Source organism: Dipteris shenzhenensis, chromosome 30 (genome assembly GCF_047967505.1).
Source record: "Dipteris shenzhenensis isolate YYH24624 ecotype China chromosome 30, Dip_SZ_1.0, whole genome shotgun sequence".
NCBI classification, from domain to species: domain Eukaryota; kingdom Viridiplantae; phylum Streptophyta; class Polypodiopsida; order Gleicheniales; family Dipteridaceae; genus Dipteris; species Dipteris shenzhenensis.
In genome coordinates this window covers 3,623,667-3,766,166 of record NC_141625.1, presented here as the reverse complement: position 1 = coordinate 3,766,166, position 142,500 = coordinate 3,623,667, and the positions used below count along the sequence as shown (strand labels likewise).

The 142,500-nt window shown below is 43.4% G+C and overlaps 1 protein-coding gene and 1 pseudogene across 3 annotated transcripts; one reads left to right on the top strand and one right to left on the bottom strand.

The window, feature by feature from the left end:
- The first annotated feature begins 16,114 nt into the window (after positions 1-16,114).
- LOC147881619 (aldehyde oxidase GLOX pseudogene) lies at positions 16,115-18,301 on the top strand (annotated as a pseudogene).
- Positions 18,302-47,160: 28,859 nt separating this feature from the next.
- LOC147881618 (extra-large guanine nucleotide-binding protein 3-like) lies at positions 47,161-102,429 on the bottom strand. 3 transcript variants are annotated; one of them, XM_087401287.1, is made up of 8 exons: positions 101,082-102,429; positions 100,837-100,974; positions 100,528-100,632; positions 99,514-99,699; positions 62,823-63,117; positions 49,953-50,203; positions 48,527-48,696; positions 47,161-48,301 (listed from the first exon to the last, which is right to left on the bottom strand). In XM_087401287.1, the coding sequence occupies exons 1-8, from the start codon at positions 102,321-102,323 to the stop codon at positions 47,704-47,706; spliced, it is 2,985 nt and encodes a 994-aa protein (XP_087257413.1). In that variant the 5' UTR covers positions 102,324-102,429; the 3' UTR covers positions 47,161-47,703. The 3 variants fall into 3 exon arrangements, with proteins under 3 accessions (XP_087257413.1, XP_087257414.1, XP_087257415.1); XM_087401288.1 differs by having other exon boundaries at positions 101,133-102,429; XM_087401289.1 differs by lacking the exon at positions 99,514-99,699.
- Positions 102,430-142,500: the final 40,071 nt, after the last annotated feature.

Here is a 142,500-nt window from a genome sequence, read left to right as displayed (position 1 = left end):
TCTCTCTCTAAAAATGGCATGTACACTTCTATGGATGCTATAGATAGAGGCTAGAGGCAAAAAATACAAAACTTCAAATGCCACTATCTCCCAAAATGCGCATAAGACTGGCGCGTAAGACTGTGTGTGTGCGTGTATGTGTGTGTGTGTGTGTGTTGTGTATGTGTATGTGTGTGTGTGTGTATGTATGTGTTAACACCTCTAGGTACGGGTTTTTCTGTGTGTCTGTATTGAGATGTGCATTTTGACAGATAGTGTCGAAAGTCATTTGCAATAGATAGAGGGTAGAGGTACAAAAGTGCATGCTTTTCTACCCAAGTAAGAGAAACACACAAAAGGGGGGGGAGAATCTCTCTCTCTCTCTCTCTCTCTCTCTCTCTCTCTCTCTCTCTCTCTCTCTCCCCCTCTCTCTCCCTATACACACACACACATACACATACACAACACACACACACACACATACACGCACACACACAGTCTTACATGCCAGTCTTACGTGCATTTTGGGAGATAGTGGCATTTGAAGTTTTGTATTTTTGTGCCTCTAGCCTCTATCTATAGCATCCATAGAAGTGTACATGCTATTTTTAGAGAGAGAGAGAGAGATTATGTGTGTGTATGTGTTAACACCTCTAGGTACGGGTTTTTCTGTGTGTCTATATTGAGATGTGCATTTCGACAGATAGTGTCGAAAGTCATTTGCAATAGATAGAGGGTAGAGGTACAAAAGTGCATGCTTTTCTACCCAAGTAAGAGAAACACACACAAAAGGGGGGGGAGAATCTCTCTCTCTCTCTCTCTCACACAAACACACACACATAATCTCTCTCTCTCTCTCTCTCTCTCTCCCCCCCCTCTCTCTCTCTCTCTCAAAAAAAGAAAAAGAAAAAAGAATACAATGCTTAAAAAACCTCTTGACATATGACTTAAAAAAACAATACATTGTAAAAAAACAATACATTGAAACAATACATTGGACCACCACGTGTCACGAGGGGGGAGCAAAACGATGACGAAGGAAAGAGCAGGAGAGAGCCTTCAAAGAGATCTGTCGAAGAGCATGGAAAGAGCCTTCAAAGAGTAGGAGAGAGCCTTCAAAGAGAGCCATCGAAGAGCATGGAGGACGGAGAGCATGGAAGACCACCTGACGATCTGTGCGCCTGACGATTTGCGTGTAGCCTGACGGTGATGCAAGTGATGCAGACAATGGGAGGGCAATGGAACGGATGCGACGGAGTTGGAGGGAGCAGCAACAGAATGGAGCAGGACAACGAGCAGCAGAACTGAGTAGAACGCGTAGAGCGGGAGAGGGTGAGGGTGTGAGGAGGGAGCCGTGAGGATGGAGGGTACATAGCCCAAGAGCTTGGCGGCTGATGGAGCTTGGCGGCTGATGTTGATTGCATTCATTGCATTGCATTTTTCATTCAAATTCCCTCCTCCCTCCCCTCGTCGTCGTTTTGCTCTCCCTCCCCTCGTGACACGTGGCAAAACATCGTCGTTTTGCTCTCCTTCCCCTCGCGACACGTGGCGGTCCTGTCCCTCCTTAAGATATAGAATAGAAGAGAGCATATTGCGTGAGTCTAATTCATTTTTGGGCCCTGCAAAGGGTCCTATGGTGTGAGGTGGTATATGATGCTCCATAGTTAGTGAGTTAGTGTTTTTGGTCATTTGACCTGTTTATGTGAGTTAGGGCGTACGTGGTTAGGTTTAAGTGGTAAGTCATAGTTAGGTTAAGTTAGGTTTTCGTTTTAGTATATGTTAGTGATTTAGGGTAAGTTAGTGTATACTTACCTCATTGTTTTCTACCAGATCATCTTCCCTCCCCGCTCGTCTGGTCCTCGCCGTCGATTCCTCCTCGCATCTATCTTCCAGCGACCCATCTCCCTTTTCTACTATCCTCTCTCTGCAACTTTTGCTCCTCATCCTTGCATCTCCTCTTTGTGCTCTGCGTCCTCGCATCTCCTCTCTCTGCTGTCATCTCCTCGTTTTTACCTTCTCCATGGGCTGGTAGTCTTTCCATGACCCTGTGGCGACGTGGCGCATTGCTGTTCCTGAGAGGATATCTGATTACTGAGAATCGAAATACACATGATATCCGGCGTGCTGGTCTGGCGTGGTGGCTTACTGCTTATGGAAATAAAGTGGGTGCTGCTCAGCAACGACATCCTGGCTACTTTGCTGTATCAAATGATTTTCGGCTTGTGGGGACGTGAAAACGGTTCTGCTGCCATGCCACGATGGCCATGCAGCCGCTGTTTTCTAATATTTCATGGCCTTTCCAGCAGATAATGAAGCTATGGCAAGTTGGCTGTATCCACAAGCTATTGTGGGCCTTGCATGTTTAAGATCACTCTGCGAGAGTGGGCCTTCGTGGCTGTCCAATGATAGTCTATGTCTTGAATGGCCGTGTTAGCAGTAGTTGATTCGCGAATGTTATCTTTAATATGCAGTTAATAGCCAAATTATTGTAGAAGAAGGACCATCGATTTTTGATCTTGTATTCTCTGTGCTCGTCGTTTTAGAAGTAGGTATTCCATACCTTCATCGTCTGGTAGCACTCCTTGCTTGCTAAGATGATTGAAGGTTTTAATGTCATCAAATGGGGGTATGTCGTGTAGGCCAACCTATACCTATTTTGCATGCTACTAGGTAGTGTGTGGTGTGTACCTTGTTTAGTCATGGACTTCTCGTTTTCTTTAAGTACACACCTCTATATAAGTGCATTTGCTTGCAAGTCATTCACAAAACTCACACTTCGCTTATGTTTTTTTCTTACTCATGCTAATTCAGTTGCCTCTCTAGGCTTCGGCATGCTAGCTTTATCCCTTTTGGCTTGTTTGTGAAGCTCTTTATTAAGGGCTTTAGCTTGCAACCTCGTGATTACATTCAAGGATACTGATGACACTTGGCCTCTCTCAATGCTTAACAAGTTAAGGCTTGTGAACTTAGATGGCCTTCTCGTCGAGCAATCCTTGAAAAGATGGTCCGCACCACACCTAGTGCACAATGGTGGTGGTGTATTAGATGCTAGTGCACATATGGTTGGCTTCTTAGATTGCCCCTTATATGGACATTCATTGGCAGGGTGTGGCACTTAACACATATGGCATTGAATGGGTGGTGTCTTGTCCAAGTTGTTCATATATCCCATCTTTTGAGGAATCGGTGCCATTTGGTAGACTGGAATGTATTGGTCACCTTGTATAATGTAGTGACTTATAATGCTAGACCGATTTGCATTGTCACCATTTTGGGGATAGTTGTGTCCACCGTAGGTAGGTTTGGGGTCTCCCCAATCACTAGGTAGCTCTTCCACCAATACTTGATTTAGGGGAATAATTCTTGGTGGTGGTGGTGGTGGTGGAGGTTGAGGTTCCAGTACTGGCATGGGTAATGGAATATTTTGAGCACTAAAATGCCTTGATTGGTTGATGTAGCTCCTTGTATTGCCAATTGTGCTTGATTGGATGGATTGGGTGGTGCAGGTAATGGTAGATGCGGCCTTTGTTGATACATGGGTTGAGAAATCACCCTAGGATAATGACATTGGGATATGTCATGATTTCCCCAACGAACACAATGGGCACAATAGAGTGTTGGCCTGGCTCTAAGACGAGGGCATTCTTGAGTGGGATGATTTCCAGTGCATACCCCACACCATATATTATCTCTTTGTGGAAAGAGATGGGGGTTACTAGGAGCATCTTTTGGTGCTTCTATATTCCATTGTTGGCTCAACTTGTTTAATAGATCTGTGGCCAACTCTTCCATGTTGAGCACTTTGGGCATCAGAAGGAATTTTGAGGTGATCCAAAAGGCAAAAATGCATAGCAAATCATGCTCTACGTGGTGAGCTAGTCTTGTGGGAATCCATTGTAATGTACCTTCCTTGTTGGATGGCATCCTCTTCTTCTTTGATGTTGACGTTTGTTGTTTACATGAGGGGGTGGCTACTGGTGATGGTGAGGCTTGATGTTTAGAGGAGGGGGTGGCTTTATATGTTGAGGTTTCTTTGGAATCCAAAAATATGATTCACCCTCAAAGTATCCTTGGTCCTTCAATAGATCCTTTCGAACCCATATTTTCTTGGTTGCCTTTTGTCTTTGCCTTCTTCCTTGGTGGCATCCTTGTCGAGGTGGGGAGGTGGAAGTAGTTGCTGATGTTGATCCTTGGATAGCAATTGGTGCATCTTGATGGGTTGATTCCACCAAGTAACCCTTCGTATGTGTCTTGGATCGAGCTTTTACCAAGAATGGCGGCTTCTATTAAGGTACCTGTAGGAGCTAAAAAGAACTTGCAAGGCACAATGTAATTGTTGAAGGAAACATTCAACATTAACGAACCAATAACCTTAGTAGAGGTACCCTCTATGGACTGAATTTCAGAATCACATACTTGAAGGTGTACCTGGACAAGATGCTTTAATGTCTCCCAAGAGATGAGGTTGTGGCATGCTCGCCCATCTACCATGGCTTGTATTTGGCATGTTGCACTTGCTGATGTTAGCTCTACCCAAAGTTGAGATGGAGTCATATCTATCTCGTTAGGATCAAGGGAATTGTCAATTCCTAATTCAATTTGATTAAGTAGTACCGCTCTTATGGTGTAAAAAGGTGTAATGGAGTTAAGTTGTTCATCATCAAGGTACATCTTTTGAGTGCCCTCAGTAGTTGGTGGATCTATTGCTGCAAGTGTATGGATCCAATCAATTGAGTTTTCTAGTTTTGGTAAAGGAGCACCCCAAGGTTCATTAAGACTCTTCTCACTGTCCTCTTTCTTATATTTTTTAACCAGCTTTACTAGCACAAACCTATTAGTGGTATCCGATTCAGTTACAAATAGATTTGTGGACATAGTGTAAGCCTTCCATGTTCGGAGATCAACCCTAACAACTTGTTGATCTTTCCTTAGATAAATGTTGTTGGAGTACCAATCATGGATCAATCCTGCCATACGCAAGAAAGGTCTCCCTAGAATAGCCTCGAGTTAGGTTATGATAGCTTTTAGAAACTGGTTGAATTCCCTTGCAAGTCTTTATCTCCTTCTAAAACTTCTTTCCCAACAATTGAAAGCAATGACAAGGCCTAACATAGATCCAATTGTAAAATTCCTAAGAAGCATTTAGATATTGAGATTTATAAATAAAATCTTAAGTTGTATTTCCTTGAAATGAAAGGTCCCAATGTTGAGACCCACCGGAGTGGGCCGCTAACCCATTGTAGATGGGTAATGCTACTCATTGTAAGAATACTTCAAAACACATAAAGAAAGGATGTTACATTGCACACCACCACCATTATCATCTCTAATGTAAATTGTCCTCTCAATTATATCCTACGTTTTGTGAGAAGTAGAAGCTTATTTAGTATGTGGTTCATCTGATAGCAAGTCCTAGGTTGAGGGGTGTGCATTCTTTTATCTTGTTGGTGGTACATTTGATAGCAAGTCTCATGTTGAGGGTTGTGCATTCTTTAATCTTGCTAGTGTTGTGATAAGAAATTGATCCAAGTTGGGGTCTTTGATGCTTGTGTCAATATTAAAACTTGACAAAACTCTTAGTTCCTTGTCCTCCCTCACACCAAAAAGAGTTTTAATGTCATGGAGGAATAGGTATCTCCATCCATGAATAATGAGTGGGGCCAATGTCAAAATTCTCATTGCTAGATTAAAGGACATGTTTAAGGTTGAGGGGGCTTTATGCTAGTCGAGGGCCCTATGTTGGGATCAACAACTACAAGGCTTCTATTGCCTACCTCTCCATAGCTTCCTTGCTAAGTAGCTCTTCCAAGTAAAGGTCAGAGTCATCTTAAGTAACTCGAATGTTGGAATCAAAACTAGTGGGATTGTGTGGGGATGAGGGCTCTTCTTCTGTTTGGCCCTCCTAGAGCAGGAAAATAAAGGTCATCTCCCAAGAGAGGAACCTAGTCCTTATGTTCCCTATAATACCCAAGCTTACAAGTACATCAATATCAGCTTTTGCATAAGAATCATATGGAAGATCACTAACAAAATGATCAAGACACTTTATGAATTGAGGCTCATTGTACAAGAAGGTGAGATAATCTAAGGGGACCCATTGATTCACAGATTTATCAAGCTCATCTGCAAAATCCTTACTACAAACTTGCATGTACTTGATGAGGTCATGGATGTCCTCTTTTGCTCCTAGGTATGTTTAGAGGACATCTAGGGTCTTGCAAACTAGGGAAAAAAACTCATTCTCCGAATCACCAAACGAGATTTGTGAGATGGACTAATAGAATGTTGCTCATGTGTGGAATGCATGGATGTTGTAGTGACAACACTAGGGGTGCTATAGCAAAGGAGGGACTAGCACGATTAGGGAAATTCTAGTTAGTGAAGAGTGAAAGTGAATAACAAATGTCTTTTACACACTTATATAGTGGAAACCCCCCTTAAAAATGTAATGTAAAAAAATCTAACATTAATAGTTTTAAGCAATTAAGACATGAAAGCACACCATAAAGACACCATAGTCAAATACACCATAAAGTGGTTGCCTCGCTTGTTCAAATACAGGTCTCCCTAGGTGGAGATTGTGAAGTTCTTTATTGAGCAAGGGAGAAGCAAAGCGGCAAGCACATGGAGGGGGCTAACACTGTATGACTTGCTGTGCTTGGGTTATCCTCTGAAGATTACTAGCTCGGAGATTACTACAGGCCTTGTGACTCCTTCGAAGATATGCGCCGAGAGATTGAGTTGGCGGGGAAGGGATGGTTTGAGGTCATTCTAGTATGAAGGAATGTGTATGGTGGAGCCTTGCATTTCGCAAAGAACCTTTCGCGATGCATGATCTAGTGAGGGCGAGAAGCGCTTTCAAGAAGGGGATTAAGGGGTGGGAAGATCTGTGGAATGCCAGGGAGGCTGATTGGCATAGTGTAGATAATCTTAGTGCCAAGTTTTGCTTGAGCCAAGGGGAAACAGACCTGTTGCAGGCAAAGATGGAGAGGGTGTCGAATTATTAGCCTACCAACTGTGTAGCTTCGGATAAGTGGAAGGTTAGGCAATGGAAGTTGGATAGAACGAGCCTTAACAAAAACTCGGCTAGGGTAGCCTATACATTGCTTATTAGTGACCGCTTGTTAATTGTTGATCTAAATAAGAAATGGTATGGCAGGAGAGGTATGGGTTGGTGGAGGTCAATCCTACAAGGGATTCAAAACTCGAATTTATCGGGTAAGGTGACTTTTCTTCTGTGGAAGGTTCTACTGTAGTGGTTGCCTATTAGGGCCAAATTGTCTCATCATATTCAGGTTTCACAAGTTCGTCTGTTGTGTCGGATGGCTTTTGAAACGATGAGGCACCTCACTTGGAGCTGTCTCATTCCTCGGGCGGTCTGGAGCAAGGTAGAGAGGGCGGTTCGTGCTGCAGGGTTTATGAGTCATTTCATGCTCATCAAGAACTGGCAAATCGCTCTATTGGGGGTAGTGAGAGGTTGCCCTTGTTGAGATATCGAGCTCCACTCATGATATGCCAGGGTGACTGTTGTGCATTTATGTCACCGACTTGTTAGCTGCAAATGCGGTTGGTACACTGCCCATGAATAATCGCTGGATGACAGCTATCCTTATGTACTCTAGTTCATGGCTCAATTAGTATGCCACCTTAGTTAGCTGAGTTTGGTTTGAGACCCACATATAGGGTTCTTCTATTTCTTTGTACTAGAGTTCTTTTGTCTTTCACAACTAAGAAGAGGAAAACTGTTTTCAGCCTCCACCTTTGTGTGTATTCCACCATTCTGTATGTGAGAAAGCCGAAAGTGAGACTCCTTCCTTCTCTCCCACTATCTTCACATGGTATCAGAGCCCGGTTCGTGGTAAGGAGCTCAAGAAAGCAAACCAAGTTCGCGGTGTCCTGGTAAGAGGACCAGTGTTGCTTTCCTTTTTCGAGTTTGGAAGCAAATCTCTATAGGTAGCACAGCCGGAAAGTGCAAGAGTGCATTGTCTCAGATTGAGACGCCCTTTGCAGTGTGGCGAGAGGGCAATATATGCCGCAGACAAGGGCAAAGCCCTTGGTGACTTTATTTTTCTGATTCGAGGCCATTTCGGGGCCCGTTTTGGAGGTGGAAGATTTCTGCAGGCACTGAGAAAAAGGCCCTGTTTTTGCTGTGCGACCACTGCTCTGTAGGTCGGTGAAAAGTTGCCACAGAAATTGCATCGTATGCCTGTGCGTAGATATATTGGGAGTTACAAAATCATCCTTATTGCCTGTTGATGCAAAATCGTCACTAGGAAGTGACTGTGTGTCAAATACCACTTTTGTCAGTTTTGCATATTTGCCCTTGTGAGGCAGAAGCTGTGTTTTTTGCAGTGACAGAATATTTTGCAGTGTTTTGTAATGGCGTCTGATTCTCTATCACAGATTGTCACTGAAAAGTTTGACAAGAACAACTTCCAAGCATGGAAGTTTAGAATGACGAATTTCCTTATGGGAAAAGGCTATTGGGAGTTCATTATAGGAAATGAAGAAGAACCAGTTCTTCCTAATGTTCCCAATCAATAGGAAATGCAGGCATTTAAAAGATGGCATGAGAGAGCCTGAAAAGTTATGTACTGGCTGTCTATCAGTATTTCAGATTCTATGATTGTGCATATTCAAGATGCAAGTATGCCATAGGAGGCATGGGATACTTTGGCAAAAATGTATAGCACAAATACGCAAGCCAGGAAAATGCAGCTCAAGTAGGAGTTGCACAATGTGCAGAGAGAAAATATGAGCATCAATGACTACCACATGAAGGTGAAGAAAATTGTAGATGCACTTGCTTCCATTGGGTCGCCAGTGGAAGATGATGATCTAGTTTCTGTGACCTTGAATGGTCTAGGAACGGATTATGCACAGTTCCGGACATCCATTGCCGTCCGTGAAAAATTTCTTGATTTTGAGGAGTTGTTTGCTCTTATAATTTCTGAAGAGCAGAGAAATGGTGGTGCATCTTCTTCAGGAGGAACTTCAAAAGAAACTATCTTCTACTCAAATGCTGGAAGAGGTAGAGGCAAAGGTAGAGGAGGCCGATCTGGAGGCCGTGGTAGAAATCAAAATATGCAACAAACTCAAGAATACCAGTCCTTTGGAGGAGGACGTGGTAACTCTAGACGCAGGGGGAGCCAAAGAGGTCTTGGTGGATGGCAAAGAGGCCAAAATGCAAACAGCAATGTTGAATGCTACTGCTGTGGTAAAATGGGTCATATGGCTAAAGACTGCTACAAAAAGCAAAATGACATTATGAATGGAAAATTGCAGCAAGGCAATTATGCATCCTCTAGTAGACAGGGTGATGACAGAAATGAGCATTTGTTTATGGTGCAACACATGACCAATTCTATGACAAGTGCAGAAGAAAGCAATGATGTGTGGTATGTTGACTCAGGTGCATCAAACTACATGACAAGTCATGCAGAATGGATGCAGGATGCAAGGAAAATGGAAAGACCAGGATTTGTGGAGACTGGTGATGATACTGCACATCCTATTGTGCAGATTGGTAAAATTCCTTTGTCTATGCAGGATGGGAAAAAGAAATACCTGTCTGATGTATTTCATGTCCCGAATATCACCAAGAACCTGGTTTCTGTTGGCCAAATGGTTGAGCAGGGCTTGTAGGTCAGATTTAATCCTCATGGATGCTTTGTTGAGGATATGAAAAATAACGGTCGCTTGATAGCAAAAGGAAAGAAGAAGGGCAGGATGTTTACGTTGGATGTGGACATGCCTGAATTGAGTGCAACAATGTTTGCACATGGGACCGGTGTAGTTGCAGATATTGATATCTGGCATAAACGCATTGGTCATGTTAATGTATAGCGACTTAAATCAATGTAGGCCCAAAACATTGTTGCAGGATTGCTAAATTCAAGGTTGCTGAAACACATAAGGTATGTGAAGCCTGTCAATTTGGAAAACAGGCAAGGAAACCATTTCTTAGACATGTTCAAGAGAGTAAGAAGCCATTGGAATTAATCCACTCTGATGTGTGGACTACTAAAGGTGCATCTATTGGAGGCTGTCGTTATTTTGTCACTTTTATTGATGACTACAGCAGAAAAGTTTGGGTGTATTTTATGAAAAAGAAAAGTGAAGTGTTTGGGCATTTCAAAGCTTTTAAAGCTATGGTTGAAAAAGAAACAGCCCTGCAAATAAAATGCCTAAGGTCAGATGGAGGGGGAGAGTATCTCTCAAATGAGTTTGCAAGGTTCCTGCAAGAGCATGGCATAAAGCAGCAATATTCATGCAGTCATACCCCACAGCAAAATGGACTTGCAGAAAGGAAAAACAGGCATATTGGAGAGGTATCTCGAGCCATGCTAAATGAAAAAGACCTAGATTATTATTGGGTTGAAGACTTCGCCATGGACAGGCAGATTGAGATCAGGAGAATCTCCTCAAAGCAATGCAAATAGTGGTATGTAGGTATCACGAAAAGGAAAAGAGAAGGTAGATTAGCCCATGTTTGATGTGAATGCAAGTCACTCTTATGTGGATGGTGAATCCAGTGGCTCAAAATAGAGCATTGATGATGAGTTGGGTATTCCTTCTGTTGTTACACCTGGAGTAAGGAAGACCAGGGATGTTTTAAGAGCACCTGGAAGTGAGCCTATTTTGTGCAGGTCTATCAGAGCTAGGTATCTTGTGGATAGGTTGAAATATGATGGATTTACAGCCATTCAGTATGCCTATATGGTCAAAGTGATACAGGAACCAGAACCCACTTCTTTTGAGCAAGCCATGGGAAAAGAAAAATGGGAGAAAGCCATGGATGAAGAAATGGATGCCTTGGAAGCAAATTCTACATGGGAATTGGTGCCTTTGCCTAAAGACAAGAATGCAATTGGCTGTAAGTGGGTTTATAAGGTGAAGCACAATGCAGATGGTTCTATGAACAGATACAAGGCAAAATTAGTTGTCAAGGGGTATGCACAGACATATGGCATTGATTATGAAGAAACATTCAGTTCGGTTGCAAGGATGGCAATCGTAAGAGCAGTCATTGCTATGGCTGCATCAAAGGGATGGTGTTTACATCGGATGGATGTAAAGAATGCCTTCTTGCATGGTGATTTGCAAGAAGAGGTCTTTATGGAGCAGCCACCAGGTTATGTTCATGCTGTTCATCCTGAGTTTGTTTGCAGGTTGAAGAAAGCCTTGTATGGCTTGAAGCAAGCACCTAGAGCATGGTGTAACAAGATAGGACAGTATCTTGTCACTATTGGCTTTCAGATTTCCAAGGCAGATTTCTCACTTTATGTGAGAAAAACAGAGAAAGGTATTATGCTGCTTGTCATTTATGTTGATGATTTGATCATCACAGGTGATAGTGATGAAGATATCCTTCATGTGAAAATGCTATTGAAGCAGAAGTTTGAGATGAAGGATTTGGGAGAGCTGTGTTATTTCTTGGGCATTGAGGTGATTAGATCACCAAGTGGGATACGGCTCTTGCAGAGGCAGTATGGATTGGGTATGCTGTCCAAATATGGGATGACAGGCTGTAAGCCTATTTTAGTTCCTTTGGAGCAGAATGTGAAGCTGAGTGCAGATGCAGGTGAGCTTCTGGAAGACCCTACTATGTATAGATGCATAGTAGGAAGTTTGATTTATATGACTATTACCAGGCCAGATTTGAGCTATGCTGTTGGATTGGTAAGTCAGTTTATGCAGGCTCCAAGGAAACCGCATTTGGATGCGGCTAGACGCATACTCAGGTATGTGAAGTCCACATTGCAGTATGGACTATTTTATGAGGCTGGGGTTCAGATATAGTTGCATACACTGATGCTGATTGGGCTGGTAGTATTTCAGATAGACAATCTACCAATGGATATGTGTTCTCTTTTGGGAGTGCTGCAGTCACTTGGAGCAGCAAAAACAGCCTACAGTTGCCTTGTCGAGCATAGAGGCTGAGTATAGGGGTGCAGCAATGGCTGCATGTGAGGTAGCTTGGTTGCATAAGCTACTTTATGATATGCATCAGTCTACAGATGGGCCAGTTGGCATTTATTGTGACAACATGAGCAGTATACACTTGGCAAATAACCCAGTCTATCATGCTAGAACAAAGCACATTAAGGTGCATTATCACTATGTGCAAGAGAAGGTTTTACTAGGTCTTATTGATCTAGTTTATGTCACAAAGGATCAGGCAGCTGACATATTCATGAAGGCATTGGGCACAGAGAAGCTGCGCAAGTTCAGAGACTTGCTTGGTGTGCAGGAATTGGGATTGAGCTCGAGGGGGAGTGTTGAGATATCGAGCTCCACTCGTGATATGCCAGGGTGACCGTTGTGCATTTATGTCACCGACTTGTTAGCTGTAGATGCAGTTGGTACACCGCACATGAATAATAGCTGGATGATAGCTATCCTTACGTACTCTAGTTCGTGGCTCAGTTAGTATGCCACCTTAGTTAGCTGAGTTTGGTTTGAGACCCACATATAGGGTTCTTCTATTTCTTTGTACTAGAGTTCTTTTGGCTTTCACAATTAAGAAGAGGAAACTATTTTCAGCCTCCACCTAATGCAATACTACATTATGAATGCTTGATGGGAAGCCCCCTCTTTGGGTAATAGCGGGACTCCTACCTTTACTGCAATAATCACCAGCAACTTCCATGGGATACAACTCCCAGAAAAATCCAAAATTAAAGCTGTCAGTACCTACCAGAAGCGACAGAGATCTGCCAAAGGGATATGTGGTCTACCTTTAATCTAATCTCCCCTATCTTGCCACTCTCTATTCTGATCTACTCACATCCCTACCTAACTCCAGTACTATCCTCCATACCTTTCCAGAAATCCATGCTAATCCATATTCCTTTGTGTGTATTCCCCCATTGTGTATGTGAGAAAGCCGCAATGAGACTCCTTCCTTCTCTCCCACTATCTTCATAGCCCTCTACTCTAGCAAGTGCGTGGCCTCCAATAAGAGCGTCTACTCTCCTTGCAATATGGGAAATGTGAAATCTCTCTATTTTCTACACTCACTCTCGGATCTTCTCTTTAGAAGAGGTAATTCTCTCTATTTTCTACACTCACTCTCGGATCTTCTCTTTAGAAGAGGTAATTCTTGTGAGAGTCAAAGCCAATCTTAGGGACTTTACCAACTTATTAGAGGCTAGGGTGCCTGTAACCAACCATTGTCTAATAGCAGTTGCTAGTAGTTTGAAGCTGCTCTCAGTGCGGGTTGGGGGTGCACGCCCATAATTCGGCTTTTTGTTGCTATCCTTTTGTTATTAGAGTCTTTTCCTTTTTAGGGCGTGACCCACCTTTTTAATGTAAGCGGCTATTTTTTTTAAAATAAAAATAAAAAAATACACCGAATTTTTTATAACATCTCAATCTCCTAAGATAATACAAAAAACCTTCATCCTTAATTTAATGTCTAGATAAAATTGTCTGACTTTCCAGCTCTCTTATGCACGCTTTGACCATTCAAGGTGAAGTTGAAAGACGCTAACATACCATCCTCCATGCTCAATAAGTGCTCTTGGACATCTTTAGAGTCCACTATGATGGGAAGTCACATTCTTGACATCTCCCCCATCAAGCTCAATAGGCAGACATACTGCTATGTTGTCATCATCATTCAAGTTAACTGGGAAGCTATTTTCTTCCACCTCTTGTATTGAAAGGCAAAATACAATGTTTGCCATGATATCTAGTATGTGATGACCACATTTGCCTTACATGCATGATATTGAAACACCCAAGCACTCCCCCAATTTTCCCAAGCAAAGCATTAAGATCACTTTCATCTACGTCCTTGCATGACCACATAGTCTTGGACATTTTGAAAACAAGAAACAAAAATATGAATTTGCATGAACCAAGACAACCGTTCCTATATCATGGAACCAAATGTGAACTTCATGGCCATGCCCACACCTTTGAAATATTCTCCTTATGTAATGTTCTTGTGTCCACACTATCTTGAAGTTGTGGCTGTGGAAGATTTTGATAATATAAAGTGAAAAAAGCACATGATACATGATTTGATTCCTAGTGTGCAACTTGGTTTTTCTTATGTTATTAAAGGTATGGGTATTAGGGGAGAAGATTACGTGAAAGACATAAAGATGTAGGTTGAATAATAAAGTAACAAAGATTTTTTATCATGGAAGTGATCCAAGTGAGTTGTCAATAAAGGCAATAGCCGTTTCAATGTTTTGTTACACATGACTTTTAAATAGAGAAGCAATGATAGGGGTCCCATATTCATCACACAAGATTGTTATGTTAAATCACTTTCGCTAGAGATGCTTGCACGCAAGGTGGTTAACAACAACATACTTTGTACATCTGTCCTTGACTCTTGAGGGGAAATAACAAATTTGATGTCTACATAGATGAACTTGTTAAAGCATGCCTTGTAGTATTAATGTTGGAGTCTAGATACCTCTAGAAAATTTTTGGGTTTGATTGATTTTTTTGGCAGAAATTTGTTGGAGTCAAGATACCTTTAGAAATTTTTTGGCTTTAATTAATTCTTTTTGGTCCGTAGGATTTGATGGATCTATGTGCTCCAATCTTTGAGTTACAAAAGTACTATGTGACTAGACGTAGGTTCCTTTCCATAGTCTTTTACTACCTATAATGGCCTCAACTATGCCCCCTTGTGTAGTTATAGTAAGTATGATAACCGATGGTGATGTGTGTCTTGTTTTGGGTAATTGCCCTTAAATATCTAGAGATTATAGGGGATCACTAGAGTTAGGTTGATTGTATTCTGGTTAGAGGGCATTCATGTGAAAGTTTTCAACTAGTGTGGGCATGAAATAGGAGCTAAATTTGAGGTCAGATTGCATGTTTTAAAGAGAACTAAGGCTCCATCTCTCTCTCTCTCTCTCACACACACACACACAACTTTCAATTTATCATTCTTGGGTTTATTATAATGGGAGCTCCTTGAATGAACGGGGAAAGCTTGGAAACATTAAAATTTTGAATTTGGTATTGTGGGAATGCTCTCTTATTAGAAGCCCTGCTATCTTGGGGCCAGGTGGGTGGAGGCATGAAGCAAGGAATTTGGGCCGTGGGCAGGCCATGCTGCATGCAGCACCTGAGATGGAAAAGAAAGGGAGTAAATGCAAGCGTGCGTGTGTGCTGTTGTTGTGTGGGAGTCGTGGGAGAACGGGGCGGGCATCTTTCTGTGGAGAATGTCGAGAGCGATAAGGTGGAAAGAGGTGCGATGGAAGCGGCGGAGAGATAGCAGAGTTAATAAATAATAAGGGCGAGAGTGCGATGGAAGCGGCGGGGAGATTGCGATCAGGTTGCATACGTTTTAACAGTCAGCGTCAAGGGGGCCACTTTTGTCCGCGGGAACGTGGAGCCAGTAAGCGGGCGTCTCTATCCAACAAGAGAACCAAGCAACACACAAGCCCCTTTATATGCGCAACGGCTGGCCTAGGACTTTACACGTGGCCGAAACCCCTCACCCTACTGCCCCCCAGCTATTGCTCCTCTGGAGCACAGCTGTAACTTAAGAGTCTTAAGACTCCAAACGTATAAACAACGGCACTTAACCCAAAACGTAAAATTTCGCGCTGCCGTCTCGTAGCTTAATTACTGTCCTATGGATCGTTGGGTAGGTGCTTGCTACGCGGCTCTCATTTATTTCTCCAATGCTTCTCACACGCGCAAACGAACCTTAATTGGTTAAAGCCTTAACGATTAAATCTATATTCTACGTGCTCCTGACTTTGCTCCGCGCCACCTTTTGCTCTTTTTGTTGTTCTCTCTGTGGAGGATCATTGGACTTCTTCGCAGCTCTTTCGCGTCTCTTTCTTTATGATATCTATGTTTTTAATCTCTCTTTTGGCCCTTCCTGGGGGAGGCCGGAGGCCCCCTTCCTTGTATGATTCGTTTCTTCAGCTTCACTGCCGCCCACTGCAACGTAGTGGGCGAATTTATACATACCATACTCCAGCCGTCGTTGCTTCATTCCTGCTCCCATTCCATCTTCCTGTGGGCTTTTTGTCGGCTTGCTTTCTTTTGACGCTTTGTGCTCTCCTTAATTTACGTCTCCTGGTTTTCATCTTGCATCGTCATATATAATTGTGCTTGTACTCCATCCATTACATCGTCGTAACATTTTGAATCTTGCTGCTAGCACCCTTTGCGTTCTTCTGCATTCTTCCCCTCCCTTTACTTTGCCAGCATCTCTTTTGCTAGCAACTCTAAGTTTCTTCTTTCACTCCTCTACTTTGCTAGCTTTCTTCTGAGTCTGGCTTGCTTTTTAGCGAAGCACGGCTCTCACCTGGAAGCATTTTGCTGCCTCCCACCTCAGCTCAGCTCATACCTTCAGGCTTTCTAACCTCCCATTTCTCTGGTGTCAGCCCCTCTGTGCTTGTACTTGCCTCTCAGCTTCGTCACATCCTATCCGCTTCCTCCGTTGCAATGAGAGACTGGGTTTTAGCCCTCCTCCCCTCCGCCCTCTGCATGCTTCTCCTCTTCCCGATCGCCATTGCACCAGTCCGTGCCCAAGGGAGCTGGGAATTGCTTGTGCAGAATGCCGGGATTGCCTCCATGCATACCGCTGTCACTCACTTCAGCAACGTCATAATGCTCGACCGAACCGACATTGGCCCCTCGCAGATCAACCTCACCAATGGAGTTTGCCGAGACGATCCCAACGATCAAACACTCACGCACGATTGTTCTGCGCACTCGGTGCTGTTCACCCCCGGTCCTAATATCATCCGCCCTCTCTTCATCGCCACCGATACGTGGTGTTCGTCTGGCCAGTTCTTTCCTGACGGAACGCTGGTACAGACGGGAGGAGACAACGATGGCCTCAACAAAGTGAGGCGGTTTACTCCCTGTGCCAGCGACGGAACTTGCGACTGGGTCGAATCCACGACCGAGTTTTTGCAAGATGGTCGATGGTATGCATCAAACCAGCTGTTGCCGGATGGTCGACAAATAGTTGTGGGGGGTCGCAGCGTTTTCACGTACGAGTTCATCCCTGCAAATGGTGTCCCAAAGACCACACTTCCCTTCCTGCAATCGACAGATGACGCGGAGAACGACAACTATTATCCGTTTGTCCATCTCCTTCCGGACGGAAACCTCTATATCTTTGCAGACAGGGATTCGATCATTTACAACTACCAGACGGCGACTGTGGTTAAGACTTTCCCCACCATCCCTGGTGAGCCTCGCAATTATCCATCTGCAGGGTCTTCGGTAATGCTGCCTCTCACGGGGGACGACGGCTACACCAACGTGGAGGTGCTTGTATGCGGAGGTGCTCAACTTGATTGCTTCTTGTATCCGTCCCCTTTTCCGAATGCCTCTCAAACTTGTGGCCGAATCACTGTCACGTCTGCGAACCCTTCCTGGGAGATGGAGTATATGCCCTTCCGACGGGCAATGGGAGATATGGTGTTTCTTGCTTCAGGCGATGTGCTCATCATCAATGGAGCTCAAAATGGCTGCCAAGGTTGGGGCAATGCCATCAATCCAACCTTATCTCCGGTTCTTTACGAGCGTAACGCAGCTGCTGGGAGTCGTTTTGTGACTCAAACTGCCACCACCATCGCGCGAGTCTATCACTCCACTGCGAACCTCCTGCCTGACGGTAGAGTTTTGGTCGCAGGCAGTAACACTCATCAGTTTTATACTTTCACGGGCGAATTTCCGACGGAATTGAGAGTTGAGGCCTTCTCTCCAGCTTATCTGGATTCGGCGAACGATGGCAATCGTCCGAGCATCATTAACGCTCCGTCTTCGATCAGTTATGGCCAGCAATTCAGTGTGACTGTTTCTGTGAGCACGGCACCTCAGGGGAATTTCGCGATCAACCTGATGAGTTCTCCGTTCACAACCCACTCATATTCTCAAGGCTTGCGTTTACTACAGCTATCTGTATCCGGGCAGATTAATACAGGAGGGGCTAATTCTTATCTTGTCAATGCAACGGCTCCGCCATCGTCCTCGATAGCTCCGCCTGCATACTACATGCTCTTCGTGGTGAACCAGGGAATCCCCAGCACCGCTGCGTGGCTACAAGTGGCAGCAGCGTAAACTGAAAGAGCTACGGACTTTATATGCATTAGTCTTGGGCTGTCTTCTATGTTAGTTCTAGATCTTCTATTGTCCATTCTTTCAATTAACAACATGAAATAACTCCAGAATGGGCGGTGCGGAAAGTCCCCAGCTGCTCATTGGAAGAAGTTGGGTACATGGCGGAGGTGGAGAGTAAGTCGGCAAACGACTGGTGCGGGAAAATTCATGTATAGTAGTAGAAAGGGTTTTGTTCTCACACACTTGAGGCCGGGCTTCCCTTAGCAAATTTCTTATGTTATTGCGTCCCTTAATTGGAAGCGGTAGCCGCAATATTTTACAGCAGTCTTCGTGTATGTTCACTCGTGTCCTGACGTTCGTGATTCCTTCGTTGCGATCTGTATCATCTGTTGAAGGACTCGCCGTTCCGATTCGCTACGTCAATATCTTGGAACGACATAGAAGACTCTCTTTCTCGACTGATAAGACGTATAAATAAGAATGGAAGCGATAAGCACGTATAAGTAAGACTATCTACAAGCCACTTATTGAAACACAAGAGAGGGCAGAGAGAGAGAGAGAAAGAGAGAGAGTTGCGGGCCGGCCACAAATTTGAAGGGTGCATTGGCGGCGTACTACTTGTGCTCAATGTTATGATCTCACGATGGATCGCAAACGAATTTTTTACGGTCTGAAGCCTGCCACCCTACTTGTGCTGCCTTCTCGAAAAAGATGTTAAATGAAATCTAACATTGGGTCTTAGTTTGCAAGTCTGCCAAGGGTGGTAAAGGCTTAAAACTTCATGAAAGGAGGAGATGTTTATGGTTTTGGTACTTCCACAAAATGAAACTAGGTATGCATCGTCATGGAATAGTTTTGGTATTAACTTATCCAAGTACGAGTTCATGAGAGTCACTTTGAGAGTTTATCATTTGACTACATCTTATCACCTCGTTGTATTTTAAGAGCTTATTGGCACAGAAAGGGAAGATCATGTGAGCGCAAGGTTTCAATTTGAGTTCACACGTGCAAGTTCTGTAGAGTTGGGGCTTACGCAAAAACCAGTTTCATGTCAACCTTGACAAGAAGAGGTGGTTTCGAAACCACCTCTCTCGTGTGAACAAGCTCTAAGCGATCTACTTATACATTCAAACTTCTACAAACGTGATATAAGCATGTTTTAAATGTGTGGGGTGGAACTCATCACTAAGATGAAGTGGAATGTTTTAAAGTTCGATAAAACTTTTGTAAGTCACTTAATACTACGCACTATCACGTGTACGTATGCTCTCGTGTGTGGCTCACTTATGAATTTTTATTGTCAAATGTTTATATAAGCGCGCTCTCTCTCTCTCTCTCTCTGTCTCTCTCTCTCTCTCATCTAGACACAATATCACACAAATTGCCCCTTGTTATCCATGTTCTTGACCATCATTCTAGTTTTCTCAAATCATAGCTTTATGCATTGCAATTGCATAGACATGCAAGATTTTGACTCTTGTTTGAATCTTTGCACGAGTTTCTTATTGCTCTATCAGCAATCTAGGAATGGAGATGATTTGGATTCAAATGATGTTATTTGTTTGGATGACTCTTGATTAGATTATTTTTTACTCTATGAAACTTTCGAGTCAAGAATTGGAAAAATTCACCATCTTGCTCACAAGATATGGAATTCCATAGGTGGTCGCATAAGCCCTTGATAAGATGGCTACAAGGTTCATCTTGAATAAGTTTTGTTGCTCAATGAGCACTTGTAGGGCTATGCCCCCTTCTTCCAACCCAAAAAAAAACAATATTAGTATGGAGATCTCAAATGTTGCACATTTTTGTAAGAGTGTTCCTTGAGACTTAAGTCTCTCAACAATACATCTACCTTAAAAGGGACTCGCATGAAGTTGATAAGACATACATGAGTCACATCATCAATATTTGGTTGAGACAAGACACACTCAAAGTTTTATTTAGATATTTGCCATGAATGTTGGTTGATTGATAATGTTGGTTGATTGATAGTGTTTGCACATGAAAGTGTTATATTGAAAATACATCACCAAATCTTGTGCATGTGCAGCCCATAGTACTTATATGGATTTGGATGAGTTTCAAGTTTAGATGCATGACTGCCCCTTGCCTAACTGAATAGAAATGAGATAGAAATACAACATTACTTGAGCATTTCCCACTTGACACTAGTTAACTGAAGCACAAAAATCCATCATCATCTTACAGGATGAGGTAATTCCTTAAATTCATACAAAATTACCTTAAATGCTTTGTGTATCTCTCATCCACGTATAGATAAAACCTTTTCGTTAGGAAAAAAACTCAAAAAATCTTCTACTCATTTTAACCAAAACTCTAATTTATTTTCTCAAAGAAACTTCTAAATGTTTAGGAGGGTGGTGGTAATACTTTTAATATGACCACGGGAGAGAACTAGGAACTTAGCACTTAGTCTCGAACTAGAGGAGTGTGGGGAGGGGACGTGTGTTTATGTATTAGTTAGTTGCACTTAGTTAGTATAGGAAGCAGAGGGGTGGGGAGTCGAGACCTAAGGGGAGGTGTGGGGAAGCCTAGTCCTTTAGGTCTAGGGTTTTGATTATGTAGGGCTTCATTGGCCTTGAGAGGGCAACCACCCTCCTTTGAGGTGATGGCATCTCAAGCCCTCCCCTCCCTCTGCTCCTATCATTGTTCTCTTCGCTGCTCCTATCATTGTTGTTCTCTTCGCCAGCTTCCTCCCGCCCTTGCTGGTCTCCATGCCTTTCGTTTTGATCTGTTCTTTCGTCTGGTGGTGACTTGCTTGCGATGCATTCTTTTTCGCCTCTACTCTTGCATCTTGGTAATCGACCTCTACTTGACCACACTGTGGCAGAGCTGCTGGATGTGCTGTGGAGCTTTGGTGGGCACAATTGAATTTTGGAAGGTCAGGCTCTACTGGTTGTGCTGCGAGGCTTTGACGGAGTTGATGGACGTGGCTTTGATGAAACTCTTAGAACTGCCTTTGATGAAGCTGTTGCGATTTGCAACATGGGTCCGAAGCACAAGTTGTGGTGGAGCTGCTCTGAGGTCTATAGTAAATTCTTCCATTCTGGTCTTGTGCTCGTCTTCTGCGAACGATTGCTACTCTATGGTCGGTCGTCTACTGCGAACCGTTGCTAAGCTGCAGTCTGCAATAAGCTCTTCCATTCTGGTCTTCTTCCCATCTTTTGCAAACCGTTCTCTTGGGAAGATTTGAATCTTCTTGTGCTCTCTGCTCTTCTCTGTCACCTTCTTCTATGACCTCTATTGGTGCTTTGCTATTTTGTGTGACCTTCTGCGACCTCTACCTCCTTTGTACGACATTTCCCTCCTTCATGCGAATCGGCAGTCGAACAATGTGTGGCTCACTTATGAATTTTTATTGTCAACTGTTTATATAAGCTCTCTCTCTCTCTCTCTCATGTAGACATAATATCACACAAATTGCCCCTTATTATCCATGTTCTTGACCATCATTCTAGTTTTCTCAAATCATATCTTTTTGCATTGCAATTGCATAGACATCCAAGATTTAGAGTCTTTTGTTTGAATAAAAACTGTTATTGATGTCTTTTCAATCTTTGCACGAGTTTCTTATAGCTCTATCAGCAATCTAGGAATGGAGATGATTTGTATTCAAATGATGTTATTTGTTTGGATGACTCTTGATAAGATTATTTTTTACTCTATGAAACTTTCGAGTCAAGAATTGGAAACCTTATTTCACCATCTTGCTCACAAGGTATGGAATTCCATAGGTGGTTGCATAAGCCCTTGATAAGATGGCTACATGTCTCATTTTGAATAAGTTTTGTTGCTCAATGAGCACTTGTAGGGCTATGCCCCCTTCTTCCAACCCAAAAAAAAACAATATTGGTATGGAGATCTTAAATGATGCACATTTTTGGAACAATGTTCCTTGAGACTTATGTCTCTCAACAATACATCTATCTTAAAAGTGACTCGCATGAAGTTTATAAGACATACATGAGTCACATCATCAATATTTGGTTGAGGAGACAAGACACCTCTAAAGTTTTAGCTAGACATTTGCCATGAATGTTGGTTGATTGATAGTGTTTGCACATGAAAGAGTTATATTGAAAATACATCACCAAATCTAGTGCATGTGCAGCCCATAATACCTATATGGATTTGGACGAGTTTCAAGTTTAGATGCATGACTGCCCCTTACCTAACTCAATAGAAACGAGATAGCAATACAACAGTACCCCACTTGACACCAATTAAGTGAAGCACAAAAATCCATCATCATACATCTTGTAGGATGAGGTAATTCCTTAAATTCATACAAAATTACCTTAAATGCTTTGTGTAGCAATCATCCATGTATAGATAAAACCTTTTCATTAGGAAAAAAACTCAAAAAATCTTCTACTCATTTTAACAAAGACTCTAATTTATTTTCTCAAAGAAACTTCTAAATGTTTAGGAGGGTGGTGGGAATACTTTTAATCAAAGAAACTTTAAGGTATTGAACAAAGTTGTGGAAACCTAAGGTATTTTGTCCATTCAACTTGTGAAGAATTCCAAAAGAGCTAAACCTATTTTTTTGAGTCTCTATTCATTTTCTATCATTTTTGGAGAAGTTTCAAGAGGCAGTTACATCTCAACGTTGACATTTACTTAATAGAGCTAAAAGGAATATAAATGTTTTTAACATTCCTAACTACAAACCTTAATTATAGGACAAACCTTTTGCACAAGCCTTCTTAACATGGTGATTATTTACTAAACTTCATATGAAGTGCTTCTTATCTAACAACACACAATAATGCAAATGTACTCATTAAGCTAGATTAAGGAAAAAATTATATGATAGCATGTGGTGAGACTATTGAGTTGTCTCCTTTTAAGTCATGTGTCTCTCTTTAGTTACGTGTCCCATTAGAAAGATAACTAAAGTGTGGAGGTCTCATGAAGTCTTGTGAAATTGGAAAAAAATTCAAACTTGTTTGAAACTTACCATGGGAAAATCTTGGACACTTCCAATTTTACATGGTGGCCACCAATAAATGCAAATAGGGTCCCATGTACACTATGTCTCCTACCCTTTCCATTCATTTTAAAACTATCACATGATATGCATGCATTCTCTCAAACATAATGTTAATATATATTGTCTTATGATCTAACTATCTACCATGTAAAAGACATGAGACATGCAATTACGTATATAGACTAAAGACTTTTTCAAAAAGTGATAATCCATGTCCTTGATACCCATTCTTATTTTGTGCTACATGAGAAAAACAAGTTCGTATTAAATTTAAACTAAGTGATGTGTATATTCTAAATGATGTGTATATTAAATTTCAACTAATATATTACTAACAATGGGGTGCTCAAGTAATGTAGGCTACAGAAGATAACACTACATAACATGGCCCTAGCAAAATTTGCTCAACTTCTAATCAAGTCACACCATGCAAAGGTAATTTCTCACTACCGAGTCTATTATTTAATAGTTTCAAACTATATAGGTTCCCCTAGCGGCTAGGTAGTGCGCATCTAAAACTATTTGCTTGAAGCTAATAAAGCATATGGTTACTACGAGTTTTTGAAGTTAATAGTGTTACATTTGAATACAATGTGTCTATTTGCCTTAGGTTTGACTTGCACATCTTTTCATCCCTTTTCTTAGATTTTGTAGGATTTAAAAGCTTATTCCCTCATAACTTGTCACATCATTTGCAACCAAGTTGCCTTCTATGTCCTTGATCATCAACAATGAATTGCTTATAGCTTTGCCACAACCAAGCCTACTACATATGTGCAAGTAAGATCTATCAAAGCCTTTAGAGGGTTATGCAAAGCCTCCTTCATTGTGTTCTTGACCTTTAGTACTAGCCCACCATTGGTGAACCACATTTCTATCACAATCAAGCCCATCACCAGTGTACAAGGAAGAATGGTTGACAATGTTGTACTCTTCATCAAATTACCTGAGGAAGAATGTTAGCAATGTTGGGTTAACAATGCTATACTCTTCATCAGATTACTTGAGTGAAAGTTTGCAGAGGATATTTGATAGCAAACTTGGACTACTTTTTATTACAATCACCTCAAGGGAAGATTTTGATTGATTCAATGTCAACAAAGAATAATATTAATAGGGGTACAAGCTTAAACAACTTCTGAAGAGGAAGCTACTTCAATTACCTAGCAAACTTGTAATATAGTTGTAAAGGGGTTAAGGATCAACCTTTATATAAAGTTCTACTCCACTAAGCCATCGCCAAAAAACTACTTGAGTTACCCAACAAACTTTTAGCTCAACTATAAAGGGGTTAAGCATGACCCTTTAGCAAAGCTTTACTCCACCAAAGTGAGAATGCCTTCTAAACTTTAAGCATGGTCCTTTGTAAAACTGTATTTGCGAGATTTTGGGAAGCTTCTTGACCATTTGGACCCTGTCATCAACCACACCATCCTCTCGATGGAGACGGCATTCGAGGTAGGCTAGGTACGGCTTTGTGCAACATAGGCCCCGAGTTTACGCCCCTAGTCTGGCCAGTTTTTGTTCTTGGTCTTTTTTTTTGGGTTGAGTGACCCGCTCTTAATGAAAGCCGGCAGTTTATTTTTTAAAAAAAATTGAGACCCAACCATGGCTGAGTTAAACTCTCGAGAGTGGAGTGAATTTACTTTAAAATCTAGTGCTCACCAACAAGTGGAATCAAGCACATGTCTTACCTTGAACTAGCAAAGAGCAAAGAACAATGGATAACAGGGCAATGCTCGACGACTCTTGTCTGCCCTTCGTTGATCCATCTCGAGCTATGGGAGCGACCAGAAAGATTCCTTCAAGTTTTGGAACAAGAAGCCTTTGACGGTTTGACCGTAGTAGGCGTCTGCTGAGATTGCTATATGCTCAACAATGAACATATATGGAAATTTAACTTGAAGGATGTGCATTGTGACGACTCCTCGTGTACAGGAAGAATCTCTCTGTAAACCTATCGAGACGTCATGTCCCACACTGCAATTGCTACCTGCGGCCCGCTCGTCTGCGCTAAAATCGACGTGTTTCCTCCTGTTACATATATGGCGAAGCCCTGGGATATAGACAACGAAACGGTAGACAGCTAAACAGATTCTTGGGTTCAGATTCCCACAAACCATGCCTACTTGCCAATTTTCAAAGGTTCTAAACTCTGGAGAGCAGCTCTGAGCTGTAGGCCAATTTTCAAGGCAAGGCAGGCAAGAAGCCAAAAGTGCTGTCCATGTGGCCAATCGAAAACGTGAAGGAGGATTCTGGAAGCTCTTTACATCAGAAGTGGCTGATGAGAAACCAACAAGCAAAGAGAACAATTTCAAAAGTGACGAGTAACTACGTCCGAGAGTCCTCTCCAGCTCCAGCTGAACAATCAATCTCGACTCTCCTGGAAACCTTTAAAAATGGCCCAAAGTCAGAGAAAAGCTGGAAAGGATCCATCATCCAGTTCTAATCAGAGAGTGACAGAAGTCACAGAACTAAGCACACACAACCCATATTATTAGTGTCGTACAAGCAAATTGCCAGCAGTTCCCGTTTGATTTTTGAAACGAACTGTCGTCTCTTTACCCAAGGCATTGGTTGTAGCTTCCCGCCAGTGCACTGGGCAATGTGCAATGCGTACAGGTAACAGGAGCTCGAGTCTAGAGTCTAGCCTCTCCCCATGCACACGTGACATGTTGCTGGAGGATGGGAAATTGGAATGGCAAAATCTATTTCCTTCTTTTGGGGGATTTGTTTCTCGATATGGAGGGTTGTGGAGCACTTTAAAGTTGGTCCTTTTTGGCAGGCCAAAGGGAAGACTAAGCGTTTGGGGTTGTGATCTCTATCTATGGGGCTTGTGCAAGGACTTTTAAATGAAATTAATTGTTTCTTGTTATGTTGTAGACACTGTTGAGACGTGGGGAAATACTATTATTATTATTTTATATTATTTTATTTCCTTTTATGATGAATGCACAAGGTTAGGGAGTAATGGATGCACAAGGTTAGAGAATATTTAAACGTGGGTGGGGAAATACTATTATTATTATTTTATATTATTTTATTTCCTTTATGATGAATGCACAAGGTTAGGGATTAATGGATGCACAAGGTTAGAGAATATTAAAACGTGGGGAGAGGCTAAACCTAGTTAATGAGGATGGAGAGATAACTAGGAGAGACTACACTCTGGAGAGGGGAGGGGTGATTGATTATATTTAGTTAGTCTAATATGACCACGGGAGAGAACTAGGAACTTAGCAGTTAGTCTCGAACTAGAGGAATGTGGGGAGGGGAGGTGTGCTTACTTATCAGTTAGTTGCACTTAGTTAGTATAGGAAGGAGAGGGGTGGGGAGTCGAGTCCGAAGGAGAGGTGTGGGGAAGGCAGTCCTTTAGGTCTAGGGTTTTGATTATGTAGGGCTTCATTGCCCATTTGACTGCCAAATAACCTTCCTCCCAGGCAAAACTATAAATGAGTTTCTAACTCAGATTGTTGAAAGTCCTAGCACAAACAATTCCACAGAGCTTGCCATAGTTTGCTTTGCAGTTGTCAATATTGATGCTGTTTCTAAGCCTGTTGGAGGTCAGCTTAAATAGCTCACAATTGTTGATGGGCCGCTTTCAACAGATAGAGCAAGAGTAAACTTTTGTACTCACTCTCTGTTCTAGTTCATCTTTCTCACTTTGAACACTTAGGCTTCTTTCTGTAGCTATTTCAGCTTTCATTTGTGCCAGAGAGATGTTCTGAATCGTATTAGATAGTTACAAATGAATTCCATGAAAAGGGCTGCGCAATGTATGTTGCTCACAACATTGGTATATGGAAAGCAAGAAGTAACACTTTTTCAATTTTAGATGGAACAATTCTTGCACCGCTACCAACTCTTGAGCTCAAACAGTGTCTTGTAGATGCTACTTCAAACCAAGTTGCAGAATTGGGCTATGGCAAGAAGGCAGTTTCTTGAAAGTTGTCATTTCTTATACTTTTCTTTTTCTGCAATACTTCAATTTGTTGTGAATCTTCTATTTGCAGGTCTTTGGAACTCTTCAAATTGCAAAGGTTAATAGCATTAAAATTTAGTTTGTTTGTAACAAGTGCCAAAGCCCAAAAATCAGTTTGCAAACATGAAAGCACTTTTGTCATGAATGCAAGCAAGAGGTTATAGCTATTCAGTCAGTGAGTTTACAAGGAATTAAGATCACTTTAAGAGACAACACACATAGAGATATTCTTCAGGAGCAAATGTTGATAAAGTTTTAGCATTGGATAAACCATTCCTTTCCCTTCATTCAAAAAGTTCGTTAAGTGCAAAGATCACACTCAGTGCTTTTAAAAAACTGGCACTTTTTCTCTCAATCACAAAGGCCACATTATCGATTATCAGCCTGAGAATAGAATCTAGATCAAGAAACTCAATTTTTGTGTAGTTGTAACTTTTGAAAGTTGCAAAATTTTGAAACTTATGCTTTATTTTGTCTAAAAGCAATCTTTTCTTATAAGTTCTGCTAAGATACATCAAGCTTTACACTTGTAAAAAGCTATCAAGCTAGTTTTATAATTTTATAAATACAATATTTTGTACAACTTAGGAAGAGACTTTCTTCCAATCTTGAAAATACAAGGTGTTTTGTAAGAAAGTTGCAAAATTTTGAAACTTCTGCTTTATTTTGTCAAAATCAGTCTTTCCTTATAACTTCTGCTTAGATACATCAATCTTTTACACTTGTGTAAAAGGATATCAAGCTACTTTTACCATTTTGTAAATACAATATTTTGTACAACCTAGAAAGAGACTTTCTTCCAATTTTGGAAATAAAGTCTCTTCTAATTTTGGAAATACAAGCTATTTTCTAAACAAAGAGGAAGTCTTTTTGCAAATTTGCTAATATAAAGTCTTTGTAAAGATATAAGAATCTTTTCTTATTGCTACTTTGATATTTTTCAAATATAATCTTTTGTGAACATAGAGGAAGTCTTATCCCAACGAAGTATTTACAAACGGTTCTTATCATTTTGTCTCTATGTGCTTAGTAATACCATACCAAATTTTGCAAACAATTCTAATTGCTTTGCCTCTGTGCCTTGCTAAAGTCCCACCAAATTGAAGATGGAGTTTCTTATGGTGGAGAATTTGCAGGCATTAGATGTTGACTTAAATGTTTTTCAACATAATCCTACAAATCAAAATGTATTTTTTGTCTTGGCTCATTTACTTGGCCATAGTTACACTAGTGAAAGCTTGAAAACAACCTTGGTCGCAACAACAATACAATAACTTCGCATTCTAAAAAGAGATGCAGTATTAGTTTGGAGATCTTTCTTCAATACTAATGATATTAGCTTCCTTAATGACAATGACATTGCAAATAATATTTTGGAGATATTTGAAACAATATCTAATTCAAACGCACTACTCCATTATATCCTAGGAATCGTTGCAGAAATATTTGTATGGGAGTTAGAAGTCCTAACTTACTATGCTGCTTTTGAAAAATTGCACAAACTTCTACAAGAAGGCAAAGGAAAAAACAGGCATCGTAAAAGGCATATTTAATTTCTATTGACATGCTTGACAATGGTTAGTTTGCTTTCCTTTCCAAACAAGTCATACAACGTAAACGGAAACGCGGTCATTGGTCCCCACCTGAATGTGCTATCTTGAGTGAGCTAATACATATAAAAAGTATACTTGGTAACAAACACATTCTGAATGAGTTCAAGATATGCTACCCCACAATGACAATGTCAGACCATCAGATACGTTCAAAAATTTGCAGAATGTGCAAACAACAAACAACAACTGCAACTGCTATACGTGAAAACCATTTAGTTGCAAGGACTAACCTTGAGCAACATCACAATGAGTACTTTCGCATTGTTGATGACACTCCATCCTATTCATGTGCTTCTTATTGCAAAAGACTCTTCTTTCATACATGCAACTATAAAAAGCACAAGCAAAGTCTTCACGGGCATATTTGAAAATACATAAACAATAGCTAGACTTTGTAGCAATTGTGCAAAATCTATTGCTGCTGTAGGGAAGCTCCCAGACCTGTTTTTGAATTCTACAATGGAACTAAACAAGCAAACAAAGTATACTTCTAGACTTAACATTGTGGAAGCATGCCTAGTCTCAATACGCATTCCATTCGCACAAATTTGGGAACTAAATTACAAAGGCCAGTATGGTTTGCATGGAAGCATAATTAATGTTATGGCAGCTGTAGAAAGAGCACCGTAGTGTTCTTCACGCTTTATTAACGACGATGGATGCTTGCTTGTTGGGATAAAGCGAAAGCTAGAATACAACCATTCGTACATGAGTGGTTTAGTTCGGCCACTACTAACAATGAGAGCATTGCATGAGCTCACCTTGTCGCCACTATATGTAGAAAATCATGTGACACTTAGCAAACAAAGGATAGAACATATTCTCACAATGCAACAGTCGTCAGGAATGGACATTAAACAAAATGCATGCACAGACATCGAACACCATGAGGATGAATTAGAGACAGATATGCTTTTGCACGGACTATATACATCGCAACAAGTCATAGACTACAATGACTCCATAACAAATATCACACCCTTTGAAGGCCATTCTCCTCTTAGCCTTTTCAAAGATCGCCATTGCGAAGAAATGACATTCCCAACAATATTCTTTTCTTTTTTGGGGGCAAAGAAATAGTTGATTATATTATAATCATATCCAACACTATTCTTTGGCAAACAAAGGAAATATCACGAAATGGAAAATCATAATTACCAAAGAATTGCAAAGTGGGAGCTACTACATGAGGATAGAAGATTCTCACAAAATATAGAAAACCTTTTTATAAAGATAGATTATGACTTTGAAAGTCTTATCATCCACTTGGGTTCAATTGCGCAAAGCTTGACTACAAGGGAAGAATCTCTGTGTCAAAGACGTTCGCCATGACACAAATGTCGAACAAATTCTAACCTCAAGAATAGGCTACAAAGACTTTTAAGCATTACGGACTTCACTGGACTACAAGGAGAAATTGAAGAAATATATATTCGCAATGATACGACAACTTGGATCTCCAACACTCTTTGTCACATTTTCTTGTGGAGAAATACATTGGCCAAGTTTACTAAGATGTTTGAAAACACTAAACTCAAACATTCAACAATCACTAGATGAAGATGAGTCTACATACATTCGCGATCTCTTCCGTTCCAACCCAATCACAATAGTAAGGTATTATGCCCACCGCTTTCAAGCAATGAAAAAAGAGCTAATAAAGGATAAAGCCATACTAGGCGAAGTATTGGACTTCTTCTTTGTCACAGAATTCCAACATCGAGGAAGACAACACGACCATGGGCTCCTATGGGTCAACAATGCACCAACATTTGGCTCCTCATCGATAGATGACATAACTTCATTCATTGATAACTTCATCGCAGTCGATGCCAATCTCTACAAGACTCTTTCCAAGTAGCCCAAATGCATCACCATCATTGGAAAGGTTGCAAGAAAGGAAGTAAAGGATATTGCTGTGGCTTTCCCAAAGCACCTTCATGCAAAACATACATTCTACTATCAATAGACAAAGATGTAGACAATGACGACACAACACTAGAAGATCTTGCAAAGAAAATTAATGCAACGTTAAATAACTTGGAACAAGACACATCTATTTCCTTCAATCAATAGCTCGTGCTGCTATAGACAGATCAGAAGAAGAATATATCAATGCTATTCGTAACTCAATCACAAAACCATTAATTTTGTTGAAGAGAGAGCAGAAAGAGATATACACAAACAATTTCAATCCTAAACTCTCATTATTATGGGATGCAAACATCGACATCCAGTTCATCCTAAACCCGCGTGGTGTAGTGAACAATAGAACATGGACCGAGCGCTCAAGGTAGTGTTCGATAATTGCATGCAAAACAATCTTAGCACATACGAATGCTTGCGAAAGTTTGACAACATATTGATAGACACTCAAGAGATAAGCTCCCAACAAGCAGCTTACATAGCGCTATCTTTGCCACTAACAAGCTGCTCGAGACAATTTGTCTTCATAAATACGAATTTCAAAGATGATCAATCACTTCTACTAAAAAGGAAAGCAACACTACAAAATCTTCCTGACAATAGCATAGAGATATTCTTCAACGACATTATTCAAAAGTATTGCAAACGACCAAATTCCTTAGAAAATTTGCTTGGCCGAATATGCAAGTGTGTAAAACATTAAAAGGCAAACTAGTAAAAACAAGAAAAGAGCAAATAATATGATTTGTGCAATTCAACCAACACAAAGATTCCAACTGCTTCCACCATGAGTTCCACCATGAGAATTGCTTGCTTTATATTCCCTTCCAAGAATATGAGAATACGTTGCTAATGAACAATAGAACATGGACCGATACATACCACGAGTACATACAATAAATCAAGGAAAACAAAGACAGGTACACAAAAACAATTCTTCAAACAACTACTAGTAGCAACTCATCAGCAACAACCAAAACAAACTCTTCTAGCTCCTTCAGCTATGACATACGAGTAAACATGCCACAAAACAAACAACAACAAACTCATGGTGTCCCATCATACAAAACATACAAAATGATGTGAAACAAAGACTACCATGAAACAATCAAAAAGCTAAATGCAAGTCAACAACTCCTACACAATGACCTTATGCTACGAAAAACAATAAACCCTATTGAACCAATCCACCTATTCGTTATGGGAGCTGCTGGCACTGGCAAAACATTCACACTACAAATGATCGTATTGCTACAGATTTACACATGGGCAATAGAAACCGATGTTGAGCTACCAACGATCCTGTTAATGGCATACACTAGGAAGGTAGCATTTATCATAGGTGGAACAAAAATCCACTTAGCACTACAACTACCACTCCTCAACCACCTAACAAACCTTGTTGGGGCGAGAAGCTTGAGAAACTACGCGCACAATATACAAACCTAAAGCTAGTCATATGAGGTTTCCCTTATTAGTCAAACTATGTTGAATCTAATTGACACACAACTACGCTCAATCAAACAAAACCATTCAAAACAATTCGGAGGATTGGACATTATATTTTGCAGTGACCTATGCCAAGCAAGCCCTGATAGAGATGCTTGGATATTCAAAAAATCAAGAAATTCTAGCAGCTTGCTGCAGCTATCGTATTGGCAAGAAATAATTCGTTGCTATGAGATAAGAACAAAAATGCAACAAACAGACCAAATATTTGTAGAGACCCTTAATAAAGTTAGAATTGGCCAACATACAGATGACAATTTGTAATACCTGAACAACAATTTTGTACGTCGGTCAGAAACTGACACACAAATTTCCCACCTATTCTTCACAAATGCACAAAAAGAAGCCCTTCGAAGAGCTGCCAGGGGACGCTTACCTCTTCCATGCCAACCAAAAAAAACATGACATGCAACAAACTAATTAAAGCGCCCATCAACCCACAGGCAACTGCAGGCTTACACACAACCCTAGATTTGAAGAAAGCAATGATAGTTGAGCTCTACGCAGGAAATATAAACATTCCTGATGGCCTAGTTAATGGAGCCGATGACACATTCAAGTACCTTAGCTTCACAAATCAACAACCAATAGCATGGATTAACTTCCACAACAACAAAGTTGGCACAAAAACATGATACGAAAACAAACAGCTATACGAGGATCTGCTCGACATGTACACCAATATTCCAAATCACAAAATAATTCCAAGTTGGTAAGAATTCTTTAAATCTAATAATAACGAGGAAGCAATTCCCAATCCAACCAGCCAATGCTAGAACAATACATAGGTCTCAAGGATTAACAATGGCAAGCGTAGCATTCGACCCACAGAAAATACGAACTCATGGCCTGGCATACACAGCACTCTCACCAGTCTCCTCACCAGAGAACCTATTCTGCCTTAGCAAGCTAGAAAAGCAACACATCAAAGTTGACGACAACGTGCTACAAGAGATCGAATGCATACAAACAAACGCAAGTTGGGAATGCATACAAAAAGACCTAGAAGCACACAAACAAACAGACACAATCATCAAATCACTCAATACAGTATCACTAACTGCATGCCATCAGGACATAGTCCAAAATAGAAGCATAATGGCTGCTGACATCTTACAAGCAATCCTCCATTCCCCAACTTCAACGAAATTTCATGCTACGGCGAGCATGGGCTTTCACTACTTTACAACTCAACACAAACCTTGATTGCACAAACCACAATCGCACAAAATGGGGTCGAATTAATAAGCGTAATCTTCCAGAATGCCACATACAACCAACTACAAATAATAACTGCGTACAAATCACCCAAAGCACCAATCTAGCACTTCACACAAAACTTGGAGCAACTTCTGCATAGCGTTAACACAAGCAATCCAGACAAAAATAGAAAGCACATCGAATATCCTAAAAAGCACTCTTGAATAGGCTTCATGCACACAAATAGTCAACAAACCAACAACAATTTACCTATCCATTTTAGACCACATTTGGACCAATTTTGAAAGCAAATCGAGACTATCAGGCACAAACCATTGCTATTGGTCCGATGACTTTAGCACCTACATCCTCCTCCCAAAGACTACCATAGAAAAACCCCTCAAATAGGAGCTCAACCATGCATACCTTCAGTTTTATTCCAGTTTGGCATGCCCAATGAAATTTTCACCTTGTTTCCCTTGCTCTAAGGGGGAGGTCTAATAGCCCCCCCCCGAAAACTCATTTATTAATTAATTTGTGGGGGGCCGACGATGGTTCATGAATGTGATTAAGGTGTAAGGAGCAATGTACATAGGTGGTTTTCTGATGAGTTTGATCCAAAATTGAGCTGCAAGAGGGTCGTGGCTTCTACGTAGCCCGCAAGAGGGTCTATTGCACTGCACAGTGGGTCATGGCTTCTTCGAGAAGCCTCTGACTTCTAGAAGCTTCCTAACTTAGAGATAAAAAGAGGAGGGGGGGGCGTAGATGCAGGGGCCTGTGAAGGCCTATATAATCCAAAGGAGGAAGAGAAGGCGAGAGAGGAGTGGGAAGGAGGAAGGAGGAAGGGAGGAGGCAGAGGCAGGAAGGAGGGAGTGGAGGAAGGAGGATGAAAGGAGTGAGTGGGAGGAGGGAAGGAAGCGAAGGAGGAAGGAGATAGCGGAGGAGCAAGCGGAGGCAGGGGTTTGTGACAAGGGGAGGAAGGGGCGAGATTAATTTGCTTAAGAAGCCATAGGTTAATTGCAAGTTGGGGAGGAGGGCAAGAGAAATTAATTAATAGGATTAGATAGCTTGTTTCCATGACAGCCAAGTGCGATGCGGGAAAGAGCATCGGTGGTAGTGGGGTGGCACTCGCATCCCTCCTTTTTCACAATGTGTGAATTGAATAGGTGGTCATGGTGACAATGCAAAAACTTGCGCTATTGTTGCATCAACACTACTAGCATGCTTGGGGACGTGCTCTAAGTAGGACTCTTGGATTCACTTAAGGGTTTTGTAGGGGTACTTTGTCAACAATGGGGACCATCCCTCAAATAATGACATTTTGGCACATACTTCGAAGAAATTAACGTTAAGCCTCACATGATACCTTGTGGTTATAACCACGTTCTTACTCTTGTTAGATTAGTAGTAATGCAGGGTCTTGTTAGTGATTTTGAGGGCCTTTAAAGCTTTATGGGCCCTTATCAAATGTATAACCAATTAACCTTTTTATTAGCTTTGCCAAGGGGTAAATGATCTCTCTCTCTCTCTCTCTCTCCCTCCCTCCCCCCTTCCTATTATGCATCTTTATTTAAACAAGAACATTGTTGCATTATCACAAAATCATTATCGGGGCTTAGAAAAACTTGAATTCAAGCTTATTTTTCAAGACTTTTCAAGTTGGTTAAAGACTTTAATGGACATTCAAACTTAATTAAATGCTTTAGTAGATCGTTTAATCATTTTCCTTGAATTTGCATGGGCTTCCATTTATCCAAGCTTTTGAGAGCCAATCTCCTTCATTACCTCAATCCCTTAACAACTTCCAACTGCAAGGTCTACACAAGCTCTAAGTAGCATAGCTAGGCTCGAGAGATTTTGTTAGCTTGAGCCATTGTTGCACATCATAAACTGCGGACTCTACCTATATTTCCAAGCATAGGCAAGCCACACATGGGAAAATCAAACACGATTGCATCCACTAGAGCTTCTCTACCTCTTACTGGCAATGATGGTTCCATATGGAGAGTGAGTTAGAAAGATGTATTAAAATGAATCTTGCCAGTATAGAGCTGGTGCATATGAAAATTGAATAACAATATTGGGTGAGCCTTCTGGCACCTTCCCCGTCCATTCCATAGTTGTTTCAATGGCATTGCATTCCATATGCTAATGTGGTAGTTTCCTATAAAAAACACTTTTGTTATATATATAATATATGATAGAGACTCCAATCCTATAACATACCTAGCTAAGCTAGGCTAGATAGTGATTCACATTTGGATTAAGTGAGACGCAGAAGGGAAGAACATATAATATATGATAGGGCCTCCACTCCGTATACATCCATAGCTAAGCTAGGCCGTTAGCTAGTGATTCACATATGGATTAAGTGAGATCCAATAGGCCCACAATTAATGGGATGGTATGGATATTCCTAATAAGAGGGAGATACCTCAAACCCACCTAAAAGGAGGTCTAGAAGGGAATCAAGCCCATGTGCTATATTTAGATAGCATGTGGCTATATATTGGCATGGGGGCTATACGTTGGCATTCGGGCCTAGTGTTAGGATGCTTTTATCAATACGTAGGTAATGAATCTTGCTAGTAGCATGGTAGTGGATGGCAAGCTAGTTCTATGCATCCCTTATTAATGGGTATTTCATGGTAAGGGACATGGATGTCTACTAAGCTAAGCTACGCTATTGATCCCTCATATGACCTCTAATGTTGGAGGTGAGTTGGTGGCTCTATGATAGGGTGGTGAGCTCTATGTTGCACTCTATGGTTTATTTTATGATTTAATTTTAGTCTATGATTCGGTGGTCGATGCACGATCGGGTTTAGCCAATTGCAGAACTATTTACAAGGCAATTTTGGGGGTGTGATGCGATGTGCTTGGTGGGAGATATCTTGAATTTGGGGCAGACTCATGCTCTCGCTGGAGATTTTTTCGATGTAATAATTGCCTTACTAGCATAATAATGAGACACAATTTGTCAAAACTTGTTGTTCTACACACTGAAAAGCTCGACACATGTCACTATACAAGAGCAGTTATGCCCTCCTGTGCTGCATCTTTGTACATCTGACTATCCAGAGTTTGTTCTATCATCTACCCGTTGCTCGCCACTTCTCATCTACCCACAACTCGCCACTTGTCATGTACCCATAGCTTGCCACCTATCATCTACGTGCAACTCTTCCGTGTTGATCTAGATTCGCAACCACTGTGTTGACATTGGCTTGGTGCAACCACAATTGTTTATATATTTTGCATCGAGTTTGAAACAAGTGGTTAAAATTTAATCCTAAATAAAGGAAAATGTATTTCCTTCTACAACCACCACGCTGGTTCTATTTTAGTGTAGATTGCAATTAATCCTAAACCAAGGAAAATGTATTTCCTTGCAACCACCACCCTGGTTCTTGGAACTATTTTGTGCTACTTGCAATTAATCCTAAACCAAGGAAAATGTGTTTCCTTATGCACCTATTTCTTGTGTAAAGACTGTAACCAGCAGTCATCCAAGCAATGACTATCATAATAGTATTATTTATATCAAAGTTGAAACTTAAAAGAGATTACACCTGATGTCCAAAGAAAATTTACAACAACTTAGCAATTGATGAGATCCGAGAAAAAATTGAACAAAAGAGATTACATCTACATCCAAAGACAGTTTATAAAAACTATCAGCCTAGCAATTGCTGAGAGTCTCATGGAGCAAAAATTGAACAAAAGAGATTACATTTATAAAAACTTAGCAATTGTTAGAGCCTTAGAGCCCAAAATATTACATCATTGAGAAAAAATTAAAAAAAAGAGATTACATCTACATCCAAAGACAAATTATAAAAACTAACAACTTAGCAATTATTGAGAGACTCATGGAGTAAAAATTAAACAAAAGACATTACATAAAAAGAAAATAAGCAATTGCTGAGAGCCTTAGAGCCCCAAAGATTACATTTAGTGAGGATAACCACTTGCCCGGTTATGAGTCTTGTTGAGCAAAAGTTGCAAAGAGGATATTTGTACAACTTAATATTGTGGATTATTGATAGATCACTATACATTCTTATATTCAAAGGCCAGCCCAGCTTGCTGCATCCAAAATTTTGGGGAACTGATGGAGGAGATGATGAAGAAGCTGAAGGCCATGCATAAATGTAAGACTCAAAATTTGGACCCCCAACAACACGAGAAAACTCTTGTCTCCACGGAATCCATAGAGAACAACCATAAAGAGACCAGCTGTGTGCATGCCATCCAAGGTGGTGACATGGAGATGTGGGGGGAATCGATGGAGATTACAAAGACATTCCACAAGAGCAGGCATTCAAAGTCCTAGCGAGTGCAACACAATGACCTTGTACGAGAAAGTAGACAAGATTGGGATCACATTGTATTGAGGGGGGTAGTAATGTTAGTTGCATTTCTTGTAGTTCTTGGCATGGTGAAAAGCATGGGTGAGTATTGGAGTAGATGAGTAGGGGAGTAGATGAACGGATGAGAGCTGGAGAAGGGAGCATGGAGCATGGAGCAAGATAACCGATCAGGGGCAGATGAGAGCTAGAGGAGGGAGTGTGGAGCAAAGTAGTAGAGCAGGGGTGGATGAGAGCAAAGTAGACAAATCATGTTTAGGGCCATAGCTAAATAGCAATAGTGGCACTCTAATATTAATGAGCCACCTTTAATTAATCAAAATTTGAGCCACCACGGTGATTAGAGGCCCAGTGGTGCCATCCAAATAATCATGAGACATCTTAATAAGCCACCTTAAATGAATCAAAATCCGAGCCAACACGGTTCCTGGAGGCCCAATGGTTCCATCTGTCAAGAGGATATTTGTACTTGTCATCTACCCACAGCTCGCCACTTGTCATGTACCCATAGCTTGCCACTTGTCATCTACGTGCAACTCTTCCGTGTTGATCTAGATTCACAACCATTGTGTTGACGTTGGCTTGGTGCACCACTGTGCTCATTCTTAGAGGTGCCTGTAGCTACTATATCAAAGAAAATGTATTTACATAATTGGTTGAGTCACGCGAGACCCACATTGGAGTCCCACAATTGTTCATATATTTTGCATCGAGTTTGAAACAAGTGGTTAAAATTTAATCCTAAATAAAGGAAAATGTATTTCCTTGTGCAACCACCATGCTGGTTCTATTTTAGTGTAGATTGCATCCTAAACCAAGGAAAATGTATTTCCTTGCAACCACCACCCTGGTTCTTGGAACTATTTTGTGCTACTTGCAATTAATCCTAAACCAAAGAAAATGTGTTTCCTTGTGCACCTATTTCTTGTGTAAAGACTGTAACCAGCAATGACTGCTACCAACAATGACTACCATAATAGTATTATTTATATCAAAGTTGAAACTTAAAAGAGATTACACTTGATGTCCAAAGAAAATTTACAACAACTTAGCAATTGATGAGATCCGAGAAAAAATTGAATAAAAGAGATAACATCTACATCCAAAGACAAGTGATGAGATCCTCATCGAGCAAAAAATGAACAAAAGAGATTGCATCTACATCCAAAGACAATTTATAAAAACTGTCAGCCTAGCAATTGCTGAGAGTCTCATGGAGCAAAAATTGAACAAAAGAGATTACATTTATAAAAACTTAGCAATTGTTAGAGCCTTAGAGCCCAAAATATTACATCATCGAGAAAAAATTGAAAAAAAGAGATTACATCTACATCCAAAGACTAATTATAAAAACTAACAACTTAGCAATTATTGAGAGCCTCATGGACTAAAAATTGAACAAAAGACATTACATAAAAAGAAAATCAGCAATTGCTGAGAGCCTTAAAGCCCCAAAGATTACATTTGGCGAGGATAACCACTTGCCCATTGCTGAGTGGTTATGAGCCTTGTTGAGCAAAAGTTGCAAAGAGGATATTTATACAACTCAATATTGTGGATTGTTGATAGACCGCTCTACATTCTCATATTCAAAGGCTAGCCCAGCTTGCTGCATCCAAAATTTTGGGGAAACAATGGAGGAGATGATGAAGAGGCTGCACGCCATGCATAAATGCAAGACTCAAAATTTGGACCCCCAACAACAACACAAGAAAACTCTGCCATGAAAATCCTTAGCCCTGTCTCCATAGAATCCATAGAGAACAACCATAAAGAGACCAGTTGTGTGCATGCCATCCAAGGTGGCGACATGGAGATGTGGGGGAACCGATGGAGATTACAGAGACATTCCACAAGAGCAAGCATTTAAAGTCCTAGCGAGTGCAACACAATGACCTTGTACGAGAAAGTAGACAAGATTGGGATCACGTTGTATCGAGGGCGGTAGTAATGTGGGTTGCATTTCTTGTAGTTCCTGGCATGGTGGAAAGAGTGGGTGAGTAGTGGAGTAGATGAGCAGGGGAGCAGATGAACGAATGAGAGCTGGAGAAGGGAGCATGGAGCGAGATAGCCGATCAGGGGCAGATGAGAGCTAGAGGAGGGAGCGTGGAGCAAAGTAGCAGAGTAGGGGCAGATGAGAGTAAAGTAGATAAATCATGTTCAGGGCCACACCTAAATAGCAACAGTGGCACTCTAATATTAATGAGCCACCTTTAATTAATCAAAATTTGAGCCACCACGATGATTAGAGGCCCAGTGGTGCCATCCAAATAATCATGAGACATCTTAATAAGCCACCTTAAATTAATCAAAATCTGAGCCAACACGGTTCCTGGAGGCCCAATGGTTCCATCCAAATAATCGTGATCCATCTTCAATTAATCAAAATTTGAGCCACCATCATGAAAGGTGAGGGCACCACGGTGACTGGAACTAGATTGCTTGTTTTGCCTCATAAATAATCACGAGCGTGCAAACTCGTCCAACTATAGAATCATAGGACACTATTTAATCTCTTGCCTTTGCACTAACTAGTAGTTCTAATTGCACTAAATATACTTTTCCCCCAAAAATAATCACATGCAAGTTTGGCATGCAATCACATGCCACCACAGTGGTGGCTAGGATGTCCAAGTAATCATGAAAGAGCCGCCATGTCAATACTGGTAATTAAGCGATAATTGAAATGCATGCATGCCGAATTAAATTGCTTGTTTTGTTGCAATAATAATCGCGGCATGCAAGCCCATCCAATTATATAATCATAAGCCGCTATTTAATCTCATGCCACTACAATGATTGGTAATTATAACTGCACTAGAAATAGTTTTGCCCCAAAAATAATTGCATGCAATCTGGCATGCAATCACATGCCACCGTGGTGTTGGGAATGCAATCACATGCCACCGTGGTGTTGGGAATTAACATGGAGATGTCCAAATAATCATGAAGGAGCCACCATGCCGGTGATTGGTGGTAATTAAGTGGTAATTAAATCACATCCATGTTGGACTAAATTTCTTGCTTTACCCAAAAAACAATCTGGATGCAAGCCCCCATCTAATTATAGAATCATACTTGGTGCTATTGAATCTCATGCCACCGTTGTGACTCATAATTTTAACTACATTAAAAAGAGTTTTCCCTAAAAATAATCGCATGTAATTATCGTGGTGTGGCTGGTAACTAACATCGGGATGTCCAAATAATCATGAAGAAGTTGCCATGCTAGTGACTGGTGGTAATTAAATCTTTGGTCCACCGTATGGATGGGCAAGATTACCCATGTCATGTGGTGCCATCTAAATAATCATGAAGGAGTTGCCATGTCAGTGACTGGTAATTAAGTGGTAATTAAATCACATGCAAGCCTGATCAAAATTTGAGACACCAATTATTCACTTGCCACCTATCCAAATAATCATCAAGGAGCCACCGCGGTGGCTACTAATTAACTGTACTCTAACTAATTGGGTGGAAAAAGGCATAGCTTAGCCACCTCAAATAACCACCATCACATGAGCCAGACATCGTGGTGGCCTTGATCCTACTTAAGCCTCCACTGTTCCATTTCATTCAACATTTCAGGTTCCTTTCATTGTTTCATCTAATTACTCCTTCATTATTTCTGACTCCCTTCACCATTACCTCTCGACCTTTCTTTGTTGCACTTTTCTTGCAACTTCTATCCCCTCTTAGAATGGATCCCCTCCCAAACGTGTCATTTTGATCCTGCATCTCTACACAGTCTGAGAGTGTCTTTCCTCCCCTAGTCTTGAAATCTGACATGTGAGATCTCCTCACACAATCATTCCTCCCCTAATCTTCAAATCTTGACATACGAGATCTCCTTACACAATCTTAGAAAGCCTAATTTGGATTCTCTCTCCAACTTCACCAAGTTGATAGACGAAGTGAATGTGAAGGATGGATATATTGTCTGTCAAAAGTCAAAAGATTAATATCAGTGAAAGCATGATTAAAAAGGTGCTAGGCATTCTTGGAGGTGATTTGCAAGCATAATTCTTAGAGAAGTCATGGAAGAGATCAAATATTTTAGATTTATATCTGAATGCTCAGATTAGCATAGATGGTGGAGTCAAGGTTTTGAGCTTGCCAATTAATGTTCAGGATGTGTTGAAACAGACAAGGCGGTGCTTTTTTGATATGAGAGGAACTGTGAAGTTCTCGGATGTTCAAGAAGCAACAACAGAACAATTGAGGAGACGTATGATCTCTTTCTCAAAGGCGAGATCTTCAAGATCGTGATGACTAACTTGAAGAATTGCAAGGATGGCATGGCACAAATTGTCATCTCAGTCAATCGGGGACTTTTCTTAAATCAGTTTTTGAGCAATACGATAGGAAGATGAATTATCTACATATGAAAGCCACTAATGCAACAAAGACATTGCAACATGAGAGAATGCTCAAGGAGGTGTAGAAGCCAAGGTGGAGAAGGCAGAAGAGAAGGCCTTGCAGGAACGGGAGCAAGATGAGGCCGTTGAAAAATTGGTCGAGATGGAAAATCATAGAAGAGAAGAAGTAGAGAAGCACATCAAGTTGCTACGTCAACAGCTTGATGATGTTAGAATGAATGGGGACAAAGCAGAGCAAGAGCTAGCAGGGATGAAAAAAGTTCTTAAAGATCAGAGAGCCAACAAGGAGGCTTTTTACCAATGGCTCTGCAAAATGCAGAACACATTGAACATTTTACTTTTTACTTTGAGCTTCCTTCATAAGGTCACATTGTGCTTCTTAGGGAGATCGGCCCTTCTTCTCGAGGCTCGACCTTAGACTTCTTTGCTTTAGGCTCCCTTCTTTTAGGGGGCTAGTCAAGGCACTTTCTTTTTGCCTGGTAGACCCACCTAGCAATTTTTGTTGCAGCATCTCATTTCTCGCTATGAATGGATGCAGCAAGCAGGCACAATTGATCTTTCCAGGACGTGGGTAGTGGGAGGCCACAACTAGGATCTCCGCAAATCAAGTTTGCATCCACAAACAGCCCAAATCAAAACACATGCATAGCATGGCCATAGTGGGGCCATCGGATTATGCACTCATCTATGATGTGTAGATGATAGATCGTGCACTTCTTACCTATTGCATCTCAAGAGGATAGTCATCCGCTTTAACTATTGCGGCTGTCAATACCACAGTCTGACATGTGCATTAGGAAGATGTTTCTTGATTCCTTCCTTCCTCATCTTGAAGGTGCATACATTCTCTTGCAGTAGCTCCACTTGATGCTCGCTCACTGCAATAGCTCTATCTGATGCTATTAGCTGCTCTTGAGCCTGGTGAAATTGTGTAGTAGCTTCTCTATAGGCATCTTTCAAGAGATCCACTCATTGTTGGTTTGAGATAGGATAGAGGAGTGCTTGTCATAATTTTCAAAAGGCATGGCAAGCTCTTGCAGACCCCTAGTATAATCAGCTTTCATGGACTCTTACATATCCTTCCAAAGTTGCACATTCTCATTATCTCCTCCATTGTGGCTGCTCTTTGCCCAATCTGCATCCTAAGGAGCAAGAAGACCCATCCTCCAAGAGATTGAATTTACCTAAAAGACCTACAAGTGATAGGATGTAGCTGAAAGATCTCAATGTATGAGATGTATTTGTTCAATTATTAATAAAACCACTCTTTAATTACTGCCAGAGTTGTCAAATATTTGCAGCCATTGGAATACAAGTTTCCTTTATACAAACTAAGCTAAACAAGCTATTTTAGGATTGCAACTAGCATGGTCGTAGTACAACATAAGTGCATATGATATATGGGCCCTTGAGGGGTAAGGGCAATATCGACATGCCACAGGACATATAAGGCATGTCGATATGGCCCTTGCCCCTAAAGAGAACCCCTCAAGGGGCATATCAACAATTGCATTTATGCAAGCTAATTTAGGATCACGCCGGCAGAAAATGAGTATCCCAAGATAAGAAGCACAAGCATGCAATCGGTCTAGATGACCCTTTTCATTCCTGGCATGAGGTGTAGCTCGCTTTTGAGGTTATGCGTGAGGCTTTGAAGAGAGCAAAAAAGATTGGAAGGACCCTATCCCTACAATGGCATCACAATTGAGGTTGATGAAATTGTTGATCCGGTTAGAAAATATGCTAATTATATTTTCCCCATGTTTAATGCCTTTTGTAGCAAAGTTGGGAAATTGGTTGACATGGACTTTGAGGAGTTTCTTTGTACATAAGGTACATTATGTAACAAGGGTTTTTGAAGTTATTATGACAGATGAACTTCATAAGCAAATGCTTCTAGAACATTCTATATTTTCTATGCGAGTGACTTCTTGTTCTCTAGTGTGGTAGTTCTTTAAAACATGCCCTTTAGTCTATTGTGCTTCAATGATCAGGAAGGTAGATGGATTGTCATGCAATGTCTTTTATAAGGAGAGAAAATTGAGTTTGCCTATGTCTATGCCCCGCGGGCACTCTTCGCATGATAGAACTAATTCGACAAGCTACGCAACAATATCCTTGGAGGCAAAATACATTCCTTTGAGGGGATTTTAACAATGCTTTGTAGCCATGAGATAATATATTTGGCCATACGCACAAGCTAGCCTTTGAACATGTGTAGTGGACTTAAGTACTCCTTCAATTGAACTTAACTCCTCCTTCAATTGGATCTTGTTGACCTTTGAAAAGCCACACAGGCCTTGCTTCTTGGCATTGTGTAGTTTACCGGGCCCACTTGTATCTTTAAATCTGACCACACGCACAAGCTAGCCTTTGAACATGTGTAGAGGACTTAACTACTCCTTCAATGGGTCTTGCTAGCCTTTGGAAAGCCACACAGGCTTTGCTTCGTGGCTATACTTTTTAGTATAATGCATAGTCAACTTATTGAGCCCGCTTGGATCATTGGTATGTACTTAATGCGAATTAATGCAACATTCACTTGCTACATGTGTGATGATAATGTATTCCGCCATTCAGATCGTGCTTCCCTTTTGTTGAAGTTATCTTGATGAATTTCAGAATGACAGGCTATCGCATAAAAGGTTTCTTATAAATAATAAATAATAGTTACTTGTAGTATGAGGCATACAAGGCATGGTGCATGATGCCATTGCTCTTATTTAGCCACACTACCACGTTGATGTTGATTATGCATGGACTACCTATGTTACCTATATGCAATACATAAGCCCTATATGCATACTATGAGGGAGAATGTTGTCAAGGCTAAAGCACTTGTCAAGACTTGATTTGTATAAGAACTTCATTAAAATTAGTCACCTATTAGATTTATCGCATCCTAAGGCTATTTGCCTATGTCAAGCTACACATTGTTTACATAGTGATGACCGTAGAAAGGCTGAGAAGTGGGAAACCAAGGCCAAGAAGTGGGATTTTACTATTAGTGAAACAATATAGGCATGTTGTTTCTTTGTCACATGTTATGTCCACACAACAAGAACTTCTCCAACATGTTAGTCAACCCTATCTCCTAATTAGGCCGTGCACATTAAATTTCCTTTCAAGGATAAAGAATTGAAAGATGCCATCAAATCATGTGACATGGTAATCCCTAGGTTGAGATGGTCTCATTATGGAGTTCTGGCAATAATGGGATGCCATCATTTATGATTAATCATGCTTGGGAAACTTAACATATGCTAGCTAGTTGGAAAAAAGGGTTGATTTATTTATTCCCCAAGAAGCAACTCCTTTGTAGATTGGAGACCTATCACATTCATACCTATTATTTACAAGCTAGTTGCTAAGATGATAGTGAGCCCTATCAAAGGTTTCTCCTTCTTCAATCCCCAAAATACTGAGAGGCATTTGTCATATCTCATGCATGCTTTATCTTTATATGGATTGGCACCTATCTATATCTTTATATGGATGGCACCTATCTATATCTTTATATGGATTGGCACCTATCTATAAGTAAATTTCCAAAGGTCTAACTGCATGTGAAAGATTGGCACACCTCTTATGGCTTGGGAAAATTATTTTGCCTACTTAGCTTCTTGTGTATCATCTGGCTACCCTTTAGGGTGGACAATCATTGCAACTACTAAAGGTATTGGTTGCTCACTAACCTCAAAAAGAAATTTGAATATTGAAAGTTGCCACCTCATCGTTACATACCCGTTTTTGCATAGTCTAGTCAATCTTGGTTGCTTATATACAGTTTTATTGACCTTGATGGTAATACAGAGTAGGATTTCTATTGCTTCATGTCTTCGATCATGAAACTTTTCAGGCGGTCACATCTTATGGCTTGGGGAAATTATTTTTCTACTCAACTTCTTGTGTATCATATGGGCTACCCTTTAGGGTGGATAGTCATTGCAGCTACTAAATGTATTGGTTGCTCACTAAGCTCAAAAAGAAATTAAAATATTAAAAGTTACCACCTCATCGTTACATACCCGTTTTTGCATAGCCGAGTCAATCTTGGCTGCTTATATACAGTTTTATTGCCCTTGATGGTGATACAGAGTGCTTCATGTCTTCGATCATGGAACTTTTCAGGCGGTCGTAGCATGGCCGCTTATAAGCCCTCACGCTACTTTCTGTGGATCATCTTTGATCACCAAAGATGCATGGGAGATTGAATATTCTAAATATTCATATGCATATTTTAGTGCTCTAAGGGAAAAATGATAATTCAATTTATGCAAGGTGATGTACATGATATGACACTTGTTTTGCATGTTCCACTACGGCATTTAGTTATTGGCAGCCTACACATTGGGATTTCTCCTAGGACAATTGATAGCTAGGTTAGGGGATGTGCTTGTCACTCGCATGCTCTTTGACTGGAAGTACATACCTCCTCATCTTAAATGGAAGGTAAGGGATGCTCTTGATGGAAACTCTTTTCGTGCTAAGTGCTTTCATTGGCTCTATGGTGGACCAGAAATGACCGCACAGAGATGGGAGATGCTCAAGGGAGCATGGGAAGAACTTGCACAGTTCGCAACAGATGAAGGGAGCCCAAAAAGAGAGTAGCAGTTGTAGTAGAGACATGACTGAGGGAGGTGGCAGGATGCTACACCTTGGAAGCATGGCGCAGCAGAAGGGTACGGCCCTAAACATGGGTCCAGCAGGGAATCGCCATAGCCAGATCTCTCTCTCACACCAACACACCAACACAAACTACCAGCACGCGTGCACGCGGGCACACACATACACGCAGAGATTGGTCAACATGGAGAAAATGAATAACCTCAAGGGTCGATCATCATAAAGGATAAAATTTATTAGCATTGAACAAACAATTTGTTCTTTCAAACATCCCTTTGTATGGGTAGTTTCATAAAGCACTCATTGACAATCTCATTGACAACTGCTTGTTCGTGTCTAAGGACAATCTCATTGATTCGTCAAGGATAAAATAGTAAGCACTGTATTACTTTAAGAATGACGTAGTATTAGATTAAGGCTCTCTACTGTAACCTTACTCCATATATTCCAGTACAGTCAGATACAGTATATGACATTGAAATATCAGTGCTTAATGTACAGTCTACCTCCTTTGGGAGCATTTTACTGTGCTAATCAAAGAGATCCAATGTTGCCCACTAAGTGTTGACCTTATCAACACTTAAGATAATAATTAAATCTGCAAGTTGGTTACGCACTGAGAAGTCTGAGTAGAAAGGATGTCTGCAGAATTTCAGATGCACATATTTGCACATATCATGTGTTGAAAAGGCATTGAGCGAGGATTGAGCGAGGTCATAGATACAAAAATATAAAACTCTGTTACCCAGAACAGCCAACAGCTGAGTACAAAACCATAACCCAAGTTGTGTTTAGACCATGCAAAATAGTAAGGGCACATGCAGGAAGAAATCACCTGAAAGTGTACAATGTGTGCCACTGCTTTTGCGAAACAAGATCGCACAGTATCTTGTAAAACTGTAGCCTCCTGCTGCTTTTGCCTCTCAGAGATACTGTTACAAATTTTAAGATTTTAGTGTTTAACTACAAATACTGTGCCATCGCTCCAATTATTCCAATATAGCACAATGACTGCCAGCATAAATATATGCACAATCTAGTGAGCCAATCCATTTACAAAAGGTGAGAAAGAACCCATATCTGTGCTGTAAAATGTATCTTCTGCAATACTCCAGCAAGCGGAAGATTTGGCTTCTTCCCAATTTATTATTTCTTTTATATACTGAAAGGATGCACCAACCGTAGCCCGATCTCGGGCCATCAATTGAAATGTATAGAGCTTACGCCCTGTTGTATTGACACTTTCAAAGAGCTTCTTGTACTTGTGGGCTACATATGTATAGGCCTGTTGAGGTAGTGTATCGGGAGTATAATGAGATGTTCGAACAGGATTAAAGTCAGAAAACCATTCACATTTAGTGAGCGGAACTTTGTGAACCTTTTCCTCAAACAGGTCATACTTGTTTAGCAGCAATACAAAAGGAGTATCCTGAAAACAAGGGTGTCTAAGGATGCGTTCAAATAAAGCCTTGCTCAGTAACATCTTGTTTGTAAGGGACCCATTTCCATCGGTCCATAATTGATCATACTCACTAATAGCTACACAGAACACCACAGCTTGCACATCCTCAAACATTTCCAACCACTTGCACCCTTCTATAGTTCCATTCATGCTTACCCGGATAAGCTGGTACCTGCAAAAATACCTTTATGTTGGCAGAGGACTGGTACATGAAATGCAAAAGGTGCAAGAGCTTAAGCAAATACTTTGCAAGACCTCTCTCAAATATAATACAAAGGTCTTTAACATTATTCTTATGGATTGTCTGAACTGTAGTTGTCATTGGTAGCAACAGATGCAGAGAACGGTAGGCTTGACGAGAAATAATAATGAATTTTAGTAACAATAAATCCTTCACCTTACTGCAGCTGATGGTGTATAACAGTTTTCATTATAAGGCTCCGTGACAGGACTTCCATCATCAAGAGAAAATTCAACTTCTGCTAGGCCAGAGCCTTGCGTCGCTCCCTCTGCATACAAAATGTCCTGCTCATTTGGCTCATATTCGTTTGTTGAGACCTCACTGACCTGCCAAACACCACTTCCCTTCAGACAAATACAGCCCCACACATAAAAGCAACAATTTCAACTTCTTACGGTTGGACAATAACAAGAAAAGCCATTCAAAGAACGACATAACATGAAATCATTTGTACATATTATGCATTTATTTGCAAAGGTGGGGCCCGCTGTGCACAAATGGGCATGCTGGTATACATATTGGAGTGCATCACTGCATACACATGGGAGTAGATGTATGTGTGCACGTGTGCATTCATGCATGCATACCTGCGGGGTTGTCTTGCGTGCCTGCACAATTGCAGAGGCCATGCGAGCATTCTTGTGTATGTATGCATGGAAGTGATCACATGGAAGATTGGGTGTTGTGTCTGCACGCATGCACATGGGTTGCAAGTGCAAGTGCATATGTGTGTGCACATTCGTTTCTTTCTGGGGGACAGGTTCAAGTTTCTTGCGATGTAATACAAATGGCTTCCGCCCAAAAAGAAAAGTGCACACTTGTGCATCCGTGTGAGTAAAAGCACATGTGCATGCAGATGAGTGCATTGGTATCTGCATGTGCATGCACCTCTACATTGTCGAAGCGCACATTTAGATGTGTGTGAGTGCGCGCGCAAGTGTGTGCATAAGCACAGTTTCACAGTTTCTTGTAATATAATACAAATGGATTTCACCCAAAAATAAAGCAAGTGTGTGCATATGCATGGATGTGCACAGGTGGATGCAAGTGTGGATGTGACACGTACATGTATGTGCATCAGTGTTTGTGCATGCACAAGTCTATGCCTTTGTGTATGCGTGCATGTGGGTGCCAACAAGCGAGTTCATGTGGATGCATTTGTGTGCATGTGCAAGTGTGTGCATACGCAGAGTCTCGCAGTTTCCTGTAATTAATACAAATGGATTTCACCCTCCCAAAAACAAAAGCAAGTGTGCATATATGCATGGATGTGCAGAGGTGGATGAAAGCCTGGGTGTGTGTACATGTATGTGGATCAGTGTCTGTGCATGCACACGTCTATGACTTCGTGCATGTGTGCATGTGGGTACCAACAGACGAGTGCATGTGGATGCATATGTGCAATGAGCTCACATTTGGCTGTGTACATGGACGTGTCATTGCCATACAAGTGCAACCTATGCATTTGCTTGTGCCCGAGAATGTGGCTGTGCGTGCAAAAGTGCATACATGCATGAGTGTGTGCATGCGCACAAGGAGGAAAGAGAGAGAGAGAGAGAGAGAGAGAGAGAGAGAGAGAGACCCTTTCTAGGAAGAAACGAGCAACATCAGGTAGTATGTGCAATTCATCCTTTCTATCATATGTGGCCTGAATTGCAGGGTCTCTCCACATTTCTTCAACAACGGAAGCATACTCCCGTGTGGCTGCAGGGAAAAAGGCATCCAAACTTCCATTTGCCATGATCTCCAGAAACCATTCAGCATCATGCTTAAGCCTTGCATTCATCGAGTACATATTTGTCCTTTCTGGGAGAATTTGTATTTCACAATCACCTGCAAGACACACAAACATGTTCACACTTCATACACGGCCAAAGAACCATAAAATGATGGACAACCAGTTAACTTTGTCATTATGAGTGGTAGAAAGATCCTCTCACTGTTGCCCCTATGAGACGAATTGTGAGTTCATGAAGCAAAGAAATCCAAAAAAATAAAAAAGTATAACGAGTAAAATCCAGCCTTGACTTTCAAACAACATCAGCAGCCCTCTAGCAAATTTGAATCTTGCTGAAGAAGTCAGTCACCTGGACTGGACACATCACGCACCCCATTAAGGATAGCAAAGGGAAACAGACAGAGGAAAGCCCTTGCCTGGCTCCCTGCTCACTGCCCTCCATTTTTTCCCCTGCCCATTCATCCCTCCCTCTCTCGCACCCTTCTTCTCCTCCCTCTTTTCCTTCTTCCATCCACCGTTTTGGTTTCCTCCAAACCCCAAACCCCCCATGACTCTTCCTATGCCACGCTAGGAGCAGTTACCTAATCCCGATCTCTTGGCCCCCTTTCCGATGGGTCTGCTCTTCCCCATATCTGTTGTGGGTATGTTCATCCCCACAGGCTGTTGACTACTACTCACTGCTCACTGCTCACTGCCCTCCATTTTTTCCCCTGCCCATTCATCCCTCCCTCTCTCGCACCCTTCTTCTCCTCCCTCTTTTCCTTCTTCCGTCCACCGTTTTGGTTTCCTCCAAACCCCAAACCCCCCATGACTCTTCCTATGCCACGCTAGGAGCTGTTACCTAATCCCGATCTCTTGGCCCCCTTTCCGATGGGTCTGCTCTTCCCCATATCTGTTGTGGGTATGTTCATCCCCACAGGCTGTTGACTACTACTACCATGACTCTTCCTCTTTTCCTTCTTCCATCCACCGTTTTGGTTTCCTCCAAACCCCAAACCCCCCATGACTCTTCCTATGCCACGCTAGGAGCTGTTACCTAATCCCGATCTCTTGGCCCCCTTTCCGATGGGTCTGCTCTTCCCCATATCTGTTGTGGGTATGTTCATCCCCACAGGCTGTTGACTACTACTACCCCCCCCCCCCCCTCTTTTCCTTCTTCCATCCACCATTTCGGTTTCCTCCAAATCCCAACCCCCCCATGACCCTTCCTATGCCACGCCAGGGTTGCCAAACCCCTTCCTGGCCAGTACCCCCCACAGCAGTCTCTTGCCCCCCTTTACGATGGGCCTGCTCTTCCCCACATCTCTTGTGGGCATGTTCATCCCCCACAGGCTGTTGACTACTACTACCCCCCCCCCCCCCCTCTTTTCCTTCTTCCATCCACCGTTTTGGTTTCCTCCAAACCCCAACCCCCCCATGACTCTTCCTATGCTGCGCCAGGAGCTGTTGCCAAACCCATTCCTGGCCAGTAACCCCCACAGCAGTCTCTTGCCCCCCTTTACGATGGGTCTGCTCTTCCCCACATCTCTTGTGGGCATATTCATCCCCCACAGGCTGTTGACTACTACTACCCCCCCCCCCCCAGCCACCCACGCTCCCCCCCCTTCCCCCCTCCCTTCCAGCCTCGAGTTCCAACAAGGACCTATTCCCCACCTTCCTCCCTCCTCATGAGTTTGCCCACAATGAGCTAAAATGCACACGGAATATTTGTGAGGAAACAGCCTTAAAAACTGATCCTTCTGGTTACGACTGCCTTCGCTGGCAGTTTGGTGGACATCTTAATGCTTCAAGAGCACATGTTTTCATGGCTCACATACATAGGAGTGGATGCATTCTCCCTGAGTGCACTCCCAAGACATGGTCTTCAACACAGGGAGAGGTTGCATTGGCCAAACCTTGGCTTTTGATGTCAACGATCCCTATGGAAGTATAAGGATGGCAGAATCGCGTAACAAATGGAATCAAGTCTAAAGCTTGCCAAAAAGGTTCAAGCTTGGGTCGTGGAAGCAACTTGGTGAAGATATCTGCCAAATTTTCTTGTGTCAGAACACAAGGCAAATGAATATCACCTGCTGAAAGTCTCTCTCTGACATAATGATAATGAACCTCAAAGTGCTTAGTATGTGCATGAGACACTAGGTTTCATGATCAAAGTAGATAGTGGTGGGAGATTTCTGACCAACATCAAGATCTGCAAGTAGAGTGGGCAAAAGGGCTCAACAACATCATCCATGGAGAAACAGAGACCAAGCTCAACAGATGTACAAATTGGTTTGCAATCCTCAAACTGAAATCTCTTTAGAGAGCTGTCCGATATACTTGGACTGACTCATCATAATACCCCCCTCAACATGAGCAAACTGAATTCCAAGATGGTAGTGCAGCTAGCCCAAATCTGTCATAGAAAATGACTGCTGCAAATCAGCCTTAAAGGCTGCAATATGCTGAGTGAAAGTTCTAGTCAAGAGCATATCATCACATATAAAATCAGAATCAGCAAGTCAGCATCACGCTTATGGGCATAGAGAGGCTCTTTGTAGGGCTTTTCTGAAAACCAAGGCTGATAAGATGAGTGAATCTTTGCATAACATGTCCGGGTTCATCAAACCTTATAAAGCTTTGTGCAACCGGCACACCTAATTTTGAGATCCTATGATCTCAAAACCAGGAGGCTGAGAGAAATAGAACTCCTCTTGCAAATCTCCGTAAAGCAAGGTGGTTTTGATATCAAGCTGATGCAATAACCAATGATGAGGGGCTGCTATGGCAATGCGCACCTGATGGTTGTAAGGTGTGACATTGGTGCAAAAGTAGCATCACAATTTATTTAAATTTAATGTCTTTTGCTTATGCCTCTGTTTACTATTAGCTTTATCCTTTGTCATAAAATTTGCAGTTTATTTTGTTTTAATTTCTTTTGCTTATACCTTTCCCTGTTTTTTACTTTATCTTCATCTCCCTAGCTTTGTAGTGATCATTTCCTTTACTGTAGATACCAACGGAGGTGCTAGTGGAGAGGAATTGTATTTGTTCAACACTTCTTGAATAATTCCCTGCTTTCCTTTCCCTTCCATGTCATTGTTTTTCCTTTCTAGAGCTGCAATTCTAAGCTTCAGCTCATGTATTTCTTGCTGCAAATAGTAAATGTGCTCCTGCAGGTCTATCATGCTTATCATTTTTCTGTGCAGTAGATATGTCTTTGAATACAAAGAGGGCATCTTTGAGAAGATGTACAGGAGAGGAGATTAAGCTGTGATATCAGAAAAGGAGGGCTTACTTTGGGTCGAAGCAAAGGTCTTTGTCTTGGGGAACTCCATGTTGCTGGCCTATGTAAACTGAGAGGGCCCCTTTGCTGATATTAACCCCTTTGCTAGATAGATAGAGAGAGAGAGAGAGAGAGAGAGAGAGAGAGAGAGAGTTAAATTCTTTGGAAGACCGATGGCTCTATGAGACTGTGAAAAACCTGGTACAAACGAGCTGTGGTGGTGGAGCTACTAAACGAGCATCCACACCAATGCAAATGCAAAAAATGCAGAAATGTTAGTACTAAATCCTAAGTACAACATGGTCATGTCAGTAGTCGATTATCTCATCATCATCATCATCACCATCACCATCACCATCACCATCAGGGTGGATGAGGCAATGGGGGCATGAAATCGGCGATAGAGTGCTGTCGGCCACTCAAGGGTGCAGCCTTGGCATGTCTCCTGGTCATAGCTCTGCATCTAACCAGGGCTACTGTGACCCCTGTTGGGTGGGATCCGACTCTAAACAGGGAGGGGATGTCCCCAAGTGTGATCTGTGTGTCAACCCTCTGTCTAAGCTGTTGGGTCATAGGCTCTGGGTCATGGTCATGTCAAGGCCTCGTCCCGTGGGTGTCCATGTGATCTGACTGGAAAAACTCCGTGATAGAGCTCTGAGAGGGATTAGCCAAGGAAAAAGTCTGCTCCTATCTCTGTGCTCGAAGTATCCTCTCGCGGTGACTGAGTACCTCATGAACGAAACCTGCCAAACATCGTTGGTCTGGATAGGAGATGAATCAAGCCAAAATCCCATAGCTGTCTCTGAAGAGGCAGTAGAAACGTCGGCGGATCTCATTGTAAACAGGACACCTGAAGATGAAGTGCTCCTCTGTCTCAACCTCCTGCATGTTACACAAAGTGCATATGCACCTCTCCCTGGGTAGTCGCTCTGCTCTGCTGCTCTCAATACGAAGTCTATGTGAAGAGACCCGGAACTGCCCAAGAGAGATCCTCATTGAGTGGGGTAAGTAAATCTGTGTGTACCCTAGTGGGTGAATGAAACCCTCCGCTGTGATATGTAAGAAGTGATCTCTATAGAAGCCCAGCTTCACTGGAAGATCACTCGGGCCCTCCCAGGTCTGGAATGTGTATAGCTGTGATAGATCCTCACGGATAACGTGGTTGACCTCGTGTGATAGGAGGGGAGAAAACGGAGCATCCATGCTGGAGGTAGTCTATCCATGTGAAGCCCTAGTCCCTCAAACCATCTCTTTGTGCGTGCATACCCGCACCTCTAGTCCCCTCCTGCTGCAAGTGCCATAGAAGAGGACAGTGCTAGCCATGGTAGCCTGCTATGCCCAGAGGTGTAATCCCCATACTCCCTAACTCGGTACAGATATGTGATGACCTGAAATGCAACATCTAGCTGTAATGGGAGTGACCCAAACTACGCCCGAATGATCTGATGAGGAACGGATGGCTTACCATGGATCATCCGTGATAACATGACAACCTATAGCAGCTCCACCTTGGCCCACTCTGTATCCGACAAGTCTAGCCTCCAGCATGGACTCCCATACATCCCCGCTGGTGGATGCAACCCTTTGGTCCGTGGATCCTAAAAGTGAGAGCGGAAGCATTGCCTCTCTAGTCTGGCCAATGAAGCATATCCCCTGCTCAAGCGTGCCTACATCGCGGGTCTCATAGCATAGTTGCATGAAACGGCCGTTTCTTGCCAAGAAACGAAAACGGTGTTTCTTGAAGAGATGCCATTTCGTAATATCTTTTTTTTTTTTTCAATTAATAATAATATATATTTGGTGGGTTTGTTTGTTGGGTGGCTTTGCATAAAGAGGGGGGGGGGGTGTTTTGTTGGGGGTGGTTGGCTCTTTTTTGATTAAATTGTTTTTTGCCCTCTTTTGATTAAAACATTTTTCGCCGATTCGTCGCCTCATGTCGTCATTTCCGCTGCCTCCTGTGCTGTTGCTCTCCAGTCTCTCCATCTTTGATTCCTGGGCCTTGGCACCCGCAGCCTGCTCTCCTCTCCATCCCTCCATTCAGCAGGTTGCTCTCCACCCTACAGGCTGCAGCCTGCTCTCCATCCTCTCCATCCTGCAGGCTGGCAGTTGCTCTCCATCCTCAGCCTGCTTTCCATACCTCCACTACCTCTCCTCTCTTACCTCTCCAGCCTCCTTCTGCCTCTCATCCTCCTCCTCCGACTCTTTCACCTCCCCATCCTCCTTCTACCTCTCCATCCTTTCTCACCTCTCCATCCTTTCTCACCTCTCTATCCTCCCTCTCAAACTTCGGATTGTGATAACTTCAAACTTGTTAGAACTTGGAACTTGGAACTTAGAACTTAGTTCATGACACATGTTGATTGTTGAAGCATCATTCATGGATAATAGATGATACTAGATAGATCAATCATCATAGGAATTTAGAATCATAGAAGCATGCATGATGTTTCAAGTATAGATAATTGTATTATGTATGATTTGCACTCTATTGATAATTATATTATGTATAAAAAATAAAATTTTATACATAAATTGTATCATATTGCCGTTTCTTCCGTTGCCATTTCGGCGAAAGCCAGAAACTCCGTTTCTTCCGTTTCTGTTTCGGCTCGCAACTATGTCTCATAGTGAAGATGGGTCCGGAAAAGACAAACCCAAGGTAAGTGTATGATGAAACTACCTCAACAGGTGACCCATTAAATGCAAACTACTCTTGGTGCATGACGTCTCAAGATGTATAGAAGATCATAACCTTGGTCTTACCTAGGTTGACCTTCAAATCATGAGACTCACAAAAGGACTGTAGTGCGTCAAGGTGTCTTTGGAGCCCCTCTACTGAGTAAGACAAGACAGCCATGTCATCTGCGTAAATCCGGATCAGCGTGCCTACAAGGGATCAACCTACCCCCCCGGTGTGTGCATCACTGTCTCAAGCTCGTCAATGTAGAGACCAAACAAGGTAGGTGATAATGGACACCCTTGTTTGACCATGATAGTGTTCATGATCTCGTCTGTCCACCCAGATCCTGCTCGGAGTTTGCATGAAACTCTCTCATAAATTGCCATGACAGCCCAAATGATCTCTTGGTCATAACCCGAATCCTGTACGCGCCATATGAGACGGGCTCTCGGGACCATGTCAAATGCCTTGCGAAAATCCACAAAGCAACAATATACCCTTTGCTTTCGTGCCCTCGCCTCCTCGATGATACATATGAGTGCGAGAATGTGGTCCATGGTCCCATGATCACACCGGAATCCGGCCTATCCTGCTGCTCTAAGTCCTCGACACTCCGCAAATCTGCTGACCTCGGAATCAAGTACTGATGCATAAATCTTGGACATGACATGTCCAATCATAATGGTCATGTAGTTCTCCGGGCTCATGGGATCCCCTGCCTTCTAAATGGGTGAGATAGTGTTAATGGTCCAGGTGCGTGGAAAACCCAAACAAACAGCTTCATTAAATAGCTTTGCTAAGATCGGGGCTAGGAAGTTAATCCCATATGCAATGAACTCAGTGCATAGTCCCTCATGATCCTTCGCTCAGCCATTATGAAGTTTCATTACGGCATCCTTTATCCCCCCCCTAGTGAAGAGGGTGTAGGATATGGGACGTGGCATTTGTGAGAGGTTAAGGACTGGCTGATTTTGGATATCATAGATTGTGCGTGCATAATCAAACCACACCTAAGTATCAGTGAGTGGTGAGGGGGACCGTCCCTCTAGAAATCTCCGCCAAAAGTCCTTAGAGTTGTTACTGAAGAAAATGTTCACTAGCTCCTCCTCGTTCCGGCGAACTTCTTTCTACGTACCAATCGATGGTACTCGCGTAGCGTCTCTGGTTCACTCAGAAGACTGTTCTTGGTTTCGAATCTGAGTTGACGGCGTAACTCCTTACATTCATCATCAAACCAGCTATTACAAGGTACGGTCCCAAGGGGTGGTGGTCGGGTGGAGTGGGTGGTGTGGAGGAAAGCGTGAAGAGCAGACTCGTGTAGTGAGCGGGTGACTAGGGCAGCACGTTCCTCTAACAAGGGTATGAAGTCAATGTAGGCGAGAAGTATGTACAGACGGCCAAAGTAAGTAGGTGAATGATCGCGATCAAAGCGTATATCATGGTAGATGGAGTAAAAACTCAGCGGGGTGGAAAGTGTTGTGTGACAGTCTGTCCATGTAGAGTCCCAACCTCTCAAACCATCTCTCTGTGCATGCATACCAGCATCTCTGGTCACCTCATGCTGAGAGTGTCATAGAGGAAGACAATGCCAACCATGGTAGCCTCCTACGTCCAGAAGGGTAATCCCCATACTCTCTGACTCGGTATAGATATAGTAGAGATGACCCAAACTCATCCTGTATGATCTGGTGAGGAACTGATGGCTTACTGCGAATCATCCGTGATAGCATGAGCACCTGTAGTCGCTCAACCAGTGCCCACTCCGTATCGGATAGATTTGGCTCCCAACAAGGACTGCCATACATGCCCGCTGGGCGGACCAAGGAGTCAAACAGCAGTCCCTTGGTCTGTGGATCTTGAAAGTGTGAGCGGAAGCATTGCCTCTCTAGTCTGGCCAATGATGCGTATCCTCTGCCCAAGTGTGCCTGCATCGCAGGTCTCATAGTGAAGATGGGCCCGGAGAAGACAACCCCCAGATATGTATATGATGAAACTATCTCAACAGGTGACCCATCAAACATGAACTGCTCCTGGCGCATGACGGCTCGAGATGTATTGAAGATCATAACCTTGATTTTACCCAAGTTGACCTTCAAATCATGGGAGTCACAAAAATACTGAAGTGCGTCAAGGTGTCTCTGAAGTCACTCTGCAGAGGAAGACAGAAGAGCCACATTGTCTGCATAAAGCAATATCCGGATCAACGTGCTAGCAAGAGAGCAACCACCCCCCCCTGTGCCTGCATCACTGTCTCGAGCTCGTCTATGTAAAGGCCAAACAGAGTGGAAGATAAAGGACACCCCTGTTTGACCCCAATAGTTCTCATGATCTCATCTGTCCACCCGCCCCTGCCCAAACTCTGCCTGCAACTCGCTCGTAAAGTGCCATGACAGCCCAAATGATCTCTTGGTCATACCCCAAATCCTGTAGGTGACATATGAGGCGGGCTCTCGGGCTGTGTCAAATGCCTTGCGAAAATCCACAAAGCAACAATAGACCCTCTGTTTCCGTGTCATCGCCTCCTCGATGGCACACCTGAGCGTGAGAATATGATCCATAGTGCCATGATCACGTTGGAAACCAGCCTGTCCTGCTGCTCCAAGTCCTCAAAACTCTGCAAATTGGCTGATCTCGGAATCAAGCACGGATGCATAGATCTTGGACATCACATGTCCAATCATAATGGTCCTGTAATTCTTCGGGCTCATGGGATCCCCTACCTTGTGGATAGGTGAAATAATATTAATAGTCCAGGTGCGTGGAAACCCTAAACAGACAGCTTCATTAAAAAGCTTCGCTAGGATCGGGGCCAAGTCCAATATGCAATGAACTTAGTGGATAGCCCCTCATGATCCTTCGCTCGGCCATTATGAAGTTTCATTACCGCATCTCTCACCCCCCTCACAATGAAGAGGGTGCAAGAAGTGGCGTGTGGCATATGTCAGAGGTCAAGGGCTGGCTGGTTTTGGATGTCATATACTGTGTGCATAATCATACCAGGCCTGAGTGTTGGTGAGTGGTGAGGGGGACCATCCCTCTAGGAATCTCCGCCAGAAGTCCTTAGAGTTTTTACTGAACAGAATGTTCAATAGTTCCTCCTCGTTCCGACGAATGAAATCTAGTTTTTTCCTACGTACTAGTCTACGATACTCACGTAGTGTCTCTAGTTCGCTCAAAAGGCTGTTTTTGGCTTCGAATCTGAGCTGATGGCATAAAGCCTTACATTCTTCATCGTACCAATTATTACAGGGTATGGTATGGTCCCAGGAGGTGGTGGGCAAGTGGAGCGAGTGGGGTGAGGGAAAGCATGGAGGAAAGCCTCGTGTAGTGAGCAGGTGATCAAGGCAGCTTGGTCCTCTAAGAGGGGTATGAAGTCAACGTAAGCAAGGAGTCTATATAGATGGTCAGAGTAGGCAGGTGAGAGTGGTCACGGTCGAAGCATATATCATGGTATGAGGAGTAAGAACTCAGTGGGGTGGAAGGTGCTGTGCAACGGTGGGGAGTGGAGACGCTAAAGAAAAGGTCTATTAACATCCACAGGAGACGAAGAGGCCTATGGGACAGCGTGAATTCCAACTAGTACATCAGCTTAGGGAGGGCAGCTCCTAGGTAGTGCATAAAGCAGCTCCAATTATTTAGAGTACCTACATTACGACTTGGAAAAAGCATAATCGGCCATAAATCAGTTTAAGTCTCATAGTCTTTTGGCTTGGATTTAAAGTCTTTAATGAGTGTTACACCCTCACGGTACACTCCCCATTTCGATCATTCCTAGCAGCCTTGACCTTAGCTAATTCCGCTGCCTTATTTTTCAATTGAGCTCGTGTAAGTTCTTCAACTATCCATATCTTAGTTCCTTTCAACTTGTAGGATTGTCGGAGAAGATTGACCCATAGGCTGCCCTCGTGCGGTCAGACAAAGACTCAGCTAGCTTGTAGTCCTTTAAGGTATCCAACACCTATAAGGGATTGTTTTTTGTTGTCTCATGGCAGCCCTCTCTTCAGTCACCACTGCTTGATCTGTGGTGGCCTGATCAATGGGAGGCATACCATGCTGTAAATCAAATCCTATGTGTGGCTGTAAAGCACCTTCTTGTGACTGCATCGAAGTCTGATGCGAACTTGAACAAATGAAACAATGTATCAAAGACATTGCTCTTCATTAGGGCATTGACAAGAAAAGGAGACTGGTTCCATCTGATTGCATGAGATACATGTGTGACAATATTGCGGGCTTTCAAGCATTGTCATCCAGAAGGCACGACAGGCATTGCGTGACCCAATGAATCTCCTAGCGCACCAACTGTCTTCCCCCTCACCCAATAAGTTGGGGATCCTGTCTAATGTTAAGCCATCTATAATACCGAGACCACCCTATAAGAAGGAAACAAAGAGGGCTGGACAGTGCTTGCATAATGGGGATTAAAGGCTTATGATCAAAGGTGTTCCTAGGCCTAGGCATCAATTAATAGCTGCAAATGAAATTACCTTGAGAAGGCTTTAGTGAAGGGTCCATTCAGAGACTCTTGGCACCTAGACAAGGATCCAAATGTCAAGCATTGGGCATGGGGGAGGGTTCTAGAAAGAGCCAACTTGGAAGTTGTTCTCGAGATAGAGAACTCGGGAAGAGAGGAGCATGAAATGAGAGAGACCAGCTGTCGAAGGAAAACCCATGGCCGGGTGGTGATAGGAAGTCAAGCCCTCTTATTGGATGGTCATAACAGTCTATGTCTCAATTTGGAAGGGCAGTCAGCCTGTGTGATTCAGGATATCACCCCCCATGTGAACATTCATTTGAGTGTGCCGTGACAGTACATTGTTGGAACCTGTAGGACATAGGGCAGCTCCAGAGACACTTCCTGAATTGAAGCATGATCTTTGTTGTGCAACAATGGTGAGCCATCTCTCCCATTTGCTCACGCCATGGACCAATGGAAGGCTTCCATGTGCTTCAATCCAGAAGTAAGAGATCTTCCCTAGTTGGTGACTGATAATGGCACAATATGGCTGGAGGATTTACAAGAACAAGTGATTCCCGATTTGTTTAATGGAAGCCAAGTGAAGCCATACCAGGTATCGACTTGTCTGGTCACAATGTACAGTTCAGGGTTAGATGAGGAACTGCCACCTGGTGACAGGGCTCTTAATCTTGCCTTAGCTGGAAGTGATCATGGAGTGGACATGGAGAGTACTTTAGCTGAGGCATCACATGCATTAGTAATTCCGGCAGCATACCCCGACCAATGGTTGGTTACAAAGAGCACCTCAACTTTTTCACACTGTATTTTTTTTGCACCCACATCTTCATCCACAACCTTATGTTGCCCCCTTTATCCTCCATGCTTCCATCATCTCTACTTTAATATCTGCAATGGCTTCATCACCTCCCCGCTCTTCCTCTACCGCGAAGAGAAACCTGCCAAGCATTGCAAAGTCACATCGAAGATGTCGAATCCTCACCTCATTGAGCAGCCAGAGATGATGAAGAAGATGCTTAAAAGATTTGCGCGCATTTTGCCAACCTTCCATGGCAATGCAAAGATCATTGAAAAACTGCTCGAGATGTATGACACAAATATGCATAGTTTCACCATCAATGACAGACAGGTTAATCTTGATAAGTGGCTGTATGCTGAAGTCTTCAGAATCCCTCTTGTACTAGAAGGTAGTAGTGATAGGTTTTTCGAGCCTAGGATCCATGACACCACTATTTTCAATATTTCAGAAGACTTGGGCATTTGCATCTGCCCATTCTATACACACCAAAAGAGAATTCGTGAAAAAAGAAGATGAGACTTCTCATTATGAAAAGGAAGATAAAGTGAAAAACACAAAATTAGTATTAAAACTACTAAGTCTTTAAGTGAGTGATATATAGATGGGTGGATGCAAATGCCCAACCTGTTTTGGAAATCAGCATCTATGACCTAGTACTTCTCTCAAGAATAGTACCGGGAAAAACTAAGAGCTACAAGAAATTAGCATGTTTTGTCAAGTTAAAGCTCTCGCATAGTAGGATTAGATGATGGAAGACACAAAACCCCTAAACCTTGTAAAACTGAACAAAAAACATAGATGGGTGGATGCAAATGCCCAACCTGTTTTGGAAATCAGCATCTATGACCTAGTGCTTCTCTCAAGAATAGTACCGGGGAAAAACTAAGAGCTGCGAGATATAAGCATGTTTTGTCAAGTTAAAGCTCTTGCATAGTAGGATTAGATGATGGAAGACACAAAACCCCTACACCTTGTAAAATTGAACAAAAAACAAATCGAAAAGGTGTGTGATATCACATATATTAACCTTCTTTTATCATTGAGCAACTTGAAGCGGCAGATTTGGAAGACAAAAGGGATGTATTGGGGGATTTTTTATTAAAATTTTCCTGATTAGTGACAATGTTCCCAGATGTATTGATTAGCTTGAATCTTAAATTTGAGATTGGTATGAAACAGGCATTTATCTGTCTAACATTTTATCTGATGAGATTAGGTCTATTGAGACCAAGCTTTTCACAGCAAAGCTCTTTCTTTCATGCAGAAGACCACTTATGGTTCCAAGGGATCGTGTATTTGCCACAACATCACCTAGGAGTATTGTTTTCTCCATACTTTTGATGCTTACTAGAAAGCTAGTCAATTAGATGGTATCCCCTAGAGTTTATCCAAATCTTACAGGATTTCCACTATCAGCCTCACTACCTGAAACATATGTCACATGCACTAAGAACTTCTATGGTAGAAGAAAAAATAGAGGGCTGTAGAGTTACCCGAATTTGAAAACAAAGCTGATGTAAGAGCAGTGGCCTCTCCCTTTGGTAATTTGCAAGAGGTACTATCAAGCACTTGTGTCCCCTTGCTCACTTCTTCAGATCGCTCGGATACACCAACTGAGATGTTTTGAAGAGCTGATTCAGTTCCTTGTGCCAGTTGTTCTTGTTCTTCTTCGAAACGCTCCCGCCCTTCCAGCAAGATGCTAATATATTTATATATATTTCTTTGTATCAAGAGCTTCATATTCTGCAGCTCCTCTGGTGAAAAACATCCTTCGTAGAGAAGCTTAGCCTGCTCAAACAGGCCTACCAATAAGCCACTGAAATATACAATGCATCATTTGTTCGCCAAACATATCCTTGAATACTATCAAGACCATTCAGCAGTCTCTCATTGCAAAGCAAAGACGAATCAAGCTTGGAATCCAGAGTCACTAAGTCACATTGGGGGGATGGTTTACGAAAGCACAAACACATATATATTAAGCTGAAAGCCTCCAACATGGAAGGTCCAGTCATATACGGCAGCGTGCTGGCACCTACCATAAAACATTCTACAAATAAAATTGGTAGACGTAGCGCTGTCAAAGCACCATGCTCAAATGGATGCCTACAGTTTTTTTCCAAATAAAGGGGTGAAATGTGTACTTTAAAGTATTTTATAAACCAAGACTTTGCTTCCACTAAAACAATCTCCCCTCCTCAGCTGCCTCGCTTCCCCTGCCAGTGCACCTGTTGTCTCCTTTTCCTTGTCACATCCTTGTCCGCCACCCTCCTTTGACCCCGCTCTTTCCCCCCATTATCCCTAGCTGCCGCCGTGCACGATATTGCTCCCCATTTCCCCCCTTCATCTTTTCTTCCACTGTGCTTCTTTCCCCATTTATTCCCTGCCCCTCCTTTGCTGTGGCCAATTTCTTCAAGCCAATTTGCCTCATAACATGGGAATTCTTGTCACATAATAGCATGCTAGCACCCACCATAAAACATTCTACAGATGACCTTAGTACAGATCCACTTACACATCAAGGTCCCCAGGCGGTGCTTGCATGAACGTCCAAAGCACATTCACACTGAATACACAAGAGTGTTTAAAAATGAAGATCTGTCCCCTGCTACATTCTCGACTCCGCTGCCTCCCTGCCTCTGCTAAAACCCATTTTTCCTTCTCTTCCTTGAGCATCTCTTTGTCCACCACCCTCCTTTTTCTTCACCTTTTCCTTTTCCTTTCTTGCAGATTACTACAGCAAAAAGCTAGCTGCTCACCACCAGGCCACCATATTGCTACCCATTTCCCCCTTCATGTTTGCCTCCACTAGTGCCTGATTCCCCCATCTTCACCCGCCCGTCCCTGCCCCACTTTTGCTGTGGCCAATTTCTTTCACCCCATTTGCCTCCACCATGGGACTTTTAGTCTTATAATAGCTGCTGACGCAAACCATAAAAATGTTCTACAGTCAACTTCAGTAGATGTACAAAGCACCATGCTCAAAGGGATGCCTACAGCTTACTTAACATATCACAGTACCTGGGTGATGTTTGCATGAATGTGCTTACAAGGTCCACACTGAATACTCAAGAGCATATACCTAGCAGAATCCAGGAACATTCCCAAACTCATCCTCTAAAACCACAATGCATTGTGCAGTTTCAATCTCATGAGAGTTGCAAGGTTGAAAACCATAGACTCCATCATGAAGAGCAAGGACTAGTTACTATGACTCCATCACCACCTACATCATCAGTGCCCAATGGAGGGTGTAGACTATAGTATAAACATATGCTCTCACACATACATATCCGAACACCCACACATCCTGAGTTTCTGTCAACACTCCAGAGATGCAGGGCAGACTCAGCTGTGTGACAAAGGCTAGCACGAAAGGAGAAGTCTAATACAAAAGTACTCCACGCCTTTAAAGTATTTTATAAATAAGGCCTGTTCTCTGCTTCTGCTACAGCATTCTGCACTCCTCAGCTGCCTCCCTTCCCCTGTTATCCCTACTTTTGTCTCCTTTTCCTTGGCACATCTCTTTGTCCACCACCCTACCTTCCCCTGCTAGTGCCTCTCTTGTCTCCTCTTCCTTGGCACATCTCTTTGCCCATCCTCGGCAGCACAAAGCTAGCTGCCCACCACCAGACCACCATATTACTCCCCAATTCTCTCTTTGTGTTCTTCTCCCACTGGTGCCTGTTTTTCCCCGTTTTGACCATCTCCTCCCTACTGTGGCCAATTTTGTTCAGCCCATTTTCCTTCATTTCGTCCTTGCGGCAGTGTAGATAACCTCAGACAAACCATCAGCTACTATTCTTTCACTACATAGACAAGTTTACATACAGTCTCACTCTCTCTTGCACACCTCACACACACAGCGCACACAATCTTAAACTTTTATCCACTACCACCCTCACAACTCATAAAGAGGATCTTTAAAATAACCCTATTTCCTTTCGAGAAGCCATGCATGTAAAACGTTTAGGGATTGAAGGAACGGATATAAACCCAGACATATCATAGTGGAATTCCAAGACGCACAATCAAAATTAAAAGTCCTGTACCAAAAGTGGCACTCGATACATATAGACAAAAATCTCACTAAACTTGACATATACAAAAGATGACAGAGCTTGAGAACATGAGGAAGGAGAGACATCATAACTAAAGGAAGGGGAGGCCCTAGTCATGGAAGGCCAACTAAATTGACCAATCCAAGCAGCTCAAGAAACTTCATGCAAGAAACGTTCAAACAGGAGAGGTGGCATGGGATAACATGGTAGCATTCACCAAGGAACTCTACCAAAGAGGTGGGATAGAGAGCCAACAGAGTAAAATCAACTCCATCAAGCAAAGGAGGCAGCATTACATGCATAATCAAAAAAGCACTAAAAAAGGATACCCAAAAGCGTAGCAATAGTCCCTATCTTCAAAGAGAGAGACAAAGCAGAGACAAATAACTATTGAACAATTATAGTGAGCAGCTTACTGGCCAAACTCTGTGAAACAGCCCTAGAACAAAAAGCAACAAGTAGGCAGAAGAAAATGAAGCTGGATAGTTACCACAAGCAGGTTTCAGGCCAAAGCACTCCACAATAGACCACTTGTTTACCATAAGAGCTGTAGCATGGGGAGGCGGCAAGAATAATGTGTTATGTTGCTGTTTTGTCCACTCCCCCCCGAACTACGCCTCCCCCAACCCATACTTCATCAAGAGTTGCAAAGGGATATGCTGGGACAAGCATTTGATTTTCTTTTGATTTAGGAGCGCATGTTTTCAACAGCAGATATCAAACAATGGCGCCATCTCCTCCTAGAGAGACCCCAAGGAATGGTCCCTTGTAGTAGACAAAAGCAGAGGGGGTATGGATCTTACTTTCCTAGGCAATCACCCATGAGGTGTTTGACCAATGTCATCTTATTCCAGGACAAGTAGTGTGGATTGCTTTACTGATGGGGTACGCCAGGAGTTAATACTTTGTCAGGAGTTGATTTTCTTTTGATCCAGGAACACATGTTTTCAATAGAAAATATCATACGATGGCATTGTCTCCTCATAGGGAGAGGCCCCAAGGTGTGGTTCCCCGCAATAGGCAGGAGCAAACGGGTCTACATCTCAGTTTTCCCACTCGCCCGTGAGGTATTCAATCAGGGTGCGCTTATTCTAGGCCAAATTTTTTTAAAGGGCAAAATTCTATGGGAAGGAATGGCTGTACGTAGCGGTGGAAAAGGAATTGATGTAGGAGCACTTTAGTGAGAGTTAGAGGGAACTGAGGACGGTACACTATATAAGCCCAAACCCGCCACACTTGTATGTACTTTTTTATGTAACCTCTTGAAGAGACATGGTAGCTAGCTAGGAACGGAATGGAAATATGGAAAGCATAATGAAAGGCAAAATGGAAAGGAAGGAAAGTACAAGTGCAAGGCAATAACCAAAATACTCACAACGTATTGATAGCTTGATGTTGAGTGATATATTAGATAATAGACAAGTACAACTATATATAGTGTGCCACTAGACTCTAGAAAGTCACAATGTCTATGGGATATCTCCCAATATGACACGTGGCATGTCTAGGACTCACTAGACTATAAAACCACTAGTACACTCATTTTTTACTCACTTTGTCTTCATATTCCAAAAATCCCCCATGAAGGCAAGGTGAGAGACTACTGGAATGGAACCAAGAACAGAACATGACAATGACGGTTTAAGGTGAGGGACTATTGGAATGGAACCAAGAACAGAACATGACAATGAGGGTCATCAAACTGTGCACCCTATGTAACTCAGAGGCTAAAGTCTGAGCGTGTTCAGAGGTTGATCCAAGCACTCTCATGGCTTGAGACTCAACATGCTCAGAGGCTCACGTTATAGCATGGCTACATTACCAGCTCATAGGTCTAGGATACACCAACATCCTGAAACTCGGCCAGGCCTGATAACGAGACCTATCAAAGCCAATACATGGCTCCCACAATACATTCCCCTCTAAATCTATCAAAGCCAATACATGGCTCCCACAGTACATCCCCCCTTGGCTTCATAACAGGACATGTTAGGAAGCCACACACCAAAATAGGAAAACCAATACATCTTTTTAGGAGGACTATCCAAGGCAGAGGACCTTTAGACTCAATGACGGCCAATTCTGATAACGAGACCTATCAAAGCCAATACATGGCTCCCACAATACATCCCCCTCTAAACCTATCAAAGCCAATACATGGCTCCCACAGTACATCATCCCTTGGCTTCATAACATGACATGTTAGGAAGCCACACACCAAAATAGAAAAAACAATACATCTTTTTAGGAGGACTATCCAAGGCAGAGGACCTTTAGACTCAATGACAACCAAACACTCAATACACATCATTTTAGGGGGACTACCCAGGGCAGAGGACCCCAAAATACATCAAGCTGTAGGAATAATAAAAATAGATCTCTTAGGAGTAAGAGATGTCCTCCAAGTAGCCACTGCACATGTGTGCACATCCTTGCGAGTCGATGACGATGTCGATGAAGCACTAGGCATGGATGCCCCAAAATATGTGTCAGTGAAGTCCATGGGATAGCTACATGGAGCGGTCATGACATGACTCCCAAGATAGAAGATGGAGAGTCACCTAAGAACCGATGTAGAGGCTGGAGGTGCCATAAGGACTAGTAGAGTCACTCAATGTGCAAGCCTAGCACCATGGGCAATCAGAGAAGTAATCGAAGAAGCCGGGAAGTAACCGTACCTCACATCAAGATCATTTTTATTTATCTTCTTGCTGCAAATTAGTGTGGAGTATACACACCGTTATAGAAGGCGGATGAGGTGTGCAATGTGGCAGCTTGAATGGCGAGAATATAAAGCTTCATGGGCAACAGGAGAAGTGTGAGCAACAGGAGCAGCTGCGTGGGCAGCTAGAAGCAACATGGGCAGCTAGATGGCGGGCAAAGAGGATAGCTATGTGGGTAGCAGGAGAAGCTACGTGGGTAGCTACAGCTTAGCTTCGTGGGCACCAACCGGAGCAGCAAAAGATGGAGGTGGAGATCAAGATAGTGACAGTAGTCTGGAAACTATCATCCCGTGAACTCAATAACAAAATCCGCGCGCATGAATAATTTTTGTCACTTTTTACAGGAGCTATATCTTTTCATAGAAAACTTGGATTGCAATGATGTAAAAACGAAAATTATAGTACTCAAAGTCCTCTACAACTTTCCTGAAGACACAAAGTCGTGATTCTACTTCCAGATCCAGATAGAAGCGTCACATCGTCCACAGGTCACTGAGAGAGCAACAGAAACAGTATCACTCCAGGACGCCTTTGTAGCTGAAGGAAGGAGAAGAGCTCACCACGGAAAGGGAAGAGAGAATCCCAATGTTGATGAAGCCTTCAATGGAGAGGAGTAGGGAAGGGAAGCTCCTCCAAGAGAAGAGAGGGCATCTTCTCTTTCCGGCCACCCTCTACCTCATGGAGAAGCAAGGAGGAAGGGAAGGGCTAGGAAGGAAGACTCTAATACCATATGAAGAGACATGGTAGCTAGCTAGGAATGGAATGGAAATATGGAAAGCATAATGAAAGGCAAAATGGAAAGGAAGAAAAGTACAAGTGCAAGGCAATAACCAAAATACTCACAATGTATTGATAGCTTGATGTTGACTGATATATTAGATAATAGACAAGTACAACAATATATAGTGTGCCACTTGATATATTAGATAATAGACAACTACAACAATATATAGTGTGCCACTAGACTCTAGAAAGTCACAATGTCTATGGGATATCTCCCAATATGACACGTGGCATGTCTAGGACTCACTAGACTATAAAACCACTAGTACACTCATTTTTGACTCACTTTGGCTTCATATTCCAACACCTCCAATCTTATCCCCTCGCTTACTCTCCAAGCTCGTACCTACCACAATGTACTATAAGATCTGAGGTGCTACCACTACCTTTTTAGAGATGGTCTTGGATCCCTATTCAATTACCTATCCTTCCAAGACTAGAGATGCTTGGCGGCCTTCATCCCCATAAGGCTGTCCGACATAGGGATCGGTTGCTCAAAGCTCATAGGGATGATTAGGAGACACAGCCCAACTCCACTCAAAGTACGATCACTAAGTTTTTCTAGCCAGATAGCACCGACCAACATGACCCACGGAGGCAACGACTGCGAGGACCCAAGTCACAGCTAGAGACATGTCAATCTCATCAGTGCACTGAGGCACACATCACATTAGGGGACCTTCTTTCCATGTGCATCAAACCGAGGCCCAACCAGATGAGTGACCATGGTGTTGGCTATGGCAGACAATGGAAGCCCAGAAATGAGTGAGAGAAGGCAAAAAACAAGCTGCTGTATTGAAAATTCTGCTACAATGAATGGGGGCTCAAGAGAGAGCTAATATGACAAAACCCTAGGACTAAATGCCCTAATTGAACTAAGTGTTATAACTGACCTAGGTGGTGCATGTACTAACTGTACCAATAGTCCTAACTAACTATAACTAGGCCTACAAGGCACATACCAAGGAATAATTGGCACCTATGGATAGCCCATAGAATGACCTACAAACTCCCCTCCATGGTATGGACTGAAGTACCCTGGACATGGCTTAGGATACCTGAATATCTAATGTCATGATTGCACATGTTCATCTTGTAGGGATATAGCAACCTATGACTGTACAGAGTACAACAGATCAAGTTACAAAAGGTACTAAGTTTAAAGCTTGCCGAAAAGCCTCAAACTTAGGTCGAGGTAGAGCCTTCGTAAAGAGATCTGCCAAGTTGTCTTCAGTGAGAACATAAGACAACTGAATATCACCGACTGTCTGACATAGTGATAGTGAACCTCAATATGCTTTGTGCGAGCATGGAAAACAGGATTCCATGCAATAGCCAAAGCACTCTGACTATCAGTGAAGATGGCGGTAGGAGCAGTCTGACATGCATAAAGATATGCAAGTAGCTTTCGAAGCCAAACACACTCCATTGTAGCTTTAAAAGATGCTCTATACTCAACTTCACAGCTAGAAGTAGCAACTGTACTCCGCTTCCTGCTAAACCAAGAAACGCATGAAGTAACAAGCATAAACTAGTTGCCACTATGTGACACACGAGTGTCCGAACAACCAACCCAATCACTATCACTGAATCCATGCATGACAAGTGAAGTATCAGCCCCATAAAGAAGGCCCAAGTGTGAGCAAATGAGTACGTATCCTGGAATACCAAGCCCGGTGCCTGCTTCAATCCATAAAGGGCTTTCTTTAAGCGGCATACCTTGCTTTCAGAACCTTCAACCTCAAAGCCAGAAGGTTGGGAAACATAGACCTCTTCTTGCAAATGCCCATGAAGGAAAGCTGTCTTGATATCAAGCTGATGTACCTCCCAATGAAAGTGGGCAGAAAAGGCAATAACAATGTAGTTGTGATCCTGGAAGTGGGAGCAAAAGTCTCCTCAAAGTCAATGCCTTATTGCTAAACATAGCCTTTAGCAACAAGACGCGTCGGCTTTGTAACAGTATATTGAACCATCAGCTTTCTGTTTAATTTTATAAACCCATTTAGTTCCAATGGCATGCTTGCCTGGAGGCAAGTCACACAATTCCCAAGTATTATTCTGATGGATAGAATCCAATTCAGCTTGCATAGCCTTCAACCAACAATCATTCTAAAAGGCATCTTGATGACATAATGGCTCTTCAGTGCATGCTGCAGCAACCAATGCAAACTAGCATGCTCTTTCCGGACAGCTGCTCTAGTACGGGATGGCAGAGGAGTATGTTGTTTGCTGTCTTTTGATGTGTCAAGGAGACAACGGGGACCTTTTTGGGCTCCTGGATTTCAGCTCTTTCCTGGTCAAGAGCCCTGTGCAAATGGTCCTGATCAATCATAGGCATATCAGGCTGAATACCTGGTCCTGATCAATCATAGGCATATCAGGCTGATCCCATGCTTGCTTAAATTAAGACATGTGCTTTGGCATCACGACCATCCCACTGAATCTACTTGTGTAGGAGTCAAAAGGGATAATAATCCTTTTCACTAAAAGAGCAATCAAGGCATGTGCTTTGGCATCACGACCATCCCACTAAATCTGCTCCTGTGTAGGAGGCAAAGTACCTGTAATAGTAGATGCAGGTGCTCTAGAAGTAGCATTAGAACCATCACCTGAAGACCCATCATCTGAAGTAGTACCAGAGGCGGTAGGTGTAGCACCAGAGGCGGTAGCTGCATTACATATAGGCCTAGCCTCAGAACCTAAAACAATATGCCATAAACTCTTGGCAACACAAAAAGGTAATCTTTGTTGGTAGCCATTGATGCAAATAGAGAAGCAGTATCACAATGGACAAAGGCAAAGGAGAGATGCAACTCTCAACTGCAAGAACTAGTGACTGCACAAGCCTCAAGGCTTTCACTACAAGAGTGCAATAACAAGTCTCAAAAGCTGAAATGTATGACCTTCAATGCAGCAGAGTGCATTAACAAGGCCCAAACACTAAGGTAGAGAGAGAGAGAGTTGCTCCAAAAATGCCTTAGCAAGCTCCAAAGCTGAGATTCGATGGTGAAAATGACCTCAAACAAATGCCAAATGCCCAGTCCGTACAGCTAATTATGAGCCTGTCAGTTGTCCGTATGGCGATTTAATGAGGCTTTCAGTTCCCAAAACAGCCGTACAGCTAATTATGAGCCTGTTAGTTGTCCATACGGCGATTTAATGAGCCTATTAGTCCCGAAAACAGCTGTACAGGTCACACGTGTGGGCAAAATAGGTTCGTACAGACATTGCTCTGCACTGCATTAAATGCAGATTTGAAAATGCAGCAGAAATGCACCTTCCTTCGTGGTAGCTGCCCAAAATGCGATCTTCTCACGTCAAAATCAGGATTTTCACGACAGAAGTGCTTGGAGAGGCCTCAAACACTCATGGGTATGTAGAAACCAGCAAGACCAGTAGGAATGAGGGCTCCAGAGGCTGCCAAACAGCTTGGGAAAGCTGTCAATGGCTGGGGGAATGAATTCCCAACCTGCTCTGATACCACTGTTGGCTATGGCAGACAATGTAAGCTGAGAGAAGGCAAAAAACTAGCTGCTGTATTGAAAATGCTGCTACAATGAATGGGGGCTCAAGAGAGAGCTAATATGACAAAACCCTAGGGCAAATGCCCTAGGTGGTACATGTACTAACTGTACCAATAGTCCTGACTGACTATACCTAGGCCTACAAGGCACATACCAAGGAATAAGTGGCACCTATGGATAGCCCATAGAATGGCCTACAAACGGTACTTGTTTGCCGCCATAGGGCTATTGCCAGGAGACCACAACGGACCACACACATCGACAATCCGTAGCGATCTATCACCTAGCGATCTATCACATGCTCTATGCCACCACATCAGCCTCACACATCGAACCCCCCCCCCCCCCTCCCAAGGTTGATGCCCCCACTAGCTCCCACTTCAAGGGCTCGAAGAGTTCTCCCTCTATCTATAGACGTTGTTATGTTCAGGATTATGGATTTTCCTTTGTATTAGTCATGGGTATCGATGCTTGCTTAGCGGCTCCACCCTTCAAATCATTGTATCAGTTTCTTTTAATCTCATAGACCCTTTGGTCTTCCGAAGACTTTTAATAAACTCTCTCTCTCTCTCTCTCTCTCTCTAAGTATGAGTACTATTGTACACATATCAATCCCATCTATTGGGACACCTACTCCAAGGAGGAAGATAATGCACAAAAGTACATAACTATACCCATACCTGCAAATGCAAGAAGAAGTATTGCACTCATCCGCACCCGATCACACACTTTGGAGGTAGAGAAAGGTGCTTGGGGAGATGTCTCAAGGGAACAAAGATTTTGCAAGTTATGTGACCAAGAACAAGTAGAGACAGAGGCACATGTCCTCCTTACATGCCCACGATATGCATGCATAAGGAGGGACTTTAACAACATTACAAAGGAACACGACACCCTCGCAAGCTTGCTTTCACATACCCATATAGCCACTCTGGGCAATTTTATTGCCAAGATTCTTCAATATCGGGAATGTTGTATTACTCAATGTATTTCAGAATAGTTGTTTTCCTACCCCTTCCATAAAAGAAGGGAGACACTTGTATTGTGATTTTCATGGGTCCCATGGGTCGGTTTCTCGGCCCCCAGAGGACGGTAATACATTCTTCTTCTTCTCTCTCTCTCTACCGTATTACTTCATCTTCCATTCCCTCTTCCCTTCTTCTCTCATATCGATGGTTGGGAGAGAGGAGCATGCACGACACATGTGGATATGAGTTCAGCTCCTAGATGCTCGGCCTATCTTCATTGTAGTGTGCTACTTTCCTCCAAACACGTCATCCTATGCACGAGAGGTCACGACAGATGGACACAGCCCATATGAAGTGATCCATGATGACATCACGGAGTTTTCTAGACAAGGACACACTCTCTTGCTGGGGAACTTCGATGCACGGACAGGAAATAGACAAGTGGGCCTCCTTGACTTCTCAGAGGATGACAGAGACCCACACATAGTCCTGGAACTAGATGCAGATACCCCACAGGTGATAGGATATGGATGACATCTGCTTGAGCTGGGGGCAATCCACAACCTAATCATCTTTAATGGCCTTCACAGATGGCCATCTTCTGGGAGACTCACTTGCTTCCCACATGGTGGTGGATCTAGTACAGTGGACTATCTACTAGGCCCACTAGACTTTGTCTCACGGATACACGACTTTGCCATACTCCCCCCCTACTTGGAGCTGATCACTCATACTTGGCCTTCCATATTGCCACCACCATACTAGCCATAGGGAGAGCTCCCCCCATGCCCCCACACACTTAGATCCACTTTGACCGTGCTCTTGACCCAGTATCTATGAGTCATCTATGACATAGACCTCATCAATGCCTCCGACACCCTTGTCTCAGTGGTACAGGATGCTTCCATCAGATCTTTTCCCATGACCTGATTCGGCTAGGCCAGGGATGGGAAAATGCCTCAAAACCCTTGGTTCGACGACGAGTGCAGAGAGGTGAGAGCCCACTTCACACACCAATAGGCTTTGATTCATCTGACACCACTTGAGGCACAAAGGAACTATTGACGACTGACGCACCATAAGAGACGGGCTTTCCTCACACATAGGATGGATGAGATTGTCAGATCGTTCCGAGGAGGAGACCCGACCAGTGGATGGGGATTTCTATCAAAGGGGAAGCCACCTATCCCCATTTCTAACCCAGATGTGTAGCACACGTTGATAAGGAAAAAAAAGGAAAGACAACCAGGAATTATGTACTGGACACCCTTGCTCTGGAAGTCTGGTACAACCACATTGCATTTCATCATTTCCCATGAAGTCCCTGCAAAACATACTTTATTGTCTCAAAAAACTATACATTAGTCCATCATGCTTATGAAAGAAAAATCCACAAATGCCAAAAGCCCACACCTGCCCTAGATGTGTACGACTATGTGCCTACCCACAGCTATATACAGTGCTCAAAAACTTGATACAAGTTTTGTCCTATCAACGTATGCATGCTCCCTTTATAATGCCCATATGTAGACACCGCCGAATATGTCCTCCACGCCTAGGCCCACCACTTGTCATCTATTCACCACACAAAATCTTCGGGCTGCACTTCGCCGTCTACACAATCAAAGAGCATAGGACCACAAGGGCCTCCGTACTGTGAGCACTCTGCACACTCGTCCTAGCACAGATGTTCAAATGGGCTGTTTCTCACAGATTTCCACCTTCTCGGAGTACCACCACTATTGTACCGATACACAAAGCCGAGGACCCTATGGAGATAGGGAACTATCGACCCCTTATGATTGGCCACAGTTTGGCCAAGATTTATGGATCAGTTCTAGAGAAGGAACCCAACAGTCATACAGAAAAATCCACAAATGCCAAAAGCCCACACCTGCCCTAGATGTGTACAACTATGTGCCTACCCACAGCTATATACAGTGCTCAAAAACTTGATACAAGTTTTGTCCTATCAACGTACGCATGCTCCCTTTATAATGCCCATATGTAGACACCGCCGAATATGTCCTCCACGCCTAGGCCCACCACTTGTCATCTATTCACCACACAAAATCTTCGGGCTGCACTTCGCCATCTACACAATCAAAGAGCATAGGACCACAAGGGCCTCCGTACTGTGAGCACTCTGCACACTCGTCCTAGCACAGATGTTCAACTGGGCTGTTTCTCACAGATTTCCACCTTCTTGGAGTACCACCACTATTGTACCGATACACAAAGCCGAGGACCCTATGGAGATAGGGAACTATCGAACCCTTATGATTGGCCACAGTTTGGCCAAGATTTATGGATCAGTTCTAGAGAAGGAACCCAACAGTCATACAGAGGATCGGGGGCAGCGGGCACTAGGACAGGCGAGATTCCGAAGACAACACTCTACCCTAGATCACATCTTCACTCTGAGGATTATCATTGAGGAGGTGAGGTCCAGACACCAGAAAGTCTATACATGCTTTGTAGACTTTCGGAAGGCCTTTGACACTGTCCCACGATCCCACATGATCAGGAACTTGGAAGTTACAAGAGCTGCAGATTCCAAAGACACTGATATGGGGGTTGATGAGCCTATATGAGTCAGCCAGAGGCCGAGTTCGCAGAACCAGGTGGCCTATCGGATTGGATCGAGAGTACGATCGGAGTGAAGCAGGGTTGCCCCCTCTCACCGACACTCTCTGGGCTGTACATTGATGAGATCACCTCTTTCATAGACCGCCTAGGAGGCGAAGGATCACTACTGGCCGATCCCATGATACAAATATTGCTATACGCTGATGACATAGTCCTTAGCTCATCCTCAGCGGAGCGGCTATAGAGACACTTGGAGGCCCTAGAGGTGTTGCACAGTTTGCCATGACACCACTACAGATTGATGCCATCTTTCAGACAATGACTTTCTTCCATAGAGTCTAGGACTTACCTCATTGGAGACTACAGACGCTAGCTCTGGAGTCATCCAGACGACTAGCTGAGGGTGGGGCACACACATGGTATGCACGCATATCCACATGGTTTGCCAAACATGGGATTCAGATGGACAGGCTCCCCCCCTTTCAGCATAGTTTGGATGCACTCCTTGAGCGGATCCTAGGAGATGAGATTAACCGTATCTTACGGCTAGATCTTCTCCAGCTCCACACGTCTCAAGCTTGGGGGGGAGATCAGGATGTTAGAATATGAAGCCAAGTTGAGTCAGTTTAGTGTGTTCTAGTGTGTTCTAGTGTGAGTTATGTGCCTTCATGTGGTATCAGATCCTCCCTTCCTACCTTCTTGCTCTATCTAGAGGATGAGAGAAGCCCACAAATGGAAGCTCCCCTCTCCTCTAAGGTAGAGCCTCCTTTCACTTAGCCTCGCCATGGTTCCTCGCCATCAAGTACTCCGGTGTCCTAGTGATTCCTCCTGGTCTTCCTTAGCATTGGCGGACATTCCTCGTCAGTTGGTCGCCAGAAACTTGTTTTGGAGCAGCCCAACGGCTGTCTTTTTACCTTTTGAGGTCGATTTCGACGTTTTTTGACATTTTCGCACTGTCCAAACATAAATGACCCTATCCCGCACCATTTCGTACGCCCGTACAGACCTTTGCAAGCGGATGCACGACAGTGCCACGAGTCCGTACGACTTGTCAAACGGCAATTCCAAGCAGTTTTAGGCTATTTTTTGCTCAGATTTGGACTCCGGTGACCTCCAACAGTGATTTGAGCTTCCCGAGCTTACCCACAAGTCATTTCGACTGTACCAACACTCCACTATATTGACTTGAGGCATCTGTATGCGGGGAATACTCTTTTCACATCTCGTCATCTCCAACATTGCGACATTGATTCCAAATGCCTTGTACACAGAGGAGGACTTTACAGAGGCAGCCTTGCAGATATGGATTTCTCATGTCCAGTGTGAGCACTTTGCACACTCGTCCTAGCACAGATGTTCAACTGGGCTGTTTCTCACAGATTTCCACCTTCTTGGAGTACCACCACTATTGTACCGATACACAAAGCCGAGGACCCTATGGAGATAGGGAACTATCCAACCCTTATGATTGGCCAAGGTTTATGGATCAGTTCTAGAGAAGGAACCCAACAGTCATACAGAGGATCGGGGGGGCAGCGGGCACTAGGACAGGCGAGATTCCGAAGACAACACTCTACCCTAGATCACATCTTCACTCTGAGGATTATCATTGAGGAGGTGAGGTCCAGACACCAGAAAGTCTATACATGCTTTGTAGACTTTCGGAAGGCCTTTGACACCGTCCCACGATCCCACATGATCAGGAACTTAGAAGTTACAAGAGCTGCAGATTCCAAAGACACTGATATGGGGGTTGATGAGCCTATATGAGTCAGCCAGAGGCCGAGTTCGCAGAACCAGGTGGCCTATCGGATTGGATCGAGAGTACGATCGGAGTGAAGCAGGGTTGCCCCCTCTCACCGACACTCTCTGGGCACACTCTCTGGGCTGTACATTGATGAGATCACCTCTTTCATAGACCGCCTAGGAGGCGAAGGATCACTACTGGCCGATCCCATGATACAAGTATTGCTATACGCTGATGACATACTCCTTAGCTCATCCTCAACGGAGCGGCTATAGAGACACTCGGAGGCCCTAGAGGTGTTGCACAGTTTGCCATGACACCACTACAGATTAATGCCATCTTTCAGACAATGACTTTCTTCCATAGAGTCTAGGACTTACCTCATTGGAGACTACAGACGCTAGCTCTGGAGTCATCCAGACGACTAGCTGAGGGTGGGGCACACACATGGTATGCACGTAAATCCACATGGTTTGCCAAACATGGGATTCAGATGGACAGGCTCCCCCCCTTTCAGTATAGTTTGGATGCACTCCTTGAGCCGATTCTAGGAGATGAGATTAACCGTATCTTACGGCTAGATCTTCTCCAGCTCCACACGTCTCAAGCTTGGGGGGGAGATCAGGATGTTAGAATATGAAGCCAAGTTGAGTCAGTTTAGTGTGTTCTAGTGTGTTCTAGTGTGAGTTATGTGCCTTCATGTGGTATCAGATCCTCCCTTCCTACCTTCTTGCTCTATCTAGAGGATGAGAGAAGCCCACAAATGGAAGCTCCCCTCTCCTCTAAGGTAGAGCCTCCTTTCACTTAGCCTCGCCATGGTTCCTCGCCATCAAGTACTCCGGTGTCCTAGTGATTCCTCCTGGTCTTCCTTAGCATTGGCGGACATTCCTCGTCAGTTGGTCGCCAGAAACTTGTTTTGGAGCAGCCCAACGGCTGTCTTTTTACCTTTTGAGGTCGATTTCGACGTTTTTTGACATTTTCGCACTGTCCAAACATAAATGACCCTATCCCGCACCATTTCGTACGCCCGTACAGACCTTTGCAAGCGGATGCACGACAGTGCCACGAGTCCGTACGACTTGTCAAACGGCAATTCCAAGCAGTTTTAGGCTATTTTTTGCTTAGATTTGGACTTCAGTGACCTCCAACAGTGATTTGAGCTTCCCGAGCTTACCCACAAGTCATTTCGACTGTACCAACACTCCACTATATTGACTTGAGGCATCTGTATGCGGGGAATACTCTTTTCACATCTCGTCATCTCCAACATTGCGACATTGATTCCAAATGCCTTGTACACAGAGGAGGACTTTACAGAGGCAGCCTTGCAGATATGGATTTCTCATGTCCAGGGTGGGCAGCCATATCCGTCACATGTAGCTGCTGCCCTTTCTGCTATTAGCGACTTCTACCACTCAGTTGCTTGTTCCAGGAGACGAGATATTCTTAGACGTGAGATTGATGTTCCCCAGCAGTTGGCAACTTTGCAGAGGAAAGAGCAGAAACGGCCTTCAGATGCTTGGATTCAGGAGCGCCTTGCTGCAGCAAGGGCTCAATCAGTAGATATTGCTTGATCAAAGAGCAGAGTATGCCTTTCATGCACGGGAGTCCTTTTTGATTCAGATGGGTGGCAGAGTCAACAAGGACTTTTTCTCTACTCTTGGCCCTAGAAATAGTAGAGAGAGTGTATCCCAGCTTATTGAATCACATGGGGTTTTACAGACAGATCCAAATGATGTCATGCGCATAGCTTCAGATTTTTATGCCGCCCTTCTTACTGCAGATCTTGACACACGGCATAGAGAGGATGCTAGACAGGTTATTTGGCAGAGCATCCCCTTGGTGGTGAAACCGGATATGCATGTTTTGCTTAATGCACCTTTCACCAACACAGAGACTGCACTTTCAGCCCTTCACAAGGGCCAAGTACCCAGGTTCGGATGGTCTCACCCTTCTTTTTTCATTGCATTTTGGGATATGATTGGAGACTACATTACGTCAGCCCTGCAGGGCATTTGGGACTCTGGTGAGATGCTTGGGACGCTCACAGAGGGTCTCATTCACCTTATCCCGAAAGGAGGTTGCAGAAATTTAGTCCCAGTGGAGGCCTATCACACTTTTGGGGACATGTTACAAGATTCTGGCCAAGGCAATCAGCCTCCGATTGCAGCCCCTTCTCTCAGATCTTATTCATGACACTCAGACGGGATTTGTGCATGGCAGAAGTATTTTTAAAAACATTTTCTCTTTTTGGGAAGCTTCAGAGTGGGCCATGCAGAGTGGCCAGAATCTAGCCATTCTACTCTTGGATTTTGAGAAAGCTTATGACAGAGTAGATTGGGGTTTTTTGGAGGGCACCCTTCTACATTTTGGCTTTACTGATGCTTGGATCAGAGGTGTTTCCTCTTTGTACAGATCAGCCCACATTTTCTCTTTTTGGGAAGCTTCAGAGTGGGCCATGCAGAGTGGCCAGAATCTAGCCATTCTACTCTTGGATTTTGAGAAAGCTTATGACAAAGTAGATTGGGGTTTTTTGGAGGGCACCCTTCTACATTTTGGCTTTACTGATGCTTGGATCAAAGGTGTTTCCTCTTTGTACAGATCAGCCCACAGCCAGGTACTTATTAGTGGGGTAAGGGGTGAGAGATTTCAGATTTCTAGATCAATCCGTCAGGGATGCCCCCTTGCTCCTTTTCTTTTTTTGTTCGTGGCTGAAGCTATGCGTATCTATGTTAGATTTCAAGCTGACATTTTTGGGCTGAGACTTCCCATCAAAAGGGAAGAGGAGCTACTTGACAGTGAGTTGGCAGATGACACAACAGTTTACTTGGATGCCACACACAAACGCTCACTTCTTTCAGGATAGCATTGGATTTATTTTGCTTGGCGGCGGGGGCACAGATAAATTGGCATAAATCCAATGGCTTTTGGATCAGTGATGAGGACACTCCAGTTTGGGGGCTTGACATAGGATTCACTTGGGCTCAGAGGGGTGTGCCTATCAGCTATTTGGGCTGCCAAGTCCGCTTGGATATTTCTTCCACGCAGCAGTTTGCTCCCATGTTGGAGAGCATCAAGAGGAAGCTCCTTTTTTGGAGCTCAACCAAGCTGGATCTTGCCCCTAGCACGTGCAGCCCGACTCTCTCCATTTGGCTCGGCTCCTGCATACAAGGCTCTAAGGCCATCTCCTCTCCAGTGCGAACTTCAGCTCCAGCCACCGCCAAACTTCCGCCGCCAATCTCTCTAAGGCCTTTGACTTGGCTCCAATGCTTCACAGGCTGCAAAGAGTCTCCCTGCAAGCATCTTGGTGGATGATTTAGTTTTTAGTGTGCATGATGGTGGTAGATTGCTCAGGTCCACAGAGGACATCTTGCTTGAGTTTGCTTTTCAGCCTATCAGGGTTGTAGGGCTTTGGTACAGGGATCAGATTCAGAGTGGTTCCTCGACCCAGGCCCCCGGCTACTCTCCACCGGATCTTGGAGGCTTTGGCTCTACGGGGGAGTTCCTATTAGGTATTTGCAGTGGGACCCTGGAGAGTGGGAGTGGATTGACGCAGGGCATCGAGAGAAGAGCATCGCCTTCTTTTGTTACACGATCAATAATGCCAGGAGATTCCAGATTCAGAGTGGTTCCTCGATCCAGACCCCCGGCTACTCTCCACCGGATCTTGGAGGCTTTGGCTCTATGGGGGAGTTCCTATCAGGTGTTTGCAGTGGGACCCTCGAGAGTGGGAGTGGATTGACGTAGGGCATCGAGAGAAGAGCATCCCCTTCTTTTGTTACATGGTCAGTAATGCCCGGAGATTCCAGCTCAGTAGTAGAGGTTGGAGACCTTCCAGAGTTTCTCACTAGGAGACATTTGATATCACTGCAGATTTGCAAAGGTGCTTCTGGAAGAGACTCTAGAAATCCCACAGGAATAGAAAGATCACTCTCTTCTTTTGGCTTTCTATCCATGGTGGGATTGCAGTGAACCTTTGGAGATCCAGGTTCGGGCCCACCCTACTTGCCCTCATTGCCTCTCTGCTTTGGAGACTATTCAGCATTGCTTATGGGATTGCAGACAGGCGAGGATGATTTGGATGGGGGTAGCCAGAATTTTCAGTCACTTTGCCCACTCCCCATTCTTTATGACATGGGGCTCAGTGGCTTGGCTTTCTCTTACGGGGCCTCAGGTATTCTATGAGAGACTTGACTCCTCTCGGGCCATTTCGATTTGACGTCTTCAAGTTGAGTCCTGTTCGTAAGATGTGATACCACACCTTCCTTTTGCAGCTGTACATGCCTCTGTGGATACCTCTTGGGAGATTCTAGCAAGCATAGCATCCTGGCATATCTAGAGAGCCAGATGCGCAGAGGCATTGGAGGGAACTCGGGTTCATCCCTCGCACACATTGGCTAGTATCTGGACAAACACCATACATACTTTGATGGCCGTATGGACGAGTATGCAGGGAGACTCCCGTGCAGCCTCAGCTAGGAGGGCTTCTTTCTTTAGGGAATGGAAGGATTCTCCTTTCTTCTCTGAGACTCCTATAGGGTTGAGGTGGCACTTTCAGCCTCAGCCTTGGTTGTTTTCCACCTCACTTTGAGGGGGTTTATTTATCCTCATGATTTCATGATGTATTCCGCTTAGAGCTTGCTCTCGCGGGTTTTTTCTCTTATTTAATAGAAGAATATTTCTTGAAAAAAAAATAAAAATTTGCAACATTGCAGAGTTTGACTGTCCCGAACAGTCAAATTTCATTTCTCTGATCTCGGTACACTTTGGTGACCGCCTCGATTGCTGCGCCATCCGATGCCGTCTACTGCTACTGCTCTTGCCCTCGAAATCCATGCCAAAACTTGCTCGTGATTTCACCATAGATTGCCTCTCTTACCGCCTTCATTCGAGCTTCCCGTTGGTGCTCACGGATTTGATTTGAGCGGCCCACGATTTGCGTCTTCAACTGGGAAGCTCCCTTGAGCATTTGGTGAGTCTTCGATCAACACATTGAGTCATGATGTGATCTCCCTTGGTGGCTGCTCCTATGGCCTTCATTGATGCATCATTCGAGGGCATCCTTGTCTAGTTCTTCACCGACATACCTCTTTGCATCAGGATGTGCACACTCTTGTGCGGTAGCTACTTCGGGCTCATGGGTTCTCTGCCCTTGCTATGCATAAAATGAATGAAATCTTTTATGCTTTTTTATATGTTAGAGTTAAAGGTTCTCTGCCTTGAGTAGTCCTCTAAAAGGAATGTTTGAAGTAGGTCCTATGCCTTGGATAGTCCTCCTAAAATGTTATATGTTTGGTGTGTGACTCCATGTTCCTAGTTAGTCCCTAGAGTCAAGAGGGGGATGTACTGTGGGAGCCATATATTGGTAGTGATAGGGTCTAGTTATCATGCCTGGCATATGAGTTCCAAGATGTTGGTGCATTGGTCTTCTAGACCTTTGAGTTGTTCATGCATCCACGCTGAGACATTAGCCTCTGAGTCATGTTTGGGATGTAAAGCCATGTGAGTGCTCAATCAGACCTCTGAACCATGCTCAGACTTCAGCCTCTGAGTTGGCATGGGAGCCATGTCTAGCTCATACATTGCACAGTTTAGTAGTCCTGTCACTGTCATGTTCTATCCTTGGTTACATTCCAGTAGTCTCTCACCTTGCCATCATGGGGGGATGTTAGAAGATGAAGGCGAGTTCAGTCAGTTTGGTGTGCTCTAGTGTGTTCTAGTTTGAGTTCTAGTCTAGTATGTCCAATGGATGCCACGTGTCACATTGGGAGTTATCCCATATGCATAGGTGTTCATATGTGTGTGTGTGCTCTATATAAGAGTTGTACTTGTCTAGTGTCAAATCAATCAAGTATCAAGCTACAAGCTCTTTGGTCTACAAGCGAGTACTTTCATTTTGGTTCATTGCTCTACTCATTTCATTTCCATTTCATTGTGTCTCTCTTTGAGTATCACTTCCTCTCTCCCTAGCCTACCCTCTCTCTCTCTCCCTCTCCACCATGTGCCTTCATGTGGTATTAGAGCCTCCCTTCCTACCTTCTTCTTGCTCTATCTACAGGATGAGAGAAGCCTGCAAATGGAAGCTCCCCTCTCCTCTAAGGTAGGACATTTTGGCACTGTCCAAACATAAACAACCTTGTCCCGCACCATTTCGAGAAAAAACAAATTCAACTTTTTTGTCCATACTCTTTTACGTACGCCTATACGGACCTCTGCAGGTGGATGCACGACAGTGCCAGGAGTCCATACAACTTGTCAAAAGACGATTCCGAGCAGTTTTGGGCTATTTTTTTCTCAGATTTGGACTCCTGTGGCCTCCAACAGTGATTTGAGCTTCCAAAGCTTACCCACAAGTCATCTCGAGTGTACCAACACTCCAGTACATTGACTTGAGACTTCTAACAGCGAGGAAAACTCTTTTCACACCTCGTCATCTCTGACATTGCAACATTGCGACATTTGACTGTCCCGAACAGTCAAATATCATTTCTCTGATCTCGGTACACTTCGGTGACCACCTCGATTGCTGCGCCATCTGATGCCGTCTATTGCTGCTGCTCCTGCCCTCGAAATCCACACCAAAACTTGCTCGTGATTCCACCATAGATTGCCTCTCTTACTGCCTTCATTCAAGCTTCCCATTGGTGCTCACGGATCGGATTTGAGCAGCCCATGATTTGCATCTTCAACTGGGAAGCTCCCTTGAGCATTTGGTGACTCTCCAATCAGCACATTGAGAGTCATGACGTGATCTCCCTTGGTAGCTGCTCCTATGGCCTTCATTGACACATCATTCGAGGGCATTCTCGCCTGGTTCTTCACCGACATACCTCTTTGCATTAGGATGTCCACACTCTTGTGCAATAGCTATTTCGGGCTCATGGGATCTCTGCCCTTGCTATGCATAAAACGAATGAAATCTTTTATATATTTTTATATAGTTAAAGGTTCTCTGCCTTGAGTAGTCCTCCTAAAATAATGTATTTTCTCTTACATGCTTGGTGTGTGACTCCATGTTCCTAGTTAGTCCCTGAAGTCGAGGGGGATGTACTATGGGAGCCATATATTGGTAGTGATAGGGTCTAGTTATCAGGCCTGGCATATGAGTTCCAGGATGTTGGTGCATTGGTCTTCTAGACCTCTAAGTTGTTCATGCATCCATGCTGAGCCATTAGCCTTTGAGTCATGTTTGGGATGTAAAGCATGTGAGTGCTCAATCCGACCTCTGAACCATGCTCAAACTTCAGCCTCTGAGTTGGCATGGGAGCCATGTCTAGTTCATTTTTTTTGCCGAAAAAACAGTGCTGATTATATTACTTTGGAAAAACAAGATACATGGGGTCAGTTTTGCAGCTGACGGGGCTGCGTTCACAAATCGGACGCAGCCCTAAGTGGAAACAAAAAGCTCTCTCTCACGGAGGGATCAAGCGGGTGTGAATAAACAGCCAGAGAGGCGGTGAATAGCGCCACTGAAGGCCCTGAGAAGTATGCTCGAAGAAGAGGCCCTGTGTATCCCAATCTCGGAGGAAACGTCTCCGCTTCTCCCGGCCAGCCCGGGAATCCCCTTGTATCTCGTCCCACTGGCCTCTGAGTGTGTGGATAATCTCGCTCCAGATGTCGGCCATGACCTGGGCAGTCGAAAGAGAGGTACCACCGAGGATCTGCGCGCAGCGCGAGGTCCGGGTGTGCCAACCGACGATGCTGCTAATAATCTCCCAGACTGGCTGCCTCTCCTGAGATCCTGTGTCCGCCTCTGCCAAGTGCTGCGGGATGCCCTCAAGCGGCCCCCAAGTCCCCTGTGTGATAAGGAACATGGGGTCCTGCGGGCCTGCCTCGAACAACTGATGATAGCCAGGTGTGGTGCTGCACCAACAGAACGCGCCCCAGGTGATCAAACCTAACTCCGGTGCTGCGTGAGTGAGGATCCCGAAGGCCCACCTCCACACGTCCTGGGCACGAGTACAGCTCCACAGGCAGTGCTTTGGTGACTCCTCGTCCTCATGACAAATCTGACAAAGTCCATCCTGACCAATCTGCCCCAACCAGCTCCCCACTGGAAGACCCTTGTGGGTGAGTAGCCAAAGGCAGTAGGAAATCTTCCGCGGCCGCCAGCTCTCCCACAAGGCCTTCCAGAAGGCCTGCAAAAATAGCCTGGAGATACCCTGAGCATACCAACTGGGCCGTTGGGTGGGCGGGCGGCTCTGCATCCTCCCGAGAACTCTCCTACCCAATGTCGTGCTGTAAGCGAAGAAAGGGGTCGGCCCCTGGCTTGCCACAACCTCTGGCCATCTCCACTCACCTGGGTCCCAATCAACCTCTGACAGGGCCCGCCCCTCCCAAAGCCAGAGGCGCCATAACTGCAGCTGATCCTGCTCAATACTAGGATCGATCTGCCAAACCTTCCCCACAAGGCCTACGACACGAACCCTCTGCCACGAGAGAAGGGGGTCGATGAGCACACCCTCTCTCCTGAGTCGGCCGTCCCCCAAAACCGCGAAGAAGGATACAGAGGTGTCGTCCAGCCGGCCTGCAACCACCAGTGGGATGCCACGGGGGGTGAACTGTCCAAGCCAACGGGCATCACCAGGCATGAGGATCTGAATCTCGAGTGGGTGGAACCAACCAACTGGCAGGAATCGCTCCGTCTCTCTGTGTGTCTCGCCTGAGCTCCACGGACACCTCCGACTGCGGCTGCTAGAGCAACGGTCTCCAAGTGTCTGTAAGTGTCCCTCCAAACTCGAAGGGACCGAGCTGGCCCCCGCATCCAGCCATCCCACGGGATATGTGACCTCTCCCCCAGCTGACGGCCCAAGGTATCTCTGACCTGATCGTTCCAGATGAGCGGCTGGCGGTCGATCTCCTCCTGACTGCTAGGAGGGGACTGGAGGAGACTGAGACGAAGTCGCCTCCAAACCGTGAGAAGGCTACGAATGAGCGGGGAGCGGGGGTGAGTAAGCGGTGCAGAGGTGAAGATCCACCGGATGGACGGTAGCCACTCTCCACCTTGGCGCGGGACGCAAGAACTAATCCCCTACTGAAGTAACATCTTCCACGTTTGCCCCCCCGGGATCAAACCGCGGATAACTAACTTGCTCAGCAGGGCCTGACTCTGAAGCTCAGGATCAATGACCCCCAAGCCACCCTCAGCCTGCGGAAGAATGACTGTCTGCCAGGCTACCTTGGCTCTGGTATCTCTGAGACCATCCCCCCCAGACCACAGGAAATTGCGGACCATCCTCCTGAGCTGTGCCACGCAGGATCTCGAGAAGCACAAACAAGAGGCCACATACCAGGCCGTGGCCAGGAGAACCTGGTTGACTACAAGAGCACGACCTGCAACAGAGAGCTTAGCAGTGCTCCAGAAAGCCAGCTTCCATCGTATGGAATCTAGCACAGGGAGAAACTGCTGAGCTGGCGTGATGTCCAGGCCGAACTGAAAGCCGAGATATCTGGCAGTCTGCCCCCGCGGGATCCATCTGAAACCCAAAAACCTCCCCCACTGTGAGCATGCCCCAGGGTTTGTGAGAAAATCAACTGATTTATTCCAGTTGATTTTCGCACCGGCTGCAGAGCAGAAGACCTCTAAGGCCAGCCTCACCCTCTCCAGCATCATCTCATCATCCTGAACATACAGCGCTGTCATCTACATACTCCGAGTCTAGGAGCTCCGTGTCCTCCCTGATGGGAAGGCGAACACCCCGGATCCCTGTCGACCTCGCCCAAAGATAGTATTTCATCGCCTCGGCGAAGAAGAGAAACAAGTAAGGAGCGAGGGGGCAACCCTGACGCACTGATCTCTCTAATCGAAATCGCTCTCCCATCCTGCCGCCGATGATGACCCTGCTGGAAGCTGTCCTGTATAACGCTGAGATACCCTGAATCCATCCTACTGGGAATCCAAGTCTCTCCAAAGTACCCTCCAGGAAGGACCAGTCCACTCAATCGTAGGCCTTCTCAAAGTCGAGAAGTAGGATGGCTAAGTGCGACCCGCTGTGCTGAGCCCACTCCGTCGCCTCTGAGAAGGTGAAGACATTATCCAAGATACTGCGATCCTGGACAAAGCCTGTCTGAGTGTCATGAATGAGGTCAGGAAGTAGTGGCCGAACTCTGGCGCTGATCATCTTGGCAAGGATTTTATAGGCAGTGGTGAGGAGAGTGATCGGGCGCCACTGACGGATCTCTTGTCGATCTCCTCCCTTCGGGATGAGGCAAATCAATCCCGAAGAGAGGTCAGGAAGTGCTGATCATCTTGGCAAGGATTTTATAGGCAGTGGTGAGGAGAGTGATCGGGCGCCACTGACGGATCTCCTGTCGATCTCCTCCCTTCGGGATGAGGCAAATCAATCCCGAAGAGAGGCTCTCTGGCATATGTCCGCTGCTGAAAATTCTCTGGAGGGCTGCTAGGAGGGGCTGATGGATCTGATCCCAGAAAGAGGTGAAGAAAGCGCGAGAAAGCCCATCCTCGCCGGGGCATTTCTGCCCATCGATGGCCATCAAGGCCTCCTGCATCTCGACAGTGGTGAATGGTGCCATCAACGTCGTCTGCATGTTGGGCTGAACAAGGGCTGGAATGTGCCTCCACACCTCCTCGCGGGAGTGTCTAGTACGGGGGGCAAGCTGCTCCTACAGGAAAAGAGTCCTGTAGAAGTCGGTAGCCAACCCCAAGACCTCTTCCTGGTCGGTAATGATGTGCCCCTCCGCTGTCCTGAGACTCCGGAGCTGGTCACCTGCTGCCCTCTGGCCATGCGTCCTGAAGAACTCTTTGCTCATCCGGTCGCCCTTCCAAGCCCAGTAGGAGAGGGAGGCGTGATAAGAAAACTCTGAGCGACGCTGGAGAGTCTCCTCAAGAAGGGCTCTGGCTCGAAGGGCCTGGATCCGAAGCTCCTCCAAACCCGGAGCTGCCTGCTGGAGTCGTTGAATGGAGGCGAGGTCCCTACGAAGAGCTCTCTCTCTGCCCCACCACTCCTGGCGAACCTGAAGGGCTGCGAACTGGCAAATCTAGCTAGACTCCTGCAGAGCCTGCGCCACCGACTCTATCAGATTCACGCACTCGCCCCAATCTCTGTCCCAAAGGCTACCGATGCTACTGCGCATCTCCTCCCTAGAGAAGATGGAATCAGGAATCCTGCACGAATGGGGAGGAAGGGACTGAGCTGCCGAGTCTAGTGATAAGAGCACTGGCGCATGGTCCGAGAGTGTCGTCCCTGGCACTACACCCACCTGACCACCTCTGCTGATGGCCCAATCACTGACATAAAATCTGTCCAGTCTCTCCAAGAGTCTGCCCCCTTCCCTGCGCCACCGACTCTATCAGATTCACGCACTCGCCCCAATCTCTATCCCAAAGGCTACCGATGCTACTGCGCATCTCCTCCCTAGAGAAGATGGAATCAGGAATCCTGCACGAATGGGGAGGAAGGGACTGAGCTGCCGAGTCTAGTGATAAGAGCACTGGCACATGGTCGGAGAGTGTCGTCCCTGGCACTACACCCACCTGACCACCTCTGCTGATGGCCCAATCACTGACATAAAATCTGTCCAGTCTCTCCAAGAGTCTGCCCCCTTCCCTGCGGAAGCCCCATGAGAAGTCCGAGCTCCCGTGCCATCGGCGGAAGGACGGGTCTCTCCAGCTGTTCCTACCTCCTGTCGCAAAGAGAAAGGAGTCCCAAGCGGACTGCTCTGCCTGAGCTATACCTGTAAACTCTGGTCCTCTGCCCTACTAGTCCTCCAAAGTCTCCAGATTGTTGAAGTCACCTCCAACAATTTACGAATCCATGTCTAAGAGAATCTCTGTGAGTGTCCTCCAGAAGGTGGCTCTGCATCGGAGGTCTGTGGATGCATATAGATGTTGAGGATTCCTATTTTGAAGCCCTCCAACTCTAGGCCAACCCAAAGTGCACGGCCTAGGATCAATGTACCATGGCCAAAAACTCCCTGAGTAAACGACTCGCAAACGGAAGTGCAGACACCGCCACTCCTCCCCTGTGCACCGATCGAGGGCTCCCAATAAGTGTGAGCATCCAGGGAGGATCTTCCCGCAGCGACGGGTATGAGCCACTGAAAGCTTATGCTCCTGGAGCAGGAGTATATCCAAGTGACCAATCACTGCTGGTTGAAGTTCCTGTCTCAAGATGAGCTTCCTAGGACCACGGGTGCCGAAGAATGAAACCCGTTCACGTTCCAGGAGACAAGGTGTAAGCTCATGATGAGGACTGGTAGGCTGCGAACAACTGTCTGCTCGCGGCTGAGGTCGATGAAGAGGTTGATATTTCGGAATGAAGGCGCTGATGCTTTTGTGAGGGTTTGGAGGGGGAGGCGGGGTCATCCGGCCCGTTCTTCAAAACTTTTAGCAAAGGCGTGAGGCCTTTGGTGCCATGGACAAACGCTTTCTCAAGCCAACTCGAGATCTCTGAGGTAGTCATCCCGTAGAAGGCGCGAAGTTTCTGAGGAGTCCAGGCTCTGACATCCTGGGGGGGGCCACGACAGAGGGGGCCTGAGGATCACAATCAATCTGAAACGCTTGGCGGCGCATCGCCATCGCAGGCGCACGTCACCCTCACACCACTGAGTCTCGAGAAGTTGTCCACCCGACAGGCCTATCCAGGAGCAAATATGAGCGTGCGTCTGCTCTCTGAGAGCCTCCCAGACCGAGTCGTCTGTCCAAATCTCGGTGCCGTCGCTGAGAAAAGTGAAAGCAAAGCTGGGGCCATCCCTCGGGGCCAAGGCTGCGATCTTCCCATCCGCCCCTTTACGGAGCAGGAAGATACTGATGTCGAGGCAAGCTGGGAAGGTCCCGAGGTCGGCCACATCCAAATAATCCCAGGGACCGGACCTGTAGAAGTCGCAAGGAAGCTCTCTCTCCTGGAGCTGAGACCCGCCAGAGTATGCAACTGAGGGGGCCGGGCTAGCAAACAAGGAAGACTGCTCCAGGGGTGGTGCAGTCTCAGGGTGCCCTGCCTGGGGTGGGGAAGGAGGAGGAGGCTGAGGGTTAGGCGACTCAGACTCCACGAAAGCGACTAGCGGGGGGGGCGGAGGAGGGGGAGTGGGGGCTGCACGCGGCTGAGGAACCACCGGTGAAGCTGACACTGCGGAAGAGCTGAGAGGGGCGGGGGAGGAGGGATGGGGCTGGGGTTGGGGCTGGGGCTGGGACTGGGGCTGAAGAGGAAGAGGAGGGGGCTGAAGAGGAAGAGGCGGGGGTTGATGCTGCGGGTCAGAAAAAGGGGACTGCGGCTGGGGTAGGGGCTGGGGCTGAGTGGAAGGGAGCTGGGGATCGGAAGAGAGGGGGACCTGAGGCTGCGGAGGGCGGGCTACAGACGAAGAAGAAGCTCTCCCAGGACCCTGGGGCGACTGCCTATCAGGTCTCTGAGGCACTGCTGCAGGCTGGGTAACCTCTGCCTCCTTGCCTTTGTCAGAAGTCTTCTTATTCTTTACTCTTTTTCTTCTGACCTCAGTCCAGCCGCCAGCCACCTCTGGACCTGACTCCAACTGCCTCTGCTCTTCCTGACGTGGCTGCCCGGAGGGAGGGGGAGGGGGCTGCGGGGGGAGGGGGGGCGGGGGGGCCGAGAGGAGCTAGAGAAGCGTGGACAAGCAGCAGCCAGGTGCCCAAAGCCGTGACACCTCAGGCACTGGCCTGGCTGTCCTGTGACTACCATGCTCTGAGTAATGCTGCCAGCATCTGTCACGATCTCAATCACTGCAGGGAGGGACGCAGGGTCTACCACAACCACAGGGACTCTGGGAGCTCCTGCTGCAGCAATCGCGTCGACGAAAGTGTCATGCATCACCTAGCCAAAGTGGGAACCCAGGTCCCTGACTATCGGCCGCAACTCAGCAGCAAGGCCTAAAAAAACTAGCGTCACTGGGTGGCGAGGTATGCGGAAACGAGCATCAAAGTCCGCTGCGCTGAATCCTCAGTACCAAGGGACTATCATGATGATCTTTCCATCCACAGATGTGGGGGAACCAGCAATCAGGTTGCTCGCAGCTTTCGCAGTGGAGAGTTTAAGCCAAAAGATGCCCCTTCCCATAAGGGCCACCTCCTCGATGTGGCTGTCCTCTAGCATAAGAGTGGATTGAAGCCAATCCCTGATGGCTGGTCTGGAGGGAGAGTGTCCAATGACTCTGCCATAGACTGAAGTGAGGGCAAAGTCATTGGCAACCTGTTGTACCCGAGACGACTGTTGCTCTGTCAAGATCACGCGGTAGGCTTCTGGAGAGGGAGGGTCCGGCTGGGCCTCTGGTTCCGGGCAGGGAGCCGCCATACCGCCAAGACAAACTGCGAGATCTCCGATGAGGAAGAGGCTGCCACCAAAAAAGGGGGGGGAGTTAGACGGGGGATGGAGCCTGGGTGTGACGGAGGAGGATAAGGCGAGGCGAGGCGAGGCGGGGCGGGACGGAAGAAGAGGAGGCGAAGGCGAGGTGAGGCAAGGCGGCGGGTATAGGGCGGGGGGGCGTGGCGAGGGCATGGCGAGGGCGAGGGCGGAGGGCGGAGGTCGAAGGCGAGGGTGGAGGTCGAAGGCGAGGGCGGAGGGCGGAGGGCGAGGGGAGGAGATCGAAGGCGAGGACGGAGGGCGGAGGTCGAAGGCGAGGGCGAAGGGCGGCGCGCGGAGGCGAGGGCGGAGGGCGGAGGCGAGCGCGTGGTGGCGAGGGGCGAGGGGCGCACGACGAGGGGCGCAAGGCGAGGGGCGAGGGGCGCGAGGCGAGGGCGTAAGGTGAGGCGGAGGAAGGTAGAGGCTACGGAGAGGGGGAGGAGGGCTCGCAGGAGCACTTGGCTGTGAGTGCCATGTCTAGTTCATACATTGCATAGTTTAGCAGTCCTGTCACTGTCATGTTCTGTCCTTGGTTCCATTCCAGTAGTCTCTCACCTTGCCTTCATGGGGGGATGTTAGAATATGAAGCCAAGTTGAGTCAGTTTGGTGTGTTCTAGTGTGTTCTAGTGTGAGTTCTAGTCTAGTATGTCCTATGGATGCCACGTGTCACATTAGAAGTTATCCCATATGCATAGGTGTTCATATGTGTGTGTGTGCTCCATATAAGAGTTATACTTGTCTAGTGTCAAATCAATCAAGTATCAAGCTACAAGCTCTTTGGCCTACATGTGAGTACTTTCATTTTGGTTCATTGCTCTAGTCATTTCATTTCCATTTCATTATGTCTCTGATCCTTGCCTATGACCCTCTCACTAATGAGGCTCATGATGTGTGCAGTGAATGCTAACGACCCCAAGACATTCTCAACCATACTGTGGCCTCCATGTGGCAAGCAGAATTCAAACCTACTCTACCTCTTCGCTCAGCTGTATCATACTGATGCACATATTTCCCATACTGAAGCCCCCAAGTGTCTATTTGCTAACATATAGATTAAGTCTGCTTCATTGATATCTACCTATGGCAGCATAATAGCATCCCCCTAGAAATCCAATATCGTTGTTCGTATGGCCCATGTGCATACATTAAAGGCCTCCACTGAAATATCTCCCCTTGCCTCGAGAACTAATGTATATTCAAGTATAATGGCATAAAAGATTATGCCCCTGCAAATGTCACGGGGACCTGATTTTTGTTGTGCGAATAAACCCTTGGACATTGAAAACCCCTAAGGTTTGATATATGGAGTAGGAAATAATTCCTAGGTGCACCCACTAGGCCCAAATGCTAGGGCCAAGCCAAGGTTTAGAGTGTTCAAAAAGTTGGCCCAAGGAAAAACCAAAGTGTGTCATTGGTAAGGGGTTAGAGCCTTTAATGAGCCACATGGCAGTCCCACGTGTGCATGTGGATTGTGGTTCCAAGTGTTGACTTTCTCTCTCTAGTTTGGATCTCCTGTCTCTAGCCTTGCACCTTGGAGCATGTTACATGATCAAACTGTACAGAATTTTCTCTTGCACCCCGTGAGCACCTTCACGCAATTCAAGGCTGTAGCACGGATTAATTGGTTATATGGATAATCCATCATGCATCCCGAGGCCCCATAGCTGTTGTACGAACCATTTTCCAAAATGTACGATTGTTGGCACAATCCCGAGGCACATTAATTAGATGTACAGACTATTGGCACATCATTCGAGGCAAATTTGGCTAGCTGGGTGGAAAATCGGGTACTCATTTCGATGCTAACTTTGCTCCCTCTCCCTCTCTCTTGCATGCATCCCGAGGCTCCTTGCGGGCTCTGCTCCTTGTGATCTTCTCCAGGTTGAATCCTCTTGTTCTCTCTAATTCCAGGCCGTTCTCTCTCTTTTGCTCACTCTCCTAGCTGCCCAATTCTCCAGCTAGCCTTTGCTTTGTGGAACTGCTGCCCTCTGGAGGTGTTCTAACTCGAAAGAGCACCTGGTAGCTGGATAGATACGAGTTTGGAGCGGGTTCAAGCTCATTTGCTGCTAATGCTTCATTTGATTGTGACTGTGGGTCAATTGTGTGCTGCTGGGGACCTCAAGAGCGAGGGCAGAGCTCGCACCTCTTCCAAGGACAGCGGGTATGATCAACCCTCATTTTGGTTTCCATTTGTCATTTTTGAAGTTTGTTATTCCTCTTTTGCTATTGGAAGCTCCCTCTTGGCCATTCAGGCTGTGGAGAGACACCTAGTTACAAAGGGTGTGTCCGGATTGGTGCCAGAGGAAAAGTGTGTGGATTTCTTCCTACTTTGAGGTCACGTGTGCAGTTTCATATCTATGTTGTTGCAATGTCGCCCTGAGAGGCTGGACATTGGCTTGTGGGATTGCCAAACCCTTTGGAGTAAGCTGGATGCCTTATGGAATGCCTAGACAGATTTGCAGTGGACACAAGCAGTGAAAAATGTCTTAGCCTTGCCTTAGCAAATGGGTTCTAGTATGCAGTAGGGATTGGATGCATTTTAAAGCCACGAATTGGCTTAGACAGTGGAATTGCCAGCGAGGCAAAGTGCAGGGGGTGATCCCTTGTGGCAAGAACAGATTCCATTTTTAGATGAATTAAATAAATGCCAAAAGGGGCGCCAAAGCATTTGGGGCCAATCGGTGTCTCGTGTATTGTTTTTGAGCAGGGGCATTCTAGCCTCCCTTCAATGTGTGTGAAGTTTTTTCTAAGTGGTTTTCATCTTGTAATTGATCTGGATACCCAATCCGTAGTAGTTCACTGCCCTTTAACTTGCTAGAGGCCAGTTTCAGTGGTTCCATTGCTGGGATCATCACCATCTTCTCCCAGTCTGTAGTAGTTCACTGCCCTTTAACTTGCTAGAGGCCAATTTCAGTGGTTCCATTGCTGGGATCATCACCATCTTCGAACGACGTGCCAATAGTCTATACATCTAATTAATGTGCCTCAGGATTGTGCCAACAATCGTACATTCTGGAAAATCGTCCGTACAACAGCTATGGCACCCCGAGATGCGTGACGGATTATCCATACAGCCAATTAATCCGTGCTACAGCCTTGAATTGCGTGAAGGTGCTCATGGGGTGCAAGAGAAAATTTTGTACAGTTTGATCACGTAACATGCTCCAAGGTGCAAGGCTAGAGACAGCAGGAGATCCAAACTAGAGAGAGAAAGTCAACAGTTGGAACCACATGCACACATGGGACTGCCATGAGGCATTTTCCCATCCCTGGCCCGGCCAGATGAGGTCGTGGGAAAACATTTGATCCTACTAGAATGCCCCTGCTCGGAAACAATACACGAGACACCGATTGGCCCCAAATGCTTTGGCACCCCTTTCGGTATTTATTTGATTCTTCTGGCAATGGAACATGTTCTACAACAAGGGCTCACCCCTTGCACTCTGCCTAGCTGGCAATTCCCCTGTCTAAGCCAATTCATGGCTTCAAAATGCATCCAATCCCTAATGCACACTAGAATCCATCTACCAAGGCAAGGCTAAGGCATTTTCCATTGTTTGTGTCCACTACAAAGCTGTCCAGGCATTCTACAAGGCATCCAGCTTGCTCCAAAGGGTTACATATCAAACTACACATGTGACCTCAAAGTAGGAAGAAATCCACACACTGCCCCTCTGGCACCAATCCGAACACACCCTCGATAACTAGGTCTCTGTCCACAGCCTGAATGGCCAAGAGGAAGCTTCCAACAGCAAAAGAGCAACAACAAACTTCAAAAATGACAAGTGGAAACCAAAATTAGGGTCAAAACAACCATACCTGCCGTCCTTGGAAGAGGGGCGAGCTCTGCCCTCGCACCTATCCTCCCCAGCAGTGCACAATTGACCCTCAGTCACAATCAAATGAAGCAATAGAAGCAAATGAGCTTGAACCGCCATCTATCTAGCTTCCAAGTGCTCTCTTTTAGGTTAGAACACCTCTAGAGGGCAACAAATCCACAAAGCAAAGGCTAGCAGGAGAAATGGGCAGCTAGGAAAGTGAGAAAAAGAGAGAGAACGGGCTGGAATTAGAGAGGGCAGGAGGATTCAGCATGGAGAAGATCACAAGGAGCAGAGCACGGCCGCTAAGCCTACAAGGAGCCTTGGGATGCGTGCAAGAGAGAGGGAGAGAGAGCAAAATCTGCATCGAAATGAGTGCTCAATTGTCCGCACAGCTTGCCAAATCTGCCTTGAACGACGTGCCAATAGTTTGTACTATCAATACAGCCAATGTGCCTCGGGATTCGTGCCAGTTGCCATACAACGCGAAAAATCGTCTGTACAGCAGCTATGGTGCCTCGAGATGTGTGACAGATTAGTTGTACAGTCAATTAATTTGTGCTACAGCATCAGATTGCGTGAAGGTGCTCACAGGGTGCAAGAGAGAGGAAATTCCGTACAAAGAGGAGATCCACAAAGCAAAGGCTAGAGGAGAAATGGGCAGCTAGGAAAGTGAGAAAAAGAGAGAAAACGGGCTGGAATTAGAGAGGGCAGGAGGATTCAGCATGGAGAAGATCACAAGGAGCAGAGCAGGGCCGCTGAGCCTGCAAGGGGCCTTGGGATGCGTGCAAGAGAGAGGGAGAGAGAGCAAAATCTGCATCGAAATGAGTGCTCAATCGTCCGCACAGCTTGCCAAATCTGCCTTGAACGACGTGCCAATAGTTTGTACTATCAATACGGCCAATGTGCCTCGGGATTCGTGCCAGTTGCCATACAACGCGAAAAATCGTCCGTACAGCAGCTATGGTGCCTCGAGATGTGTGACAGATTAGTTGTACAGTCAATTAATTTGTGCTACAGCATCGGATTGCGTGAAGGTGCTCACAGGGTGCAAGAGAGAGGAAATTCCATACAAAGAGGAGATCCAAACTAGAGAGAGGAATTCAACACAGCCTCAGTGGCATGCTCTGAGGGAACATGTTCCTCATTATCCTGTGCCCCAGCATTCAGCTCTTCTTCGCTTTCTTCATCCCATAGCCTATATTCAAGGAACTCTGAGTCCTTCGCCCGTTCATTGGGTGTGTACGGAATTTCCTCTCTCTTGCACCCTATGAGTACCTTCACGCAATCCGATGCTGTAGCACAAATTAATTGACTGTACAACTAATCTGTCACACATCTCGAGGCACCATAGCTGCTGTACGGACGATTTTTTGCGTTGTATGGGAACTGGCACGAATCCCGAGGCACATTGGCCATATTGATAGTACAAACTATTGGCACGTCGTTCAAGGCAAATTTGGCAAGCTGTGCGGACGATTGAGCACTCATTTCGATGCAGACGCAATCCGATGCTGTAGCACAAATTAATTGACTATACAACTAATCTGTCACACATCTCGAGGCACCATAGCTGCTGTACGGACGATTTTTCGTGTTGTATGGCAACTGGCACGAATCCCGAGGCACATTGGCCATATTGATAGTACAAACTATTGGCACGTCGTTCAAGGCAGATTTGGCAAGCTGTGCGAACGATTGAGCACTCATTTCGATGCAGATTTTGCTCTCTCTCCCTCTCTCTTGCACGCATCCCAAGGCTCCTTGCAGGCTCAACCGCCCTGCTCTGCTCCTTGTGATCTTCTCCATGCTGAATCCTCCTGCCCTCTCTAATTCCAGCCCGTTCTCTCTCTTTTTCTCACTTTCCTAGCTGCCCATTTCTCCTGCTAGCCTTTGCTTTGTGGATCTGTTGCCCTCTAGAGGTGTTCTAACCTAAAAGAGAGCACTTGGGAGCTAGATAGATGGCGGGTTCAAGCTCATTTGCTGCTATTGCTTCATTTGATCGTGACTTAGGGTCAATTATGCGCTGCTGGGGGCTTGGACAGAGGATAGGTGCGAGGGCAGGCTCGCCTCTCTTCCAAGGACAGCAGGTATGGTCGTTCTGACCCTAATTTTGGTTTCCACTTGCCATTTTTGAAGTTTGTTGTTGCTCTTTTGCTGCTGGAAGCTCCCTCTTGGCCATTCAGGTTGTGGACAAAGACCTAGTTATAGAGGGTGTGTCCGGATTGGTGCCAGAGGGGCAGTGTGTGGATTTCTTCCTGCTTTGAGGTCATGTGTGTCGTTTGGTATGTATGTTGTTGCAGTGTCGCCCTGAGAGGCTGGACATTGGCTTGTGGGACCGCCGAACCCTTTGAAGCAAGCTGGATGATCTTGTAGAATGCCTGGACATCTTTGTAGTGGACACAAACAATGGAAAACGCCTTAGCCTTGCCTTGGAAGATGGATTCTAGTGTGCATTAGGGATTGGATGCATTTTGAAGCGAGGAATTGGCTTAGATAGTGGAATTGCCAGCTAGGCAGAGTGCAAGGGGTGAGCCCTTGTTGTAGAACATGTCCCATTGCCAGAACAATTAAATAAATACCGAAAGGGGCGCCAAAGCATTTGGGGCCACCAATCGGTGTCTCGTGTATTGCAGGGGCATTCTAGCCTCCCCTTCAGTGTGTTTGAAGTTGTTTTGTAAGAGCAGCTGGAATTATCTTGTGTTTGTATTGATGTGGATACCCAGTCAATAGTAGATCACTGCCCTTTAGCTTGCTAGAGGCCGGTTTCAGAACATGTGGCAGCCTTTGCATGATCGTAAGGCCTTGTGAAGAGAGAGAGAGAGAGAGAGAGAGAGAGAGAGAGAGAGAGAGATGAAAAGGATCAAAGCAAAACCTAACGAATAAACCACTTAGGAAGCAAAGGTACGTTTATGTTCTCATCAATACCCAAGCATAATCTCACAATCAGGTTTCAAAAAGATTGCAAAAAATTGCATGGTTTTATTACCATCACTGTCCCCCAGCCCAGTGCTTGGGTGCGGAAAAAAGCAACTAAGTGCATGGTTTTGATGCACATTCCACGACAAGGTCTTACCACTTATGGCTGAGCTTTGTGCTACCAAGAAATGTGTTTTATTGGCTACCCACTTGAGGTTGCTATTGGCCTTTGCTGTAAAGATTTGTGCAAACAAGATGGTGTATTTTGGTGTGCATGGTTTTATTACCATCACTCTCCCCCAGCCCAGTGCTTGGGTGTAGAAAGATTGCAACTAAGTGCATGGTTTTGATGCACATTCCATGACAAGGTCTTACCACTTATGGCTGAGCTTTGTGCTACCAAGAAATGTTTTTATTGGTTACCCACATGAGGTTGCTATTGGCCTTTGCTGTAAAGATTTGTGCAAACAAGATGGTGTATTTTGGTGTGCTTTTTCTCAGGTTCAAAGAAAAACATTTGTTTTTAATGTGAGATAATGGAAGTGGAGACTCATATCAACATGCTATACAAGTTTAAATAGAAGCTTTAAAAATGGCTTGGGATGAAGAAATATGCTTTTGCTGAAACACGTGCAAGCTTCCAACATGACATGTGATCAAGACATAGGCCAGAGCATGCATGCATCCTCCACACACATTAAGGAAGCAGCAACACGGTAAAAACAAACCTGGCCTTTCCTTACCTGTCTGAATATAGTGCTTGTACCTGAGCCTTCATGGCCAAGGAGTAAAAGCTTGTGAGTCTTCCTCTGCTCCAGATAACGCAGTACTGCCCCTATAGAGCTATTGTTGAGATTATACCCAGATCCATTGGAGTTGTGAAAAGGTCTTGGCAAGCAAAAGACAGGATAAAGAAGCCGTACCAATGCCTGTCTACCAATTTTACCAACATTCCAAGCCAAGGCATATTAGATTGTGAAGGGTTGTCATATCAAGACTAACACTCTAAATAAGTTTTTACGGTAGCATTCAATGGAGAATTGCCTATGCATTGTTTGTGACATAATGGAAGAAGCAGCTCATGGTTTGAAAACCACTGTTACGTTTCTAACACAATACAGACCATGAAGTGTCAGTTTGCCCACGCAAAATTAGCCCATATAAACAAGTTAGCCCCATCACACACATATTCCTTTGGGGAATCTTAGATATGATAATCTCATTGTCATTCTTTTTCAGAAAGAGGGTTAAAGACTCTAGACAAGAGTTAACGTTGTACACTATATTGCAGGTAAGCATAGGTCAAAGGAAGCTTTGGAGCTTAGAGAGATTGGGAAACGGTCATCACAGGTCATAAAACACTATTGAAGAGTGACTTTATTTCAAGATGTACATGTCTGAGAAGCAAGTATATTAAACCCCCCGCAGCAGAATAATAGTTAGGGAAGACCTTCGAGGGCAAAGCTCTAGAGGAAGGCCTTTGGCCTAAAAGTTCACCTTCATATCATCTAGAATCCAAATCACGCTAGTCTGAAGTGAGACCGTTTGGCCTTCCTGCTGCAACTGTACGAGTCTTATCGCCTTCACAAAAATGCTGACCTACAACTTGAGTATCCCCCTGTGAGCTATGGAATCAATGGAGTCCTACTTAGTAGATTGTTTTCTTCTCCTCTGCCTAAAACCTTAAGAGGACTTGGTGCTAAATATCCATGCCAAATAAGTCACGTCAAAGAGGAGCTTCGCAAAAGAGCTTTTACCTTTCTCCAAATATTTCCTCTTATGTTGTTTTGCCCTTCCTCCTGATAATTTCCATCTGAATAAACCCACAGATGAGTGCCAGGCGGACACTGGACACCGGCAAACTGCACGTAAATTGCACCAAAACTCAGTGCACAGAGATGATACTTGTAGACCTTTGAGACACTCATCAGCAGTAGCTATCCAAATCACAGCGCCGTAGTGAGTGGCGTACAAATTATCAGGTTGTATTCAAAAACTAAAAAGATGAGCAGTTTGAAAAAAGGTCAATGTCTCGATTCGGTTGTGACAACAACAAACTTTACCACCTTAAGCATCCTAAGTTCACTTTTGGTGATCTGCCGTCCATTGATGTAAACGCCTGTGTTGCCCCCACTAGCATTGTGGAGGAGCGCACCACCCACGTTCAAATCAGCAGTTATGATTCTGTCTGGCTTTTCACCCTCCTGCAACAGATTGTACTCGCCATATTAAGATAGCAATATTACTCTTCTACTCAGGCAATCTGAAGCATTACAGAAACTTTACAGGGGGCGTTTTATTGAATTCACACCTTTCCCCATAGTGCAGACTGTTTATCATACCAGTATCTACCAGGCTTCACCTTGAGTGCAGGATTTCTGCAACCCAGAAGCTCCGCCAGTTCTTCAGCTGTAAGCTCTCGTCCATTTACGAATACTTGCTCTGGCCGTAGTTGATTCGCTGGACACTCTCTCTCGGCCCTCATTATCTGTTTTAGTTCTAGAGGACAGAGGGTGCGCTTGAAAAGCCTGGAGGGCTTCCCTAAGTTACCTCTCTTCGATTCATTGATGGGTTGTCCTATGCAGCCTACACATTTGCGGCCTTCCGGCATAGATCCCATTGCAAGCAGCATGCACTTACGACAGAACTCAGCACGACAGACCAAGCATGCTTCCTTCTGTTGAAACCCGTGACCTTTCAAACAGCGACTGCACTTGCCCCTTCTCATTCGCTTAAGACGAGAGGAATCCGCGTTCCCGACGGGCGCTTGGACTGTGCTTCGAGATCCATTCAATTTCTGGTCGAGTGACGTGTGCCCAACTGCTTCAAATCGCTCCACCTTGGATGGGATATTCTCCGGTTCCTGGTACACTAAGGTTTCGAGCGAAGACATCCTGTCCGAAAACATAAGATGAAGAGTTGTCTTATCGGAAACAAGAGATTCATTGGAAACAAGCGAGCTGGGCGATTCGGGACACGGGGTAGGCAAGGTTTCAACGGCGGGAGAAATATCCGGCTCTCCGTTTGTCTGAGACGAGATGAAGCATGCGGATGGCGTGACTTCTGGGGTGGCAGAAAGACCGCTGAAGGGGGAATTCGGAGGGGAAGGAGCTTGAGAGTACGCCAATTGTTTCGTCTCGCGCTGCGCCGTGCGCTCTATCAAGCCTTCGACGGGGGAAGGAACAGCGTTTGGTTTCGCGAGGAGATCAACCTCGGGAAGCTGACCGATGTTCCTGACTTGGACAGAGAGCAAGGGCTTGCGTCGCTGGATGGAGGAGGCGTTGCAGCCATGGCTAGTGGCCGTGCTCCTGGGTACTGTGGCTATGGGAACGACGTCAAGGGCCTGGGCCTTGGGAACGTGGAAGGAAGGCGGGGGGCCACGATACTCGAGAGCGAACGAGTAGTCGAGGTGCTCCTGATCGACGGGGAGGGGAGTGCCGGGGGGGAGCAAGCTATGGAGGAGGAGGCTCCATGCAAGGGAGTCATCGTCGTCGTCGGCGATGTTAGAAGGGGAAGCCATGGCTCCAATACTGATGTGTGAAGGGGAAGCCATAGCTCCAATACTGGAGAAGCTGAAGAAGGGAATGGGTGGAGCTAGCTGAGAGTGTCGCGTTCAGGGTAGCAACGATGCTTTGGCTGCGCGCAGGATCGACTGTGGAACTGCGCTTCGCACGTCGATTGACTCCAACGGCAGGGAAGATGGACGTTCTTCCGGAAGGCTGACGTTTGGTGCAAGACTTTTGATTGACGATAAAAGGACTTGTCCGAGACCAGTCACCTACTTCTACGTCAGCAACGCCTACGTGATGGTGAGTTCGTTCGCTCTGCATGAATTTATCACGTTTCAAACACAATTCCCATACCCTCGCTCGGCAGCTGCGGGACAGATAATATGGACCGTCGCATTCCACACCTCACCTCCTGCAAAGCGCTCTCTCTCTCTCTCTTTCCCCATACGAAGAAGGAGATCGTCACTTGGTAGCTCTACATTGGTTATATGTTGCTTTAGCCAGGTCATCCCCGAGGTGATTCGAACACAGGCAGCATGTTAGGAGGGCCAATGCCCAAACCACTTGAGTTGTCGTTGCCTTGTATAATGAAGATTCTCTAACCTTGGCAAATTTGTCTCATTGAGAACAACGTTGAGAATGCCATTAGCATCATGAATTCACCTCTCGACTAGGCAAGCTCCAACTAATTGCTTTTTTTACTTTTCTATGTCCCCAAGAAGAGTTGCTTCCAACTTCACCGTAGTTTTTCATTGACAAGGGATAATAATGTCACCCCCTGCTCATGTTGCAAGCACCTCAATAGCTCATACACTAGGTGACCAACATAAGAATTTACTATCATTCTTCCGATCTTGTTACTGATTTTTCATTTCCCCAAGCACAACCTTAATTTCTACCAAATCTTGCCTCGTGCTAACTCAATATGGTGCAGTGATAATCTCTGTAAAGATCATGGTGGCTTCATCAATTCAGTCAACCAAATTGGCAAAGAAGAATCTCAAGGTGAAATTCTTTGATTCAATGCCTTTTTGCACCCCAAACACTTCATGGTGGGGATGTATACTCAGATGTATAGGAATTATCATGAATGGTGATGCTCAAGGGCTAAAGCGCGTACTTTTGCATGCTACATTGTTTGTTATGTTTTTTCATACTTTCATGCTTTATGATTTAAAGAGGTTTCCCATGAGTAGGGCTATTTTATCCCTTAGAGACAAAAACTTGGAAGAAATTAATGCTAGATACTAATGACAATTCAATGGTTACCTTGGGATTTGACATAAGATTGCATCATGGCTTTAGCACATAAAGATAAACATGTCACTTACACAATCATGCTTGCACCTATAAGTAAGTATATCTTTTTAGGTCAATTGTGTTTATGTCTTTGTAGCATTCACTTTTTCATAGGCTAAGGGAAGTGGTTTTTTGTAGTTTTTTGAAGAGTCAGATCCACCAGAGCCTTCAGCACTCTGTGTATATAGTTGATCCAGCTATATCTTTCAAGTTGAAGGATAACAAGACATCAACCAAAAGCATTTCCAAGTGGTTTCGTTTTTGGATTTGGATGTGGTTGATATGATTCTCCTCCCATATTGTTCATATTATGTTCCCTAACCTTTTCCACTACTACCCTCTATTGACAAAATCCTGATATGTTCAAATTGTATTTACACCCTCTTGGTCTAATCCCCTCATGTTTGTTGTTTTTCTTGCAACAATCACTGGAGTTTGGTGCATATAGACATACAACAAAAGTTATGATATACCTTCAACTCCTTAAAAGGCAGCCACCAAGATTTAGAATTGTAAGTTAGTCATTCCCCATACTTTTGCTGTAAAACACGATTTCTAGGTTTTCTTTTGAAAAGTCAGTCATATTGCTTTTACTAAAGTATGAATTTTATGTTTTGTTTCCCTTCATTCCCATTGTTACTATCTCAAAAGACTAATGGATGCACTAGACCTTCATGATCCAAATTTAAAGATGTTAGATTCGACTCAACCAATGCAATTGTAGGTACAGTAATCATTGTCACTTATCTTTATCTCTCTCTTATTTTTGCACTCTTCATAGTCCAATATACATCTTAGCTTTCTATTTTGATAGAACAGACACCAAAATAGTAGGATCCTTTCTCTTGTGGATGGAGGACTCTAATAAGTGCAAAATATATGATGGACACATACTTTTCAGAGATACATCATGAATTTGTAAGCACTTTTATTGCATATTGTTTAAGAAGTCCTAAATGCAATAAATGGATACAAAAAAAATTGAAAACATTCTTTGTTTTTATTGCAGATGAAAGAGGATAGTTTTGGCTCTAAATATGTAAATAGTTTAAGAGCAAAGACAATTTTGAAGCTGCTAGAGGTCTTTTCCCCTTGTTCAACACTAGACCGAATAATGCATATAGGAGAGGGCTCAAAAGGCCTTGAAGATCTTTGGGTTGAACAAGAGGCTCAAAATGTCCATATCACTAGTAGCAATCTAGAAGATATTCTAGAAGGTGTTGGTGTCGATGAGTTGTTCGAACAATTCTCAAAGGATGTGGAAGGAGAAGCCACAGTTGATCCTTTCCAGGTGGAGCTACCACAAAAGCATGAGCCTATGCACGAGGAGGCAAGGACATCAAAGTAGCCCAGCCCGAGCACGAGGAGGTAGGGACACCAAAGGAGCACGAGGAGGCAAGGACATCAAAGCAGCCTGAGCCCATGCACGAGGAGGTAGGGACACCAAAGGAGCACGAGGAGTCGATGCATGAGGAGTCAGTACCCACGTAGAATGTACAACAGCAGGATGTACAATAGCAACAACTTGAGCAGCATGTGGAAGAAGCTCTTCTCAGAAGGAGTCTCCACTGCAAAAAAGTTAAGAGAAAGATTCTGAGCAACAATAGAAAAACACATCATACTTGTAATCATTTTGTATTAATACATCAAATGTCAACTTTCTTTTGGGAATTGCAAGTAATACTTGGAGTCAATAGCTTTGAATTATCTAAATTGTTCTATTTACAATGTCCTTGCATTGAATTTTGCTTTCGCTCCTTTGAAGTATCAGCAAAAATAAAATTTTAGCAATATGTAAATGTATTATGCAAATGTAAAGAGAATCGATTTATGAGAAACACAGGGTGGAAACCAACTTACTTTCCTATTGTTCAAAATGGATGAAAATTGTTTATGGATATTGTTCTCAGTCTCCATAATAATGCCATTCCATAACTAAGACAGAGTGCATCATTGTCCCAGTGAGATGGATGTTAGAAGGATGTCATTCTCAATGACATTTATATCAATTATGGACCTGAAGACCTCTCATCTTGGTCCATTGCCACAAGTTTTGTGCCTATCATCCTGCTGCATTTATACTAAAAAGGGAAATAAAGTTTTGTGAGGCAATCATGTACTTAATGTTGATGGAGTTATGAGCAACTTCATAATACACACTGTTGGCCACCATTCTATCCTAGCCATTATCCAAAAATTTTGGAATTGGAATTTCATCATATCCTTTTGCTCGAAAAGTCAACATTGTCTTACAATCTTTAACTAGATAATCTTGAAAAAGTTCTACAAAAACTATAAGTGGCATGAAAGCGTTGATTTTAACTATCTTGGTAGCAATATTTGGTTTTAGGGAATGTTGTACTTTCAAAATAGTTTGGCTCTCTATGATTCTGTGATGCTGCCATTAGGGATTGTGGCCAATCAACTGTATTCCACGTCGGGAGATCTTGCTTTTTTAATAAACTTTGTGAGTGAGCATTGTCCATCAATTGATAAAAGTGATCATAAAAAATATACTCGATTCAGTCAACGTTGTTGATTTTCTACCTTTGTACTATAGCTCCCCAATAGCACCATGTAAAGCATCAAAGAATCCTAGTATGCACTCCATTGGTTGCCACTCTTCGTATGATGAGGGATATATATCTGAACCAAAACAAAGATACTGTCTGTCATAGAAAGCAACTTATTTCATTTCAACTATTTTATTACACACAAACACACTTACAATTGGGTCTATGGTGTGGAAGATAAGCAGGATAATCTCTTAATACAAGTTCTCGATGCATGTAGACATGTTGTATCCGAACCTCTTTGACACATCTTGTGCCTTCCTTTTTTCACTCTGCCCTTCCAAGAAGCCAAAAAAGTGTTAGTGGATTGTTGCTTTCTCCACTTGTTGGGTGCATTAGCACCCAATCTCCTTTTGCCACTGCTTTCCCTTTCCAGCTACCGTCCACAATCATAGTATTGGAAACTTCTACACATGAGATTAGTGAGGTAGGTCTTTGTGGCAAAGAGATACTTTGTACATCCACATCTTCGCCAAGTAGAGCGACAGACTGTTTCCTAGTGGCACGACCAAAGTTATTGGTTGCCATCTGAAATCCTCACTCTAATACATGCAAAGTCAAAGAAACACACAGCAAAATAGTAATACATCAACAAAACTGAACGAAACTGAGAACAAGCGAATAAAAGGTGAAAGGAGCTTATTGTCTTGAAAGTTTAAGAGCATCACAACAACAATACTGCAACGAGGAATGCTTGTCGAAGAGAGAATGGAATGGCTCATGGTGGCAAAAGTAAAGAAATGCTTGTTGAAGAGAGAATGGCGCCTGAGAACAAGAGAAACTGGATGGTTGTTTTGGGTCACCACGCGGGAAGGTTTCAAAATGGAGCTCTATTTCGATTTTGGGTCCACATCTCTTGATAGAATAGGAAAACCGTAAAAGAATAAAAAACAAATCTTCTCATTAATGCCACATGCTTGTAGCAACATAAAGTACTATTTTCTTTTTCATATTTTTACCTTTTTTTGTGTAATTTCTACGTTATGTTGGCCTTCTCCTCAGTGGTTGAGAGACATTTTTCCCAAACCCTAAAAGGCCCCAACATGAGCTCCCTTTTTTCCTAATGAGATCAGAGATGAAGCGAGATATCCATTATGGATGCATTCTTAGATAATCATGGTAGAAGATCAGAGACGAAGCGACCTGAGGAATTCATGGTGAGATGAAGCGATAGGTCCATTATGGATGCTTCACCATCACTCTAAATGTAATAATATCATCCATATATAATCACTTAGCTAATGTGTATCAAAGGGGAGGGGTAGGGAATGAGAAAATGCCGAGGGTTTGTTATCTTCATGTAACTCATGATCTTGTGCATTATGCTATTCTTGAGGGGAATCTTCAAGTAACATTGATTTGATTCTTTGCATTTTATTTTCATGTTTAGTATCTTTTGCTCACCACAATGTGGTCATATAGATGTCACGTTTGCATAGACAAGTTTAATGTGAACTACAACACCATTGATCATGAAGTAATGGAAGACTTCTCCCAAGAGACTTGAGATAAGCAAGGAATGGACAAATAGTAGTTGACAATATATTTTACATTGGAACCATACAAGATATTAACATGATTTAGAAAGTAAGTTAATGAGAGTTCTCAACATGGTTCAAAGTTATGTGCAGAGGTGCTCAAGCATGCTTCAACATGGTTCAAAGCTCTATTAGAGGTGCTTAAGCATGAAATTAGCCTCGAATGGTTTCTCTTTCATTCAGTTAATCAAAACGTGGGATGACCTTATAGACACATTTATTCTACTTAGCATTTTGAATGGGTATATTTCATGCTATTAGTATTTTGCAAGAGGTAAATCACACTTGTTGAATAGTTAGTATCATAGAATTACGAATTGTTTGATGTATTCTACAACATAAAGTTGGTTTAAGGTTGGATGTTGTGACATGAAGTTGGGGGTAATAAACTTCACGCACCTCTTCACTGTGATAGAGATATTCATCACTGGGAAAGGGACATTAAAAAGTAGCTTTTATACCAAGAGAACACACCATACTATCCTGCCTTAGATGAGAATGAAGATGGTAACATCCCAAGTGATGTTGTACTCAAGCATAGGGAGAAGGAAAGGATCAGCAGAGGCCATAATCTCAGGAAGCCGGTCTGCACCAAAGAGAAGAGCGATACGTTGTTGAAAGAAGATCTTGCGGCTCAACATGACATGAACTGATATATATCAAGGAGTTTGAAGGGGTTGATTGGGTCGGATGGGTAGGTTCCGAGGAAACATTGCACCTCCTTCATAGACACCTTTACACTTAGCTCAAAACGCTCTCCAAAAAGAGGGAGCGAAAGGTCCAATACTACTCATAGAGAGAGAATGAACTAGAGAGAGACGGATTCAAGAGTCTACATAAGAGAATATCTACAAGAGGGAGAGAAGGCTCATGGAAGAGGCTTGAAGAGACTAGAGCTACAACAACATGAGACCTAATGGTGGAAGAGATGATGAACAAGGGAGAGGAGGGCTCCTTTTATAGAGATTTTGTCATCCTCCTTCACCCATTTACAATTGCTGCCTATAGATTCCTTTCCCCATCAATCACATAAGCCCGTATGTCTCCATCCATGTCCTTTTTGGCTACTCTTGCCATGTGTCCCATCAAAAGATGCTCAAGACTCTTAAAATATTGAGAAAGTCAAGAGTCTCCCCACATGGAGCCCATAGGGACCCTCTCTTTTCCATATGTCCACATCCTCCTTATTCCACATAGGAATTCTAGAAGGATTCCTCTTGACTCCACACTCCTCCACATGCCTTCCACATGCTTGGCACGTGATCTCTCTTATATTATTAGAACACATGGATAGGAGCCCACCTCTTTATATGACTCACTCTTCCTATTTTCTAAAAACCCCATAATATCCCATACACAAATAACTCTCACCCCATACCAGGGTATTTATAATTCATACCTATGGTATTTGCAATGATCCATTCCACTCATCCTCTCAATCCCATACAATATCTCAGAAAATAGAAATAAGTGAGAGCCGCTAGGCTATCACTTGATACTCAAACTCTTATCAAACATAGAAGAAAACAATACCAATGCCAAATAAAAAATATCAATTTTCGGCGTCACATCTTTGCCCCCCTAGCAGATCCTCTCTAGTGACAGAGAGGGTCTGCTGGCCCTCAAGGTGGTCGAGCATAGAAGAATTTAAGGCGATACTCATTGGTGCATCTGTGTATCACCATGCTGTCAACATCCTAAAGCTGATAAGTTCTATTGGTGACATTCATATACATCCTTATGGAGGCGTGGCCAAAAGTAACCAATCTATGCTTCTGTTGTGGAGTTAACCCTCGAGGAAACATGCCTTTTTTCACATATTGCTGAACATCTTGTAGTTCTGGCCATGCAGTGTCTACCAAAGAAACCACCCCCTGGTCTTGTACTACAATGGCTTGAGTAGCCAACTCATTTGCCCTTTGATTTTCTTTTCTGTTTATATGAACAAACTTACAAAAATCAAATTGACTACATAGTGGCATAGCCTTTTGATTAAGCTCCTTCAAATGAGGACTTCTTGTCTTGTAATGCCCTTGCATTTGCTTTATAATAAGCTGAGAATCTCCTCTTACTTCCAATTCTTTAACTTGACTTTGAAGACAACCCTCCAAACCAAGAATCAAAGCATTATACTCAGCTGCATTGTTATGTGTGATACCTGGAAGCTCTTGTCCTCTTGCCCACACCTCTTGACCTTTAGAATTCATCAAGACTATCCCCCCGGCTCCTTGTTGGCATGAAGAACTAAAAGCCCCATCAAAATACAAGACAAAAGCTGTTGGTGGTGTCTCTCTTTCATCTTTAATGTTCTCCTTATATTTCTTTTCTTCTCCTAGATCCTCCCGTCTTGTGAGCAAATCTGCCATAGTGACCTAGTGGTATTTTTAATGATAAAAGAGAAAGAGAACTCTTGAAGCTCTAACAACCATTTTGTAAATCTCCCCCCAGGATTAGGCTATGAACTAGATATGCTAACACAAACTGAGAGGTAAGGAAGAAAAATGGTCGAGATAAAAAATAGGAGTGAAACTTTCTGATTGAAAACACCAAAGAAAGAGCTTGTTGCTCCATTTCTTCATACCTTGTTTCCACATCTGTAAGCTGTCGACTGGCATAATAGATGGGTTGCATTCTACCTGCCTCTCCTTTTTGTAGCAATAAAGCACCAACTGAATGCAAAGATACACTTGGATTTACATAAAAGTATTGAGATTAATCATGGGGCTTCAATATTAGGCCCATACTCATGGCCTCCTTAAGTTGCTGAAAAGATTGTTGTTGCTCCACACCCCATTGGAAAGAAACTCCTTTTCTTGTCAACAAGTTCATGGGATGCACTATCTCTATGAAATCATCACAAAAGTGTTGATAATACTTGCTTTTTCCTAGAATTCTACAAACACCAGTGACGCTCTCAGGACTTGGCAATGCCATGATTGCTTGAACCGTGTTAGGATCCATTTGTAGGCCTTCTTCAGACACAATATGCCCTAGTAAGACTACTTTTTTTTGAGCCAAATGACACTTGCTAGGATTTAGACACCCTTTTGCTTCATCAATCCTAGCTAAGGCTATCTTTAACTTCTCCATGTGATCTATACGTCGAGAATAAATGCAAAAATCATCCAAAAACACCCTTTTGAACTTTCCCCAGTAAGGCTTGAGCACTTGTATCATGAACCTTTGAAATGTAGCTGGTGCATTGGTCAACCCAAAAAGCATCACTCTGTAAGCAAAAACTCCCCAAGGTGTGACAAATGATGTTTTCTTTTGATCTTCCTCCCCAATACAAATTTGAAAGTACCCAGAATACACATCACATACGGAATACATCTCATGCCCTACTACTTGGTCTAGTATTTCATCTTGGAATGGCAAAGAAAAATGATCCCTCTTAGTGCATGCATTCAAAGGATGAAAGTCCACACAAACCTGCCACTTATTTCCTTTCTTTGGTGTGACAACTATAGGAGATATCCATTCTGAATCATCAATAGGAAAGATGAATCCTGCCTCAAGTACTTGTGTTACCTCTCTCTTTAGTGCCTCAGCTTGGATCACCCCCAATCACCTTAAGCGTTGCACAACTGGCTTGCTTTCTGGCTTCAACTCAATCTTGTGCTCCATAAGAGAGACTGGTCGAACCTATGAATAGCTTGTTGCAAAGAGACATGGAAAATCATCTAACATATCCAAGTACTGGAGCTTCTCACTACCTGATAGAGAATCACCAAGAAGCTCTTCATTGCGTTGGCGTCATTTAGTGTGCTCCACATCCTCCACATGAAGTGTCTCCACAGTATCTTCTTGTACCACCACCTTGTTCCCTCCTGACTTCATCCCGATCAGCACCAAGACAAAGACCAAAGGCCACTCCTTCCACCTCACCCTCTGAGCTGGACTCCTTGGAGCTACACCTTGTCTCTTCTTCTTCATCAGTTTGAACTCTCTGATATTGAAGACCCCTCCTTGACAACTTCCTTTTTGTGACCTCTGATGCTGTAGTGCACCTTCTTATCATTTCCCTGCAAAATCAATTCTCCAGTATCCCACTTTTGAATAGCCTTCACCTTGCGTAGCCAAGGCCTTCCCAAAATCAATGGATAGGCACATGCAGTTGGCTTGTAGGGATCACCTGAAAAGTAGTTGGCACAGAAATTCCACATACATCCACTTCTAGATTCTTCACAACTCCCAAGGTCTTTACCCTAGTGTTGTCAGCCAATTTGATGCGATAAGGAGAGGTAGTACTAGAGTATTTTAAATCAGCATCTATCATGGTCTTCTCACTCATGACATTAATCGATGCACCTCCATCAATGTAAACATTAGAAATCACTTGACCATCAATGATCACATCAACCACAGGTACATCATCACCAACATCTATATCTACCTTTTTAACAATAGAAATGGTACTTTTCTTCTTTTTCTTCTTTGACACTCTTGTGCTTGCTAGCTTTCCCCATTCTTTCCGTAGTTTTGGAGATAAAGCAAGTAATTGACTAAAGGTGATATGAGCTTCCTTTTCTTTAAGGTCAGACAACAAGTCATAGCTTCCAATGCCTTGTCTTAAAGGAAAGTCTGACTGGCTAATTCTCCTTTTAGATGCCCTCTTTTTCTTAATACGGCATTCCTCTTCCTAGTGTTCCTCATCTACTTCTTCCTTGCTTTCTTCTTCTTCTTTTACTTTACCATGCCCTTGTTTAGCCATCATTACCTCTCTTTCCTCATCCCCTGAAGAAGCTTCTAACAAGGATACTTGTTTTTCTTCTTTCTTTCTCAATCTACGACACTCGTTGTGATAGTGACCTTTTTCATTACATTCATAGCAAGTCACCCCACTCTTATCTCAAGGCCTATCTTCACTCTTTGGTGCTCTAGGTTGTCATGCATTAACCAAATGCAATTTCAAATCAGCAACAAACTCTGCCATCAATTGGAAGATATTATGATCTAACTCAGAGGACTTTGGTATCTGAGGAGTGCCCATTACCTCCACCTTAGAAGTTGAAGCTGTTGAAGACACAAAAGAGGATTCGATCTTTAGAGAAGCTTCTTTCTTGGTCGCAATGCGAAGTGCCTCCACGTATGTTGTTGGATCTTTACTCATTACTTTTGAGCAAAGACGAGGCTCCAAAGCCATAACAAATTTGCTCATCTTTAAGTGCTCCATCCCTACAAGACTTTGAGGGGCCGATGATGCAAATGCCACGGCTCACAAAGCTGCCCTTTCATACTTTGTCCATAAAGTTTCATATCGGATTACCAATGCAGAGACCATCTCACCCTCTCCTTGATAGAACCGGTCCAACTGCAACATCAAAGAATTTGGTGACTCCATTGCCCTAAATCTCTACTTCATTGCATCCACCACTTAGTCCCAGTCCTCCTTGGTAGAGTCTAACAAGGCCTCATGCCAACACAAGGCTACACCTTCAAGAAAATCAGGTAAAATCTCAGCCCGATCCTTCATGGACAATCTAGAAAGCCGGCATCCTTGAACAAAATCCCGAAGATAAGACTCCAGTTCTTTCCCTTGGGTCCCTTGAAACACTCAAATCTTCACTATGATGAAACACAAAAGCGAAACACCAAGATCCAAATAATATCCCAAACAAGATCCACAGAGCCTTAGTATACCAAGACCAACTTATTATGCATAACCACTTGTTGAAAGCCCTCCATAATGTGATCCTCAATAAAATCTTCAAAAATAAGTGACCAACCAGCACCATGAAAACATTGTGTATACATGCATTCAAGAATCACCCTTTGACAAAATATGAAGAGGGGAGAGGAGAAGAGTGGAGATGAGGAGAGAGGGCACAGCTAGAGAGCACACCACAAATGACTAACTGTACACTAGAATTAGTTGAAAAAATAGAATATATACAAACCCTTTTAGGGTTAGGGTTAGGGGATCTAACCCTTTCCTTTATAGCACTCTATAAGGTTAGTGCTATGCACATATGATCACGTGATGGTGCTATGCACACATGATCACATGATGTTGAGCGTGAACTCTCAACACCTTCCCTCAAGATCAACATCATGAAGTAGGCCTTCCCTCAAGATGATGATTCTGGGGAATCGAAGAAGGACTGAACATTACATTCCATCACACCCCTTTAATGGGAATGTCCTTCCTCTGTATCAAACCAAGAGCTAGTCGGTGTTTCTCGAATAGCTCTTTACCGAGTGGTTTGGTAAAGATGTCTGCAACATTTTCTTTGCTATCACAATGCTGCAGTGTGATGTCACCAAGTAACACTCTTTCTCTGATGAAGTGCTCTCTGACATCAATGTGCTTTGTTCTGGAGTGATATACTGGATTTTTGGCCAATGCTTGAGTCGATTGATTATCACAGTATATTATTGTTGGCTTTGACTCATCAAAGTAATCTGTTTCTGACAATAGTCTTCTGAGCCATATAGCCTCACATGCACCTGTAGTGAGTGCTCTATATTCTGCTTCAGTCGAAGACAAAGAAATAGTTGGCTGTTTGTTTGACAACCATGATATAGCACCTTGACCAAGGAAAAATGCATATCCCTGTGTCGATCTCCTGGTCTCATGATCTCCAGCATAGTCACTGTCATAGTATCCATGCAACCGTGGATGACTCCCTCTGTATTCTATCCCAAATTGTCTTGTACCTCTGATGTATCTCAAGACTCTTTTGGCTGCATTCCAGTGAGACTGTTTTGGATTTGCCATAAACTGTGCTAGTGAGCTTACTGCATAACAAATATCTGGCCGTGTGATTGTCAGATATATAAGAGATCCAATGAGTTGCCTGTAGTATCTGTCATTGATTGTAGGCTTTTCTGAATCTTTAGTAAGTTTCAAACTTTGTTCCATGGGAGTGGCTGCAATCTTGCAATCTGCCATATGAAACTTCTTCAGGAGACTGTCAACATATTTGAGCTGACTCATGAATGTGCTATCTGAATCTCTCCAGAACTCAATTCCAAGACAATAGTGCATAAGTCCAAGATCTTTCATGTCGAACTCTGCAGATAAGTCTTGTTTAAGCTTTCTAATGAAGCTATCCTTGTTTCCTGTCACAATCAGATCATCTACATACAAAAGTGCAATAGTAATATCTTCCCCTTGAACTTTGTAGTAGAGAGTATGATCTGCATTGGACTTCATGTATCCCAGATCAGCAAAATACTTGTCAATTCTACTGCACCAACTTCTGGGTGCTTGCTTTAAGCCGTAAAGACTTTTCTTGAGATGGCAAACCTTGTTCTCTTTTCCTGGTTCAACATAACTGGCTGGTTGTTGCATGTAGACATCCTCGTCTAGATAACCATTGAGAAATGCATTCTTGACATCGAGCTGATACACATTCCATTTACTGAGTGTCGCTAGTGATATCAAGAACCGTATGGAATCCATCTTTGCTACTGGAGCATAAGTCTCATCATAATCTTGGCCATATTGTTGTGCAAATCCTTTTGCAACTAATCTGGCTTTGTATCTCTGAATACTGCCATCTGGATTGTACTTCACTTTGTATACCCATTTGTTGGCTATGGCCTTCTTTCCTGGTGGAAGGTCGCATAATTCCCAAGTGTTATTTTTATACAAAGCATCCATTTCTTCATTCATGGCAGTTTGCCATTCTGGCTTATCTACTGCGTCTTCGAAGTACACTGGCTCTTCTGTAGCCATGATGGTAGTCATAAGAGCATAGTTGGTGGTTTCCACTTGAATTGCTTTGCCTTTCTGAGCATATGTCAATCTGGCTAGTGGTCTGCTTTCCCTAGTAGACCGTCTGAGCTGCTGTGGCACTGCTTGGGGTGTTGCTGGCAATTCTTGCTCTTCTTCATCAACCTGTTCTGTAGATGACTGTGAAGTCGATGCTTCTATCTCCTGTGTAGGTGAGGTTTTCCATTCTGATTCCTCATCGAAGATTACATCTCTGGAGATAATGACTTTGCGGTTGATGGGATCATACAATTTGTATGCTTTACTTTCTTCACTACTGTAGCCAACCATGATGCATTTGCGTGACTTCGCATCCAATTTCCTGCGATGATCATCATGTATGTGGGCATATGCTATGCAACCAAATATGCGAAGATGCCCAATGCGTGGCTTGTGTCCAGTGAATGCTTCATAAGGAGTCATACCTTGTATCGGTTCGGTAGGAAGCCGATTAAGCAAGTAGTTAGCTGTAGCTATTGCTTCTGCCCAATACTGATTCGGAAGATGCTTTTCACTAAGCATTGCTCTAGCACTGTCTGCTAAAGTCCCATTCTTCCTTTCAGCTATTGCATTTTGCTGAGGAGTATCTGCACATGTGAATTGTCTTCGAATACCATGATTTTTGCAAAAATTGATGAAGGCTGAAGACATGTATTCACCTCCTCTGTCTGATCTCATGACCTTGATCTTTCTGCCTGTTTGGTTTTCTACCATGGCTTTGAATTCTTGAAATCTGGTAAACACTTCAGATTTCTCTTTCAGGAAGTAGACCCAACAATATCTGCTGTAGTCGTCGATGAAGTTCAAGTAATAAAGTGAACCATTGATGCTGCGAGTTTGGGCATAACCCCATACATCTGTATGAATCAAATCAAGAATACCTCGTGCACGAGAGGTACTTCTGACAAAGTTGGTTCGCTTTTGTTTGCCGAAGCAGCATGCTTCACAAACCTTTCCAAGAAACTGTAGCTTCGGAATCCCAATTGCCATATTTTGATTCCTGAGATCTAACAAGTACTTGAAGTTGACATGACCATATCTCTTGTGCCATTTTGCAGATAGTGGCATCTGTTGCATTTGAGCTGACATGGCATGCTTATCCGGTACTGTAGCTAGCATCCTGTATAAGCGTCCTTCCTTGACACCTTTTGCTACTAGCTGACCTCTTTTGGATTTGTCTCTGATAGTGCATTCATCACCGTCGAAGATGACTTTGTAGTTGTGTTCCGTCATTTGACCTACTGACAAAAGGTTCTTACTGAGCTTCGGAACATAGAGCACATCTTTGACTAATCCTTTTGTACCAGTGAAATTGTTCATAGGGATAACACCTGTCCCTTGAACCGGATTCGGTGTATTGTCTGCTGTGTAAATGACATTCTTTTGACCTTCTAATGGCTTCATTTCTGTGAACCATTCCTGATGATTTGTCATATGAGATGATGCACCACTGTCGATGTACCAAGGATCCTGTTCCACTTGGTCGACTTGATAGCTGAAATCCTCTTTGGGATTGAAATCAGTGTCTCGGTGCATTGTATCAGTCTGATGCAATTCCTCACTTGCAAGAAACATATTTCCATGTTCATTTGCAAAATGACTGTGACTAGAATGTCCACCACGATGATTTCCTCTTCCTCGGGAATTCCCTCTGGATTGACCGCCTTGGTCATACTGCTTCTTGCGGCAATCTCTTTCATAGTGTCCAAACTTGTGACAATAGTTGCATTGAATGTTTGACACATTGGTGGATGCATTCCCTCATCCTTGGAATCTTCCTCGGTTGGAATGATTTCCTCTTTGCTGATTTTGATGTTGCTGAGGATGCTGCTGATGCTGATGCTGATTCTGACTTTGATTTTGTTGATGATGATGACCACTTTTCTGATATGATCTACCTCTGTTTCTGCCTTTGCCTCTGCTTCTGTCTGAAGCTGTGAATGCTTGATCATTAGAATGACCTTTACGTGCTTGAATGGCCTGAGTCCTAAGTTCTTCACCAAGTAGAACTGACTGAAGTTCTTCAAGTGTTGGAATTTGCCGTTGGATGGCAATACTCTGGACTAGATTCTCATATCCTTCTCCTAGTCCATTCAGGATTACTTGAACCATTTCTGCGGGATTCATAGTCTCTCCTGCTGCTGCAAGCCTGCTACTGCAAGTTGATTGTTGTAGTCTTTGATGCGGAGTACATAAGCATGACCGGTTTCACTGCTGTTGCGGAAACTCTGGTTGATCTGGTTTCTCAGGGTGAGAATCCTGGATGTGTTCTTGGACTCGTAGAGAGTTGCGAACATATCCCATGCTTCTTTTGATGTCTTGACTGTGTTGAGCTGTCCTAGCATGACATCTTGCACATTCTGCTTGATCAGGTAATAGGCATACTTGTCTTTCTTATCCCATTCTGCTTGAGCTCGGGCAATGGCAGGATCTGCTACTGGTGTGGAAACTGTTTGTGTAGATGTAGATCCCGTTGCTGGTGCTGTGACAACAGATGGAGTAGAGCTACTGGTGGCTGGATCGGCCAATGGTCTAGGTATGGATCCATCGACATACTCCCATTTGTCCTGAAGCACAAGAATGGTCTCCATTCGGTATTTCCATGTACCGTAATTGGAGTTGTCTAACTTAGCAGATGCCTCCAGATTGAGGTTGCTAGTCGACATGGTGCAAACAATGTACTCAAAAGTGTCCTGAAAAACTCTGTATGAATCAACTGCAAATACACTGAAGATGCCAAGTGAAATCTCTGTACCGTCGATGAAGATAGAACTGCAGTAAATAAGATCTGACCTGTGTTACAAGGCTTGTGGCAATGATGCCGGGAATAGCCAAGAGGCTTTACAAGGCTGAAAAATGATGTGCACGATGCCGTGAGATAGCCAAATAGGCTTTACAATGGTGGCATGTGTGTGTGAAATGAAGTGCTATCTGCCCACTGAATCAATCTGCAATGCCTCTGAACTCTGAAGTCTGCTCACTGAACTGATGAACGTAAGGTTTCCGGTAATGTAATGATGTGAAATCGGATGTGCGCATATGGACTGACTCCGAGTAGGTACTAGTCGGGAATTTCGGGCATGGCTTAGATTGGCAACTTGGGGAATTCAAAGCGTCCCCTCTATGGCGATCTAGTCTACTCTGATCTAGATCTAAACCAACCGTCGATCGATGAAAGAGCAGCAAATAATTCCTTTTCCTTTGTTCTTTTTAAGTGCTGGGTCAGATGCGTCGATGTAGAGGCAAATGTGCGTGAAGGAAGTGGTTTTGTCGGCGAGGCTTAAATGTGAGTGTAACTTGCACTGAAATGTGCACGTGATGTAACGAGCGGGTAGAGCACGAAAAATCGAGCGACTTTCCTTTTTGGAGCACCCTCAAATTCTTCCTGGATCAAGAGATATGACTTGATCTAGGTGGAGGGGCAAAAGGAGTGCAAATGGTGCTCAATGATGATGTGTCACTGTGAGTCACATGCAGTGATGATGTGGCACTGTGCTTAGCAAGAGTTGTGCCAGTGAAGCTCTGTGCTGAGGTGGCAGGAGTGTGCACATGCAGTGTGTGCACAGTGTGCCTGGCAAGGGACTGTGCCTGCAGGGGTCAGTGCTGACTGGACTGCTGAGGTGGCACTGATGATGTCAGCAGGGTGATGTGGCACTGATGACGTGGCCTGATGACATGGCACTGATGATGTGGCTTGATGACGTGGCCTGATGATGTGTCACTGATGACATGGCAGTGCTGACGTGGCAGTCGGTGATGACGTGGTAGTCGGTGATGACGTGGCTTGCTGACGTGTCTTGCTTATGTGGCATTGATGACGTGGCAGGATGACGTGGCAGGATGAGCTGGCAGGGGTGACGTGGCAGATAAGGTCTGCCACGTGTCAGCTTTGTGGCCAAGCCCAAGGATGGGCTTACCCTACCACGTGTCAATTTTTGGCGCTTTGGAATCTACTGGAGATTCCATCAAAGATGCCGATTCCGTCGAGGAGGATCACGTTGGTAAGGAAGCTTGAATCGCGCTTTGTCATGTAGAGTCGATGAAGAGGCTTCGTGGATGTGGAGGCTGGAGCGCGTCGCTGTCCGTTAAGGCTGTGAGGCCTTAGTGAGAGAGGTCGAGGAGCCGTGGAAGGTCGAAGGCGCTACTGCAGTCTTCCTTAGTCATGGCTGTAGACCAGGAGATCGGATCTCAGATGCACAAAACAGCGTGCGCTAGCATCATCTCGTATTCGCCCGGGTAATGCAACGACGAGCTATGAGAGACCCAACACACGCTAATCGCACTTGGCAAAAGAATGTCGCAGGACCGACGATTATATAGAGCGATGCATCATCACTGAGCTCGCCGGAACTTAACCATTCTCGTGTTGGAGGCCACGCCACTTGCGTTCACCAAGTTGCGCAACCAGTCTATGCGCGTCGATAGCTGCTGCCACAAGTGGGCTACATACAAGTCGAAGATGAACAGAGGGGACTCATTAGGGAGTCGCGGATGGAGTCGCTATTGTAGAAGCTCGCCTAGCGTCGCCTAGCGTCGCCTTTGGTGCTTCTGGGTCGACCGTTGAGGGAGGCTGCCACTACTATATTGGCGTTGTGGATGGAGGTCAGCTGTAGGCCTTCGGCAGTCGTGCTGGATGCAGAAGTTGGAGATGGAGCGCTTCGTTGTTGAGGCCGAACGTTGTACATATGCTGTTCGTGGGCTATAGAGTCTCCTTGAAGTCGGCTGTAGAGAGCAAGACGGTTTGGCCGAGTGGTCTAAGGCGCTGGATTTAGTCGGGGCTGGAGGCTCGTAAGGAGCTACGATGTAGCTAAGGACTGCAAAGCCAAAGTCGCAGGGTTGCTTGCTGAAGATAGCTCTTGGAGTTTGCTTCTTGAAGGTTTGCAGGCTTCAGTAGTCCTCAAACCTTTCAAGAACTTCTCAAAATGAAGAACAAGATCTCTCCGTGTCTCTCTCACAATCAAAGTACCTTACAAAACTCAGAAATGTCTCTTTTGAAGCTCTCAAAGATGGAAATCACTCTCAGAGACTAGGTGTAACAAGAGAAAGAAGAAGAGAGAAAATAAGAGAAAAGAGAAGAGAATAAGAGTAATAAGAGAAAGAAGAAAAATAGAAAAGAATAGAAGAGGAGAAAGAACAAAATAAAGGAAGAGAAGAGGAGAAGAAGAGAGAAAGAAGAGAAGAAGAGAAGAGAAGACAAGAAGAGAAGAAGATTAGAAGAGAAGAGAAGAAGATAAGAAGAGCAAAGAAGAAAAGAGAAGAAAGAAAGAAGAGAGGACTTGAAGAAAATAAAGGAAGAGAAGAGGAGAAGAAGAGAGAAAAGAAGAGAAGAGAAGAGAAGAGAAGAGAAGAAGAGAAGAAGATTAGAAGAGAAGAGGAGAAGATAAGAAGAGTAGAGAAGAAAAGAGAAGATAGAAAGAAGAGAAAAAAAAAAGGGAGGAAGAGAATAAGAGGAAAAAGATTATACATTCCCTTATTTCCACCATGCCCTCTTCCCATAAGATTAAACATCATTCTGTACCCCTATACTCTCAGCCCTCTTTCCCTATCCCGCCCTCATGCTTTATCCCAATTTCCCTCATGCAATCCCTTATTTCCATCATGCATGCCCTCTTTCCACAAGCATAAAAAGCATGCTCTACCCCTATACATATGCATATTGTGACATGAAGTTGGGGGTAATAAACTTCACGCACCTCTTCACTTCCTGCTTCTTTCGAACTGACAGCCAAAGATATTTATCATTGAGAATGGGACATTAGAAAGAAGCTTTTATGCCAAGATACCACACCATACTTTCCTTCCTCAGATGAGAATGAAGATGGTAACATCCCAAGTGATGTTGTAATCAAGCATAGGGAGAAGGAAAGGATCAGCAGAGGCCATAATCTCAGCGAGCCGGTCTGCACCAAAGAGAAGAGCAATACGTTGTTGAAAGAAGATCTTGCGGCTCAACATGACATGAACTGATATATATCAATGAGTTTGAAGGGGCTGATTGGGTCGGATGGGTAGATTCCGAGGAAACATTGCACCTTCTTCATAGACACCCTTATACTTAGCTCAAAACACTCTATGAACTATCATTAGACACAAAGGCCTATAACTTTCAGTAGAGACATGATATCAGAGATTCAAGCACAGAAATAGATGTGCCTTGAGATGGGCTTTGCGCTGATATAAGTTTCATTGAAAACAGACAGACGGTTGAAGAGATATGGACAATTTACTAGAAGGGGGTAGAAACTATCATGAAAATAGACCATCATACACAGAGACTCATAACATTTTGCAGCAGTATCTGATTCAAGATCTAAGTAGATAGAGACATGAGGCTTCAAGAGAGCTTCGCGCTGATATATGTTTCGTAAGAAACAGAGAAGTGGCCAAAAAGTTATGGATAGTTTACTAGACGGGGGTAAAAACTGTCATGAAAACAGACTGTTAGACACAGAGACTTATAACTTTTTGCAACAATATTTGATTCAAAATCTGATCACATATAAACATGCGCCTTGAAGAGAGCTTCACACTGATATAAATTTCATTACAATCAGACTACCGAGCAGAAAGTTATGAGAAAAACACTAACAGGGGGTCAAATTGTCATGAAAACTACCCTCCCCTAGGCTAATTTCGCCTGAGCAGGATGCTCCCTCAAGACTCCACCTTCATCAACGATCCACCCCTCATAGATTTTGCCTAGAAGAGGGAAAGAAGTTTGCATGGTGGCTCGAGAAACAAATGGACCATGTATGCACAGTGAGAGGCCGAATAGAAAGAACTTTCAAGGCTTTAAAAGAGAAAAGGGACGAGACACTCAAGAGAGAGAGAACCTGAAGTGACCTTCATTACAAATAGAGTGAGAATCCACTTCAACACTATAAACACAAGGGAGAAGAAGAGGTTTCATACATACAAAAGGGAGCGGAAGCTCCAAGACTACTCATAGAGAGAGAATAAACTAGAGAGAGAAGGACTCAAGAGTCTACATAAGAGAATATCTACAAGAGGGAGAGAAGGCTCATGGAAGAGGCTTGGGGAGACTAGAGCTACAGCAACATGAGGCCTAATGGTGGAAGAGATTGATGAACAAGGGAGAGGAGGGCTCCTTTTATAGAGATTTTGTTACCCTCCTTCACCAATTTACAATTGCTGCTTGTAGATTCCTTTCCCCATCAATCACATAAGCACGTATGTCACCATCCATGTCCTTTTTGGCTACTCTTGCCATGTGTCCCATCAAAAGATGCTCAAGACTCTTAAAATATTGAGAAAGTCAAGAGTCTCCTCACATGGAGCCCATAGGGACCCTCTCTTTTCCACAATTCCACATAGGAGTTCTAGAAGGATTCCTCTTGACTTCACACTCCTCCACATGCCTTCCACATGCTTGGCATGTGGCCTCTCTTATATTATTGGAACACATGGACATGAGCCCACCTCTTTATATGACTCACTCTTCCTATTTTCTAAAAAACTCATAATATCCCATACACAAATAACTCTCACCCCATACCAAGGTATTTATAATTCATACCTATGGTATTTACAATGAGCCATTCCACTCATCCTCTCAATCCCATACAATATCATAGAAAATAGAAATAAGTGAGAGCCGCTAGGCTATCACTTGATACTCAAACCGTTATCAAACATAGAGAAAAACAATATCAATGCCAAGTTAAAAATATCAATTTTTGGCGTCACATCTTTCCCCCCCCAGCAGATCCTCGCTAGTATAAAGAGGGTCTGCTGGCCCTTAAGGTGGTCGAGCATAGAAGAATTTAAGGCGATACTCATTGGTGCGTCTGGGTATCACCATGCCATCAACATCCTCAAGCTGAAAGGTTCCATTCGTGAACTTCTTTTTGACTCGATATGGTCCCTCCCATCGGCCGATAAACTTTTGGTCTAGCCGCTTGTCCAAACGGCTATCAAATCTCATTACCAAATCTCCTTCTGCAATATCTTTCTTCTTGCATAATTTGGTGTCAAAATGGGCCTTGCGCCTTCTTTGAGAAGATTTCAAGTTTTGTAAGGCCTGTAATCTGTATTCATCCAAAGCTTCTAGCTGTACCAAGCGTTGAGCATAGGCATCCTCCTGTCCTTCTATTCTTGCAACAGCTGTGCGAAGACTATGTATCTCCAATTCAATGGGTAAAATGGCTTCTATTCCATACACTAGTTGGAATGGTGTAAACCCAATAGCTAGCTTGTGTGTGGTTCTGTAAGCCCATAAAACTTCTGCCAAATGCCTATCCCAATGCCTTTTCTTGGTGTTAACAAGCTTTCCCATTGAATTGCACAACAATCCATTTGTTTTCTCAACCAAGCCATTACTTTGGGGATAGTATGGCGTGGACATGCTATGATTTATCTTTAGCTTATGCACCACATCTTCAATTAGTTCATTTCTAAAAGAGGTTCCTCCATCAGTGAGAATTTCCAAAGGACAACCAAAGCGTGAACAAATTTGATCAAAAAGAAATTTTGCAACTGTGCTTGCCTTGCTATTGACTGTGGCCTTGGCCTCTGCCCATCGAGTCGCATAATCTGTGGCCACCAATAAATAATGCTTGCCCTGAGATGAGCAAGGGAGTGGTCCCACAAAGTCCAACCCCCACCTCTCAAATGGTCCATATGCTGGAATAGGCTTCAAGGGCCCAGGAATCAATTGTCGCCTTCCAAACTTTTGGCATACTTTACAACTTCGACACCATTCATATACATCCTTATGGAGGCGTGGCCAAAAGTATCCTGCATTAAGAATTCTCCTAGCTGTGCTTGCTGAAGCAAAATGACCAGAGCATTCATGACACATTTCTAGGATTCTCCTAGTCTCGATGGGATGGACCACCCGACGGAGCACCTTATCTTTTCCCAATTTATCAAGAATGTCATCAACAATAGTATAGGGACAAGCCTTCCTTACCAATCTCTGCTTCTGTTGTGGAGTTAACCCTTGAGGAAACATGCCTTCTTCCACATATTGCTGAACATCTTGCAGTTCTGGCCATCCAGTGTCTACCAAAGAAACCACCCCCCGATCTTGTACTACAATGGCTTGAGTAGCTAACTCATCTGCCCTTTGATTTTCTTTTCTATTTATATGAACAAACTTGCAAAAATCAAACTGACTACATAGTGCCATAGCCTTTTGTTTAAACTCCTTCAAATGAGGACTTCTTGTCTGGTAATGCCCTTGCATTTGCTTTATAATATGCTGAGAATCTCCTCTTACTTCCAATTCTTTAACTTGACTTTGAAGACAACCCTCCAAACCAAGAATCAAAGCATTATACTCAGCTGCATTGTTAGTTGTGATACCTGGAAGCTCTTGTCCTCTTGCCCATACCTCTTGACCTTCAGGATTCATCAAGACTATTCCCCCGACTCCTTGTTGGCATGAAGGACTAAAAGCCCCATCAAAATACAAAACAAAAGCTGTTGGTGGTGTATCCCTTTCATCTTTAATGTTCTCCTTACATTTCTTTTCTTCTCCTAGATCCTCCCGCCCTGTGAGCAAATCTGCCATAGTGGACCTAGTGGTATTTTCAGTGACAAAAGAGAAAGAGAACTCTTGAAGCTCTGACAACCATTTTGCAAATCTCTCCCCAGGATTAGGCTTGCGAACTAGATATGCTAATACAGACTGAGAGGTAAGGAAGAAAAATGGTCAAGGTAATAAATAGGAGCGAAACTTTCTGACGGAAAACACCAAAGAGAGAGCTTGCTGCTCCATTTCTTCATACCTTGTTTCCACATCTGCAAGCTGTCGGCTGGCATAATAGATGGGTTGCATTCTACCTACCTTTCCTTTTTGTAGCAATACAGCACCAACTGAATGCAAAGATACACTTGGATCTACATAAAAGTCTTGAGACCAATCAGGGGGCTTCAATATTGGGCCCTTACTCATGGCCTCCTTAAGTTGCTGGAAAGACTCTTGTTGCTCCATACCCCATTGGAAAGAAACTCCTTTTCTTGTCAACAAGTTCATGGGATGCACTATCTCTATGAAATCATCACAAAAGCGTTGATAATACTTGCTCTTTCCTAGAATTCTGCGAACACCAGTGACACTCTCAGGACTTGGCAATGCCATGATTGCTCGAACCTTGTCAGGATCCATTTGCAGGCCTTCTTGAGACACAATATGCCCCAACAAGACTACTTTTGTTTGAGTCAAATGACACTTGCTAGGATTTAGACACCCTTTTGCTTCATCAATCCTAGCTAAGGCCATCTTTAACTTCTCCATGTGATCTATGCGTCGAGAATAAATGCAAAAATCATCCAAAAACACCCGTATGAACTTTCCCAAGTAAGGCTCCAGGACTTGACTCATGAACCTTTGAAATGTAGCTGGTGCATTGGTCAACCCAAAAGGCATCACTCTGTAAGCAAAAACTCCCCAAGGTGTGACAAATGATGTTTTCTTTTGATCTTCCTCCCAAATTCGAATTTGAAAGTACCCAGAATACCCATCACATACAGAATACATCTCATGCCCTGCTACTTGGTCTAGTATTTCATCTTGGAATGGCAAAGGAAAATGATCCCTCTTAGTGCATGCATTCAAAGGACGAAAGTCCACACAAACTCGCCACTTATTTCCTTTCTTTGGTGTGACAACTATAGGAGATATCCATTCTGAATCATCAACAGGAAAGATGAATCCCACCTCAAGTAGTTGTGTTACCTCTTTCTTTAGTGCCTCAGCTTGGATCACCCCCAATCGCCTTAAGCGTTGCACAACTGGCTTGCTTTCTGGCTTCAACTCAATCTTGTGCTCCACAAGAGAGACTGGTCGAACCCGTGAATAGCTTGTTGCAAAGAGACATGGAAAATCATCTAGCATATCCAAGTACTGGAGCTTCTCACTACCTGATAGAGAATCACCAAGAAGCTCTTCATTGCGTTGGTGTCGTTTAGTGTGCTCCACATCCTCCACATGAAGTGTCTCTACAGGATCTTCTTGCACCACCACCTTGTTCCTTCCTGACTCATCCCGATTAGCACCAAGACAAAGACCAAAGGCCACTCCTTCCACCTCACCCTCTGAGTTGGACTCCTCGGAGCTACACCCTGTCTCGTCTTCTTCATCGGTTAAGTCAGAGCTTGAACTCTCTGATGTTGAAGACTCCTCCTTGATAACTTCCTTTTTGCGGCTTCTGATGTTGTAGCGCACCTTCTTATCATTTCCTTGCAAAATCAATTCTCCAGTATCCCACTTTTGAACAGCCCTCACCTTGCGTAGCCAAGGCCTTCCCAAAATCAATAGGCACGTGCATCTGGCTTGGTAGGGATCACCTGAAAAGTAGTCGGCACATAAATTCCACATACATCCACTTCTAGATTCTTCACAACTCCCAAGGTCTTAACCCTAGTGTTGTCAGCCAATTTGATGCAATAAGGAGAGGTAGTACTAGAGTATTTTAAATCAGCATTTATCATGGTCTCCTCACTCATGACATTAATCGATGCACCTCCATCAATGTACACATTAGAAATCACTTGACCATCAATGATCACATCAACCACAGGTACATCATCACCAACATCTATATCTACCTTTTGAACAACAGGAATGGCACTTTTCTTCTTTTTCTTCTTTGACACTCTTGTGCTTGCTAGTTTTCCCCATTCCTTCCGTAGTTTTGGAGACAAAGCAAGTAATTGACCAAAGGTGATATGAGCTTCCTTTTTTTTAAGGTCGGACAACAAGTCATAGCTTCCAATTCCTTGTCCTAAAGGAAAGTTTGACTGGCTAATTCTCCTTCTAGATGCCTTCTTTTTCTTACTACGGTGTTCCTCTTCCTGATGTTCCTCATCTACTTCTTCCTTGCTTTCTTCTTCTTCTTTTGCTTTACCACGCCCCCGTTTAGCCATCATTACCTCTCTTTCCTCATCCCCTGAAGAAGCTTCTAACAAGGATACTTGTTTTTCTTTTTTCTTTCTCAATCTAGGACACTCGGGGTGATAGTGACCTTTTTCATTACACTCGGGGCGATAGTGACCTTTTTCATTACATCCCGAAGATAAGACTCCGGGTCTTCCCCTTGGGTCCCTCGAAACACTGGAATCTTCACCATGATGAAACACAAAAAGGAAACACCAAGATCCAAATAATATCCCAAACAAGATTCGAACAAGATCCCACAGAGCCTTAGTATACCAAGACCAACTTATTATGCATAACCACTTGTTAAAAACCCTCCACAATGTGATCCTCAACAAAATCTTCAAAAATAAGTGACCAACCAGCACCATGAAAACATTGTGTATACATGCATTCTAGAATCACCCTTCTCACAATAGGAAGTGCACATAAAAGCTTTAAGATATTGTAATCTTCATCATTTGCATAGCAAAAGAAGTTGAAAGCATTGAGAATCACCACTCCATTGTTATAGTCAAAAACTACCCAAAGACTCAACTCTTCTTCACACCAAGCTGCCAATGCATGGAACAATCCCCAATCTATCATTGTGCCTGTTGCCAGCGTTGTCGATTCAACAACATATTCAACAGTGCAAACATAAAGGATATGATCATGGTGACTGTGCGAATAGCTTGAGCATCACCTTCACAATCTTCAAGTTCTCTTAAACGGGCTGCAATCTCTTCTAACAGAGTTCTTCCAGGCATCTTCTTTATCACATCAGAAAACATGTGCCTATACTAGGCATAACATGTAATCAAGTACACCCAAGGCCGTTTAGTAAGGTGGGATGAATCCAATACCAAATGTACCCGGTGTCTCCACCAAAAGATGTGACATGAAGTTGGGGGTAATAAACTTCACGCACCTCTTCACTTCCTGCTTCTTTCGAACTGATAGCCAAAGATATTTATCATTAAGAATGGGACATTAGAAAGAAGCTTTTATGTCAAGATACCACACCATACTTTCCTCCCTCAGATGAGAATGAAGATGGTAACATCCCAAGTGATGTTGTAATCAAGCATAAGGAGAAGGAAAGGATTAGCAGAGGCCATAATCTCAGCGAGCCAGTCTGCACCAAAGAGAAGAGCGATACGTTGTTGAAAGAAGATCTTGTAGCTCAACATGACATGAAATGATATATATCGATGAGTTTGAAGGGGCTGATTGGGTCAGATGGGTAGATTCCGAGGAAACATTGCACCTCCTTCATAGACACCCTTATACTTAGCTCAAAACACTCTATGAACTGTCATTAGACACAGAGGCCTATAACTTTCAGTAGAGACATGATATCAGAGATTCAAGCACACAAAGAGATGTGTCTTGAGATGGGCTTCGCGCTGATATAAGTTTCATTGAAAACAGAGAGATGGTTGAAGAGATATGGACAGTTTACTGGAAGGGGGTAAAAACTATCATAAAAACAGACTGTCAAACACAGAGACTCATAACATTTTGTAGCAGTATCTGATTCAAGATCTAAGCACATACAGACCTGTGGCTTAAAGAGAGCTTCACGCTGATATATGTTTCGTAAGAAACAGAGAAGCGGCCAAAAAGTTATGGACAGTTTACTAGACGGGGGTAAAAACTATCATGAAAACAGACTGTCAGACACAGAGACTCATAACTTTTTGCAGCAATATTTGATTCAAAATCTGATCACATACAAACATGCGCCTTGAAGAGAGCTTTGAACTAATATAAGTTTTATTACAATCAGACTACCGAGCAGAAAGTTATGAGAAAAACACTAACAGGGGGTCAAATTGTCATGAAAACTACCCTCCCCTAGGCTAATTTTGCCTGAGCAGGATGCTCCCTCAAGACTCCACCTTCATCAACGATCCACTCCTCATAGATTTTGCCTAGAAGAGGGGAAGAAGTTTTCATGGTGGCTCGAGAAACAAATGGACCATGTATGCACAGTGAGCGGCTGAATAGAAAGAACTTTCAAGGCTTTAAAAGAGAAAAGGGACGAGACACTCAAGAGAGAGAGAACCTGAAGTGACCTTCATTACAAATAGAGTGAGAATCCACTTCAACACTACAAACACAAGGGAGAAGAAGAGGTTTCATACATACAAAAGGGAGCGGAAGCTCCAAGACTACTCATAGAGAGAGAATAAACTAGAGAGAGAAGGACTCAAGAGTCTACATAAGAGAATATCTACAAGAGGGAGAGAAGGCTCATGGAAGAGGCTTGGGGAGACTAGAGCTACAGCAACACGAGGCCTAATGGTGGAAGAGATTGATGAACAAGGGAGAGGAGGGCTACTTTTATAGAGATTTTGTTACCCTCCTTCACCCATTTACAATTGCTGCCTGTAGATTCCTTTCCCCATCAATCACATAAGCACGTATGTCACCATCCATGTCCTTTTTGGCTACTCTTGCCATGTGTCCCATCAAAAGATGCTCAAGACTCTTAAAATATTGAGAAAGTCAAGAGTCTCCTCACATGGAGCCCATAGGGACCCTCTCTTTTCCACAATTCCACATAGGAGTTCTAGAAGGATTCCTCTTGACTTCACACTCCTCCACATGCCTTCCACACGCTTGGCATGTGGCCTCTCTTATATTATTGGAACACATGGACATGAGCCCACCTCTTTATATGACTCACTCTTCCTATTTTCTAAAAAACTCATAATATCCCATACACAAATAACTCTCACCCCATACCAAGGTATTTATAATTCATACCTATGGTATTTACAATGAGCCATTCCACTCATCCTCTCAATCCCATACAATATCATAGAAAATAGAAATAAGTGAGAGCCGCTAGGCTATCACTTGATACTCAAATCCTTATCAAACATAGAGAAAAACAATATCAATGCCAAGTTAAAATAATCAATTTTTGGCATCACAATATGCATAAAGATTTAAAGAGTGATGCATATGAAACATATGCATCAAATCTTTATTCATATGAATTGAGCATAAGCTTATTGCTTTAAATTTTTAAAGCTTCAGGCATGAAGATTCAATGCATAAAGCCTTATGCATGACCATCAACTTGAAGGAAAGAACAATGCATACAACCTACCCCATCTCATTTGTGAATGCTTAAGGCATTGAAAATTCAACTTAAACATGCATGCAAGGAAAAGGAGAAGAATAAGGAATGAGTATGGGAAAATTAAGAAATGAGAAGGGGATGAGAGTGAGAAGGAGAAGGAAAAGGGAATGAGAAGAAGAAGGAGAAGGAGGAGAAGGAAAAGGGGAAGAAGGAGAAGGGAAAATGGAATGGGAAGGAGAAGGAGATCAAACTATCACAGTGCATCTATACATGTGGCTACCAGTGCATCTATAGCCACGGGTACATAGTTCAAAAATAGCTTGATGCACTATTAGATATGCTCTTACACCCAAATCTCGACAAAAATCTGACAGTGACAAATCAACCGACCTCCACATAAAACAAAAGTTCCCAAAAACATTTTTTCTTGTATGCAAAAGAGGACGAATCTAAACAAAACATATTTCCACAAGTACAAGAAGATTGAGAGAGATTGAGTAGCTGACAAGAGACTTATCTTGGATAGAGGTATGAAAAGCTTCTTCTCCTTCTTCTAAAAAGCTTCTTCTCCTTCTTCTCTTATGGCCTCCTTCTTCACCATCTTCTCTTGTATGCTTGGAGATGAATGTGTATGCTTGGATATGAGGTGTATATGCTTGGAGATGGAAAAACAAGTTGAGAGGAAAGTAAGCATGGCAAAGTGAGGAAAAGGTTTTGTTAATGTAGGTTCAAAACTAGGTAGCGTGTCTAAAAACGCATATATTAATGTGTTTGCATTGTGTAATAGACGTACCTATAGATGCATTTTTACAATACAGACGCGTTAGTAAACACATTACACATAATTTGGGTAAAATTTTCAAGGTCTTGACTAACATTTTGGACTCACACTTTGAGTAGTTATTATTTATAGGATGTCTTCATCTTCAACAAGCACCTCCAGTGAGGATGAATCCCTCCATCTCCACAATTGAGAAATGTGGTTGGAGCAAAAAATCAAATGTATGTGTGATTGATGTCTAGGGAACATGTATCATGCACATAGAATTACACTCAGTCACATCTCAAAGTACGGAGAATGGGATGCGACTGTATCCATAGTAAGTGTTAAAACGTTGAGGTTGAGATACCTATGGGTGCTCAAGTGTTTGATATATGATCCTTTTCTATTTGATACACGATGTAGTGCCACACCCGTATATGTTGCCCTATGCTCATCGTGAGGAGGCAAAGCATCGGCGATATGAGGTGGGATCTTCAGGGGGGTCTGTTATGGATACATGGAGTGATGGTGATAGTAGCCCTCCACTATTACCTCATGAGGCCGTGGAGAGGAATTGTTTGATGATATGGTGTGAGATTTATTTGACCATGAGTCCTCATGGAAGGATGATAACATCGATTAGGACCATCTTTTTATTGCAGCATTGAAACTGGTATTTGAGGGGTGCACATTCTCTGTTCTATGTGCCTCCCTTGAGTTACTAAACTTGAGAGACCATTCATGGATGGAGCAATGCAAGTTTGGATGCATTACTCAAGTAAGCTTTCTGTTTTGCAAACATGGTGAATTATGCTAATGGATCAACTGGAATTTTTTTCTTATTTATTGTCTTCACGTGGAGGCTATTGTCTAACATGCTTCTAAGGGAGAATAGATTGCCGACCTCAAGAGATATGGCGAGGCACTATGTGACATCCATGTATGCGTCAATGATTGCGTTCTGTTTCATGGAGCACATAAGGAGGCTCGAGGGTGTCCTACTCATGGCGAGGCAAGATATAGAGCAGATCTCAAAACTTTGGATGTGCCTTGTAAGGTTCTGTGAAATTTTCCCATAATCCCTCACATCCAACATATGTTTAACTGCTGCAAATCCATTGCAAAGCTGATGTCATGGCATTCCTCCCATTAATCAACCGATGGCAAGTGGAGAACTCCCATAGATAGTCCTGCGTGGAAGCATATTGAAGACACATGGCCAAGCTTCAAGGAAGAACCCAGGAACTTGAGACTTGAATTGGGTATGGATAGTGTAAACCCATTTGTACTCAAAATCACCTCCTACAGTGTATGGCCAGTAATATTGGTGAATTATAATCTTCCGGCCTCTATGGCAATTAAGAAAGGACATGTTATGTAATCCCTTCTAATTCCAAGGAAATATAAAGTCAAAAACATGGATGTTTATCTGGAGCCTTTGATTGATGAGCTTGAGATATTTTGGAGAGGTATCAAGCTGCATGATGTGAGTAGGCCTCCCTTGTCATGAGACATCATCTACAAGGCAGTGTTGATGTGGATGATGCATGACTTCCGAAGCTATGGCAAGTGTTCAGGTAAGCATTGAAATTCTAATTATGAGTAGGCAATTGCGTCTATTGTTTAGGTCTCACTATATCGGATTACCATACATGTCCTATTTGTGGTCCTTCGCTCGTTGCTTCATGACTAGGGGACTTGAAGAAGGTCATCTACGAGAATCACATTGATTTCTCCCACCTGATCATCCTAGATATGTCACCCCTTGGAATGAGGTCCCTCCACAGTCACTCACTGCTAAAGATACTCCTCCTCCACATGGCATGAGCCGGTAAGGGTTCGTAACTATTGTGTGCTATATTGAATGGAAATAAGGATTGCACACTAACACCATCTTTTGTTTAGATACTCCATCTTTTATCGACTACCATATTGGTCCCAATCACCTGCTTGATCCCATGCATAGCTTCAAGACCGTGGCATCTACCATTTGGGATCATTTGATTGGGACATGAGATTCCTTGAGCATAAGGGAGGATAAACGCACCACAGGAAGGATGCGTGAAGCTTGGCCACAAGAGAGACCAAATGGGTGTGTCTTTTTACCCCATGTACCATGGACGTTATCAAAGAAAGAGATGGTGGGGGTGAAGCGGGCTATCCAATATAATTCATACTCCCATTGGATGTATGAGGTGTTTGAAGGGGGCCTTCACAAAGATAAAAAAAAGAGGTGTAGATCAATTATACGGCTTGAAATCTCATGATTGGCACAAGATGCTCCAAGTAATTATGACTTGGCATAAACTCTCTTTCCTTCCAAATTTGTGAGTCTAGAAACAACTAAGCAACCATTGCTCACAATCCAACTACATCTCATAGTGCATTTGGTGGATGAGATTGCTGTATGTGGCGGCGTACATGCACGATGGTTGTTCTTCCTTGAGCACTTCATGAAGACCTTGAAGGGTTTCGTGAGGCAAGGCAATTGGCAATGGTAGGTGTCAAAGAATTCCTGTGCCTTCTTGTCAAAGACTACCCGGATGCTTAGGGTTTTGTGAGGCATAATGCAAGGCTGAAGGTAGCATGGTGGCCGAGGGTTGGTTGGTACAAGAGTCACTTGTATATATTTCTGATTTTCTTGTCTCCCATGACTATGGAGAGATGAAGAAGACCTACGGGTGACCTCCATTGTGCCTCAAGGGAAAGGATGGATCAAAGTAATGGATAGCGATTTGCTTAATAATCTAAACCTCTATTGCATGCTTAATAGTGCTGTGATGAAAATATGGGTAACAAGATATGATGATGCAAAGGCAAGAAGACAAGGAGAAAGGGCCCTCTTTCACACACCATGGATCTTGTGTGTCATACCTTGAGCATCTAAGAGCACTGCCAAAGGATATTCAGGTACTTGATGAAATAGAGAGAGCAGAGAGAGATGAGGGGATGCATATCACAATGGAAGAATGGGAGTATGCTAGAGGATTCATGCAAAAGGTCGGTACATAGAATGTTTTGCATAAGTTAGAGCTTTCAACAATTTAGATTGCTTATTCAATTGATTTTGTCCTGGTGTAGTGTACTATGTTCAATGCTATATGGTGTGAGGGCAAGCATTTTCGGACACAAGATTACTCAGAACTAGAGGGGAGATTGCAAAAATTGAAACAGATTTTATAGTAAATCAGAGTCACATTGAAGTGCTCCCCTTAGGATCTAGTTTTGGCTACTTTAGATACAACACCTATTTCATCAATTTTGGACTGGTGCATTGTCCAAATTCATTTTGTGAGATAATTTTGGATAAGACATTTTAAAAAAAGAGGCTCTTATAAAACAAAACATTGAGTCAAAAAGGAAGATTTTAAAAAATCAAATTAAAAAAATTGACGTGACATGTTATTAAAACTAGAGTACATTAAAAAAAGAGGACATCACATTGTTAAAAGAGACAAAAAGTAAGATTTTAAAAAATCAAATTAGAAAAAATGGCGTGACATGTTATTAAAACTAGAGTACATTTAAAAAAGAGCACATCACATTTGTACAAGAAGTAGATCATATAACTCAAAGCCCTATGGTGTCAAAAAACACCTTACATTAGCTCAGCCCTAGAACATCTCATCTTGGTCTCTCTTATCTTCTCAATAATCCAAAGTCTAGAAGATCTCATCATTGGTCTCTCAAAACTAGAGTACATTTAAAAGAGAGCACATCACATTTGTACAAGAAGTAGATCATATAACTCAAAGCCATATGGTGTCAAAAAACACCTTACATTAGCTCAGCCCTAGAAGATCTCATCTTGGTCTCTCTTATCTTCTCAATAACCCAAAGTCTAGAAGATCTCATCATTGGTCTCTCTTATCTTCTCAATAGCCCAATCTTCCATTGCCTCCACATCTGTATCCTCAACATAATTACATGCAAGGAAGAAATTTAAGTAGTCACAGATTGTTTCTTTATAATTTCTCTGTGAGGCTCTTATTGTTCTCTCAGCATCCGTGCATCAAATCGCCCATGATGAGAGCTACGATAACAAAGGTTACTTAAGAAGTTTAAGAGATCTTGTCGTTATAATATGTCTTAAAAGTCTTTCACTCTCTGCTATCTTGAGAGTCTCCTCCCTCTCTGCGTGCCTCTTTGCATCGAATTCCTCTCTCTCCATGTGTGTCAATGGAGAGCCTTGTTGAATTCTGACCTCTCTCTGTGCTCCTTGGTCAGCAATCCATTCTTTAAGACTATTAATTCTGGACTCCACGTCTTCGACGATGCCAAGGACATCCATGGGTGGGGAGAAAGAAAGAGAGATGGACTAGGATGGAAGAAAGAAGAGAGTGTTTGTGGAAGGACTAGGATGGAAGAATACAAGTTAATGAGAAGCACTAGGATGGATGAAAGAAGAGAGTGTTTGTGGAAGAACTAGGATAGAAGAATACAAGTTACTAGGATGGATGAAAGAAGAGAGTGTTTTTGGAAGGACTAGGATACAAGAATACAAGTTACTAAGAAGGACTAGGATGGAAGGGGGGTGGCGGGAAAAAGAGCTGGAGTGAGAGAGAGAGATAGGGAGGGTGGAGTTTGAGAGAGGAGAGAGTGTACAAAAGAAAGCGATATGGAGGGTTGGGCGAGAGAGAGAGAGTCTGTGTAAGAGAGAGTGAAGTATATTTTGACCCCTTCTCTAAAAGTCTTTGTGGAACTGTAGTTCCATTTCTTGTCTATTACAACTTTACATTAGAGAATTGAAAAGTCTTTGTGGAACTGTAGTTCCATTTCTTGTCTATTACAACTTTTTCAATTCTTTGTGGAACTGAAGTTCCATTTCTTGTCTATTACAACTTTACATTAGAGAATTGAAAAGTCTTTGTGGAACTGTAGTTCCATTTCTTGTCTATTACAACTTTAGAAAACACATAAGTCTCTATGGAATTAAATTTCCATCACTTGACTATTATGTCATTAGAGAGAGCATATGTCCTCGAAAGTGCCTACTATGTCATTGGCTTCATGAAAACAAGCAGACTTTAAACCCGTAGGCCATGCATAACTAGGGCTGGCATCACAAATCTCCTCACAGACTCTCCTCACAACCTGTTTCAAATCTTCCACTAACTTGTAAGCATTCAACAACTCCTCTTTTCACTCTTGGCTTTCCTCATCTTCACCATTTTTTTCAATACAACCTCTAGCCACCGCCATATCCTGTACAAAAATTTAGCTCGTTATTAGCATAAGAAGTACGTGATTAAAAGAAGCGAAAAAGAAAGCTAGGGATATTCACCTCTTCTGCTGAGTTCAAATCAAGTAGCCATGTGCATAACATATCCTCGTCGATTGATTTTCCCTTCATGGGTCCATCCAAAAGGGATCTAAGACAGAATTTGAGTTCGGTAAATGAAGTCACATAGTAACTAGCCATTGTCTTAGAGGGAAAGTGAGAGAAGGAGATTGAGGGAGCGATAGTGAGGGATGCACAATGAGTTCCCCTCCTTCAAGAGTGATAGAAAGTGAGGGAAGACGTAAAGTGAAAGAAGAATACAAGTTAATGAGAAGGACTAGGATGTAAGAAATAAAAGAGTGTTTGTGGAAGGACTAGGATGGGAGAATACAAGTTCACTAATGCACGATGTGTTCACTATGATAAGGATAAGGGTTGGAATAAAGTGAGTGAAGCATTGGGAATGCTCTACTTTAAGTGAGTAGAGACTGTCCAACTGACACTTTAACCAATAGTGTGTAATGAAAGGTTTGGAATAAAATCTTGTAGAGCATTGGGAATGCTATACTTTAAGTGAGTGGAGCATTGGGAATTGATACTTGAAGTGAAATATTACAAATAATTATTATGTTCTTCTCATCACACATATATTTCCAAATAATCACATCATCACATATTCATATCAAAATTCTCATCACATAAGGTTATATTTCCAAATAATCACATCATCACACATTCATATCATAAAATTGTGTGCATGAAATAAATATATAACTATCATGACTAAATGCCACTTAAGTAATAAGTGAAAAATTGATGTATAATCAACAAAAACAACATCATGATTCATACATTGCAACAAATAAATGTCAACCATAATACTCATGGAATAAACAACATCATGAGAATATGCTCCTCATGCATATATACAAAAACAACATCATACATGCATCATAACTCTTCTGATGCTTCTAGTGGAGGCTGTGGCAACTCTTCTGATGCTTCTAGTGGACGATGTGGTGCTCTAGATGTACATTGAGTCTCTACTTCTTCTGTAGTGTGTAGTGCTTTCGGAGTAGACTCAGTATCCTCTGTACTTCTTCTCTGTAGTGTGTAGTGCTTTCGGAGTAGACTCAGTATCCTCTTCCTTAAATGCAAGCAGAGGTTGTGGCAACTCTTCTGATGCTTCTAGTGGAGGTTGTGGTGCTCTAGGTGTACACTAAGCCTCTACTTCTTCTGTACTATGTAGTGCTTTCGTAGTAGACTCAGTATCCTCTTCCTTAAATGCAAGCTCTAATATTGCTTCAGTTGCACATTGTATTCCAATGGCAGCAATTAGGTCTCGAATGATTTCATCCCTAAATAATTGTATATCCTCCTCTAAATATTTGAGCTCCAAAGAATCTTCCAATGAGACTTGTGGCTTAAGTGAGAAAATTTATTTGAAAATCAACATCATGCAGTTATAAGCAACTCTCCACCCACGACTATGCCCAACTTCCTGCTCTACTACTAAATGCCTTTGGAAGTCTAGCGAGTCTTTGTACTGTCCTGTTTCTCTGATAGTAGATACTAACTTCTCAACCGACCTGCTCATCATGACATATTAAAAAAACTTAGTGTGTCTATTACATAAGGTACATAATATAGAAGTAACAATAGATTAATAGAATACTTACGTTTGCACTGAGCCATGAAAGCCTACAATCGAGTTAACAAACCAACAATAGTTGTCTTCAAGGTCCCAAACCACCAAACTCCAATGTTCCCTATACGAATAATTAAGAACCATTATTATTTAACACAATGTTGCCAGTATAAGATGAAAATAGAGGTTGTGATGATACTTACATCTCATGATATGCCATAAACAGGACTTGCACTCCATTTAAATGTAAAGGCTGTAACCATTTATAAACATCGGCTATCATCTTTCTGCTATCGCTAAGTATAGGAGAAAGGAGGGAATCCGACATATATACACGGTTTTGTACTGAACTAGAAAATCGTGAGATAACTATACTGCACCAACAAATAAATGAATATAAGCTTATTAGATTTAATTAAAATATTGAATTATCAAGCAGAGAAAAAGTTTGTATTAAACTTGAGAATGGTCATCATAACATTGTTATTGACCTCGTTTGAAGCTCTAGAGAGGATTGAAATCTCCTCTCCACCAAATTCAAGATACTGAGGTCTATGTTGAATCATAACCCTAACATTAAAAGAGCTTCCCAATTCTTCCAATGAAGCCATGTTTGTAGAGTTGAGGTCTTCTATCCCATTTGACTCTTTGACGGCATTCATTTCGCACTCCTCTGAGCCATTACAAATATAAAAAAGTTATGAGATTTACACATCCCAATCAAAGGCTTGAACAAGCATACAAGTATAAAGATAAGGTTTTATACATGCTACAATGTAGTCATATTTTTAGGTTGTTTCCCATGGTAGCAATTAGATGTTGAATACTCTCAGCCCAAAACACTAGTAGATCGGCTTCTGTATATGATTCCATTTTGACTAGTAACTCCAAATCAAAAATCTCTCTAAGAAACCACAGCTGTGCCCATCTTTTTGCTCCATTGGTAGACGTCATTTGAATTCTACTTGGTCTTGTTGCTCCTTGGTTATTTTGATAGCAGATACTAGCCGATATGCAGCACTGTCCATCATGACATATGAAATATATTAATATGTCATGATCATAAGATACAAAATAAGAAAGTAACAAAAATATTAAGAGAACAGTTACCTTGGGGAGTTGGCATGATAGCCTGCCATTGAATTCACAAACCACAAATGGTTGACTTCAAGGTCCCAAGCGATTAGACTCCAATGTGAGCTACACGACCAAATTAAAAATGATTATTGTTTATCACAAACTTGCCAAAGAAATAGTAAAAATAAGGTTGGAGTTGATACTTACTCCTCATGATAAGGAATAAAGATGATTTGCACCCCATCTAAATTCAAAGGGCTTAACCACGTACAAACATCTTCTATAGTCTTTTGAGGAGAGCTAAGAATAGAAGAAAAGAGAGAATCGAGCATGTAGACACAATTCTGCACTACACTAGGAAGCTGAGATATAACTACACTGCACTAAGAAATAAAAAAACGTTAGCTCATAGACATGATTCTGCATCCTGCACTAGGAAATTGAGATATAACTACACTATAGACAAATAAACAAACGTTAGCTCATTGAAGTAGCAACAAATAAACAAACATTACCTGAGAATGGCCAGGATAACATTGTCATTAACCTCTTTTAAAGGATGAAACCTCCTCTCTACCAAAGCTCAAATACTAAGGTTCTCGTTTCAAAATGACCCTAACTTCAAATGAGCTTTCCACTTTATCCAACGCAGCCAAATTTGCAGAATGGGTCTCTGTCATAGCTTGTATTCTATGTTTGCAGTCATTTTGCTTTTCTATGATGTCTTCAAAGCTCTTCTGCTCATGGGATTCTTCAACCAAATTTAGAGGTGGTTGCATTGCTAAAGTAGAAGGGAGTGCCTCCATATTGACTTCATCCATTTATTCTCCCTCTATTGCCTATATACAAATATGAGAGATTAGATTCTTTATCTTTAAATTTAAATCTTATTTAAAAAATGGTATTTAGTTGAGAAATAGAGTTCATACCTCTAAGTATTGTCGTAGTGGCCTTTTTACATAACCCTGTGAGCCATAATTATCAAAGAAGGCATCATCATCTTTCTCTTCATCCACCAACCTCTCTCTAAACGGGTCATGTAAGTCCATCTCTTCATCATCATCAACTAGGACATTATGATCTTCAAGGTTGTCATCCATGTCATCAGTCTCCTTGTGCTCTACCTCTTTTTCATAGCCTATGGTTAGATTTGCTTGAAGCTAAAAATAGGCCATGAAATGCTTGTTTTCAATAATATTTGTGGAGTTTCCTTTTCTGAGGATATCCTCAAATAAATATCCCATCCTGCACAAGGTGACCTCCCAACCTGTCGGCAACAAATTCTCCACCATGGTAAGTAAGAGACTCCCACTTTTTCCTAGACTTCCATAGTTGTTTTTTTGATAATGTATGGACTTGGGAATATCTTGCTCTTCTAGCATCAATCTCATATTATTTGAATTCCCTCTTATGTTCTTTTATAAGGAGTGATCAGGGTTGGGACTCCACATACACAAGCATAATGATTCATTAGATTGAATTGCTATGCCACATTCTCTCTTGCCTCTCTTTGTTGCATAAACACTACTATAGATCTTCAAATCTGATGAATATGCTCACTCTAGAGTAACCTGCATGGCTTCTTTGTCTTGTTTATCAACAAAAATGACAATGTTGCAAATTGCCACTTTGCTAATGGTGGTATATACTATTCTATCAATGAAGTTATGGATATCATCACTAGAAACTTCATTGATGAATAATAGTTGTGGCTTGTCCCATGCTGACTCATTCTTGATGAAGTCATCTTCTAAAACTCCCTTGAAGTTCACAAGTTTTTTAGACTCTGACGTAACCTCTACATTGAATTGAAAGCTTTGGTGCATATCTATCAGCATCCTTATCTCGCTGATCAATCTTTCCACATATGCAACCACTTGTTGTGGGATTTCTTTTCTTATGTAAGAGGTTATTATTTCTGACCCATCTTCATCCTTTTTAATCCACTGTGGGTGTTGACAAAGAAGCTATATGCTTGACCACATTATAGTCAATGTTACAATGACTAAGTGGGATTTGTTTCTTTGACAGCAAATACGTAAGATATCCTGTACATTGATGCATTCTTCCAAGTAGTGGTCTTTGTCTTTCTTTCCAAAAAACCATTCTTTCTTTAAAAGTTTTTGTGCTGCCATGATGCATACTTGTCAGGTAAGTACTTTATAGGCATCCACATCCTTGCCATCAACTCCTTCTTATCCATTATCTTTGACTTTCTGGAGACAAAGAAAGGAGCTTCGTAAGTCAACTCTCCACGCTCACATGCAATGCACACTTCAAGCATCTCATTGAACTCTTCAATAGGACGAAAAATGATGGAAGTGTAGTTGGCATATCTGTCTCTCACCACCTTGAGGCTTGTCATATTTTCTTCTCGCTCTTGAGTTCCCCTAGGCACAACTGTACTCAAAGAAGTATAGAAGTTTGTGAGTGTGTCGGCATCTGCTTTTATGACCTTTCTCTTCAAATCAGGGTCTAGAGAACCAAATGTTGTCCATACAACCCTTGCCTTGTGTAAGTCCTCTGATGTTGAGGATATCTTATGCTTTCCATGGACATAATGATTAAGTCTTTCGGACTCAATCAAATACTTGATCTCATGCTTGAATATACAGATGGTAGCAAGATAATAATGGAATGAAGATATCTTTGCAAATTTTTCTGAAGTGAGTCTTTTGACCTCCTTTGCTTCTTTGGCAATTTGATAACAAGCATAAGCCCAATGTTGACCATCAATGGGCTGGAATTTGCAATTAAGTAGGAATTCCTTCTTTGCTTCCTTCAGCATATTCTCACCTTGTGCCTCTTGGCCTTGTTCATGTGGAATATTTTTAAGAGCGTCTTTAAAGAATTGAGTGAAGGTTTCCTCGAAATGTGTAGGCCCTGTAAATGTAATTTGATCCAAAAAGCTATTTTAATTGGACAAAACATTATTGGACGTAGGACCACGTTGCTTGCCATAGGTTTCTTTCCATCTCTCAAAGCCTCATATATTTGCAGTGCATAGGATATATCAAGGTTCCGGCTATTAGTAAAGATAGTTGCAGCTTCCACATCTCTGGGATTCACAAACCACGTCCTTTGACCCCAGATATATCCCACATCATCATCTATTACTGCTTCATTAAGACGTAGATTGAGATTTTTAATTGATGTGAGTTCATCCTGATCATCTTTAGCTTCGAGTTCTGAGTCTTCTTCATCTTTCTCTTCTTTTAACTGTTTTCCATCCACATGATCTTTCTTTATAATGGGACGATGCCTTTTTCTAATGCTTGGAACCATGGCTTTGTAGTACTAGCCTTTTGCATTTCACATCGTGGTTTGCCAACAAGAGCTTCTACCATAACTGCAATGGATCGACCTTGATCTTCTTCAAATTTTTTTAATTCCCATGCACTCAA

Bases quoted from the DNA above. Each gene is read 5' to 3' on its own strand.
- LOC147881618 (XM_087401287.1), bottom strand. From the start codon at position 102,323: ATGGCTTCCCCTTCACACATCAGTATTGGAGCCATGGCTTCCCCTTCT. The intron at 100,633-100,836 runs GTGGTAAAGTTT...ATTTACGTGCAG, and splicing joins GTGAACTTAGGATGCTTAAG to TTTGCCGGTGTCCAGTGTCC. The intron at 48,302-48,526 runs GTGAAGGATTTA...GTATTTTTGCAG, and splicing joins ACACCATCAGCTGCAGTAAG to GTACCAGCTTATCCGGGTAA.